The sequence below is a fragment of the Neurospora tetraspora genome, assembly GCF_033439725.1.
Source record: "Neurospora tetraspora strain CBS 560.94 chromosome Unknown B0H65scaffold_2, whole genome shotgun sequence".
Lineage (NCBI taxonomy): Eukaryota > Fungi > Ascomycota > Sordariomycetes > Sordariales > Sordariaceae > Neurospora > Neurospora tetraspora.
Window position 1 is genome coordinate 2,751,054 of NW_026944384.1, and position 115,990 is coordinate 2,867,043.

Consider the following 115,990-nt stretch of genomic DNA (forward strand, 5'->3'; position numbering starts at 1 on the left):
CGTGATTCTCCATTCATTCTAGTTGTTGATTTTGTTGTTGGGCCTTTGTCGACTGTTGTACCATCGACTGTTGAACCATCGCAGGCATACTCGTTACTGGGTGCAAAAAAAAAAACCCAAATTCAAAAAGACAAAAAAAAAAAGCAAGTATAAATAAATAAAAATAAAAACAAAAACCCCAAAAAAATCAAACAAAAAAAAAAGTCGTGTATATCGCGGGGATCATGGGCGTGCTGTTCTGGCTGGCCGGGGCTAACGTCGTGTTCCTCAGCCCCGGCAGCATTTCCCGTGTATTTTGTTGTACATGTCGGACTCGTCCTCGGATTCTTCAAATTCAAGTTCCTCAGATTCCAATACATGTTTCGTGCGGGCGAGGGGGTAGGATGAGCGTTCTTACATCGCTTCAGAAGCTGATGTGGACGGGGACCCCAAATCGTGGGTCCGGGGCACGTCAGTCAACGGCGAGGAAAGATTGGAGGTGGCGTTGACTGCTGGGTTAGTATTGACGCTCGGGGGTGTGGAAGTGGAAGCAGCCCTCGAAGCAGAGGTATCGTGTGCTTCTGCTATCGAAGCAGCCTCTGACCCTGTGGCCATCTGTCGTCGATGGTTGGGGTCGGCACCGTACCACTCATACTCAAGTGTAGAGTTCCACATCTCGGAGGGCTCCCAATTGGAGCTATGGTCCTCGGGGGAACATGAACACCATGTGTACTCCCCAATTGAAGGATCAATATCGGAGCCATGGCCATCGGCATCGGTGATGTTTTGGCCAATAAGGTCGGGATGACTCGGTGATTGTGTGGAGGATTCGGCTTCTTCCACTACTTCATCAGAGGAGTCAGTACAGATCAATTCAAAAATCCGGTGACGATGGTGACTTACCTCTCCTTGGCGAGGGATATTCAACCTCACCCCACCTCATCTGACCCTCCTCTGACGAGGGATCAATGTGACCCCACCTCGACGTCGCAGTCTCCCCTGCCATGTTCATAAGCTCCATCCTCCTCATCGTCTGAGTCTCCTGATGGCCGGAAGGGTCGAGATGCTGCTGGTGTTGCTGCTGATGTTGCTGCTGCTGGTGTTGCTGGTGGTACGGGGCCTGGCGCCGGAAATCGTGCAGAAGCCGGTCCCCGACCTGGGGGAGCTGGTCACCGAGTCGGCGCTCCTCCTCCTGGTACTCGAAAGGGTACCGGTGCTGGAGTTGGTCCTGGCCCTGTTCGTAGCGGTCGTTGTCGTCGTCGTCATCGTCATCGTCCTCGGGTGATACGTAGCCCATGTCCGATACGTTGTAGCCCCCGTCCTCGTGCTGGTGATGGTGGTGATGGCGGTGGTGGTGCTGGTGGCGGTGCCGGTCCTCGTCGGTGTCGTCATAGTCATCGTCAACCTCTTCGTTCTCCTGGTTGTCGAAGTCCTCGTCGTCGTCATCGTCATCGTCCTCGGGTGATACGTGAACCATGTGCGATGCGTACCACATGTGGCCGTCGTTCTCGTGCCGGTCTTGGCGTACTCTCTCGGGAGTTTGGGTCTTGTTGTTCCGTCTGTTTTGTTCAGAGAGCGACAACGCCCCCAAAGCTGCCCGCGTAGCTTCCACGCACTGCTCCTTATGGCCCGGCGAAAACGGTCCAGGGGGCGTCGAGTTTTGTTCAAGTTGATATCGGCGTAAGCCTTCTTCTTGGGGACGGATTCCGGGCTTACCTCCTTGTTCGAGCCGGCCGGAGGACATACTCGCTTCACCGTGCTGGTCATGGCTAAGGTAGGACGCCTCTGTTGCCGATTTGGCGGTCAGGGGAGAAGTGTGACTATGTTGGCTGACGGCATCACGGTACCCAAGGAGTCGCATATTTCGCTCGCGCAAGAGAAGTTGTGCTTTTCTCATGCCTTCAAGAGCGGCGTAGGAGGTGGCCTCCCAGGCAGTAGCAGTAGTCGAGGTCGAGGCGGTAGCGGCGGGAGGGGCAGCGGCAGTAGCAGTAGAGGAGGAGGATGGGGAGCAGGCCTCATTATTCTCTCTCGGCGGATTGTCAGGATTGCCAGGCTTGCCAGAACTATCGTCTGCAAACCCAGACGCCATCGTAGCTTTCTCCTTCCTCATCCTCGCTCTACCAGCCTTAGTGTCAGGGCCCAGATAAGGCCGGCCGGCCTCCCAAGCTGCACACAAGCGGTCCTTGTTCTCCCGAATAAACAAGACATCCCATTCCACCTCGTCACGAACCCAGTACCACAAGTCCACGACAGTCTGCCTGTCTTCGTCGGTGCAGTTAGGATGTCCGAGAACCAAGCTCAACACGTGTCTGATACGGGCCATCCACTCGCCCAGATCGGCGGTGATGAAAGGATCGAAGTCCCGGCAGGCGGCCGAGGGGACCCGAAACACGGTCCTCGGTTGGGGAGCATCTTGGGTAGGAGTGTGAGCAGAGGGGTCAGAGGCGGTAGAGGCGGTAGAGGCGGTAGATGCGGTAGAGGCGGCAGAGGCGGCAGAGGCTTCGGTCTGGTCTTGGATGCTGGAACTGAAGATTCCTGCCACCAAATCCATCCTCTGGAGGTTTGGGGGCAGGTTCTCTATTCCCCCCACCGCGCGTGCGAGGAGCTCATGAGCCCTGTAGATTGGATGCTCGTCCAAACGAAAGAGCATTCTCGTGGATAGGCGGTAAGATGGTGGAAAAGGAGGGATGTTTGACGAGACCACAGCACAATCATGGTGGCTTGGGGGGCTGGTAAAAGAAGAAGGAAAAGCAAGAAAACCCGGACGGGAACAGAAGATCAAGAAGTACCCCTCTATTTATACCTATGCAAAGCACTCAGTCGATCATACAACATAATGGATCCGGCCTCGATCGCACTCTCACAATCCCCCGAACATCACCTGCCTCAATAAAATATCCGCGGTTTTGCAAAGAGACCAAAGCTCGACTTTAATTGTCATGAACTTTTTCAAGTGATACAGCTATTGCAGCATTATCCAGGACACCTTTTCACTCACTGGACCTTCCTCCGTCAGATACCGGGAAAGAGCCATCTTATTTGTTGCCAACTGCTGTTTTCGTTCTTGGTGGCAGAGAAAAGGAAAGAATTTAAAGTCCATTTTTTGTAGCCGTCGGTGTGTGGTGGTGGCATTTATGTTTGGCCGTTGATGCAACACTTGTTGTTAAGATAGTCTGCAGGTTTTGTGAGCATGAGGGCGGCATATAGATGCGCTTCAAACCGGAGAAAATTGATATTGCAAGAGGAAACTTGATGATGCAGGATCGTTGGGGTCTCTATGCAGCTCAGCCCTGCCCTCTTCTTGAACCACAGTATAGACTCGGGAAACCCGGAATCCCGGTCGTGCGGAACATGCAGGGTTAAAGCTCTGCCAGTTGCGTTCGGCGGCATGCACATAGTTGTCGGACACTTCCGAACTTCATGACTGTCTCCCCCGAGTTTGAGGTCGCGCCACGGTGTTTTCCAGCTGAAGCTCTCCGAGTGTCCACAGTCCGATACCTTCGAGTCCCCGACTGCCTCCGACTGCCCCATTTCAAGCGGTCGTTGGCATATGCATATGTGGTGCGGCCAACTTGCAGCAACTCCTCTCCCATTTACCTATTAAAACATGCTTCACCGCAGACCTCTACATTTCGGCTGCAGCTCCCTCTCGTGAAGGGTCGTCATCGAACTACTACGCCATAAGTACATTACTTTCGTAAAACATGCTTCCTGCCACGTTCCACCTTCCAAATCACGCTACAAAAACCTGGAACTCTCCTCCTCTCTCGTCTTACTCATCCTCTCTCACCAACTACCTCTCTCCTCCTTTCTCTCCTCCTTTCTCTCCCATCCTTTCTCATCATTCACCAAGCAGTCGCCCTCTCCCACTCCTTCTTATACCTCATTCCAACCTCATCATCCTCCCACCCCTCCACCACCTTTCCCACCTTCTCCCCCTGATTCACCTTCTGTCTCAACAGCTTCGCATCAACCATCCTTCCCGTGGCGCTCGCAAACTTGGCTTGCAGCTCAAACCACTTCTCCTTCGAAGCCGAAGAACGATCGTACTGCTCGCTCAGCGCGATCAGCACCCAGCAGTCTCTCAAGGTAAAGTCGCGGTCGGGCTTGGGTTGGAGAAGGGGCTGGCGAGAGGATATGGCGCTGAAGACTACTTGTTTGTATAGGGACTGGAGGTCTTCCTCGGAGAGGGTTTTGCACTGCGCGCTGCGTTGACCGGGTTGGTACGATGACGGGCCGGGTGCGCGTGGCGCGGTGGTGGTGATGGCATTTTTGGCGTTCCAGGGCGCATCGTGGGAAGGGTATTGATCGTGAGGAGGGTGGTTGTATAACGGGAGGATAGTCGTGTGGGCTGAGGTGTTGGGCAAGTAACCAGGTGGGTGAGGAGTGGTGTTCGAGTAAGGGGTGGAAGGGTAGCGACCAGGAGGGCATGGGGTGACGGGAGGAACTGGCACACGATGGTCCACGACGGGAGGGAAGCCAGAGAGGCCGATGGGTGCTACATCTCTATTGTAGCCGGGTAAGTCTGTGACTGTGTGAATGTTGAGGGCGTTCTGGTCATCTCCCTTCGAAGCTTTGTGCTCGGCCGGTTGTTTGCCGTTCCAGGGACCGGTACAGTCCGCGCCCCACGCGGGAGGTTCCCAGGTGGGAGGGGCTCTAGGCAAGTTACCTGTAGAGAAGCTTTTCTCATTTCTGCCAGGTACCTTGTTGCTTTTCTTCGAATTTCCTCCAGCCGGGGCGGCGTTCCAGTCTCCGTTGTTGCTGGGTGGCTTTCCGTGATTCGAACCTCTCGCGGAGCCTACGTTGCTGGGAGGCTTGTTGTTGTCCTTGCCTTGGTTTGAACCTCCGCCCCAACCACTGTTGCTCGGCGGCTTAGTACAATCTGCCTTCCAGCCAGTGCCGCCGAGTCCAGGAGTCCAATCTCCGTTATTGCTGGGCGGCTTGTTGCCGGGAGGTTTGTTGCTAGGAGGCTTACCGTTCCTTGTGTTGCCTCCAGTCCAGTCATTGTTCTCAGCGGGTTCGAAGCTTGGGGTAGAGACTCGGTCCGCGCCACCGCCCCAACCAGTTCCGTTTCCAGCAGCGGCATCAGGACCGGAGTTCCAACCGTATTGCTCTCCGGATGGCTGGCTGTTGTTGAAGTTGCCAGGTGAGTTACGGCCCGCATTGCTGCCCGGCTTTCCGTTGTTGCTGGGAGGCTTCTTCCACATATCATAACCTTTGTCCGGCTCTTCATCGACGCGAGTTAATCCCTGCTTCCAATCTTTGGCAGAAGCAGACCTGGCGGCGGGGCTTCGACCTCTGGTGTTGTCGGGCATATTCTCACGTCGGCGGGAAACTGTGACCGGAGTGGCAGGCCAGCCGCCGTCGGGCGTGCCCCAACGTCCTTGTTCTTTGAGTGGACTGATCGATCCCTTCCAGGTCTCCACTCGCTCGGCCACGTCCTTCCGTTCGCTCTCTGTGGGTGAACCGTAAATCCAACCATCGGGACTGCCGGGGGGCGCATTGTTGTTGCTGGGGGGTTTGTTGCCCTGAGGCGGAACAAAATCTTTGGGAACCCAGCCCGAGTTGCTGGGCAGTTTGTAATCCGGGTTCGGAGCAACACTCCATACCTCGCCGGGGCTTGGACCGGATTTCCAACCTGTGCCGTTGTCGGGCTGTTTGTTGCTTCTGGTCGAACCCGCAGCTGAAGGGGGCCCCCAATTATTGTCGCTGCCACCTGTGTTCCAACCCATGCCATCCTCGGGTTGCTTGTTCTGGTTCAACCTGTTAGCGCTGTTTTGTAGTTTCAAAGCAAAAACTTCCGCATCTAAGCGCTGCAGCTTTTCTTCACTGACTCGTTCTTTTAGAGCTTTAATCTCCTGGTCCCTAATACTCAGCTCTTTTTCCATAGACTTAGCCTTCGGGTCGCCCTGTTGAGAGCCGCTCCCACGGTTTGAACCACTGTTGCTAGGCGGCTTGGTATTGTTGTTGTTCCCCTGATGCGAACCTGAGCCCCAACCTCCATTGTTGCTAGGTGGCTTGTCGCCCTGATCCGAACCTCCGTTATTCCAACCGCCGCTGTTGCTGGGAGGCTTGTTGCCTTGGTTAGAACCTCCGTCCCAGTCGCCGTTGTTGCTGGGTGGTTTGTTGCCACTGTTGGAACCTGAACCCCAACCTCCATTGTTGCTGGGAGGCCTACCGTGATTTGAGCCTCTAGCAGAGCCTGCGTTGGAAGGAGGCTTGGTGTAGTTGTTGCCCTGATTCGAACCCGAAGCCCAACCGCCGTTATTGTCTTGAGTTGGACCTGCGTTACCCCAATCGCCGTTGTTGCTAGGAGGCTTGTTCCAACCGCCGCTGTTGCTAGGAGGCTTGGTATTGTTGTTGTTGTTGTTACCCTGATTCGAACCCGAACCCCAACCGCCGTTGTTGTCTTGAGTTGGACCTGCTTTACCCCAGTCACCGTTGTTGCTAGGCGGTTTGTTGCCTTGATTAGATCCTCCGCCCCAACCACTGTTGCTAGGAGGCTTGTTGTTGCTGCCGCCGTGATTCGAACCACCGTTATTCCAACCGCCGTTGTTGCTAGGAGGCTTGGTATTGGTGTTGTTCCCCTGATTCGAACCTGAACCCCGATCACCGTTGTTGCTGGGCGGTTTGTTGCTGGGCGGCCTGTTGCCTTGGTTCGAGCCTCCGTTGTTCCAACCGCCGCTGTTACTGGGTGGCTTATTACCCTGATTCGAACCTGAGCCCCAACCGCCGTTATTGTCTTGAGTTGGACCTACGCCACCCCAGTCGCCGTTGTTGCTAGGCGGCTTGTTGCCTTGAGTTGGACCTACGTTACCCCAGTCGCCGTTATTGCTGGGCGGTTTGTTGCTGGGTGGTTTGTTACCTTGGTTTGAACCACCGTTATTCCCACCGCTGTTACTAGGAGGCTTATTACCCTGGTTCGAACCTCCGCCCCAACCGTTGTTGCCACTGTTGCTAGGCGGCCTGTTTCCCTGGTTGGAGCCTCCTCCCCGACCATTGTTGCTAGGAGGCTTGTTGCTAGGCGGCTTGCCTTGGTTTGAACCCTTCTTGGAGCCTGCGTTGCTGGGCGGCTTGTCGCCTCCTGTGCAGTCGGCATTCCAACAATCACCAGGTCCCGGACCGACATTACCACCTCCGTTGTTGTCCTGATCTCCGCCACCCCAACCCGCATCACCAAAGCCGTTGTTATTGTCGTTGTTGGTGTCGTTGTTGTTAGTGTCGTTGTTGTTATTGTTGGTGGCTTGATCTCCACCTCCGGTACAGTCTGCACCCCAGGCAGGAGTATCAAATCCAGGTCCAACATCTCCACCGCCCTTGTTATTGTTCTGATTACCGCTTCCCCAGGCACCATCGCCGCCACCGCCGTTGTTGTTGTCATTGTTGTTGTTGTTCTGATCACCACCTCCACCGCAGCTATCACCATTGTTGTCGTTGTTATTGCTGTCATCTTGATCAGCGCCAAAGCCAGGAAAATCACCAAAGCCACCAAAGCCGCTGGTCTCCTCCGCGGCAGCGGTCTGGCTGGAACTGGCATCGTTCTTATCGTTGTTCTTGTTCTCCTTGTTCTGTGCCTTCTGAGCCTTCTTGTTGTTGTTGTGATTGCCCTTATTGACCTGAACAACACCTTTGCCAACGAGTTCCTGGTGCCGCTTTTTGACCTCGTTCTTGTTTCGACCGGTGGCGTTGCCAATACTAGCCCAGGATTGACCCCCTTCCTTCATGCCGAGAATTATTGCATCTAGGGAAGGTGTCCAGCCGTCATTGGCTTTACCCACTGGGGTTGCTTTGGGCTTTTCGGCGACAGTAGTCTCCGCGTCCGTGGTTTCGGCTTCGGTCGTCGCGGCTTCAGTAGTTTCAGCTTCGGTCTGGGTTGCATCCTCGGTAGTAACGGCATCGGTTGTCTCTGCGGGGTCAGAGGATTCGACTTCGACCTTTTTCTTAGCCTTGGTCTTTCCCTTGTCGATCGCCTTGGTTTTGATCTTACCCTTGCCCTTATGGGCTTTTGAAGGCATGGGCTCCGCATCCGTTGTTGCGTCGTCAGTAATCTCAGCTTCGTCGGTAGTCTCGAATGTAACCTTCTTAGTCTTCGCTTTGCCGCTGGCCTTGATTTGGACTTCAGATTTCTTCCCCTTCGTGGAGGAACGTGACTTGACGTGCGTTGTGTCAGCTTCATCTGATGATTCGACTGTGACGATATTCCTTTTGCCCTTTCTCGTGGTCTCGGTGACGGTAACACGGTTCTTGTTCTTGACTTTCTTCGGGGGAGACGACTCAGCATCCGTCATCGACTCATCAGATGAGATTTCCCCTTCGCTTGAAGCCTCCACCACGACTTTGCGCTTGCCTTTTCTGTCCCGTTTCTCGACCTTGACCTTGGAACTTCCTGCTTTCTTCGATGAAGCGCTCGGCTTCTTCTTCGATTTGGGTTTGGAACGTAGCTCGATATCTGTCGATTCAATATCTGATGACTCGGAATCGGCTGTGGCGTCATCTGCTGTCTCCTCATCAGAAGAATTGGCTTGGATCTTCTTCGTCTTGCGTCTCTCTCTGGTCTTGCTCCGATGATCGATCTTCTTCGTCTTCGTTGGGCGGAGTGACTCGACATCCGATGACGACTCATCTGTTGCATCCGCAGTTGTGACTTCAACTTCCCGAGTGCCTTTCTTGGATGAACACTTGGTTTTGATTCGAATTTCAGATGCTTTCCTGGAGGAAGACGATGACTTCTTTGGCAGTGATTTTGATTTGCTGTGAGGGGGAGAGTCGTAGCCAGCTTCGTATTCTTCCGAATCGCTGTGTTCATAACTGATGGCCTTTTTCGGAACAGCCTTCGAGCTTTCGCCATTCTTCCTCTGATTCAAGATCGTTTCGAGCCAGCCAGTTGGGACGTCTTCGGGCGTGTTGAACACCACAGGCGGAGGCCGAATAGTGAACTTCTCGACTCTCTCTTCCTCGTACGTGAGAAATGGTCTTGAGGATACAACCGGTTGCGAAGAGCCTTCGGTTTGTCGTCGTTGTCTCGAGGTGTGCATCAGGGCTCCTTCGGATCCCGAAGTGCCAACCTCCAGATCGGAAGCAGCTGCACCATTATCCTTCTTCCTGGCGAGGACCAGCGATTGGTCCGACTTTTCAGACTTGCGATCGCGCTCAACTTTCAAATCGAGTACCCGACGAGGCTTCTTGCCGAGAACTGCAGGGCCGCCAGCAAGCCAGCTAGTGAGGGAGACCGTGTAGTCACCATGCTTCAAGATGCTCGCAGGTGACCGGTCAACCTCCTTGCCTTTCTTCCGTCCAGACGGAGCCATCTTGGAGAATATGAGGAAAGCTTGTGAGTGTCGCTAGACTTGATTGCAAGGTGATAGAAGATGGTTTCGAGAGTAGAGAAAACTGAGCACTTGTCAGCGATGATGAGAAGTAGGAAAAACAGATTGATGTACCAGACTTGTGATGTTTTGTGGTGTTTTGATCGAAAGTGATTTGACACGATTTTTGGTTGATGGTTTGAGTGCAGTTTCGAGAAGGAGGGGTAATGAACGGTGGAAAATCAGAAATGCCAGACAACCTAAAATGCTGCGTGGGTGAAAGTCTTCCCAGGTCGCAAGATCGGGTGCCAGTTTGTTTAGGAAGCGCGTCTTTGAACTGCCTGCAGTCCTGATGTACGCCCGCTTGGTGGCAAATGCTGGAAGGTGAAGGATGGAAATGAATGGCAGGTGAACGTTCAAAGGTCGCCAGCTTGCAAGTTCGCAGGTTGCCATGGAAACAGGAGTTAACCGGTGCCGTCCTCACCCCGTCCCCAACCCGGACCGCTTTCGTCCCATGGACAAACCACTGGTCAAGATATCCGACCCCACGCACAAGGCAAGAAAGATAAAGCCAAAGGAACGACGAGAAGACATTGTTCAACCATGGTACTTTCCATGTTCAACGAGATGTATCGAGACATAATGCGTCTGAAGAGAAAAAAGGATGTGGTTGTTATAAGGCTGCACACGCAAACCGTGGGATGACGTTGGGAAAGGTGTAAGCCGCATTCCGGATTCCGAACGAGGGTCTCCCGTGCTCTTTATCTCTGCTGACTCATCTGGTGTGGCCCCCAATGTCCCCTGGAAGATATCCACTCACATGAAAAGGGAGACCCTGAAAGGATCATCATTCAGTGCTACTCATGTTCCTTGTGTCTTTGCCTCTTGTCGGTTCTCGCTTATTTTGATTCTTTCTCCTGTCATCATCATACGTTAGTGTCAACATTATACACACAGTTTTTTTTTTGAACGCAAGACTCACTCACCATGGATGAAATCAACCCTCTTCCCGACAACTACCACCAAGCCCTCAAGCTCATCGATGAGGCGCACGCCCGGGATCCGAGATCGGCCGAGAGGGAGTCCGGTTCTGTGCCGTTTGAGCTCGATTATGCTCAGCACATGACAAGATGGTTGGCGTTGCGCGAACCTGGAGCATCGCCCGTTTTGCAGCTTGCATGCCGGGCTCAGCATTTCCGACGGTTCGTGTTCTATCAACTTTTCTTGTTTGCTGATATGTATAACTTCTTCTCACACATGCCAAAAACAGCTGGGAAATCCCGCGAAGCAGCTACCCCATGACTCGGCCCGGATATCTCACCTGGCGCGCCAAGCTCAAGTCCCAAGCGGCAAAGCAGGTGGCCGAGCTGCTCGCCGACGCTTCCATCCAGCCTCCGCTGAGCCAGGAGGAGATCGACAGGGTGGCCGCCCTGGTAAGGAAGGAGGATCTCAAGACCGATAGCGACACTCAGGTACTTGAGGACGTCGCCTGCCTGGTATTCCTGGACGAGCAGTTCGACGACTTTGAGAAGCGGCCGGATATCGACGAGGAAAAGATGGTGGGCATTTTGAGGAAGACATGGGGCAAGATGAGTCCGTCTGGTCATGCACTGGCGCTCCAGATGCACTTGAGCGAACGGGCTAAGATCCTGATCGAAAAGGCTTTGGGTGTTTAGAAATGGAAAGTCACATGACAAATGAAGAGAACAGGAATAAATTGTCAAATGGGGGGTTCAAACAATGACATTTAATATCGCGTGTTTGTGAAATGCAGAGAGGAGTGAGAGGCTGGATGCACTACCTACCAGCTGTGTAACGTTTTAGCGCTATGGTAGGGATTGGGGGTCCCTTTTTATAGGGTGATAATGGCCTGTGCACAATTGCAAATTTCGCTGCAAGACTCGGCTCCGAACTGCATTTTATCGTTGGAAAATAAAGGATTTAAAACTTGGAAACATCAGAACACTTTATCAACTAATATTCTGCTCTAATGCATCCTGTGCTCAATACAGCACGCAATTGGCTTTAGGGGCCATCCACTTCCCCAGTGCCGGCCCGAACAACCCCACTACTTCCGGGGCCCGGCGGGGACTGGTGGATCCCGGCCGGGTCTCGGCCGTTTAAAGGTGTCTAAGCTCGGGGCCAATTCCCCCGAGTTCATTGTCTCTTCTTAATTGTGTCTCATGTCACAAGTTTTGACCGAGTGTTGATCATCGACCTCAGTCTTGTTTTGCTTTTTTAAGACCCCGATACCCAATGTTTTTAAACCCAGGCTGCATGTCTTGATCTTTCTGCTTTGCATCCCAAGTCCCCTCCTTCCTTCCCCTCCCATCTGCACCGTCACCACCACAACCACCAATCATTATCGTCAACACCATCACCATTACCATCTCCGTTACTTCCACAACTACTTACTATTCAAAATGACCATCCCTCCAACAACAACAACCACCCCCTCCTCCACTCAAAACCCTCACCACCCGCCCTCCCAACCCCCCCTCCACACCCTCCTCTCAACCCACGACTTCCTCTCCGCCGCCTCCCTCTCCTTCCCCCCCAAAACCCACGCCTTCGTCACCTCCGCCGCCACCGACCTTGTTACCCACCGCTCCAACTCGCACACTTACTCCCTCATAACCCTGCGGCCCCGCATCCTCCGCGACGTTTCTCAGGTTTCCATCCGCACCACCATCCTCGGGCACCCGGTCTCCTCGCCCATCTTCGCCGCCGCGACCTCCTTGGGCATCACCGTCCACCCCGAGGGCGAAAAGGAGATTGGAAGGGCTTGCAAAAGACTGGGGGTGGGAATGACGGTTAGTACCAGTGCTAGTTTTTCGATACAAGAAATTGCGGGGGTTGTGAGGGAGACGAAGACGGACGGGGAAGATGGACAAAAAGAGATTCCGTTGTGGTTTCAGCTTTATGTGGATAAAGACCGGAGCAAATCGGAGCGGTTGCTAAGGCAGGCTTGTGAAGCGGGGGTGAAAGCTGTGTTTTTGACTGTTGACGCGCCGGTGCCGGGGAAGAGGGAGGCTGATGAGAGGATTTCCGCGAGCGAAGCGGTCGGTTTATCGGCAGGGGTGGTGCCGATGACGGGGGAGAAGGCGGAGAATGATAAGTCTGGAGGCGGACTGGGGAGGATCACGGGGAAATTTGTGGATGCGAGTGTCCAGTGGGGGGATATTGCTTGGTTGAGGAAGTGTTTGCCGGAGGAGGTCAAGGTTGTGCTAAAGGGGGTGCAGACGGCTGCGGATGCGGTCAGGGCGATGGAGGCGGGCGTGGAGGGGATCGTGGTGTCGAACCATGGGGGGAGGAGCTTGGATACGGCGCCGGCGACGATTTTGGTTTTGTTGGAGCTGCAGAGGTGTTGTCCGGAGGTTTTTGACAGGATGGAGGTGCTGATCGATGGAGGGGTGAATGCGCGGGACGGATGTGTTCAAGGCATTGTGTTTGGGGGCAAGTGGCGTGGGGATTGGGAGGGGGATCTTGTATGGGCTTGGATATGGGGAGGAAGGGGTGAGGAGGTATGTGGCGATATTGAATGATGAACTGGAGACGACGATGAAAATGTGTGGGATTACGAGTCTCGATCAGGTGCATCCGGGACTGCTTAATACGAGGGCGGCTGATCACTTGGTGCCGGAGACGGTCGAGGAGGAACATCCGTATGCGAAATGGAGGCCGTCGATGAGGAAGAAGGCGGCATAAATGATGTCGAGGAAACCCTGAGGCCGAATTCTGGATAACGTTCTCGAGGGCATGCTCTGTTCACCCAAAAGATCCAGCAATCGGCAGTGTCAAAAAGACGTCACATCATTCGTGACCGGAACTATTATGATCTCAAAGCTCCATCCGCATTTGTTTACATTGTCTCAGGGGCTAGTTAGCTCCAACCTGCCCGCCTTCATTGGATGATGGTGGCATTCCCAACTCCACTCCCCTCCCCTTTGGTCAGGGTTTCAGCGCTAATAAGCTAGTTCCATACGACAAACCAGTATCGATGGTTGCGTGGCCCAGTGGTTAAGGCATCTGCTTTACAAACGATAACGCAGAGGATCGCAGGTTCGAGCCCTGCCGCGATCATTTCTTTTTTGCATTTTTAAAATCTTTCCGTTATTGCTATTTCTCGCCCCTTTATTAACTAACTTCTATTGTTGGGTTTTTGCGGTTTACGCGATCGATACGCATCAAATTGTCCTGTGTGAATCTTGCCATTTTTTTTCATTTTTTTTTGTGCATTTGATTGCTCTCTAGATTGCAGGTGTCGACACACTTTCTTTCCCTACACCGGGCAGAAAGTCCACCGACATTGCAACAACGCAGCATTTGTGAATTCTTTCGGCAGGGTTTCTGACTCTTATACATCTTTGATTCAGCTAATGTAATGTAATACAATACATAACTTTTGAGTGTTTCCACGCTTTACGCAAGATCAAACAAACCATTCGAACACCACCAACACACGCTCTCCTTCACACAGGCGTGACATGTTGACTGACTCCTTTCATCATGACCTTCGAATCCCTGGTCGCCCAAGGTTTGCCAGCTTCTAAACTTTTCGCAACTCCCAAAAACAAAGCGCACAATGCAAATCGAAATTCTCAATTCACGAACCTGCGTCTACAAACGATTCGCATTCCACCGTTCTCAGTCCCCATCCTCCGGGACCATCTGTCTTGGACGTTGAGGATACTACCCCAAGTCCATCGTATCCCAGTTCCCGAAATCCGTTGTAAAGTCCCCCGTCCCCAATCCGCTAAAGATATCATCGCCACTCAAGTCTCCTCCCGCACCACCGCTGCCGCTGCCTCCACCGCCAGCACCGCCAGCACCTCCTGCTCCATTCCCGGCCGCACCAGCACCTCCTCCTGCACCACCGCCACTCTGAGCACCCGCTCCAACACCGCCTCCCACCCCTCCAGTGCTCGTATTAACCGTCAACCCACCCATACCACCCATACCCATATCACCCATCCCACTCAAATCCATCCCACCCGCTCCCCCGACATCCAACCCACCCATGCCAGCAGCATCCAGACTCATTGCATCCACCGAATGGTGATGATCACCACTCGACACTGCAACCGCCGCAGCATTCATGATCGAATCACCCATGGCATCCCCAGCCACCACACCCAACGCGCTCAGCTCCGGCTGCAGCATCGTCTGCTGATGATGATGATGATGCTGCGCGGGCGGCGGAGGCGGCGGAGGGAGGGCCATCTGCGCCTCGACGCGGCGATGCAACCTGACGACCGTTTCGGCCATTAAGGGGTCCGATTTCTGGATTTTCTTAAACTCTTCCGCTTCGAATTTGAGGGCTTCGCGGAGGGTGATTCTCCGCTGGCGTTTGAGGACGGGGTGGTTATTTGAATCCCCTCCACCTCTGGTAGAGGGGTCGTCGTCCATTACGGGGGTGTTGTGGACGTCGGGAGCGCAGATGATGGCGGTGACGACGTCGTAGGCGACGGGGCCGTTGCCGGCTTCTGTTTGCGCTTTCAGCTCCTCAAGCAAGGCGGAAAGGAGACGCCTTGCGCCGCAGATCTGGAGGGCGACGAGGACCTGGCGGTGGGTGTAAGTGGTGGGCACGCCGTTGCCGGGGGAGTGTTGAGCCCATTGGACCAGGTTTTGGACGGCGTGGCGGATGGCGCCGTAGAGACCCCCGACGGACCCGGACCCGTTGTGGTGCGTGCCGGTCCAGTTTTCCAGCTCGCTATGATCGGCGCCACCGGTGCGGCCGGACACGGCCAGGTTCTCTTTGAGAGCGCGCAAGAGGGGCTCGACCTCTTGTGAGGCGGGAACTTGACGCTGATAGGAGCGGAGTGAGAGTTCCAGGGGCTTGGCGACGATGTTCAGGACCGATGAGAGCATGGTAGATGCTTCATTAGAGATCGAGTTAGGACGCAGAATGAGCTGAAGAATCTTGATGACCGCTCCTTGACCGGCTTGCTTATCGGTTCGCAGATTGTTTGCAAGGAACAAGAGTGCTGGCACTAGTGAGGGCAATAATAGGGTATCCAAGAGATCTAAGAGGCAGTTAGCGACAAGGCCATGATAATTGTGATAAGAAAGTTTATACTCACATTCTAGACCACTCCTTAACAGGTAATCATTCAAGCAGCCTGTACTCAAAGCCATAACGATCTGATCAAAAAGCGTCGGCATGAGTAGATAGAAGTCCTGCGGAGGACACGACGACATAAGATCGTCTCCTAAGCCACCAGCCTCCGAGTCAAATAGCCCATGTACCCAACCATTCAGGTGCGACTTTTCCTGGTCGCTGAGCTCGTCTAAAGGCCGACTCAACGAGCCCCTTCCTAGCAGCTTTCCCACGAACGAATCCGGAGACCGGATGGCCAAGTCAGTGGGTGTCAAACTGTAGCGGTGCACAAAGGCCAGTAGTAGAAGCAATATAGACCCAAATTCCTCGTATACAGGCTGATATTCGCCCTGATCCTCGTCGTACCCACCCCAGTTGTCCAAGAGCTCGCACAGAGGATGAAGGATTTTGTATGGTTTGTCGAAGAGCAGTAGAATATCCAAAGATGACGGTTTGCTGGCCAGCTGACTGCACAATTGCTTGAGAGTCATGGTCTCCTTGTTGCGGCAGAGTGTACCAATCACCTATGATTATCATGTTAGCAGCCATCACTCGCAGGCTTCCGTTATATGACTGAATGCCGACCAACCTCAACAATAGCTTGCGCGGCAGCGCCCACGTTTCCATTCATGTTATCCAATTCCCCGATAAGCCTCTGACTTCTCTCGGAATCTTCCAAACATGCCTGAACAAGCGTTTCTTTCACGTACCGGCCCTCGTCCGGCAGTGTTTGATACGTAATCTCGCCCAACAAGGTCTCAATGGCCGACGAAGACAACAGCCCGTGCAACTGGCAGGCAAAGCAAAAGTCTTGTCGTACAGAGTCCTGAAAGGAGCTGCTCGTGTTCGACATGTCAAACATATTGGACAATGTCGGGAACACATTGGTGTCAACCTGACCCAGCGCCTGGGATATGCAGAACTCTGCGTCGAAAGGATACATATGTGTAGAGGAAGCGGCAAAGTTACCCAATATTAGGGGAACCTTGTTGACGACGTATGATTTGAGCAAGTGTCCGGTTTTTGATCCTTCGTACCTAAAGACGGCGTTCGCCAAGACATCGAAGGATGCTAGGATAAGGTGTATTGCTGTTGTTTGTAAGTCACCCTGAGCCTTTTGTCAGCACGGTCACAGATCACGTTGGACTTTGAGCGAGAGGACAAACCTGGTATCTGTTGTGTAGGTAGGTGTAAAGAGAATGGTCATCGATCAAAGGTCGTCCCACAAGCTATATAGCCGTCAGCATCTTGGGTCCCCCATCCACTCCAAATCAGCATAGCTGGCCGACGAACATACCGCAGCATTGATATAAATGTACAGACCAGCGCGAGAGTTAACTAGGGGCATGTCGGGTATTTGCCATGTGTCCAGCCCGATCATGTTATCCATGTAGCTATGCATCTCCGCTACCGCAGCGTCCTTCAGGTCAGAAGACTCTTCCCCGGCCAGTGCCTGCCCTCGGCTGAACTCTAACTTCTCCGCAATTCCAGAGGTATTTGGATTCTGAAGGATATAGGGTATAAGCTGGTCGATAGAGCTCGCTAATCGTTTGCGATGGCCTGGTGAGAAGAAAGTCATTAGCCAAGTGCTCGGTTCACAGACATAGAAGAAGCGTTACCTTTAGCCTCGGGCCGGCTGAAGGCAGAAACCACCCGTTGGTTTCCCAAAAAGTTGACCAAAAGCAAACTGAAAGCCTGAAGAGAGGTTTCCATGTCCTGCTTGGTCCGCATGTCCTGAATAGTGCCGAACGTATCTCGTGAAAAGGCGGCGATGACGTCGATGAAGAGCGTTATCCACTTGCTCAGGTTCGTGGCCATCTCGTAGGCGTCAGAGGCATGCCTGATGCCTTGACCATGTGTAATAACCTTGGAGAGCCGCAGAAAGATTATCTCCTCGTCGTTGTATGAGTTCTGCCAGAACACCCTCTTCGGTTTCTTGTCTCCTTTTTGGTCTTTATTGGCCGTCGCGGCGTCGTTTGTGGTGCCTGCATCATGTTCACTCTGAATCTTGGCCTGCGATGTCGAGTAGTGGTGTAGAACTTTCAGGACGGACTGGGGATTGACGAGCTTCTGGTTGAGGAGGATGGTGAGATATTGTAGTCGGCGGGGGTCGAGAGAATAGGAAGACTGCTTCGTCGGCTTGAGGAGGAGGTTGGCAATAATGATGGGAGGCAATGGATAGAAGTCCGCGTTAAGGATGGGCACGAATCTCGCGAAGTCGCTTGGGTCTAGTCGTTTGGCTTCGGCGCGCGCCAGGAACTTGGTCCATTGTCCCACGGCCGCCGACAAGCCTGCCGTCGCTGGACCTCCGGGCATGGTCGGGGCATTCGAGACCGGTTTTGTCGACGGTAGTGATAGTAGGTGATAGACGGGAGTAGCAAAAATCGGGCGCGTACTATATCGGGGCTGGGGTCATTTTAAATGTGGTGGTATTGGTAGCTGACGTTGTTGCGTCGCGACCAATGTCCGATGATGCGCTTGTCAGGGTCAGCTTTCGAGCATGTGGTTGACGCAGCTGTTGGTCCCGCCCCTTCCACTTCACTTGAACAGCAACAAGTTTCCAGATGACCGACAGGGGCGCTTCGTTGGGGCTTTGGTTCCAGATGCGTTCGGCCGTTGTGATCCGCCTATGGGCGCGTTGGCTCAAATCTGGAAAATGTGTTGGATCGGTTGATGATATTCGTAGTGTAGTATACTGCTGCCGTACACTGTAAAGCGTTCGAGTCCGAATCTTATATTTCGACTGCTGCGTCGCCGTATCTGGGTGGCCTAATTTTTGCTGCGCAAAAGATGAAGTTGAAGTGTGAAGCAGGGCAGTCAGATTGCACCACAGCGCGACCCGTCTGCAGCGAACTGATGTGGAAGTGCTGTAAGGTATCGTACCCGGGCAAACACCAGGCGAACCCGACCTTACCTATCGCCGTAGGTCGGCACGAGCCGAAGACCCACAAAGCAATTAAAGTGGGGATAAGACTCAAAGCTTGGGCCATTTGAAGTTCTGACGGAAGCTGTCTCCGTCTTCGGCACTCCGGTCTTGTACTGTACATCCCTCTTCACAGTATCAAAAGTCTCGTGGACGTACCGCCACTACCGGCCGATATTCGTACGGTATATACACACGGAGACACTGGAACATTGACAGTTGAGGTCTTGTTCCCTGCCCATGCTCTTTCGATATTTGCAGTTGATATTAAGGGTCCTGTGCTAGGTTGGGGAAGCATGGAGTTGATACGAGGAGTCGCTCTGATGCAGTAACTAATCACGATTTCCATGGGAGAGCCGGGAATATGTCATCATCTTTTCATTCAAATTCCGGTACTTTTTTTTTCCCGTGTACTACCCGATTGTTTGGAGGTCGACTTGAGGTTGACGCTCTGACCTGTCCAGATAGCACATTCATCCTTTTTCTGATAGCTACTTGTATGATACAGAGCCATCCATAACCGTATAGTAACATGCTCAAACATGGCCCGTAGGAAAGCTGTACAATGGAATGCCAACACTCAACAGAGAGAAGACTCATATCCAACCCATGAACTTTTCCTTGTCCGTTCCCAATTCGCCTTACAAAACCTCCTGGGATGAATCCTCTTAGTCACCTTCCCTTTTGATACCCTGCATCCGTCCTCCATTGGCGTTGCCGTTTGCTTGTTGCACATCCGGTGCGCGTGGTCCCAACATCCAGTCCTGCATCGCCAACCATTCGCTCCAGCTTCTCTCAGCCAGAACAATCTCTCTTTCGGTCGCATCGCGCAAAGGTTTCAAAAACGGTATGGACTCTTCCTCGTTCATGTCGTAAGCCGCCTTGACCTTGAGCCAGTTGGAGCTCTTGGCCGCAAAGAGGTAGTTCCGTCGCTCGTTCTCGTGTAGTGGCCCGATACCAGCCTCCCAGTCGTCGCCGAAAAAGCCGTGCAAAACTCCGGGAAAGTCATATCCCGTAGCCACCAGACGGCGGATATAGGGGATCAAGTTGACACTTGCATACGACTGAAGACCGTAGCCCCCGACGGGTGCCTTTCCCCCTGCTCCCCGGACACAAGACGCCTCTAGTTCCGGTGGTGGGCGGACTGTCTGTGAAGATAGCACCGGGTTGGGCTTCTGGAAAGGTAGTCGGATGTTGATGAATCCGGCAAGAGCCTGCACGGGGCCATGGTACTGGGCGTGGTCCAGGAAGTATCGCATGCAGGACATGAAATAGGGGTGCCACTCGAGAATGTCGAACTGGGATTGGGCATCCGCAAAGGACTGCGCGGGCGTGTTAACAACTTTCGGGCGAGCGTTGGAAGCCGGTCGCGGGAAGGAGAAAACACCATGTACCTGTGCGTGACAAAAAGCCGGCCCGCCTGGTTGAGGGAAAGCCATGGTTGGCAACGGTGATTGTCGGTGGATTAGGTGAGGGCGGGGTTGACCGAGGTATGAATGCGTCAACGAGAAGCGGTATGACAACGCAAACGGCTTGCTTGTTATGTTGGTGATGATGTTTTATCGTCTCGTCTTGGTGTAGGCGTCAAGTTGACTAATATTTAACACGAACTGGCTGGGAATGTTGTTTGATCAATATCGACCTCCGTATATAGTTCACACTGACAACAGATGGTATGATATGAAGGAGCTTGTGAAGGGGCAGGTCGTCTTGGTAGAGGATGAGGGGAATAACGGGACGGAAGTTTAAGCTTTCTGAAGCGGGAACTAAGATGTTATATAGCCCCGGATGGAGTAGATGCGGACCTGGACCATTGAATCCTTGATCAACCTCGGGAAGATTTCTCAACCGCATACCCACTCGGCCGCTGTAGGAGGTCCCCAAGCCGCATGATGTGCATGTACCATCATGGGGGTAGAATGATAGAAAACCTGTCTGGACTGCGTACCAGAAGAACAACAAAACAGGGGTTGAGGAAAGACGTCCCGTTCAGGGCACTAAAACAACGAGGAGCACCGGGTGTAGGCGACGGAGTGACGGCGGGAGTCAGTGTGTACTATGACTGTACCCATCTCCGTCTCCATCGCAAGCAAGGTTGAGGTGCGCTCGGGGAAGGAGGGAAAAAAAGAAAAGATCCACAGTACTTTCGGGGGGATACTATTTTTGCGAGAGGATGGGCAATTGCAAAGGCCGAAGTGATGTGCATGATGGGATTGAAGTCGGGCATGGGTGGGAGATCTGAAGACGGGTCTCGTCGCCGTCATCGCGGGGGAGATCAAAAACGCCAATCACGAAGCAGTGCCGGGCTCGGAAGATATGTACCTGGTAGTCTGGACAGTGTCTGGATAGCCAGTGTGAGACGGGGCATGGATGCCTCCGAGACCTGATTGATGAAGCAAGCGCGATGCCCTGTGCGAATCTAAGGCGGATGCATCATGGGATGGCATGTCGAGCGCTTCTTTTCCACTCCGAGTCCGCGTTGCCTCCCCGGGTGGTGGTGGGTGGTGGTGGGTGGTGGTCTGGACAATCTGGAATCTGGATGTCGAGCTTTTGCTGTGAAGTCAAACGCGGAGCGCCGCGAGGAACAGAAACACCTGCGGGACGTCGGGAGGAGTAGTGGAGAGCCCTAGAGAGCCGTCGACACTCTTGAGAGGCTTACAGGGGTTGTGGCGACAAGGATAGGCCATCTTTGTTTACGGTAGCCGACTGCAAGGAGGGCGAGCGAGCCGTGGTTCTCATAACCCGTCGGGCAGTGCCTGCTCCCGCAAGAGTCCCGCAAGAGTCCCGCTTCCACTTGAGAAGATGAGGTGGGAATGGGGTTATGGAGGCGACAGCATGGGTCCGGTACCTCTATGCAAGGCACCACAGCCGGACCACCTGAGCTCTGAAACCATCCTGGTTCTGTTGCCCTGTCGTGACTGATGAATGGATGGCAAAGAGGTGCGAGGCTCGCTCTACGAGTTGCTTGTTTGTTTGTCCATGTCTGTGATGGAAAGGGTCTAAGCGAGGTTGAGAAATTGGATTTGCCAGTGATGCTAGGATCGACGACGGGACGGGGACTTGCTCGGTGAGGCTGCAACATCTTGATAGACCCTACACAGTGATGCTGTGTGTGCGATGTGATATGGCTTGATGAAGCTTCGGGTGAGGCGCAAACCAGAGACCTCGCAAGAGACCTTACAGACCTCACACCGTCCTCTCCCTTCAACTTTTCCAAGGGTCCTCCAGGTCTCTGCTGCGATCCATATGCGATGCGATGCAATGTGCTGCTTACCAGGTGCGGTATCTGACGTTGGAACTTGGGTTGATGCGCCAGGGGGTTTTCTGCAGGAGTGAGAGATGGGGGATGGCGTCCACCTTGTACCTACCGATCGATGGGAAGGGAAAAGCAACAAATTCATGTCATGGACGCGATGCTTGGTATCGAGAAAACGCCATGACATCGAAGAGTGAGTGGGTTGTGTGTTGGAGTTGATGGGCGCAGTCTCAGCTTTCTTGGTACGGGCTTACAGCGATGAAAGTACCATGTCGGGCAACTGTAGAGGTAGATAACAGAGCCACATATCGGCTGGAAGACGCAGCTTGGTGACCCTGAAACTTGACTTTGTTGTAGCTCTTGTTGTTGTGTATTGTTGAAGCGAGTGAGTTTGGCTTCGTTCTTTTGCTTCAGTTGGTGCCCGTACGAGTTGCACTCCCAGAAGGGAAGTTACATGCTATGGCGGGGGGCAGGCGAGGATATGCACATCATTTCCAACTCACCCAAACAGCCTAGCGTGGTGGAGATTCCCCTCAGCACCCCACCATCACTGGCGCACATGGTCCGTGCCTTGTCTAAAGCGATAAGCTAGTTGTGTCGTCGTCTGGACTTCAACCGTCACGGTAAGGTGGAACAACGACATATTCTCTCCGCATGATTGGACATGGGGTTGGATGGTCTTGATTGTTCTCCTGGCAATGATGGGAAAGGTATCAATTTCTCAGCTGCTACGGCCGGTGATCACTAGACATTGTAGCTTGGCTTCAGCTGGCTTAGTATCATTAGTATGGGAGGGAGGGAGCTTCGATGTGACGAGCGGCGCCCTTGGATGGCCTATCGAAACTTTCAAGGGCAATGTGTTGGGGTTCCTCTGCGTTCATAAGTCAAACTATTGTGGTTGATTTAAGCGATAGGCTATAGCACTTCTTTGGTGAGTGGCCCAAGAAAAGCTGCGGCCTTGACTTCCCTGGTTGGAAGTTCATATGCTGTCATAGAGACATCCAAGACTGTAAAGGTAAGATATCCACTGGACCATATGTTAGGCCGCATCGGGGACCTACTTCGTGGAGTAATCGTGATATTAACCTAGCCGCCAGTACCTTCTTCGCTTACTTGATGGAAATGTAGCATTGGTCGGTCCGAGGAGCTCAAGCTCTCGCCGCTCACTAGTCCAGGCCGCCCGGAAGAGCCTCCGTCCGTTGACGGCATTGAATTCCGTCAACGATACTGACCAAGTCCGCTTCACATTAGCCGACCTCCTCGGGAAGCGCCAGGTACCAAGGCTCGTTAGGCCATGTTAGCTAGCTTTGTCTAGGCTTGGTTGTCAGTCAGCGGCAGCGGGTAGTTTGAAAGCGTCCCGGTCTGAGACAACTGTGATCAGGGTTCCGCCTGGATGGGTCCAAAGTGCTTGAGCTGATACCACTGACAGCCCTTGACGCGGTTTGATCCACGAAGCGCAGAAAACGGCCATTGTTTCGGGGTTTTCCCTGGCGCACTCCCTTGACTAAGCTCTACCCAGAGCGTTGGCTAGCAGATTCCTGTTCTACAGCTGCAACCGCCAACTTCTTGCCAAAGAATAAGGAACTCGGTCATTCGCGATAACGGAATGGTTTTGATAAACCTCTTACACCGGAGGGCAAGCCCGGGCACGACGTAACGCGGCAGTCTGTCAAGTCCAACTGTTACTTTTGAATTCTCAAGTGACATGGTCTGCGGGACCGAGGAAGACCTGTCCACAAGTAAAGCCAAGTACACAGTCGATCTGTGCTTGACAAAGAGATGGCTCCACATCGAGCTCATGATGTCGGACCCAGATGGAAGAGATAAGATAATTGAGAGGGCGCACTGCATGTTGAATGAAAGCCGAATAGTCCCTGGAAAAAAGACCCTGTGGCTGACAGTTCGGGTATTATTTCCAACCATATCCAATCAGGAATGTAACGTCTCCAAGCATGTAGCCATGTACCGCTCATATGTGCCGGGTTTCAGCTCCTTCGCTCATGAAAAGCATGTCGGGCAAGTTGGCTGAGCTTGGGTCCATGCCCGTCCTGGCGACAGATGGGGATTGGCGATGGCAGGGGATTGACTGATGAACTTGACCAGGCATCTGCATCGGGTAGCTGTGGTATTCCAAATCTTTTGATGGCGCTGGATTGCTGAATAAAGACGTGAGAGATAAAATATGCAAGTAAATGAGATACTGACCACTTACCAATGCTCTGGGAGAAGCAGTCACCAGCCCCAAGCCATCCGACAGCCACTGGTCAATCTTCTGGTCACAAATTCTCCGGGCATCGAGTCCCAATCTTGCGTTCGTCCAACCCTATGCAGCGTAGCAGACGGAAGCAATGCGGGTGTCGATTCCCCGGGGAAGTGGTGCGTCCCAGCATCCGTACCTTGGGGAACGGCAAAACCCCCCTCGCATCCGTCAACCCGAGTGTGCGGACTGGCGACACCCAGTGTGATCCCGACCTGCGTAGCCAAGCCATCATTGGCTGGGGTACCAGTAAGGGCGAACAAGGGGACTGTGAAAAGGTACAACGCTCAACTTGAGCTCATCACTGATTGTGATGTGCCCCTAAGGTTGAACGTGAGGTACCTCTCTCGAAACTCCAAGTCCGGCCTGGTCCGAAGCTTTTCAGTCTGTCCTACTCATGGCCGGACAGCAAGGCGTCCATCCGACGCAGAGAGAATGAATGAATAGGGTAAATCTGAAATAGAAATTGGAAGATCCATGCGCAAGTGATTCTTGGATGTCCTTGGGCGAGTGCGGCCGGGATGGCCGGGGCAGAGGGGAACTGGATCAACTGGGCAGTTGTTAGTTCAAGTCAAGGAGAGAAAGCCGCGAGGAGCCGACATACTTCGCTGCGGTGATGTTGAACATGTCCTCCCGTCTGGCCCGTGCACTATGTACGTAATTTACAGTTCACCGTAATTGTTAGTACGGAATGCGCTGCAAACGCCCTGCTCAGTGCAGGTTGGTACCTGGACCCCGCCAATCCTGAAACGGTAAAGCGTATTGCGGAGGACCAGCAGGGTCTCGGCTGCCCTGTGAGGCTCTGCGACAAGACATGGGAAATGGTAAAACAGGAGATCTGTAAGCTCTAGACTCTCCTCTTTCATCATCGACATGGTCACCACATTCGCATCTTCGAAAATGGCCTCGAGAAAATGGGCATTGAATTTTCAGCATATTGCTCTTGTGTCGTACCTTAACCGTTGAGCTCGAAGGCGGCAAGCCACTCTATTACGGCAACTGGAGGTGGCTGGCAGGTTTCAGAGATATGTTTACTCACGGCAACATTCGGCATCATGGGCAAGAGATTTGGATGTTCACCGAACTCGAAGTTGAAGCGAAGCGGAGTGTATCGAACTCCAAGTGGTCACAATGACCAAAACAAAAACGACGGGTAAAATCCAAACTTCCGAGTAACACCAAGACGAACCTGGAAGGTGCTTACCAAGTGTAAAGATGCCCCGACAATGGAATGAAGTTACCTACAACTAAAGGAAGGCAACACAGAAGGGGGCACAGAACGGGAAGGAGCCCGGGCTTGAGGCACCGGTTCGGACTACCAAATTGTCCCGACGAAGCACCAAGTGGAAGGGACTCCCATCTTCGGGACCGTTCGTGGTTGCAGTTGTTCAAGTGTTCCCTCTCACTCGACTGCACTTCAACTTAGTTCTGTTGAATTTCCAACTCACAAGTTTCACACAATCCCGTCACGTTCACCTACAACATGATAATCATCGCCCCCTTCGAACATCCCCATTCCGCCATCACCTGGTTGGATGATAACCCCTATTGATTAAGTTTATTCTCACCCAGCGTTACTCTACTTTCCCAGGTTCACATCCTGGAGGCTGACTGGTTTCAGAATAAAGCATGGAATAAACACAGCGGCACACCAAGGCCCAGGTTTCAGACACCGAAAGGGTTCTAACAGGCACGGCCCGGTTCATTTATGTCAGGTACGAGATTTCGACCCCCTACGACAAAGTTCAAGCAGGGAACTCCTTCTTCAACTCACCAGGGAACATAGCTGTTGGTTTATTGTCGAGTGTTTGAGGTATGGTGCTTGACATGTTCCACTGTGTTTCCGTGGCTGCCTTGGCTTCCCGCCTGCGGCCAAGTTCCTGTGGCTGTCTCCCTCTCCTCAACCCTTTCTGCTCATACCTCTACCTCTATCGCATATCCTCACAATCATCATGGCCAAGGACAATAAGACGAGAGAAGCCGATGCAGGCTTGACAGCTTCGATCTTTATGGATAAGCTCACTGTCTAGAATCACGAGAAACCCAAAGCTAGCTAAAGTTGTGTGCAGAGAAACGTTATACAGTCCCCTCAAAGATCACCAATGAATAACTTTATTGGACACAGTTTCCGAACCATGACGACTCATGCACCGGAAACATCCCCAAGAGAGGTGATTCACACCGAACATCAAAGAGCAGTGCTTGACCAATCATGAAAGTAACGTGACGGTACTCGATAACCTCTGGTGTTCGCTCACAGCAACACGTTGTCACTTCCGCCGTTATGTCGGAGAAAAACTCACCATGGGATGCACTGATACTGAATACCCCGGGGGGTTGACTACACGCGAACGGCGGCTGTTCCGGCTAATGACTGCCCCTATAGTTTTTGTCCAATCCAGTTGGGGTTGTTTGGTCCCCGACATACCATGTCGCCGACTCCCTACCGGACTCCCATCCACTCAATATGCTTAGATTTCCGGAACACCGACTCTGAGGATGCGAGGCGTACGCCATGCGTCGCGTCGGTCCTTTCACAAAAGCTACAAACGGCCGGGCCTTTGTTTTAGTTCACGGGCGGTGCCAACGGCCTGGGTCACCTTTAAGCACAAGGCCTGAATAAATGCAGCCACCCGTGGCGGGACGTAGGTCACCACTCCCCAGTATAATTGAGAAGCGATCAGTGATCGGTGAAACCTTTGCCTTGGATCGTGCAAGATCAACCAGATCCCCCCGCATAATGATGTATGCAGCTAATCTCACCAGCACTACGAGCTTAGCGACCGTTTATTCCCTGAGACAGCGAGGCACGCGAGCAGTCACATGTTTATGGGTCAACTGTGGCTTTCCAGTCGCGTCAACACCACGAGATATCTCTGGTTTGGGATTCCACTTTTCAATGCTATGCCGAATCGCCGTATTTTGAGGCTTACTACGGCTGCGAGCAGGGCAGAAACCGACGATCAGCAACCCTTCCCCATGAGTCTGCCACATTTCTGGACAGTCTAGATTTGTTCTGAGGCAAAGTCCTGTGAGCAAGCTTCCCTCCTTTCCCAGGGGACCTAACGCCACTCCCTCCACTCAGCCCCAGCCGTTTCCTCAGGGCTGACTTTAGAGTGATGCTCTACATACAGCCCCGCCTGCTTTGTATGCTGCTACCGCCCGATGCGAAGGAAGTTCATCATAGGGGTCCACAGCCATGTTTCGATAGTTCATGACGTCTGCACGATCCCTACCCACATGAACGACATGGGGAGTGTTCATCAATACGAACAAGGGTGGTACGGGTACCGATCAGTAAGAAGCACAGGTTTTCTTTAAATCGCCACCCCGGCCTTGCGCTTCTAGTGTTTTGATATGGCTACGGCATTCCAACCCACATACGGAAGCTAGACCTTGCCTTGGTGCCCAGATATTGTAAGATCCGTTCATTCCGTATGAGAGTTCGGTTGAGACGAGAACGAGCCTCGGGCTTTCTGCCAGTCACGAGAATGTAGACCGCGGGTCGGGTTTGGCGGCTTCGGTGTGTGCCGATCCGGAAGGAACGGAAGGCTCTTCCGATTAGAGGTTGAGGGCTGGTATGCAATTTTTTTTACATGCGTGCGCTTTTGGATCCCGATGCTCTTCCTCGGCCCTTCTTCGGAATCGTAGGATTTGAGCTCATGTCTTGTAAGCTGCTGATCAGAGGTCTGCGATCGATCGTTGTAGCCTCACCGCGTCGAGGTCAGCAAGCAGGAAAATCAGAGGGCGGATGAAGACTGGAGGATGTTGCGTCACTTGCCGAAAAGTGATGTCGGCTATAGTTGGTAAGCAAGTAAACACGCTTTACTCGAACTATCATTTTGCTATTTTCACCTCCGGATCATCTTTGTTGGATCCAGGGGCATAGCTTATATTGCCATCCTCCTGATGGGGGCATCTCAAATTTACATGTTGAGTAACATTACGAACTCACTCACGAGTCACGAACACAGGAACCGTCAGCCAACCATGGCAAGGCCATTGACTTAACTCGACGTGTCATCTTTTGGTACTTAACGAAATTAAAACAGGAGAATACATCAAGTTAGTAGAGCAGTCTGCACATAGGACGACAAGTGTATATCTCAACGGCGTCTATTGTCACTTGCTCACAGAGTGTCTACTACCTCTAAAGCTCAACAAATCTTGACAACAGCAATCAACATTGTTGATCGAACTATCAGGATCAATCCTCACCACCCCCCACCACACCAGTGTGGCCTATGAGTCCTGCGTATCCGCTACCTCCGTCCAAGTCCTCGCTGTTATCTCTCTTCATCCATTTCATCTGCCTTCTCTGACGCACAACCCGGAACGAAAGCAGCCGGATGAGGCAATCACTCCATCCCCTCACACTTCCCTAAAATGTGATGGGTCCTTGCCACTTTGTCGAGCTCACACTGATTTTGCCTTCGAACACTACTCTATATGTCCGGTACGGCTGGCCAGAGTTGACATGCACAGCGAACGGACATGTACCGGTTCAACGATCCGTGATGTCCAGAACTCTTTATCTTTTCCGCACTCCAAGTAGTTCTCAACCAACGACTCGTGGTGGCGTTTCTGACTGACTGAACCAAAACAACATCCGGCACACCCTAAACTAAAGTGCTTTCGAAGCCAAAGCGTGCCTTGACAACAACAACAACAACTGTTTTGGCGTAGTCTATTCTGCCAGTCCTTTGACCATTGCCACTCAGCAACTGTTCGCGACGAGAGGCCGATGATGCTTGCAGAGTAGTTCATGACACATGAGGATCAACCAATTGTTGATTCACCATGCACGAAGCTATTGTCAGAGTCGATGGGAAAGGTCGGATAGTCGTATCTGAAGCTAGGTACCATGAGATTGAATATCAGGATTGGTTCGCCAGCTCGTTGAAGATGGACCTGAGTAGTTGGTTTAGAGGTCTAGTTCCTGGAAATTGAACGCCAATGGTTAAAAGGTTTTAGAATCCGGTCATATACCAGGGATAGAAACGTATGAACAGAGGAAGGAAAGAAGGAGCTCAAACCTCAATGGTCCCAGGGTTTCTAGTTGCGATAGCGCGAGGTCTTTCTCAGAAAGTATATGATCGAATGTCATGGGACTTTCCAAGTCATCACATGTCAAGCAGCGCAGCGCTGCTGTACTGCATCGATACGATGCCATGCGCCTGCCATCGCTCCTGCCATCATTCCTGCCACCGCTCCTGCCGCGCTGCCCTCCCCCAGACATCGGACGACAGACCCCCTCCTTCCCGCGCACCTCCCCAGACTGGCCCAGGCAGCAGGCACCACAAGTGGCAAGCACCATATAAGGTCCGTTACCTAGCCCCTCTACCACAACGGGGAGCCCTGTGGTCTCATGGCGCAGTGGTTACCGTTGATGAATAACTTAGCGTGGCGGTTTTCGTAAAGTCTGCAGCTGGGGTATTGTCGTTCGTTCTACAAACCTACCTGGGCGACTTAGCTTTTTTGCATTTTTTATTTGATCGGGGAAGGGATGAGGATGTCGTAAATGATGGTTTGCGGTTTTTGTTTTTTGTTTTGAGGTTTAAAATGGGGGTTGTTGTTTGTAGTGTCGTTTGCAGCACCGTTCGACCGACTAAGATTTCGCCTTTTTGCACCTCCTCAGACACTCGGACACTCCGCATTTATGGTCTTAACACGAAACGACGAGACGACCTTGGTCTTTTAAGTTGTTTGAGGTTGGCGATTGCAAATGGCGTCGGCATGCTGCTCCCTCAAAGAGTTTGGGGTGTGCGAAGTTTGCTCTTCTCCTTGTTGGGAAGTTGAGAGAAATGTCTTCGAGTTTCTTGGAGAACATGGAGGCAAGATGGTCAAGCATCGTCACCCTCTCCATAACCGTGGTGTTTTTTTTTTTTTGGAGACAGTTCCGTTGTCCTTATGCGGCCGTGCTGTTCATTTAAGATGGTTTATTTTGCATTCGATGATGCTTTTGGTGATTGTATCGACGGAACTCTGAGTTCTTTGTCTTTCTCGAATCAGTCAAGCAGATCTTGAAGGTTCTTCATGAGCCGAAGGACGACAAAAAGAGGAAACAGCGACTCATGCGTTTTCGAATCCCGTTATGCAACGGAAGTGAATTCCACCGAGTTCCGTATAGCTAGTAGTACCCGGACTTCGTGCAACACAGCTGCATGTGCAGTTGATGTCTAGTACCCCGCCTTTTAATGAGACTCGATGATCGTGATGGGAATCGTGTACTCAACCATTGCCTCAACTACTGACGTGAACAGCACAGCAGAGTGCCAGGGCAAGTAAAGATATCCTTTTCCTTTTCATCCGTCATCATCCGCCTGCTCGAACCTCGCTAGATAATATTAGACCAACTCAGCACACCAAACAGCATCATACCAAACAAGCATACATACCAACACCCGAACCAGAACGAACCGCTACCAACCATGGGCGACTCTACTACTCACCCCCAACGAACGATCTACGGCCGCCCTCGCCTTCTCGACATCCAAACTACCGTCCCCGACCCACGAATCCTCTTCATGAAAAACGTCTTCATCCATCTCAAATCCTCCCCGTTCCCCATCCGCGCCAACGTCTACCTCCCCAAAGAACCCCAACCAGATATTGAAAAGAAATACCCAGTCATAGTAACCTACGGCCCCTACGGCAAGGACATCCCCTACTCTTCATTCCACCCGGGTTCCTTCGCCGAGGTCAACGCCGAGCAGCGGTCCGAGTTCTCCGCCTGGGAGACGCCCGATCCGGTGTACTGGTGCGGCCAGGGGTACGCGGTGGTGCGGGCGGACGAGCGCGGGACGGGCCAGAGCCCGGGGTTGTTGGATACGATGAGCAGGGACACGAGCGAGTGTTTCTGTGAGGTGATTGAGTGGTGTGCGGAGCAGGAGTGGTCGAATGGGAAGGTGGGGTTGTTGGGGGTTAGTTATTATGCTGGTGAGTGACTATGCGATGGTCGCTTGTTTAGTGTTGATACGGGGTTGGGTGCCGTGGTGGTTGAGAGAAGAAGGAGAAAAAGGGGGAGAATAAGAACGGTTATTGACAATCGAAACAGGTTCGCAATGGCGAGTCGCTGCTCGTCGACCGAAAGGCTTAGCGGCCATCATCCCCTGGGAAGGCATGTCGGACTACTACCGTGATCGGTGTCGACATGGCGGAATCCTTTCTAACAACTTCATCGATATCTGGTGGAACCGGCAGGTGCTGGTTAACCAGTATGGCTTGCCCGGCCGCTCCAAACTGGAGTTCCCACCTGACGGACCCGGCGCCAGGGGCCAGGAAGATACGATCGAAGGTGACCTGTCCGAGGAACAGTTGGCAGCAAACAGGAACGACCAGACCAAAGACAACGAGGCGCACCGGTTCCGCGATGAGGATTATTACGCCAGCAAGGAGTATCGACTTGAAGACATCGAAGTTCCTGTGCTTAGCGTGGCGAACTGGGGTGGCATCACGCTCCATCTGCGCGGGAACGTGCTGGGTTATATGTATGCCGGATCAAAGTTCAAGTATCTGCGTTTCATCACCGGTCGACACGATCTTCCGTTCTACTATAAGGAGCAAGTTGAGCTCCAGAAAAGTTTCCTTGATGCCTTTCTCAAGGGAGAGGACAGGGTCGGCTGGAGTGTCCCGGACAAAGTCTCTCCAATCGAGATAACGCTGCGCAAAGGTAATATCGGGTTCAATGATGCAGAGAAGGAGAAAGCGTACGAGAAAAGGTCAGAGGGCCAATGGCCGCTTAATTCAACAGAGTATACAGACTTCTATCTTGGATCTGATCACACTCTCTCCCGGAACAAGCCAAACCCGACCACGCCAAAGCAGATCGGATACAAAGCTCTCGGAAGCCTGGACAAGCCTGAGCTGGTACAGTTCATCTCGGCACCCTTCGAGAAAGAGACCGAGATAACCGGCCACATCGTGGCGCACTTGAATGTCTCGGTGACACCTGAGAACCCGCAGAACGAGGCAGACATTGACCTCTTCCTGACCATTCGCCATATCGACCCTTCGGGGAACGAAGTGTTCTACACCGGAACGGCGGGTGACCCCGTCCCTGTCTGCAAAGGCTGGCTCCGAGTGAGCAACCGAAAGGTCCACGAGGAGAATCCCAAGCACAAGCCGTGGCTTCCTTATAGAGAATACTTCTCGGCGGATGTTCTTCCCGTTAAGGCTGGGGAGGTGTACGGCGTTGACGTTGAGCTCTGGCCAACCAACGTGGTGGTGGGCGTAGGTGGTAGGATTGTGCTTGAGGTTGCCAGTGGCGACACGCAAGGAGCTGGGATCTTCCAGCACAACTCTGAGACAGACAGGTGAGTTTCCTTTTCAACGGTAGGATTCCCTGGGTTTGGTCGTCGCGTGCTAACATTGCTCCAGACCCGGTTCCAAGTTTGCTGGCCAGAACCATATCCATTTCGGAGACGGCTTTGACAACTATGTCACGCTGCCGATAATCCCAGAACTCATCTAATTTGTGCAATGTGGACGTCAGGCGATCTTTGGACAGCGATAAATGGTGTTGTATTCCAGAAGAAGGGGTATTGTATGCCTGGTGAATCGTTGTCCAGAACAGTGTTCGCTTTGCTAGTGTTGCCAAAAAATTTTGTTTGAACCCCAAGTGTTGTGTCCGTGGGATTGAGTGCCCGTAAATTTACGCTGAAAATGTGCTGTTCGTCGTTCGTCGTGACGAGATTCCCTCCCAGTCGCTGTGTCCTCCCTCCTCGTTCGCTCTTCCTGCTGTGCCTCCGCGTCCACCCCGGCATCCCCTCTTCATCCACCACCCCCGCGAGATACCCCAACGTTGCCACGCAACATCCATCAGCGTTGGCACAGAAAAACGTCTGGTGAGTTGCCGTTGTCCCCGTATCAGGCGTTCTCGAGTAAGCAGTTGTTTAGCCGAACTTTCTGGTGCCGCCCTTGAATTTCTCCTTGTTCTCCTCCTTCTTGCCCTTGCCGATCAGCTCCAGATGACCAGCTCTGGCGCCCAACATCTTCTCGGTTTTGGCCGCCATGCCGGCGGTGAACTTCTTCTGGACCTTGTCGGCCTTGGTCTTGTTCTTCTTGACCTTGGAGACGCCCGACTTCTTGGGAGTCTTGCCGCCCTTGGACCGGTTTAGTCCAGGGTTGGGCTTGGTGATTTTGCTGCCCGAGCCTTGGGCCATGTTGGCGGTGGTTCGGATTGAGTTTTTGAATGAGGCGACAACCGGATTGTGGAGGTCGCGCAGATTGAAGAAAAAGGGAAAAAAGAAGGAAATGAAAAGAGAAAATCGAAGAAGTTGCAGACAAGTCGACGCAGGCTGCTCACCGCCAAAATTATGACCGGCAGAATTCTTTCCAGACGAACGTGCGCACTGACCAATCCCCACATCCCCTCCACGGGCAAGCTGGGGCGGGCATGTTCCGCCTCCACCAGACAGCTCCACGTCGAGGTACCCGTTTGGCTGTCCACTTTCTACTTGGTGGCTTTATCCCCTATCAACCACTGAAGCTATACTGAACTGTCCATCATTCAACAATCAACAACAAACAGTCCCTATACCGACAACAACCAACAACTTTACGACATCAATACCTGGGTCATCCCATAATCTCACACCAGGCCGGTCCTCGACGCCAACTTAACCCTTGCCATTCGATCAATACCACCATCATCTAATAATCCTAAAACTCCCCCAAACCGATAATCAAGATGTCCGACCCCTTCGGAGCCGAGGCCGAGTTAATCAACATCGAGAGCCACTTCCACCAAGGCCAATACCAAGAAGTCATCGACTTCGACACCACCTCCTTCTCGTCCGAGAACGCCCTCCCCGCGCGCGTCCTCCAGCTGCGCGCGCGCATCGCGCTCGGCCAGGCCGAGGACGTGCTCGCCGAAGTTGCGGGAGAGAAGAAGCCGGAGCTCGAGGCGGTGGGCGCGCTGGCCCAGCTGAGCGCGGGCGACGCCGAGTCGGCCGTGGAGACGATCGAGCAGCTGGCGGCCACGGACGCGGGCGAAATCGGGATCGTCCAGGTCGTGGGCGGGACGGTGCTGGCGGCGGCGGGTAAAGCCGACGAGGCGCTGGCGCTGCTGCAGAGACACCAGGGCAACCTGGAGGCTGTCGCGCTGATTGTGCACATCTACCTGGCGCAGAACAGGACGGACTTGGCGGTTAAGGAGGTGGCCAGCGCGCGGAGGCTGGCGCAGGATAGTCTGCTGTTTAACCTGGCTGAGTCGTGGGTTGGGTTGAGGCTGGTTAGTTTTCTCCCCTTTCCCCCTTTTGAGCGAGACAGGAGGAAGGAGGATCCAGGAGGTCAGGTTGTGTGCGATTGGAATAAGCGGTTTTACTGACTCTTGACTTTTTGTCTACTACTACTCAACAGGGCGGCGACAAGTACCAACAAGCATTTTACGTCTTCGAAGAGCTTGCACAAGCACCCGCTACCTCTTCCGTACGGAGTCTCGTCTCGCAGGCCGTTGCCGAGCTCCATCTCGGCCGCACAGAGGAGTCTCAGGCTGCTCTGGACCAGGCGCTCAAGAAGGAGCCCGGATTCGCGGACGCCATTGCGAACCAGCTCGTCTGGAGCGTCATTACTGGGCAAGATTCGGCTGAGTACAAGGCGTACGTTACACATATACACACATGGCTCCGGTTTCCTACCTATGCCTCTCCTTTGTTACTTACACATGCTAACATATATGTCTGCTTTACAGTGCCCTCGAGCAGGCTGATCCCAACCACCCCTTCCTGACCGATTTGGCCGAGAAGAGCGACCTCTTTGACAAGGCGGCGATAAAGTACAAGGCCAAGGTTTCTGCTTAAGCGAATGCTTTGGGCGAGACGATGATGAACATGAAAGATATCTCTTAATTCACAAAAAGGGCAAGCGGGGGGAAGCAACGAGAGACGAAAGACGAGGGCGTGGAATAATGTTTGTTGAAGAGGATTCAAGGAGAACAAGAGAAGCTCTGTGACCTTGGTAGTGATGCTGACATGCGAGTATAAATACTAGACAGAGGAGTAATGGTTCTCACGGCAATGAGGTCGAGTCGATCCAATGCTTTCTGAACTTGGATCTTGGAAGATGTGTAGCAATGCACTATACAGCTGGGTGAATGAAAGCAGCATGTCGTATCTCTTTGCAGTATTCCGATACAGTAACCTTGGCGAAATGATCAAGGTTTCAACTTTCAGCCTCAATAGACCCGGGTACTGTCACGGGGGGCATTACAAAAAGAGGGTCTTGTTACGTGATGAGTTCCTTTTTGTATCTTCTCCGTACGAACCCCTTACGAAGCCCGCGAACGCGCCATTGATAGCCGTATTTCAATAAATTATATACGCGCACCGACCTAGCCAGTTATACTTAACCCTAATATATTTTATATAGCGTAGGCTAAGTATATATATATTATATGTGCTAGCAAAATTTGTACTAATTGAATTAATTGTAAAGAAAATAAAGATAAGGAGGAAAATTAGAACTTTTAAAAGCCTAGAGCGGCTAATTTTAAATATATAGGAATCCGTCCCCAATTATCCTTTCCGTTAGGCCTTACTAAGTACCTAATTTCTTCGTATACTTAACTACTTTTTATTTTAAATAACCTCTTCTTTTTTATTTTCGTAAGTTCTTTCTATATATATATTAATACCTTCCTTCTAGAAAGTTAAATATTAGGTAAGTGCTATATAGTACAGGCCCGTCGGTTAAGGGTCGGTACTAAGTCTTAATATATCCCCCCCCTTATTTCCTCTTATTATTACAATTTAATTAAGTCGAATAATTTATTTATTTATTCCGCGAAGGTTTCGTTACTATTTTAATACCCCTTATAATAATAGCTGGAATAGCAGCAGTATTATTTATACTATATTCCGCTAAAAATCCCCGGTTTAGCTCCTCTATAATTTCTTTTTCAAAGTTTATTAAGTTGCTATTTCATATTAAATTAATATAAATTTAATATATAAGTAGTATAAGAGAGTTAATTTACTTCTTCCTTATTTAGAAGGGGGCAGGCGTATGTAGAAGCGACGACGATTCGAAGAAATCGGCGGCGGGTTCTATTTATTCTAAAATATATTATGGAAGGTTTATAGGAACCTTAGAGTTATTAATAAGAGTGCTGTTTATTTATTTAGTATAAAATACTTCGAAATTACAGCCCTTTTTATTTTATTTAATTTTAAAAGTTCGATTTAAATATTCGCTAGACGGCTCGAATTCCCGAAGACTATTTAGCAAATTAAAAACCGCTTTAAGGAAATTAGGCTAGATATATAATTAATATATATAATATTATTACATTTATATTTAGTAGTATAATTATTTATATTACGTCGTTAAAGAATATTTATTAGTAATAATATTTATAAATCCTAATCGAATTTTGGGTATATAAATAAATATTCTCCTAGTATAATAAGTTTTTACTTATATTCATACTTAGGGAATTGTACGTCGGACTACTTATTGTTAATATATATGGCTTATATAGATTAAACCGGTACTATAAATAGATTAGACAATAGAAGTCGTCGCTATATATCTCTATAAATTTATTATCGGCATTTTTAGATTATTATATTAAATAAGCCTATTTTATATAAATTTATATAGATTTACGCTATTCACTTACAAATATTAATAATAACATTTAATAATATTGCCATTTACTTTAATGAATTTTGAAAGTAGGTATACCGCTACCGGCGGAATAAAATATAATTAATAAGCGTATTAAGTCTAATTATATTATTGATATATATATATATTAAATATAAGAATTAAATAAGTACTTTCTTATAGTTTTTATTTTTATTTAGGTAAGGTCGCTAATAAACGAATCGGGGTTAATTATTGAATATTTAATTATAATATATTTCTTACAAAATATTAAATTAGTAAAAATACATTTATATTATCCACTCCTTACAATTTCGACTACGCAACTAATAATCTAATCTAGTATACGTATCTAATAATTAATAAAAAGTAGAATTTATATTCTAATATTATATTTAAACGTATTAATAATACGTTTAAATAGGATTAAATTATAAAAAAAGCTTTTTATAGATTAATTCCGTTAATAGTAGGTGCTCTTAATACTTTAATTCGATATATTTTGACCCGATAATAGCGTACCGCGGTTTTCTATTGTGCCTTAAAATCCGCCTAGATTATATAGAGGATTATTTAAAAAATAGAAGAGATTGCCTAGCGTAATTAATGTAAGGGTTCTACGCGGTATACATACAGGTAGGCCTTGAAAAGAGCTTATAATTATCAACAAAGAGGAAAAGGTCCGAGCTAGTCTGGCACCTAGACTGGGCACAGCTAAATACACAACAGAGATAGGGCATAGAATGTGCCAGAAGACTGCAGGCAGCAGGCAAGCCCGCAGCAGGCAAGCCCGCGGCAGGCAAGCCCGTGGCAGGCACAGGCCTGGCTTATACAAGGATGCAAGCCAGGCATTACCTCTGGGCGCCAGCCCCATGACAATTAAATTTTAAAAATATTTATAATATACTTTTTTAATATTACATAAATCCCTTCCTATACCTATTATATATATACGTAATATTAATACTTCCTATTTATAAACGGAATCCAGAAAGGGTTTATATTATAATAAATTTGCCTCCAATTTATTAAGCCAGCCCTTCCTAAAGACTTATCCTTTATATAATTGGGTTAATCCCGAGATTATTATAAATCCTCCTAATTCGTATATATAATTAATATATATATTGATTTATAATAAAATCTCCTTAATTTACTTTAAATTAATTACCCTCCTCTACTTTAACTTAACCTCTCCTTTCTACCCCCTTAACCTAACCTCCCCCTTCCGTCTCCTTAAATTAATTAAAATTAAGAGGAGGAATAAAAGGAACGGGGAAAGGAGGGTAAAGGTTAAATGGTAGAAAAAAATTTAATTACCCCTATTAAATTTCGTATTTTAAAAGAAAAAATAATTTCCTTAATTATTAAATATAAAGAGGGTAATTAAAATAAAACGGTTATTCTTTTCCCCCCTTTCTAATAAACGTTTAATAAGGTTAAAAGCTTTATTTAGCATATTTTAAAGGTTAAAAAATATAAGGTACGTTTTTATTAATTATTAAAAATAATATAAAGAATATATATTAATAATATTTAAATTCCTACTACTTATAAATATAAGTAAACGAAAAGTAATAATAAAAGAATTATATTTAATAAGGATATTAACCTATTACTTATAAAGAAATAAGGGGAAAGGGAGGGAATTATTGGTAATTATTAATTATATATTCCGTATATAATAGTAAAAGAATAGAGAGGGACTAAATAAGGAATTAGGAAAGAGCGGAAAGAATTAGGGGAGAGCGGAGAGAATAGAGGATTTAAATTAGGAAACGGAATTACGTTATTTTATAGCTAATATTACGTACGTTATTTTATACTTTATATCGCGTTAGTTTACATCGTTTCGTTAGAATATTATAAATATTATTATATATTATATATATATAAGACGATATATAAGTATTCTTTCTATTTATATATATACGTAATATGCGTGACGGATGCGCAATTATAATTTGTATTTATAAACGTACCTATTAGGTTTGTATAGCCGGTACTTTCGGCTTAAGAAAAGTGGAGTATGCACGGACCTTTCTGGTGCCCCCTGTTACCTACCCCTAATAGACCCTCGGCTGAACAGTGATGGGTTGTGTGTGCAACTGGAAGATAAGAGAGGGCGGTTACGGATGGTTGGATGGCTCGATTGGTCGGACAGTCGGACATGAAAGTCGCACATCCATCGGAAATGGACGCCGCGCTCTTACATGTCGGTGTAGCGTGTTTTATAGTGGCGGCGCTATGTAGTCACGTAGTGGAAAAGGGGGCAGAGGGGTAAAGGGACTGATGTAATTCGACGAAGGAAGATCTCAGCCTTAAACTGGTAGGTGACAGCCGGACTTTGAGTGGCCTGATGTCACGGCGTCTGACGATGCGTTTGGTTGATGGTTGAATATTGTCTGTTGGGAGCTAATCACTTGAGAACAGTGAGAAGTCAGCCTTGGCTGAGTGATGTTGGCTGAAGTGATGATGAATGTGGCTTGTATCAGGGACCAGTCCTCTTTTAGCCTAAAGTATGAGGTTGTTGAAGGGGTCTAATGTCGTAGAACATTGCAGTGGCATCATCGAACGGCATACATCATCGTAAGTATCAGGGACGATTCGAAGGAAATGTTTGACCTTGAAAAGGCGGGGAAATGGAGATCAAATGATAGACAGAGGAAAGAAGAGTCGGGACGGCCTGTGATCCCGTCTTGCCCGTCTCCTGGGTATAAGGATAGGACCCACAACGGCGGCACGGCATCGCGGCGGACTCTAGAGGGGCGGCTCGGGCGGAAGCGGCAGCCCTGCCTGGCTTGGCTCTCCGTCCGCTGGGAAGCCGAGGAAGCTTGGCCTGCACGGTGCATCTTTAGGTGACCCCATTCCCGCTTTTTGGCTTTCACTTGTACAGTCTCAGAAGGGTCAAACATTCCAGGTTGTCAGCAAAAGTCCGAGAATAGAAACCTCATTGGGCTGGAGGAAACACACGACGGCCGACTAAACAGTCTGGATAACCTCGTGAAGACCAACCGCATCTTCATAGTTCATGCAGGTAATCAATCCACTGCTACTGACAAAGCCACTAGGTAACAGTTTTGCAGTGTTCCATCCATTCCCCGGAAAGCATCCTCGATTCGTGCAAGAGGTATTCGGAGAAATATTTCTTATCTAGCAGGTGACTATTGAAGAAGGCACTACGTACCGAGGACGCGGCTAGGTTGGGGATATGATTTGCATGCGCGGTTTTGGGGGACACGCTTTCTCTCTTCCAGCCCGTCTCATGTTTACACCATCCAGCCCCTCCCATAGGCTCATTGGAATGACGGCCCACCGCTTGTTTTTGTTGAGGGCCAACGGCGCGGTCAAGGAAGGTCTTGAGGGTGGTCAAGGTGGGAAAACATGAATAGCTTTGGCGGTTAATTTTTCGCTGTTGCCGCGTCATCTTGAGAGATACACCTGCATACATATGTACGATATGTGGATGTGGAAGTATCGTGATGTATTGGTGATGTAACACTGGGCTATGCACCTACCGCATGGGAGCCTTGGCTACCGTAGTGTACATTGGACAAATACCCAACTTCCCCTTTTTTGCGAATCGCGATTTGTTTCTTGACACGCGACCTTTGAAAGATGCGCCCCTGAAGATTTGGCCTTGTCAAGATACACTAAACAAACTAAATAAACCGCGGGCCCGAGTATCCGGCCGGAGATCCCCCGGGGTAGTCGGTAGCGTTAAGGCGGTGGACGAGACTCCTTGGCGGATTCAAAAAGTTGAAACTGTCCTCTGCATGTGTTCAAGCATCACGCGACGCAACCTTTCTTCCTTTCGAAACATCCCCAGAGGAACTTCTCCATTGTTTCCTCTTCAACCAAACCCGATATCAGCCTCACAGCCTCGATACACGAGAGAAGCATTGGATCAGTCGGAACAGTTCCAAGACTCCAAGCCCCCGCCGATCTCAGCTTCCACGACTTCCATCAATTGTCATCCACTTGGTCGCCCAGGGCCCCCCCTCCACTCGGGAATTCCATCGCATTGTCTATAAACCAGCAATCCCGGCCCGAATGACGTCTCCTCTGTCCTCCAGCTCCAGCTGACCCTGATACACCCGACCGTCACCGATTTCTCCAGCTCTCTGTCGAAACTCGAATGGCTCCCGCCCAGTTCGTCTCAAAGTCTGAGAGTCCAGATTCCTCTTTCCAATCGATCTTGGTGGTAAAGCTATAGACTTTTGCCGCGCCATCTTTGCATAACAACAACCCCTTTTACGTTTTGGTCATTAAAACGAGACACGATACCACCACCACCTCTTTTATTCTTGCCATTGAGCCCCGAAAAAGCATAAGGAACGAACCTGTTTGGGACCCTTTCTCCCCCACACTATTCCCCTTCCAAACATTGCACATCAATCGATTACACACACACAAACACACACGCCTGCACGACACCATCAGGGCACATCCATTACATAGCGGCGCTACCAAGTACCAACCAGGACAAGCAACTCAAAACAAGAAACTTGGCAGCAGCCACAAGCAGCAGCAGGCGCCCGCAGCACCATTGACGATTGACGACGCTTCCCCTACGACAAATCGACGCTTACGCAGTACTACGATTATCGGACCCCTCCTTTGCCTTCGGTTGCCCTGCCTTGCTTGGCTGATCCCGTCGTTCCCGTCAAGCCGTCAACCCGTCCGTTGGGCACTGCCGCTACTGCCAATATCCCCGTATATAGCTCCATAGGTACCCAGCCGGGCGACCCCGCTAGGTCCCCCTTCCCGCCGCCATGGTCCGCATTATTCCAAACCGTCTCAAATCATCCAGCAACTCCTTAGCAACTAGCAGAAGCGCAAGTCCAATGCGAAGCAAGGGCGATTCAGCAAGCCCCGAGGGGCGCAGAGACACGGGCTTGGTTCTGGATGTCAAGATCATACAGGTGTGTTTACAGATGTGGATGCGCGTTGGCCGCATGATCCGAATCGCATCGCATTCCAGCACTGACGGTTGTGTTTTGTTTACTACAGGCCAGAAACCTTGCGGCAAAGGATCGAGGAGGCACATCGGATCCTGTAAGTTATGCGGCAATAATACATCTTTGACAATTGGGTGGTGGTCTGACACTTGCTGCCTGCTGCGTCTAGTACCTCGTATTGAGCCTGGGCGACGCCAAATACACGACCTCAACGATACCAAAGACTCTCGACCCGATCTGGAACGAACATTACCAGTTTCCCATCAATGGCGCGCAAAGCCTTTCCCTCACCGGTATTTGCTGGGACAAGGATCGCTTCGGGAAGGATTACCTGGGCGAGTTCGAGCTCGCCCTTGATGAGGCCTTCGCCGAGGATGGAATCACAGACCTTGGGCCAAGCTGGTTCCCCTTGAAGAGCAAAAGGACCGGGAAGAAGAGCAGCGTCGTCTCAGGTGAGGTGGAGCTGCAATTGACCATCGTCGACAACTCGAATCCCGAAGCCACTCCCAGAGAGCTCTACGATCAGTTCATTTCCATCACCAAGTCCGCGCCTGTGCCCGATACCGCCTCTCAAGTGTCGTCTACGCGCTCCAAGAACGCATACGAATTTACCAATGGCGATAGCGACACCTTGGGTATTGTCTACCTCGAGATTGGAAAGATCACCGACTTGCCTCCCGAGCGCAACGTGACCAAGACCGGCTTCGATATGGATCCCTTCGTCGTCATCTCGCTCGGCAGGCAGACCTTCCGCACCAAGACGGTCCGGCACAATCTCAATCCCGTGTATAACGAAAAGATGATCTTCACGGTGTCGAATTACGAGCAAATGTACTCCTTCAACTTTACCGTCATCGACCATGATAAATATTCCGGCAACGACTTTGTCGCTTCCGTAAACCTTCCGATCCGGGAAATCATGGAAAAGGCACCAAAGCCCAACCCAGAAACCGGTCTCTATCATCTGAAGGATATCCCAGACTACGCTCCAGTGCAGAAGAGCGGTGGCCGATTCGCGAGATTGGGCCTGTCTCGGACGGCCTCTACTCAAAGCTTGAGCAAAGCCGCCAGACCTGGTCTTTCTAGGCAAAATTCCACGGCCGCAAAGGAACCATCGGTAGCTGGGACCCCTCTTCAGATTGCTGTCGACGGTGCTCATGATTTTAGCCGGACGAATACCCTTCCCCCGCCTAGCCCGGCCTTGCTGCCACCTGGGGAGTATTCCATTGCGGCGGCGGGTGCGGCTGCTACGGCTGGCGAGATTGCGCCCCAGTCCGAAGGGGACGACGACTTCACTTTCTTGACTCTTCCTCTCAAGATGAAGAACCTTGAAAAGTGGGAGTCCAAGCACAACCCTCAACTCTATCTTCGCATCAAGTACATGCCGTACCCAGCGCTGAGACAGCAGTTCTGGAGGGCACTCTTGAAGCAATACGACGCGGATGATAGCGGGCGCATCAGCAAGGTCGAGTTGACAACCATGCTGGACACCCTCGGTTCCACACTGCGCGAGTCTACCATCGATAGCTTCTTCCAGCGATTCCCCCATAGGATGGAAGGAGACGACTCGGATGATTTGATCATGGATGAGGCCGTCATTTGCTTGGAGGATCAGCTAGAGGCCAAGTCACGCTCGACCATACAGGGAATGGTCGACAAGGTTAAGGATAACGTAAAGAACCTCCTTCCTGGTCACGGCAAGGACTCTGGTACCACTAGTGACCTAGAGGACGCGGAGACTCCGGCCGGCGGTTCGCAGCTTGCCGATTCAACCATCAACGTACCAGATCTTGGCACCTCGGGTGAGGAAGGAGACCTGCTCGACCGTGATGACTTGAACCTTTCATCTAGCGGCGAGGAACACGTTGTGGAGATCAAGGAGTGCCCTATCTGCCACCAGCCTCGCCTGAACAAGCGGAAGGATACCGACATCATTACCCACATTGCAACTTGCGCCAGCCAGGATTGGCGCCAAGTCGACAATCTTGTGATGGGTGGCTTCGTTACTTCCAGCCAGGCCCAGCGCAAGTGGTATTCCAAGGTCATCACCAAGATCTCATACGGCGGTTACAAGGTTGGAGCCAACTCGGCCAACATTCTTGTGCAAGACCGTATTACCGGTCAGATCAACGAGGAGAAGATGAGCGTCTACGTCCGACTTGGCATCCGCTTGCTATACAAGGGTCTGAAGTCTAACAACATGGAGACGAAGCGCATCCGCAAGCTCCTCAAGAGCCTTAGTGTCAAGCAGGGCAAGAAGTACGACGATCCGAACTCCAAGGCTGAGATCCCCCAGTTCATAAAGTTCCACGGTCTTGATCTGTCCGAAGTCGCACAGCCTCTGGAGGAATTCAAGAACTTCAACGAGTTCTTCTACCGCGCCCTCAAGCCCGGTGCGCGCCCCTGTTCGGCTCCTCACAACCCTCGCATCGTCGTTTCTCCCGCCGACTGCCGCTGCGTTGTCTTCAACAGCATCGACACGGCCACCAACGTTTGGATTAAGGGTCGCGAATTCACCGTCAAGCGCCTGCTTGGTGACGCTTACCCCGAAGATGGTGCGCGGTACGAGGGAGGTGCGCTCGGCATTTTCCGCCTTGCGCCACAGGATTACCACCGCTTCCATATCCCCGTTGACGGTATTATGCGCCAGCCCAAGACGATCGAAGGAGAGTACTACACTGTCAACCCAATGGCCATTCGGTCGGCGCTGGATGTGTATGGCGAGAACGTGAGAGTGCTGGTGCCGATTGACAGTCCCGAGTTTGGCCGCGTCATGGTTATTTGCGTTGGCGCCATGATGGTCGGTAGTACCGTCATTACGAGGAATGAGGGCGACGAGGTGAAGAGGGGTGAGGAGCTCGGATACTTCAAGTTTGGTGGTAGCACGATTGTTGTGCTCTTTGAGCCGGGCAAGATGGTGTGGGATGAGGATCTGGTGCAGAATTCGCTTCTGCCTTTGGAGACTTTGGTAAGTCTGATCCATCAAGTAACTCGTGTAGTGGTCGTTGACTAACAGTAACGAACAGGTCCGTGTCGGCATGTCGGTCGGTCACGCGCCTAATGAGCCGCAGTGGACTCCTGATATGCCCAAGGACGAGGGCGATATCACGGCCGAGGACAAGGCCAATGCCAAGCGCCGTATCCAGGGCCAGGTCGCCGAGGAGTCGCCGGAGGACAGCGGCAATGACGAGATGATCCCCCCTCCTCCGGCGATGGGACCATGAGGAAGTGGTCTCCGCCGTTGGGTTGGGTGGTTCAGGTAATTTTGTATTAGTCTTTGGGATACCGGTGTATGTTTATGCCAACCTGGTCTTGGAGCGCTGAGTTTGAGCGTCCTGCATAAAGAGTTGTAATGTTATGATTTTACGAAGTATCGATATTAGTAGCCTACCGGAAGCCGAACAGTCGTTGCATATCATTCCTTGGGTCGAACCACTGTTAAAGGCCTTGTGCGTTTTCTCCGTAGTATTTTTAGGGTATCATGACCAACAAAAACCAGTCCCTGGTTGTTCTCAACCTGCCACATACTCCCCGTCCGTTTTCCAACCCTAAACGCCTCAAAAAATGCACCATTTTACCTCCCATCATCTTCTCCATCCAGCCCGTGACAAAGCCCTCAAAAAACAATATTAAAAGCTGTCCAGCAACTTATCAACCTTCTTCCTCTCATCACCTGCCCCCTCTCCATCCTCCCCTTCCCTCGCCCTCTTCCTCCTCCCACTCCCACTCCCCCTTTCCTTCTCCTTCCCCCTCTCCTTATCCAACTTCTCAACCCTTCCACCCACTCTAGCCAGCAGAACCCTCATCCTCTGCAACTCAGCCTCCATCTCCCCATTCTTAGTCACCAGATTCTCTTGCACCGCTTTCATTCCTCCTGCTCCTCCTCCTGCTCCTGCTCCCCCTTTCCCTACTTCTTCCCCCCCTTCCGCATTCAGATCTTGAGAAGAAGGAGAAGCCTCAACAAACCCCTCAACCAACCCCCTAATTTTTCTTAGTTTCGCCACCCGATCCAACACCTTTTGTTTCTGCTCATCCAACCCTTTCAACTGCGCTACCAACTCCGCAAACCGCTTGGCTTCCATCGGGTGGTCGTCTGCTTCTTTTTTCGAGACAGAAGGGGACCAGGAGTCTGGTAGGGAGGTGATTAAGCGGGGGAGGGTCAGGTCGGCGTTTACTCGCAACCAAGCAGCCTGTTGTCCATCCCCGTCCTCGTCCTCTTCATCTCTCTCATCATTTCTTCCCAAGGATGTTGCAGAAGTAGTAGAAAAATAAAGTTTGTCGATTTGTTCGGCTACGTGGCGGGTTGCTTGAGGAGGGTAGGCGCGTCGGTTGTGTTGGGTGAGGCGGTGGTTGAGTTTTGTTAGGGCTTCGGAGAGCGGTTTTTGAGGGATGTGCTGCCCCTGGTGGTGTTGGGATTGAGAGTGGCCCCGGGGGGAGGAGGTGTTGTCGTTTTGAGAGAGGAAGGTGCGCGTTGGGGCCAAGGGTTGGGAGAGGGTGCGCGTTTGGGTGGTGAGGAAGTCGGATTTTAGGGAGAGGATTGTTGGTGGGGGTGGTGGTTGAGGCATGTTTGGTTTTGGTTGAGTTCTAGTGTTGGTTGATTTTGGTTTGGGTTGGATATGATGAGTTTGGTGTTGATGGTCAAGTTCATGTGAAGTGTTTTGATGAATTTCAATGACACGGGAGTGATACTGTTTTGAGAATGATATTGGAGAACAAGCACTGACCCTAACCCTGGCCTCATCGGATAATGACAACATGGATGAGGGGTCGCTGTGGATATGATGCGCTGCAACGGTAACTGTACCTGGCATGGGGTAGTGGAGCTTGGGCCAACCACCCGATGTTCGCAACACTTACCTCTATGCTGGAAGCTGCCCCGGTCAACAGGAATTTGGAGATTTCGAAAAAAGAAACACCCCGAGATCGAGAAGCCCGTTCCTGCCACCAGAAGATCCCAAGGTCGCCTCAGTCGCTTGTTGCTCTTGCGACGACAAACGGGGTGTCATTCCACCACCATGCACCAGTAGTACGTACCCTCTTCGACGAGAACGACTCCATGGAGAACTGGAGAAAGATGGAGACGCTGGCGATGGAGATGGAGCACGAGAACCCCTCAACTTACTCGAGTCATGAACCCAGGACTGTGCTCTACTAGGATCCCTTTCCCAACCATGCGGTCGCATCTGGCACGCAACGCGACGACGACACCGAATGTGTACAGACGATTTCACGCCGCCGGTCATCATCATGGCTTGTTGCGCCCATGCTCTGTAACAGCCCTCTCTGCCCGTCGCTGTCTCTTCGACTGCCAACATGACGTCCTCGTATATCCACGAACCTCCAAGAGGACGTTTATCAGCCTCTTCACACCGAAGCCCGAACGAGTCGTGAAGCTACCCCATTTTGACCCGGGCTACAATGTGCTTCTCCAGTACAGGAGGAGCGAGGTTGAGCAGGAGCGCCCTCCTCCGCGGGACCAGCTGGTGACGGCGTTCAGGAGGTTGACGAAATTCAAGGCCGACACCAATAAACCACTGAATCCCAACCAGGCCTTCCTCTTGCGAACGGTGTTACACTATCTTTTGGTAACCAAGCCCGAGGCTGACGCTCCCGTTGACCTCAAAATGAGCGACCTCGAAAATGCGATGGACGCAGCATTGCTGCCTCCCAAGGGCTCTCCCGAATTCCATCTTGCGCTGGCCCGGTTGTTGCACGAGGAGATCACGCGCAGGAGGGTCATCTTGTTGAATCCCGATGAGCACAAAGCACATTTGATCAAAGACGACTTCGCGACATACATCAAGGCATTGACGCAATACGGAGGCTCCCTGGAAGCAGCAGCCCGAGTCAAAGAATTCTGGCAACAATTAAAGGACGAAGGGATGAGCGTTGTTGACTTCAGAGGCGCGGGGAGAGTCTGGATCAATGTCTTGCAGGGCATGGCGGACGAGGGTCGGGAAGATGAATTACTACAGTTTTGGGAGGAGGCACAAGAGACGGGAGGCGTCAAATACATCCCGGCCGTGCACCACGTCTTCGTTACGTTTTATGCGAAGCAGGACAAGATCGAGGAGACAAAGCAGTGGTACAACAAGCCTATACATAGTGGCTTCTCTCCCTTGGGAGAGACATTGCTGGAACTGGTTCGATCATCACGGCGATCAAGCCAGCCGGAGAAGTGGAATGAATGGCTTTTACCAGTTTTCGAGGAGGTGGTCCAGGATCAGTGGGCGAAAAAAGGGTCATTGGAGGCCTTCTTACAATGGTCCGTTTTAGCTCTGGATAAGGGGCCAGACGGCATCAAGACGTACCTCCAGACCATGGCCAGCGGCGAGTTTTACAAAAGTCACGAGGTTAAGGTTGATGTCACCACCATCAACCTGCTTATGCAAGCCGCCCAGGAAAAGGGGAATCCGTACATGGCTGAGAGGTTTTGGCAGCTGGCCCAGGACTTCAACATCAAAGCCAACGTTCACACCTACCTTAACCAACTGTCATACCGACTCGACGCCAACGACATCGAAGGGGCTCATCAAATTTTCTCGAAACTCGCATCCGGCGCCGTCGAGATCGAATTCGAAGAAGACCTGCCCGTAATGAACAAGTACCTCCGCGTTTTGTGCGCGCAGCCGGAACCCAACCTCCAGCACATCCTAACCATCACCTCGGCGCTCGAGCAGCGCCACGCCGCCTTGGAGCCGGAAACCATCGTCGCGCTCTGCCTCGTCTTCCTCAACCACGACAAGAAGTTCGACGTGATCGACACCCTTTCCTTACACTCCGTCTCCATCAGCCACATCGAGCGGCAGCAGATTTACAAGGCCTTTGTTGCCTACATCTGCGACCTTCCCAAAACCACAACCGACCGAGCCTGGGACGCCTACTCGCTGCTGCGGCAGTACTTCCCCGAGACCTCGGTCGACGACCGCGTCCGGCTCATGGAATCCTTCTTCGAGCGCAAGAAGCCCGACATGGCCTGCCTCGTGTTCGGCCACATGCGCGCCCACGACGACGACAACATGCACCCCACCGCCGACATCTACGTGCGCTGTCTCGAAGGATTGGCCAGGTGCCCGGTCCCCGAGCAGCGGCCCAGCGACCCGGCCAGCTCCCTGAAGATGGTGCACAACATGCTCAAGATGGACACGCGCGTGGAGATGAGCACGAGGCTGTACAACGCCCTGATGCTGGCGTACGCGGCTGGCGGAGACCCCTTCACGGCGCTGGATTTCTGGGAGGAGCACATCACCCGCTCGGCTGAGGGTCCGTCGTATAACAGCTTGGCCATTGTGTTTTGGTGCTGCGAGCTGATTCCGCTGGGCGATCGGTATGCTAGGCCGGTGTGGCAGAAGATGATGAGGATGGATCTGGAGGTGCCGCAGTACGTGTTTAATGCGTATTGCGCGGCTATTGCAAGGAGTAACGCGGCGTGGGGAAGGAAGATGGAGGAGGTGTTTAAGCTGATTAAGGGGACTGATTCGAACTTAGGGTATGGGGCTAGTATGATGACGTAAGTGTTTGTCTTTGGCCCTTTACAATTTTGTTTGACAAGAATGTGAAGTGCTGACAACAACTGATCAAAAACAGGCTTGGAGTAACCTATAACGCCCTTCCCGACCCTTTCTCCAAGGAGGAGTTCGCGGCCTGGGCAAAGGAGGAGTACCCGGAGGAGTGGGTGAGGTTGGAGAGTAAGGGGCAGAAAGAAACCGAGTTTCAAGGGCCTGTGTTCAACATTACGAGGCCGTTTGAGGCTTGATCTAAACCGAGATCATATGACATAAGATATCGACAGTAAGTAAGGAAAGGAAGAACAGGACTTGTACAGAAATTCATGTTTTATAGAGAGATTTTGCATTGTTGTATGATTGTCAGGTGGCTTTTAGAGCTTTTGAGCGGTCTTGGGTTGTACAGTACAATTTAGCATATTTATATAAGAGCTAGATGGTGGATATAGGAAGCGGTTTTTGTCTAGGTTTTTTTTGTTTTTTTTTGTTTTGTTCCTCCTTCGGTGTCTCGGGAGGTCATGCAGAAGAGCATAGATGAAGTATTCTAGTCATTCACTCCGTGCGCCCTCTCCATACGTTCACTGCCTTATTTCCGTCAAAATCGCCCTTTCATGGTCTCCGTCCAAGCCTAAACTTTGCAAAAATTCCATTTTAAGTGCCGTGTATACAATAATAATACACTAACTCTATAAGAGCCGTTATGGAGTCCACCGACCAAACCATGCATCCAGCCCATGCCATGCTGCTACACATGCTGCTAGCCAGACAGCAGCATCATGTCCCATAACCGCCCCAGCATGCATTCCGTTTGGTATGCTCCCCTACCCAATCATACCCCCCTCATTCATTCCTCGTCCACTCCTCCCAGACCTTCCAGACCATTCTAGTTCTCATCCTCTCCATCAAAGTTTTTGGTCTTGTTCGCCATCTGGCCCTTGGGCACAACCAGCGGCAACAAGTGCCTGCCCGTGCTGTTCTTGAGGATTTCGGGGTGCTTGTGCACAGACGGGTGGATGCCGAGGCCGATGGCGCGCCGCACCATCTTGGCGATCTTGCGCTGGTTGACGGGTTTCAGCCCGGTCTCCTTGGAGTGCTTTATCCGGCCGAAGGGGGTGATGTAGTCGGAGATGAGGGAGAAGTTCTGTTCCCAACAAAGGATATCAATCAGCATTTTTGCCCAGACAGCCAACAGCCCTCCAAGAAATGAAATTGGAAAGAGCGGTAGAAAAGGAGAAAAAGGGGAGGAAAGAGAAGAAAAAAAAAAACATACACGATAGTTATCCAACGGACTAAACCCAAGCTCATCAACCACATCCGCCGCCTCCACCCACCCCCCGTTCCTGCCCTTCATCTCGTATGGTGACAGGTCGCGCGGCGCGTACACGTCGCCGTTGTTCCACCGGCGCTTCATCATGCGCATGTAGTTGTTGGAGGTCACCTCGGACTGGAGCAGCTCCTGCACCTTCTGGCTATTGTTGCCATAGCGCTGTCCTCCGTCGACGTCGCGCGTGTTGCTGTAGTTGTCTCTTCCTCCCCGGCTGCCGGTGCCGCTGTTTAGGAGGTTGAACATGTCCGACTTGTACTGGTTGGAGCCGGCGTTGTTGTTGTTGGTGTTGCCCGACGGCGACGAGGTGTTGTTGGTGTTGGTGCGCGGGGCATTTTGGAAGGAGGTGGTGGGGATGTCGCGGACTGTCGGCGGTATTGTTAGCCATATGTTTTATGTCTGTAGAGCTGTGTAACGGCGGTGCATCGTGTTTTGCGACCGACGGAGCGACATACTGGCAGCGGCCGGCGAGGTGGTCGAGAACTGGGCGGTCCTCTGGCCGGCAGCGCGGCACTGCCTGAGCGCAGAGGAGAGGAATTGACGAGAGGACGACATGGTGGTGGTGGTGGTGGTGGTTGTGGTGGTTACAACAGCTTGTAACAGCTGGCGTTGGCGATGTGTAAGTCCTCCCGGGGAAACCACACACACACAAAAATGGAGCTCCGTTTCGCGATCGGTCGGAGTCGGGGATCGGGGGTCAGTCGCGACGGGAGATGCGGCGTCGGCGGGCACGGTAGGGCGGGCAATTGGGAATTGGAGCTCCGGGCCGGCAGCGACACTTTTTGGCGGATCAATCTCTTTTCGGCGTACTGCCGCGGGGCCTGCCGGCACTGAGCGCTGTTGCGGCTGACAGCTGGCAGGGCGGAAGCTGAATGCCTGAAGCAGTGTGTTTTGTGGGGTAAAATGGAGCCCGTTGCAGGCCAAGAGCGCGCTAAGCAAGGGGCCCGGCAGGCGAAAAACTGTGGGGCAAGATTTTTCATTACAGCAAAAGTTCAAACGCCAGAACACCACCACCACTGCAGCTGCTGCTATCAGATTACGATAGTGAACCATCCATCGCCTCCACCCTTCCTTCACTTACGATTGATACCGCATTGATACCCTTCTGCGACGACATAATTCTCCATCCCGACCAAGACCAGCACATCCATCAATAACAAAGCCAACAAACCGCCAACATGGTCCGCAAGCTCAAGCACGCGGAACAGAAGCTTCTTCGGAAGACCGACTTTATCAACTACAAGTCGGACAACAAGCACAGAGATCACGATGTCGCCAGGTGAGCTCATTCACTTGAATTGGTTTTGTGAGAGAATACTCTGCTAACAGTTAGGTATATAGACGGTACATGATTCAGAAGCCCGAGGACTATGTATGTTAATCCAATCAAGGATGAGGCCCACAGTGACTTTTCATAATGACCATTACTGACCCCCTTCTAGCACAAGTACAACAGGATGTGCGGTGTAAGTTTTCATCAGTCATCCTATTTCAAGATTCTCATGACATACTGACATGTTGCTCTATAGTCCCTCCGCCAACTCGCCCATCGCCTCAGTTTGCTTCCCCCAGACAATGAGGTGAGGCGAAAGCACGAGGAGCTTTTGCTCGACAAGCTTTACGACATGGGCATTCTTTCGGTATGATGACTCCCAGTATCAAACTTCAACCCGAGCAGTTATTAACGTCCGACAACAGTCCAAGTCCAAGCTGTCGCAGGTGGAGCACCAGGTCACAGTCTCGGCCTTTGCCAGGAGGCGACTTCCCGTCGTTATGACCAGACTTCGTATGGCCGAGACCGTACAAGCAGCAACCAAGATGATCGAGCAAGGCCACGTACGTGTCGGTGTTGAAGAGGTCCGTGATCCTGCTTTCTTGGTGACGAGGAGTATGGAGGACTTTGTCACTTGGTCTGTCGGCAGCAAGATCAAGCAGAACATTATGAAGTATCGCGACAAGCTTGACGATTTCGAGCTTCTCTAAGTGGGAGAGTGCGGCTGCGGACATGTCGGAAATGTTAATGGTTCGTTGGAGTGGTGGCTGGAAAATGGAACACTGGGAAAGAACATGTTATTGCGTTGTTTGCAAGTTGGCATTGGGTGGAGTGCTCACATGCGAGCAATCTTCTGTGGCGTTTAGGGTAAAGGCATTCAAAATTTGTGAAAGGATTTCAAGATACCACCATTCAGGTTTCCAGGTCAATAACTCGGAGTTGCGGAGGTGCAGGGCTCTTTCAGTTGAACTTGCAGTGTCGATGTCTAAAGCCTGGTGAGTCTTCCTTCCGAACTACCACCAGTTATCTGACAATATCACAAGACCTGGGTGCTCCTGCGTTCTTTCTGTTCAGTTAGGTTCCTCGAAACTGGCAGCACACGGAACAAAACATCCGGCGAGCCTCGCTCCTTCCCTAAAGTACACCATCACAATACCGCTCTTTCCGCACTTGTGGGCTCATTTACATCGCTCACGTCTTCATAGATGTCGTCCCTTTGCCTGCTCCTCTTCTTGGCTCTTCGTTCTTCATCTTCCGCTCCACTCCCTGGAGAGACCTACCAAATGTCTCCATATTCTTAACAACGCATCATCACTCACTTCACCCTCTATCCTAAGCTTCATCCCTATCCTATTTGGCCTTGGCATCCCTGGTTGTCTATTTTTCCTTACCAGGGCTTCCTAACACCACTCCTATTTCCTAATCTTGATATCAACCACGATAAATTCCCCTTCGACACCCCGAGACACCGGGCTCCAATGGAACCAGACCAACACCGTTCTGTATAAGTTCGTTCCCCGGAAAACCACCATGCCTACCTTCGAAAAGAGCCACATTCGAGATGCGAACCCATACTTTGGGCCCATCGATCCGCCACCATACCAACGTGCCCCCTCTCCGGAGATGTCTATCTCTAGTCCCAGGGGTAACAGTGCCTACCAGGAAGCACTGAGCAACTTCTCGCATTCTCGTTACTCTTCGACGGATCGAGACTCGATTCCCAAGTATGAGCATCTCGACTCGGTGCCAAGTCCCAATATAACCATCAAGTCAGGCAACATGAGGTTCCTGATTCCTCCGCGGCAACGTATGACAGAAATGATGTATCTTTCTCGAAACTTGCTGACCTTTAAATGTACAGATCCTTTCACTCCCACGGACACTACGCCTACGAGTTCTAGAGTCCCACGCAAGGCAAGCTCCCGAGTCACATTCGATCCTTCGCCCCATGATCTTGAGTCACCACCAGAGTCGTGTCGCGATTACTTCTATGGTGCGACGTACGAGGAAGAACCGCCCAGCCCTTCTTACAATGTCAACGTGCCGCCCGAGCAGAGCTAGAATCTCTACCCACTCAAAGAATGGATAGAAGTGAGCGAAACCCATGATCCCGCAGGGAGTGATTTTGTCCACCATACACTCCCCGATGGTCAAGTGTCCCGAGGTTTGTCAGCTACTTCAGATTATCATCATCAGCATGGCCACAGTTCGGAACCAAAAGTTCGAACGGTTACGGAGCTCGCGAAGTCCAACACAAACGACCCCACCGAGCGAAGGGGAGTGCCAAAGGTTGTTCCGTCGTCGGATCTGGAGGGAATGCTTGACTTGGCTACTTACATTGCCTCGAGGAATCCGAGTCCGATGGACAATGCACAAACTCAAGGGATTGTTGCGGGCCATCATCTCGCGGCTACAACACGCCATCATGGGAAAAGCAACGTTTCCAACGTCAGTCCAGCCCGTCTGGGTTCCCTCCGTCACCATAACTCAACCGACAGCCGAATGAACAGACATTCTGGCCATTCCTTGACCCCAAGTATGCAGCCATACAACGACGGCGATGGCTCAAGAGATTTCATGACTAATCAGGCAGTAACGCCTCGCGGGTTCGCAAAACATAGATCAGCATCCGAGCTTGTCGCATACTGGGAGTCAATACAAGGTGATAACGATGCCAACAATGCCACGCCCGTGAACCAAGGCTTGCCACAACGACCTAGGGCTGATAGTACGACCGTCTCTCCCAATTTCATGGGAAGCACGAATCGTACCATTCTCGGTAAAGCACCCGAAGAGAAGCTTTATCCTGTAGCCGAACACATCTCGACGCCATCAGACGATAATTCAGACCCAGCGGCAACGTCATCAGCCATGGCAAACTTGAACCGCACAAAAGCCTGGCTGCGAGATTTGATCAAGCAACCGCAGCCTTACAAGACGAAGTTCACTGAGCTTCCGCGTAAGGATTCAATGCATGAGCCTCTACTGGATGACTACGACTCTACGGATCCTCGAGCACTGCTAAGGAAATCCACAGCCGGTGCCTCCATAGACATGAAATTCCGGAGTACTGTCAATAACCTGGAGAACCTTCTCAGTGAAGCAATGGAGCTGGCAGCAGCAACAGCCCAGCGAGAAGTTGACCACCAGTGCCCAGACTATTATGAGCTTGACGAGCTCACGCACCGCGATGTGCCAACACCTCCCGGCGTACACGAGAGCTTTCCCAGCGAGATTGGGTCGATGGTGAATGAGGTTGGCGACTTTGACTACTGGACCGCTGTAGAAAGCGCCTTGGGAATCCAGCCTAGCAATGACAATAACAGGCGCGAGCCGAAGCATTACCGGTCAGGTCCAGGAATGCGCAGTAGGAACGTGGCAGTCAAAATTCCGGAGAGAAAATCCAGTTTGATGAAACCCCAGGTTAAATCAAGCTTTTCGACTCTGGGTGGCCCTCGCTATGAAGACCTAGGCGAAGAACCTCCGGCACAGGACCCGGCTCCAGGGCCAGCTGGTCTAAGGACTAAGCAGTCATCAAGATCGGTAATCCCAGCTAGTCCACCCACCAGTACTGACTCACCGCCAATGTCTGGGTGTCTGCCAAGGGTTGCCTCGAGACTCAGAAGCTACCGCAGCTTTGGCGCGATACGGCCTCTACGCCGTGTCAGTTCGCTGCGACCGCAGGCTGATGGTGCTATGGATACCCCTGGCGACGAAAGTGATTCTACAATCGTTCGTGCATCACTCAAACACGGAGTTCCGGTTTCAGGTTAGTAGATACCTGGTGTAGGAAAAATTCATGGATGATATACTGACTAGTTTCAAGGGCTCGATGGGCCAGCCACATCAACTTGGAATCGTTCACAGCAATCCCAAGCTGCCTCATGGACTTACGGTGATGATTCAAGGGGTCTGGGGGAAGGAGAATCAAGGGACACGCCAGATACTCGGATTGATCTGCGTGGAAGGTCTCATGTCAGCCTCCGTGGCTATCAGGGGTTTAGCCTGGCACGAGCGTACCGTCGACAACCAGTAGCCCGAGACTGGTCTACTGCCCGTAAAAGGTTCGTTGCCGGAGTCGCATGTCTGAGCACTGCGTTCATCGGTATGGTTATCGGCATCTATGCTGGTCTTGTCCCGTCCATCCAGTACTGGATAGCTGATCTCAATCACTATGCTATCCTGGGTAATGTCTTCTTCTACTTGGGCTTGGCCGTTCCCACCTTTTTCTTCTGGCCTTTACCGTTATTGCACGGCCGGAAACCGTACATCCTGTCAAGTTTGATACTAGCGATGCCTTTATTGTTCCCCCAGGCTATTGCCGTCAGCACATGGCGGTCACCATATGTGAGCACTTGGAGATGGGCTCTTCTAGGCTCACGCGGGTTCATGGGGCTCACTCTTGGGTTTGCGAGTATGAACTTCCACTCCATGCTGACGGATTTGTTTGGAGCCTCGCTCATGAGCGGCAATCCACATCAGGAGGTAGTCGACAAGTTCGACGTACGCAGACACGGAGGCGGCATGGGCGTTTGGCTGGGACTGTGGACGTGGTGCTTTACTGGCTCCATTGGCATCGGATTCCTGATCGGAGCAGCGATCATCAACAATCTCAACCCATCATGGGGCTTCTACGTCAGCATCATGATGATAGCTGTCGTGCTTCTTCTAAATGTTATTTGCCCGGAAGTCCGACGCTCTCCTTTCAGACGATCTGTGGCGGAGGTCAAGGACGGTAAACAGGTGTCACGGAGAGTTGCTCGTGGAGAGGTCATGATGCACCGGGTGAAAGATGGTCCGACCTGGTGGTGGCAGGAAGTCTAGCACGGTATTCTGCTATCACTGGAGATGCTTCGACAACCTGGATTTATGGTCATGGCCGTATATGTGGGATGGATCTACGCGCAGGTGATTCTCATTATCTGTCTGCTTGGCTCGCTTACGTCCAAGGATTACAGGCTCAGGTCGCCTTTGGTTGGCCTTTGTGTTGCGTTGATCTCAATTGGCGCACTGGTTTCAATACCTTTCCAGAAGGCGAACATATTCTCCCGCCACAGGAACTACCCTCAGCTGTCTAACATGGACACTCTTCTCGACAAGAAGTTCACCTGGACGTCACATCTTCTTCGCCGCGCCATATTTCTCACCCTTTTGCCTGTTCTAGGCATGGCATACACGGTGTCTTCAGCTGGAGGCCACATACCGGTACCTGTTCCTGTCCTTTTTGCTACTCTGATAGGCACCATATCCGCCCTGGCAGTAGCCGAATGTAATGGACTCATCATGGAGAATTTCGACTGTTCGGACCTACTCCCGGGTATGATTGGCCGTCCCAGAGGCTATTCGAACAAGCAACCCAAGCGCACGAACTACTCATCACACCCGCGGATAGCTGCTGGGTTTGCTGTCTGCCATACCTTTGGCTTCCTTCTTGCGGCATTAGCGACCGCTGTAGCCGGAACAGCACAGCGAAACCTAGGTCAGCGGGAGGCAACCGGTATTGTAGCTGGTGTGCTGTTTCTACTGACTGTCCTTGTGCTTGCAGTCCTTGTTCGCTTCAAGGCAGTTGAAATCATTCCAAGCTCCAAGACGGTCGAGATGGAGAAGTGGCAGAAGATTCGTCGGGAAAGCATTCGCAAATCCATCATTGAGATCAAGGCTGGGAGGCCCCTTCCAGTGACAATGACGGATGAGGAGATTTGGCGCCCTCACCTTCCAGGAAACCCATCCAGCCAATTCCGAAGAGTCAACATACTGGAGTTGGGTGCAATGACGAGATGGACCGAGATCCGGAAGAAGAACAAGCTGATTGACGAATCGGCCGCACATCTGAACCGGGCAGCGCTTGAGTCTGCGCGTATGGCTGTTGAGGATGCCACTGGAATTGGAGCAAGGACTACAAACATTATCCGAAAAGTCAGCAGTCGCAGGGGAAGGAGAAAGCAGGGTCAACCCCAACGCACGATGTACAAGCACCGAGGTGTGCCATTTCAGCCGGAAGAAGCAGGCCCAAGTCGTGGTGATACAGCGTCACCAAACAGGTTTGGTCTTTATCGGTTTGATGCTGAACCAACGAGGGCTGGTAAGCAAACACCTACTCTTACAGTGCCTCGTGAATCGGATGGTTTCTCCTTCAAAGCACATTCTGACCTAGACACCGGGAGTGTGCTTGAGCGTCCTGTTCCTGAAGAGGATGAGGACATGGATGACTTTGTCACTTCTTCGGAAGAGGATGGGAACGACAGAATTGAGTTGGAGGAATTGGGACCCTTGGAGGGCCCCCCAAGCGGGCATGCAAGGAAGAAGGTTTGAACGTTGTTGGTTCGGTCAGGCCGGGGGTTTGAGTTTGATCGGGTAGGCCGGTTGCAAACATTCCTTTATCGCTCTCGAATACGAAAATCCTAAGAGTTATCCTATAGAACACTATTTTTCTGGAAATCGCAATATTGAACGAACTTCTTTTCGGATGATCAAACACTAGAGTTCGGATGGACATCAGATGGGTGCTCCACTTTTCAGGGGATCATGGGTTGGTTTGTTTACTTGTTTCCGTATGAGGTTAGTATCCGGCTTCCGTCCCGAGAATGTGGGGAAGGAGCGGGGTTGGTGAGGACCTCAATAACATCCCGCGCTTCCCTCCCTCCGTGATCTGCGTTTGCTATCATTGGCGGTGAGAAAGTGAGACACCCATGAGGCTTCCCCTGAATGATAAGAATTAAAATCCCAGAGCCTCGTGTCTTTTCCCTCCTCAGTGTTACTCTCCGTCGTGAGAACTTACGTACCTTGCATACCTATAAATCACAGAAGATTCCCGGCGGCGCGGTGCCTACGTATAGTGTATCGACTCACCTCTCACTACTCACATCACAAACATCACCAACAACCAACTCATCAAGATGGCCCTCCCAACCCTCTCCAAAGCCGATCTCATCGCCCTCTCCGAAACAGACGTAACAAAACCCATCCCCAAAGAATCCATCTTCGCCGCCCTCGCCTCGCCGCCCTTCCTCTACATCCCCGGCACTTTCAACACCCGCGACCTCGGTCTCCTCCCCCTCACCAATTCTCCCAACCCCCAAAAAGGCCGCAAAGTCGGAATCCGCCCAGGCCTCATCTACCGCTCAGGCGGCTTCTTCCCCAACGGCGGCTTCAACGACGCCGCCAAGACGCAACTGGCCACCCAACTCGGCATCAAAAAGATCTTCGACATCCGCTCCGTAAGGGAACACAGTCATGCTCCCGACCCGGAGATTGCGGGGGTACAAAACTTTTGGATCGGCGGCGCGGAAGCCACGGCGGAGCGCGAGGCGACTGTTAATCTGGCTGATTTCCTCGAGGGCAAAGGGGAAAGGGGGTATGTGAAGATGTATATGGATGTTTTGGGGGGGTATAAGGAGGTTATTGGTGCTTTGTTGCGCAGTTTATTGGATGCTCCGAAAGAGCCGATATTATTCCACTGCACGGCGGGGAGGGATCGGACGGGTGTGGTTGCTGGACTACTACTTAGTTTGGCGGGGGTGAGTGAGGAGGATGTGGAGATGGATTGGATGTTGAGTCGGATTGGGACGGAGATGGCGAGGGCGCAACTTTTGGGGATCGCGATGAAGGGGGCTGGGGTGAAGAGTGTGGAGGAGCCGGGGTTTGGGAATCTGGTGTCTTTGCGGAGGGAGTGTTGGGGGGCTTTTGTGAGGGAGGTTAAGAGGGTTTATGGAGGGTGGGAGGGCTATGTGAGGGGGGAGTTGGGGATGAGTGAGGGGGAGGTGGAGAGGATTGGGAGGGTTTTGAGGGGGGAGTAAGGTGTGTAGGTATTCCTAGGTGAAGGTGAGGTGTAGGCGCAAGCGAGATGTAGGTACGAGTGAGGTGCAGTTACAGATGTGGGTTTGGGCGTATGGGAAAGGATTGAAGCATTGAAGCGCCGAAGTATTTAGAGGGCATGGATTTTGATGCGTTGGTCTTTGATGTAGGTACCGCGCAACTGACAGTTGGACATTGCATTGGCGCGACAGGAGAGAACAGAAAGTAATGTATAGAGGTAATTGATGGAACACCGGGGCAAGCAATACTCCCCGATTCAAGCCCAAGACCTGAGGGAAGTGTCAAACCTAAATTTAGCACTTTCCCTCCGTCATCCCATCTTGGTTCATCCGGAGCCAACTCCGCGGTGTTCATCCCATCTCTCCTTCTTTCTTCTCACATACCACTCTATCTTCACTGCCACCGTCACCTCACCACAATTTCACCTTAACTTCATCTCGTCCTTCAAAGTGACATCACCCTCGATTTGAGCCCAAACAGGTTTAACTCTCCCAGTAATCCCCCGCTATTGGCCACAGCGCTTACAACGTGCACACCCCTGTTGGACCCTGAATTCCCTGAAAGAGGGGGCTTGGCTTCGCTTGGTTATAGGGCAACCAATGGACTCAGGCGGGATGACGCCACTGACGTTAGCGTGCAACGTGGGATGCGTGTGGGAAATGGGATGGATTGTTGGAACTTGGACCCCTACCCACAACTTTCAACGTCTGTCTTTGAACTGCGCGATAATGGATGTGGGACGGGGCACCTGTCAGGACTCGGCACCGACCCCTGACCGACGGGCCCGTACCACATAGCACTTACCCCGCATATAGCCCTCTAGAAGGAAGGCATCAATATATATATAGAAGGAGCCTACGAAGACAGGAAGGAAGAGGTTATTCAGAATGGAAGGCAGCCAGGCACACAAGGAAGTCAAGTACCTAGTAAGGCCTGACAGGAAGGATAGTTGGGGACGGATTCCCATATATTTAAGACTGGCCGCCCCAAGCTTCTAGAGGTTCTAATTTTCCTCCTCATCTTCATCTTCTTCTACCAATCAATTCAATTGACACAAGCCTTTTCCCTGACAGCACCTATAGCTTCTGCATGGCATGTCAAACGGACAGGCGCAGGTGCAAGCGCAGGTCAGTTCAGTACAGGTGCAGGTGCAGGTTTAAGGGCCCTGACGAACGTCAAGGGTCCATCCACACCACGACCACGCCTTCAAGAAACATGCTTGATAGGCTCAAGATAGGATGCTAGAGATGCTAGGCACGAAAAGCCAAGTCGGCTATGGCCTCCTCTAAGTCCGTTAAATTGGAGACCACACCAACTCCTTCATTGCTTTTGATGTCATTCTCACGGCATGTCGGCCAAGCCAAGAGGGAAGCCAAGGGAAAGGCAAGTGTGGCCAAGGAATGTCAGGTGTGGCTGGTGACGTTGGCTCGTTGGGTATTGGGTATTGGATATCACTTCGTGCAGTGGTATCCGTTGGTTGAACTGCCTTTCGTCGTCATATCATGATGTGTGGCTACGTAGGAGGTGTGCAAGAAATGTGTGGCTACGTATGCCGAAGTGGGTGAGCAAAGACGAAAAATGCTGTGTAACAGCGGGACGACAATCAACGAAAAAGAAGAACCGGATGGCGCTCGACGGGCAGACGGGATCTTCGAGAACCTCATGACCACCACAGAAGGGGATGACGTCCGATTTGACAACCAAACCAAAAGTGACCAACTTCGGACCCAAATCATCAGGTATATAACTCCCCGTCTTGCTTGACTCTTTCCACATCTAGTTTCATTCCATCAGCATCAGCATCATCAAAGCAAGCTAGCTTTACACATTCAAATCAAGCTATACCCAAGACTTCAAACCGAACAACAAGAGTCAACACTCAACCACTACTCCCATCTACAAATCAAAGTAACAAGAGTCAACACTCAACCACTACTTCATCAACAACCCCAAACCAAAACCAGAACCAAAACCACAACAACACCAACCAAATAACACAATCAAAATGTTCGGCCGCCGTCGCGCCCACGCCCCAGTAACCACCACAGTCGGTCCCACCCACGGCACGCACACAACCCACACAACCCGTTCCACCCGCCCCATGTCCATGGGCTCCAGCTTATTCGGCCGTCGTCGCCATCACACTCCCATGACCACCACCACTCCCCACACAACCCACCACACAACCCCCATGACCACCACCCACACTACCGGTCGTCGCCGGGGCTACGGCGGCTACGGACGGCGCAAGAAGCACGGACACGGCATGGCCGCCCCCGCTGCCGCCGCCATGGGCACCACAGCCGCTGTGCATCACCATCAAAAGCGCAAGACGAGTATCGGTGATAAGATCAGTGGAGCGCTGATGAAGATTAAGGGGAGCATTACGGGACGGCCGGGACAGAAGGCTGCGGGGACGAGGAGGATGCGGGGGACGGATGGACGGGGGCGGAGGAGACACTACTAGGGGGAAACGGTGTTGAGTGGAGAAGGGGTGTAAGATTATTTGTACTGCTTATTCGGCCATGTTTATTTGTTTGTTTCCTTTCTGTTCTTTGTGTCGATGGATAGGTTAAGCGATGTAGAGTTGGATGTACCTCTAGGCAAGATACCCCAATGCACACATAAAGCTCACATAATGTATGGTTATGGACGATGGATTGTGAGGTTAGAGATGCGCAAGATATGAGTTATTGCCAACGAAATCAAGACACTGCACTCCTTAATCAATATCACTCTCACCAAATGTGGTTGCTACCATGGATGTTTATTATGTATTAGAGTGGATGGTTCTTATGCTAAGTTTAAGTGACCAAACTAAGTGTATAATAAAGTGAGGCTGTAGGTATGTGAATCAACCAGAGAAACCGAAAAAGACTTCACACGAACGATATAGGAAATGTAGATCGCAGTGCAGTCTATGTGCTTTTTGAAACAAAAACGCCAATGTCCCAATTCCTTGCTTCCAACCTAGGTACTCCGACAAACTAGTAACCCAGTTAATGACCATTAAACCATTCCTAAGTTGAAGAAAAAGACGACCGCAACCACCATGCCGGGGGAATAGTCATCTGAAAAAGAAAATTCTAGAACCGCGAAACCGAAAAGAAAATGACCGAGCTGAACCGTGGGTATCATACAACATCCAAACAAAAAACGTAAGATCGTGGCATCAAAGGACGTAATCCTCGTAATCATAACCATGAGGCCTCATCGTCTCAGAAGACCTCCTGTGAGCCAAGAGGTCTATAACCATGCTTCATGGCGGAAGAACCCATCTGGAGCTCATCAGTTTCCATATGACGGAGGTATGGGTTGAGGGTAAGCTGTGAGTCTGTCCGCGAACGAGTGATGCCGACAGGTTTGACGACCGCTTTGCGCACCGGCGCGGTGTAAAGCGGCCTGGGTCGACTAGGTCTAAGCAAGGGTACCATTCCCTCATCATCCTCCGTACTCTCCCCAGATCGGTTGCTGGCGGAGCGGCTGGTGCAAGATGGACGAAGGTACTTGTTTTCGCGATCGACGTCGTAGTCCGGCAAGAGGAGGGTACTACGAGCAAGCTCGTCCAACTCGTCTTGCTCAGCCGCACGGCCCAAGGGCACATCCGGATATTGCGTGCGGAACTCGATCGTCATGAGCTCCAAGTCACGCTTAGCAGGAGAAGGGTGTTTTTTTCTCTCGACGTCATCCACAACCGGGACGTATGAGAAGATGCTGGCAAGTCCCGGAGACAAAGCCAAGGGATTCTTCTTGGGTTGCGCACTCTCCAGGCCTAGGCCCATGGGAGAAATAGCATCGAAATCGATGCTGCGGCTTCGCAGACCGCCACGAGGTTTCTTGGTAGGACTCTCGCTGGGCGACGAAGTACGCTTGTAGCCTCTTCGAGGTGTTGATGAGGCGATGGGAGCAGACGGGAGTATTGAATCCAGGCTGCTCTCCATCACTCTTTCCGATTCGAATGGATTTTCGGATGAAAGAGGCGGCAGCACAGAGTCGTCCATGGAACCTCCCCGGAGACGGGTTTCGAACTCGGTGAGAGGTCGTCGGAGTGAGCTTGGAGACGAAAAAGGATCATACAGCGACCTACGAGCGCGTAAGGACTTGCCCTCCATGAAAACGGGCTTGCGACGGACTTTTCCGCCAAAGATCTTCTGAACCTTGTCTTTGTTCAAGTTCACACCCTCATTAAGGCGTAGTTCGATCGACTTAAGACCTGACCTCTTCCCTGCAACGCCACCTGGAGCCAGAAGTTCTGCTTCGTCCTCCTCTTCCACGATGCTTTGTACCTTGGCGTCCTTGGATTGATTCTTGGGGAAAAGCCGCCGTTCGGAAAGCGCATGAGAAACCTTCCTGAAAAGGCCGTTATGTTTGACGAGGCGAGACACTTTTGAAGACGTGCTGCTGGAGGGAATGGCGGTTGTAGGTTGTGCAGGTTGTGGCTCTGACTTGAGTGCCTGGGTAGCAGCTAACATCTTTTCGATCTTCTCGGCAATCTCAGAAGCGTCAAGACCTATTGGCCTGTTGGAGGTCGTTGGGGCGGCATTGGGCTGTTCGTGAAGATTTGTCAACGGCATTGTTGCCGATGCGGGCAGCTTGGTCATCCTACTGTTAGGCGGGTGCATCGCCAGGGGATTCAGAGCGCCGGTGCTCGACTTTGGGAGTCCCTTGACGTAGTCACAGCGGGGAGGAGCTGGAGGAGATGGTCGCTGGCGAGTGGATCGGCGTCTCGACGACCTTCTGGGTAGGCTGGGTGAGGGTCGCACGACAGGAGCTGGTCGCTGGCGAATCTTTCGATTGGCGGCGGGCGCCTCCTCCACTCCAGCATCATCAACAGCATCTTCAACTATGCCGGTGTTATGGATAGGATGCGGATACACGCGAGTGATGGTGCATGCCGTCTCATCGGAGGCAACATGAGGGGCCTGATCAGTCGGCGACTCCATGGCGGAGGTCATGGTTGTATCTTCAAGAAGCGCGCTGGCCATCTCGTCGATGCTATTGCGGCTGCAATTGTTGGAAGTGCCTTGACTGGTCCCTTGAGACTGTATATCCAGGAGACGGATGGTGGGATCTTCTTGGTGGGAGGGGTCAATGGATACTGCAAGCGTGGTTAGAACAAGACCTTTGAGCATCGTGACAGCGAATGCGCAAGATAGAAAGGCTGTTTGTCGGGTTTGTCTTGCTGTTTGCAGTCTTGAAGAGAAGAAAGAAATGGACGTACCGGTGCTCATGGTTCTGGCCCGCGAAGGCATTGTGGTGTCAGGACGGCGGTGCATGAAAGAAAGAAGAGATTTTTTCTTGGAGTATGTTACCGTGGTAGAACTCATTCTCGTTGTTGGCTAGGCGACGAGTTGGTGTTTGCTTCAAAGTTTTCAGGCCCGGAAATTGGATGAGCGAAAACTTGGTTCGTGGTGAAGGAGTGGCTGGGCCCAAGATGGGCACCGAAATAGATCAGGTTTGGGTCGAAGCAACAGCACACTGCTGGCTGTTGTCCGGACGATATGGATCAATGGGATGGACAATTCAACTGCAACAAGGTCAGCGTCGTCAATAGAGGATTTGGACACCAATGCTGGCGTTAAGTAGGCGATGGCTGCGGCGGGGATGGGGGGCGACTTACAAAATCAGGTCCGTTGCCGGGGCATGTTGCTCACACGCTACAATCTCCCGTGACTATGTTGCTCTCCCTGCCTAGTGTAGACCAGGTGACGAGCAATTGCGCGAAGGATAATTGTCGACGCGCGCCAGGTTGAGGTTGAAGATGCCTCAAGGGGTCAACGGGAAATGAGCAAGTGGCTGGCGCTGGTGAAGGTTCGTGGAGATGTGGTGGAGAAAGTTGGAAGGAGGGGAGCAGAAATGAACCTGAAAAGCAAGTGCTGCCTGCAAAATGGAATTAGCCACGATGTTTCGAAATTGCAGCCAAGAAAACACTCGGGGGGAAGTTCGGCGTCGTACATCAGACCAAAAAAGGCAATCGCTGGACTCTAGAGGAAGGTGGTGGGTTCCGGGCAGGTTTCATGGCCGTAGAAGTTCCAGATGAAAGAGCGTTCGGGCCCGAAATTGTCAACTGAATCTGATAAGGAAATGAAGGGTTTTGATGGCGAAGCCTGGGTTCCGTTGCCACGAGGCAAGTGGTCTGGTTCAGGTCGGTCGTCACGGCAGCGCACTTGCACTTTCACTTGCGCTCCTTCCTCCTTGATGCCCACTCGTGACGAGAGCAATCTTGGGATCCCATGAGCCATTATGCAGGGAGCTTTTTGGTACGAGGCTTCCTGACAGTTCAATTTCTTGGGACGGAACCTTGATGGCCGAGTGTGTGAGCCGGGACTGTACCTTACAAAACATCCATCTTATCTGATCAAGAGTGAAATAAGTGGAACTCATCGCCAATCCGATGACAGACACTCACTCGAGGATGAACACAAGCTGGCCGAGACAGGACGAGAAAGATCGGATGTAGAACATTGAGTTGAGGGAGATTTGATGGGCTCTGGACGATTTGATAGCGACAGCAGGAGAGGTCTTCAAACAGTATACGGGATGGTCGCGGACATAGTCCCTACAAAAGTAGGTGACGTCGCCAAGGGCGTTCAAGAAAAGTTGCACTTTGGCCAGTTAAAAAACCAGAGGAAAATGCAAACAGTCGTATATCAAATGACAGCTTCGCCTCCGAGTCCAAAGATGTGAAACTACCGAGCAATGGCTCTTGCCATGCGATAAATAGACTTGAACAAACAAGAAGGCAGGATGAGAGCAATCGCAATTCCTCGGCGTTTCATGAGATCCTCGAGAGAATCTGCCTGCTGCCCATGACATAGGTGGTTTGAAGCATCCCGCCATCTTGAAATATAAAGACTCAAGACCTTGTATTCATGACGAATCCGAACCGCCGGCCACCCGAGTTATCGAGCGTCGAAGGAAGCGAAGTCACTCGGAATCATCTGCTCGGATATCCAGAAGTCCTCGAAAAAGTGCAACAAAAAATAGTTGGAGCTCACTAATTCACCGGAATCATCAAAGCACCAGAGGGTCGATTCTTGAGAGGATGACTTGCTCTTGATCAACTGATGTTGTCTTCAAACCATCACGTAGTTCTTGGCAGAGTTGTGTCGTTTGTCGTTGAAAGACATGGAGTGCTTATGTCAGCAGAGTAGCCCCTTGCACGTGCTTCGCTTCGTTCCCAAACTTTTCGAGATTTGGACTTGATTTGCTTGTACCTCTACCAAATGAGGAGATACAGAAAAACTGACATTGAATTCAAAATCTCCGCACTTGAAACTATCAGCATGACAGTCTTTTTGATAACTTACTTGAGTTCGTTGGTTTTCTTCCTTCGTTTCGAAGGTCCAAATGACAAAAAGTTGTTGTGTGCACAGGTGAATGAGTTCGGGAACGGCTGTTCCCGAATGTCAGCAAGGTCAGCAGGATCCGAAAAATCGAATGGGCAACTTTTTGTGCACGGATGTTTGAGAGGAGTGGACGTGCGAGAGGTGGTGGGGTAGACGCACGGTCCACTCGCCGCTCTTTTTGAAATCCTTCGGAACTGATTGGCGAATGGCCGCTGGATAAAGAAAGAGGGAAGCACTCCTCCGAATGCCGAGGCGGGAAAAGGCAAGTCCAAAGTGAGGAACAAAGTGCATAATTCTGAAGAGGCTATCCGGATATCCCAAAGCACTCTACCACACCAACACTTCACATCCGGGACCTCGAGGGGAACACATCTCCACCTTGAACCTCGGGACGGCATCCAAGAAGCGAAGATTACAGCAGTCCAGACACTGAGCAAGTTCCGCCAGTCGCACTATCGTTCCCCGTCCTGCCCGCCCGCTATCACACGCTATACTCGGGATCCGCACGCCGCCACTGCACTACTTGTCCCCTTGTACGCCAACCCCGAGACATCTTGTCTGAGCGCCGAGTACCAATACACTCTTTTCATTAGCCAGGTCTACAGTCGATTTATCATAGCATCATATTTATAACCGTCACCACCACCACCACTTTTTGTCCTCTCATCAGCAAGAACAACAGTCGAGCTCAGCTTCTTCAGACGACACCATGTCTTTCTCCAGCCTTGTACAAGACCTTTCCCTCCGGGACCCCAATGCGCCCAGGCGCCGCGGTGACGCTTCTGTCTCTACCATGGACGACCGCGCTTCTCGCACTTCCCACATTTCCCGCGCCATGTCCTATGCCAGCACCGCCGCCACCAGCGTCAGCATCGCCGGCGATATCTCCAGCCAGCTTCATGGCGGTTATGCCCATCCTCTTGCCCGCTCGTGGCAGGCCGAGCGTCAACTAACAAAGGTGCGCACCCCATCGCCTCTTGTCTGTCTGATGACTCTTCCTTGCTAACTGATCGCCTCTTCAGTCCATGCTCATCTATCCCCTATTCGTTTCCGACAACGACGACGAAGAGGTTCTTATCCCTTCTCTCCCGAACCAATACCGCCGCGGCATCAACAGACTCGTTCCCTTCCTCGAGCCGCTCGTTCAAAAGGGCCTTCGCTCCGTCATGCTCTTCGGTGTCCCTCTCAAGCCCGGTACCAAGGATGCTCTGGGAACTGCTGCCGATGATCCGGAGGGTCCCGTCATCCGCAGCATCCGCCTGCTGAGGCAAAGATTCCCCCAGCTCTACATCACTGTCGACGTCTGCCTGTGCGAATACACTTCCCATGGCCACTGCGGTATTTTGCGCGATGACGGTAGTCTCAACAACCAATTGTCGGTCGATCGTATCTCGGACGTTGCTCTTTCCTATGCCAAGGCCGGTGCCCACTGCGTTGCTCCTTCCGACATGAACGACGGTCGCATTCGTGCCATCAAGCTCAAGCTCATCGAGGAGGGTATTGTCCACCGTGTGACACTCATGTCGTACGCCGCCAAGTTCTCCGGCTGCCTTTACGGCCCCTTCCGTGACGCTGCCGGCTCATGCCCTTCGTTTGGCGACCGCAAGTGCTACCAGCTGCCTCCCGGTGGCCGTGGTCTGGCTCGCCGTGCCATTGTTCGTGACATGAACGAGGGTGCCGATATCATCATGGTCAAGCCCGCCAGCCAGTACCTGGACATTATCAGTGACGCCAAGGAGCTCGGAAAGGACTTGCCCATTGCTGCCTACCAGGTCAGCGGAGAATTCGCCATGATCCACGCCGCCGCGAAGGCGGGTGTTTTCGACCTCAAGGCTATGGCCTTTGAATCCACCGAGGGTATTCTCCGGGCTGGCGCCACCATCATCATCAGCTACTTCGTCCCCGAATTCCTTGACTGGCTCTCCACATGATGTTGTCAACATAAGGGCAAGAGTCAATGCAATGGCTGGCGCAAGGTGTTTCGGCGTTTCTTATGTTTTATTATACCAGGCTATAGAGTTACATTCGGGTCTCAGGGTTAAAAAGTTCAGGACGGGATGGGTCATGATGCACGAGTACCTAAAAAGAGTACATACCAATAAACGCACCTCTTTCATACGACTTCCGCATCGTCTTTCTAAGCTTTGAACTGGACGAACAATCCCTCCACATTTTCATGAAAACCAAAACGCCTTGATTGTCTTTCGCAAAGTCGGAAATACATGTGTTCCTTGCATAATGAGCAGTGCAAGGGTCCCCTTAGGAAACCCATCTTTCGATGTCAACAAAACGTCATCCCACACCTTTTTCCACGACGGGCCATTAGTTCTCCGAGTAGCGCAGACCTACATCATCCTGCGTACCTCCTTCAACCCCAAAACTTCCCATACGAGGCTTAAGCTAAAATCTGCCAGGGGCAGTATGTATAACCGGGACTGTCAGTTGGCTAGGGTGTTAGGAATCATATCAAATCACAGCCCGACTCCTTCTGATTATCCAAAAGACAAGACAAGTTGAACCAACAAAGCAGAGGGAAGTTTATTCAATCGGAAGCTTAAAGTCAAGAAAAGGGAACATCGTCCTGGAATGATGTACAGTTACAGCATTTCCGTCAAGTTGGGTCACGTCTTCTATCGGCCGTCTAGGACAAGATCATTCCAAAAAAAAAAAAAAAAAAAAAAAAACACAGAAAGACACAAGATACCTGCAGTCAAACAACCAAACCGATCGACTACCGAAGGAAGCTAGATCGTCCTAACTGGGACCCAGGACAAACCAAACATGAGGCCTTTGTGTAGGTTCCTTGCTTGCGTATTCCATGCGTGGATCTAGCATAGATCTCATTGTGCACAGATCTCAGTTGCAAGGAGGCTATTAGTATAGGAGGAAGAAGTGGAAGACTGTGACTGTCACAGCTTTTTTTTTGTAGCAACGTAGCTACCCGCAGAATCACGGGACATCCATAATGGGGGATTGGGCTGATTTGGGAAAATCTTCCTTTTATGGCCAGGCATATGCACGACTACCAGCGAACAGGAGCTATATGCAGCCACAATTTACAAAAAAGATTCTGCCCCAATTATCAGGTTCAAATTTCACCAGATTCTTCGGTACCTACTACAGAGCTGGTTGAATCATGGACCGTGCGGCCGGGACATAACCAACACTCCTCGTGGTTTCGATGGGGATTTCCCTACTTTACTCTTTTTTTTTACACAACAACCACACTACCCCAACATTCATCTCCTTCGTTCTTGGACTGATGTCCTAATCCGCTCCTCCGTTAGCCTCTACCGGCGCAACACCGACACAGTTCTCGAGACCCTGTTGTGGCGATACCAATGGGGACCTGTCACTGACAGATATCCGGTGATCAAGTTAAGTCCTTTTCCTGGCTGCTACTGGCTTACTCCACTTCGTTTATCCTATTTTACCAGCATGGGAACTTTGACTAGCTTACTGACGATACTTGGCTGCTTCACAGTTTGTTGTTTGGTTGAAGTTGGAAGAGAATCGAAAGAGTGTCGAGATTTGGGGGTCATGGGGGTCGTTTGTTGAGCACGTGTTCACAACCCGAGGCACTGACAGGATTTTTTTTTTTTTTTTTTTTTTTTTTTTTTTTTTTTTCCCCAGAAGTGCAGTGCAATGCCCATGCCGCATACATGCCCGCATCGTTGAATGGGGGCATCATGATATACTGGACATCTCCCGGTTCCTGCTTATTCCCCGTTTCGGCAAGAGGCTCGTTCTGCTTAACGCCACCTAATCCTGCTGCCTTGTGGTGACAGATCTCTCCAAGAATGCCGAAGAATCATCGTTGACTTGGTCATTGCATGTGAAAATAGCGGCGCAGCGGCAGTACGACTATAATTTCGAAGAACTCCGAACCTCACATATGAACCTGCAGGGCTATAAGGCCACTCTGATGCACATTAAGCACTTCAAGCACGACCGGCAGATTCCTGGGGTCTTTCCGCCCTACAGACCCGATATACGAATCACTCGAAATCCTACGGTACTTCCCACAGAAGCAGGTGCCCCGGAGTTCTCAGCAGCATTGGGGAGGTACCAAAGAATATCAGGAAATTCTAAATTGCGGTTCCAAGAAAAACATTTCTATGGTCAGGCATGTGTACGACTGCCAGCATGTTCGGAGCTGTATGCAGCGACAAAAGGGCATTCTCCTCAATATTCTCTTTTCAATTCCACGAGATTCTGCATCATGTTGGGTATGAACGGTCATGTGTTCCGGGCATTACGACGTGTACGCATATCGACCACCTGGAAGGACATCTTCAAGAGGAAGAGGATGGGACCACAAAACATATATCCAGTGCGTTACTCCTACATAACACGCCCCTTGCTACAATATAGTAATCGTAGTTCAGGCTGGTTCGACTGGTAACCTCAACGTCGCCTTCTCCCAACGATATCTGGAGCATAAACACTCGTTCCCGGGTAAAAGGAGCTCAAGCATTAGGACCTGAAAATGTTGGCGGGCATCCAACATTCTGCCGGAGTAAGGAATGTTGGGGTGCATGCAAATATGCCAGAGGCGGCGAGGCAGGTGATGTGAAGCGTCATGAGTACCTCCAGTTCGCACGCCATCCAGGTAGTTCCGCCACTGCGAGAATTTCTGCGTGTTGGTCCTACCGCAAAATGTGCTACTCAAAAGAGTATAAAGCCCCCTCGTCCACTGGGTTCCGTTCTTCCTCTTCTCTTCTTTATCATCGCACTTCCCAATACACACTCGTTCAACATCACTCAGACATCTATCTACTCAAGTCACCACCCACATCGCACTCGACCCATCGACAGGCTTGGTGATTTGGGTGCTCCCCTCTCGGAGCTCCCAGTTTCACCAAGTTCCCTTCATGTCTCGCCTTGATCATTGCCGATTATTGTGAGTCGATGACCCATTTGTGAGCCTTTCATTGCAAGTCTTGTCTTCCCATCATCTCTTCTCTTACTGACATTTCAGGGATGGGGATGGGTCGACAACAAGGGTCAGACGGGGCACAAAGGGCTTGAAGCTTTCTTAACTGGGTCATAAGTGGTTTGGCTCCTTGAACGTCTCCAATGATGAGCAGTCATGCATAATCCATCTGCCGAGGAGACATTAAACGTGGGTCTGGATATCGACACAGACAAAGCTCTCTTTCCCGATATCGAGTCTAACCCCGGCCATGGGGAACAAGAACTCGAGAGGGCGCCTCGACGTCAACGGCGCCGCCACTCCATCATATTTGGCTGGTTACCCAGACTTAACATCGACTTCTTTTCCCGGAATCCGAGGCATCGTGTCTCTTATTTATCCCCTTCAATACGTCCTCTTTTGCTCCGCTCAGCATTCTTCCTTCTCCCGAGCTTTCTTCAGTCTCGTATACGGGGACGGACCCCCTTTCGTTTCACATCACCAGGAAACCAGAAGAAAGGGGCCCAGAGAGGACAAGAAGGCGAGAAACCTCGGGCTCTAAGCCCAACGGCGTATCTGGACGGCATGCGTGGCATCGCCGCATTCTCCGTCTTCCTCTGCCACTACTTCTACACATGCTTTGTCATCGCCGAAGGCTGGGGCTCAGGTGGAAGCAACTACCGTTTCCTCAAGCTTCCCATCATCCGGCTCTTTTACTCAGGCCCTCCGATGGTTTGTATCTTCTTCGTCATCTCCGGCTACGCATTATGTTTGAAACCGCTCAAACTTATCCACTCGGCTTCTTTGCCATCATCAAATTCATCATCTTCTTCCACTTCAGTTCGTACCAACGAGCACAATCACAATTACTCCAAACTCCTCGAAACCCTCTCCTCACTCGTCTTCCGCCGCGGCCTCCGGCTCTTCCTGCCGCCGGCCATCTCGACCTTCCTCATCGTTCTCCTTCTCCGACTCGGAGCCTACGAATGGAACCGTGACTTCGCGTCCGACGAGAATTTCCTGAGAAACGTCCAGGAGATTCACTACGAGCGATTCGATTCTGCCACCGAGCAGTTTGTCGACTGGGGATATGCCGTGCTCAACTTTGTGCACCTGTGGGATTGGGATGAGTTTGCGGGGTCGACGGGGATTGACGTCCATTTGTGGACGATTCCCGTAGAGTTTCGGGCTTCGATGGTGTTATTTTTGACGATTCTGGGGACGGCGAGGTTGACGAGGCGGGTCAGGAGGGGAGTGGTGCTGGGGTGGTGTGGGTTTGCGTTTTTGTGGGAGAGATGGGAGATGTGTTTGTTTTGGATGGGGTTGCTTTTGGCGGATGGTGACGTGGTTAGGGAGATGGAGACGAGAGGGGAGAAAGAGGGAAGGGTTCCGGGAGGTTTCCCCGCGGAGAGGAGCGGAGGAGGAGGCGTGTTGCCGGTTGTTAAGCCGGTGTTGGCGAGGACGGGAGACGTGATGCTGCAACAGCAGCGGCATCGGCAGCGACGTCATCCCCAGCCACACCAGCAAGAGACAACGGCAGAAGGCCGGGATATGTCCTCGGATATGAGCATCGTTGGGTCCGAGGACAAGGCTTCTCATTGTCTCTCCCATTCCCACTCTTCAAAGCACCTCCCGACATTCACCCGCCACCGCTCCGGCTCCGAACCCCTGCTTTCCACCGCTCTCTCCATCTCACACCCATTATACGAGTCTACTCGGTCACCATCACCACAACCGCCCTCAGAAACAACAGCTTCACTACCTTCCCCGGCGCTCCTCCTCCTAATCTCCCTCTACCTCCTCTCCCAACCCGACATAAACTCCCACCTCACCCCAGGCTGGATAACCCTCACCTCCCTAATCCCCCACTGGTGGACAGAACACTACCGTTTCTATCAATCCATGGGGGCAGTCCTGTTCGTCTCCTCCGTTTCCCGGTATCCCTCGTCCGCCAACTCTTCCTCCTACGGCTCCGGCCCCGGATCCGCCACCATCAGTCCAGTCTCCGCCGCCATATTCTCCTCAATTCTTAACCCCAAAACCCTCTTCGAATCCTCCATCGCGCAATACCTAGGCAAAATATCCTACGCCATTTACCTCGTCCACGGCCCCGTGCTTCACACCCTGGGTTATACAGTGATGAAATTCACCTGGACGCAAGTGACAGGCACAGAGACGGACGGGCAGTATGTCACAGGGTTCGTGTTGGCCAGCTTGGTGGTTGTCCCCCTTGTGGTGTGGGTGGCGGATGTTTTTTGGAGAGGGGTGGATGAGCCGGTGGTGAGGTTAGCGAGGAGGGTCGAGGAGAGGGTTGTTGTTGTTGGGGGGTTGTGATGACGGTGTGCAGTGGTTTGTGGCTTTTTGGGGACCACCAACATGGCTGCTCGAGCAAAAAGCTTGGGATAACCTGTTGATATGGGATGATCCATCCAGCTGTGTCCCACCTGCCCTCACCTTCCTCTCCATCTCCTTTCCTACCTGCCCTCTTGCCTCTTTCCTTTCTCTCTTGTCTTCAATCACAATTCCTTCCCATGTTCACTCATGGATTACCTCATATTTTCCTACTCAATAGAACGACAGCCGCAAGAAGAGCATCGAGTGAGTATTCTTCTGTCCCACTGCATCAGGATGGAGCGAGGGCTAACTATGGAAAAGATGCCTTCAACCATGGACAGGGTATGCCTTCATACCGTCACCACGACCACATGAACTTTTCATCTAATTCACCTGCCTTCAGGCCATCTTGCTGAAGGCAGGCTGTCAAATTCCGACCATTTACCACAATTGGCTGGGCTACCTTGTTTAGCACGGCGATGTTGTTTTTGGTCGTTGACCAGAAGCCCATCTTGACTTCACCCCCAGGATGACGGCCTCCTTTACCAGTACGAAGTCAATCTCGTAGCCGCCCTTGCCGGTGGCACCATCTTCATTGAGTATTTCGATCAAGGCTTTTTGAGCGTTAAGATCGGGCCTGGCGAGGCCATTTCCCTACCAAACGTCAACGAACCCATCCTTCGCAAGATTGACGAGTGGTGCGAGCATCAATCTTCGTGGCATAGCGGATCGGCATGCGACCTCTCCTCGATTTACTCGATCTTCGATATCATGAAAGCCATCGAGCACGAGCGAAAGGGCCGATACCGTCTCTACCGATGTTGGGATCCACATCTTCGCCCATCCCCGCAACCTCTACCCCTTGGCCATTGCGCCTTGAGTTTTTCGAAATTCAAATGAGTCGCCCGCATCTTGCGTACGACTTTCTCGAGCTCAGTTGTTTTGCCAAACAACATGGCTCATTCATCCGGACAGTCTCTCAATGTCGTTGTTTCGTCCTGCACAACATCCACGGGTGCTTGTTATCGACCTCATCAAAATCCACGCCAGCCTCACGATGGTATACATTCTCACCTTCCTCCTGTTCCTAAGAAGATGCACAAGCATAATGGTGCCGGCACTGGTAACAGTCTTTGGATTGCGAAGACAAGGACTCTGACGATGACAACCGCCGCGCCACAGGCCGAGCGCGTCAGGGCTACCTACTTCGCCGTCCGGCCGGCACGGCCCCTCCAGTGTTCAGCGAGAAAGGGCTCTCGCTTGTCTCGTCGTTATGAAGCGTAAGGCCAAAGAACGGGCGAGAGACACTGGAAGGGAGAGAAGGGCCAGACTCCTGGCCAATCTCAAGTTACGATACAAGGCTGGGCGCCTTTATCACCAAAAAAAAAAAAACCTTAAACCTTAAACCTTTTTTTTTTTTTTTTTTTTTTTTTTTTTTTTTTTTTTTTTATTACCTTTTTACCTTTTTACCTTTGTACCTTTTTCCTTTCTGTCATTAGAAGCTACACTACCGGATGGACTGAGACGGTATGTGATTTTTCCCCCCATCTCGACTGATTTGGTCGTAGACGGGCAGTGCTAGTCCTTCAATGGACGCAAGGCGTGTGTGTTCGGGTGGTTTGGATGTTTTTTTTTCTTTTTCGATTGTTGCTCGGATGAAGAGCAGTGCTTGCAGGACTGGACGGGATGTCTGTCACTTGGGTACAGCGAAAGTGGCTATTGGAGGTCCGGCAGGCCGCTGCGGCCGAATCATCAAGGAGGTAATCTCATATTCTTGAGCAGTTCATTCATTTACCTAGTGTAGGCTTTTTCTCTCTCTCTCTCTTTTTTTTCTTTTTTTTTTTTTCGGTTTGGGGAGATTCCCTGTATCTTTCAGTTTTGTCAAAATTTTGCTGAGTGTATCTTCCCTCGGCTGATTTGGTCGTAGACGGGCAGTGCTAGGATCCCCAGCGCCAGAAACTTCACTGAACGCGAGATGTTGTTTGGGTGGAACACTCTACTATTTCTTCGATTATTGTTCGGACGAAGAGCAATTCTCGTGAGGACGGTATGTATCCACCACGACAACAAAGCGGTCATTGGGGTTTCTCGCGCTCCTAGGCTGTCCCTGCGCCCAAATCATCCAGAGTGATAGGTACAGTATCATCTTCAAAAGCAATTTGTTTGTTTATTTATCTAGCGTATGCTTTATTCGGTGTTGGGATTATATCTTTCGGCCTTTGTAGGCACTTTTTGATTTTACTTTTACACTGTGTCCATATCTTCCTCACGGCTGATTTGGTCGTAGACGGGCAGTGCTAGTCCTTCAATGGGCACGAGGTAGTTGTTTGGGTGGAACTTGCTTTTTCGATTGTTGCTCGGATGGAGAGCAGTGCTTGGGAGGACGGGATGTCACTTGGACAGCGAAGTGGCTATTGGAGGAATCCGGCGGGCCCCTGCGGCCGAATCATCTGGGGGTGATAGGTATCATGTTGTTGTAGAGCAGGTTGTCATTCCCTAGTGTATGTAGGCTTTTTCTTTCTTCTTTTTTTTCGGGTTGGGGAGATTATATATGTAGAGGTACCTCCCTCTCGGCTGATTTGGTCGTAGACGGGCAGTGCTAGTCCTTCAATGGACGGCAAATACTGTTCGAGTGGGATGGATGCTTCTTCGCTCGTTGTTCCGGTGAAGAGCAATGCTCGGAGGACGGGATAACACCCGAACAGCGAAAGTGGCTATTGGAGTTCTGGCAGGCCCCTGTGGCCGAATCGTCAAGGAGGCAATATCATAGTCTAGAGCACTTCAAGCATTCATGTATCTAGGCTTTAGTGCTAGACTCACAAGACACTCTTAAGAATCTTGCATCACGAAGTTACCGTCAGTTTGGTTGGCATATGTACGCTGCTCTGTGTGTACCAAACCCTACAGAGTACAGCTAATAACCCTACCTGAAAGCGATTCCGAGCTTCCCGACATGAGATTGTGTTTTCTGCGTCATCTGGAAGCCGAGTACTGCGGAATTTCAGGGTAGTTGGGCAAGTTTTGAGGAGAGCGAAACCGATATGTACATACTGTTATTCGTGTCATGTGTTTCCAAAATATGTTGTACAACTCCGACCTCCGACTCCCACATCTGCAAGTCGTACATGCTGCCGACACCTAGTTGTACATATACATGCCCGTAACCGAGTCATGCATCACATGTTACTTATGCACTCGCAACATTTCTTGCCCTGTACGCTTCCAACCCTTCAATCTCCCCCGCCGTCTCCTCCCAGTCCTCCTCGGCCGCCTTGACCACCTTCCGCTCCTCTCCCCCTTCAGCCAGCGACTCTTCAACCACGACACTCTGGCTAATATCCCTCAACTGCTCCTCCATCATCCTATACTCATCCTGCGCGGCAATCCAGTCAGGCACCTCCGGTATCTCCTCAGAGTTCTCGTCCCTGGCCGCCGCCTCCGCCAACTTGGCCACAAACGCCGCCTGCCTCCTCTTCTTCTTATCGTCCAACCTCTGCATCATCTGCAATGCAGCCTCGCGATTGAGCAAGTATCCGAATGCCCTCAACGTGAACCGATCAGGCTTATATGCCGCAGCCTCCATGCGCTGCAGCGCCGACGCCGTCTTGCCCACGGCCTGCAGCCGGGCGTGGCCGGCAATCAGGGTGTTCCAAGTCACGCGGTTGGCCTGGACGCCGTGGTCGCGCATCATCTTGAAGATGCGATCGCCCTGCTCGCGGTGCTCGCGCCGGTGCATGAAGCCGTGCAGTAGGACGGACCAGGTGTAGACGCTCGGGGCCGGGTGGCGGGGTTCCAGGTCGGGTTTGTGCGGGTCGGCGTCGAAGAGCGCGCGGGAAGCGGCGGCGTCCTTGAGCATGTCGCTGACGATGTCGAGGGCGACGAGGGCCATGTTGGTGCCTTGCCATTCGAGGATGGCCTTGATGACGGTGTCGTGGATCTGGGTGCCCTTGGAGGCGACGAAGGCGAGGATGGTCGGGTCGCCCTGCTTGAGCCGGTTGCGGAAGTTGGAGTAGAACTCGATCAGACTGTAGGGCTGGGAGAAGTTGCGGATGAAGGAGGTCACCATGATGTTGAGCGTGTCGTTGCCTGGTTGGATACGGGCTTCGGCCTCGAGTTCGGGTATGAGGGTCAGGGTGTTCCTGAGCGATCGCATACTCTGCCAGCCGGCCCATGAAGGGGCCATTCCATCGAGTTCTCGCTGGTGGATTTCTGCGGTGTAGTTTTGTAGGTCGATATTCAACAGGGCTTGCAAAGGACCAAGGTCGAATAGCTTGGAGTACGTCTTGAACATGTACTCGAAGCTTGGAATGGGAACTGGTGGCTTCATCTTCCGCTTTCGGAGCTCCCAGACCGTTGTAGTATGAATAAAGGTGAGGATACCGTTGATGATGACGGGATCTTGTGACGCTTCACCTGGCAAAAGCTCGAGTATGCGGCGGAAACTCGGGTGGTCATTTGCTAGCGTAGCTCCGTGCAACAGCTGGGAATAGAAAATGAGATCTGGCTGGACTCCCTGACTGGTCATCAGGTCGTAGACCTGCCACACAGTTCCCAGTTCGTTGTTATCGCAAAGGTTCCTGACAATAGTTGTGTAGTGGATGATGTTGGGCTGAAGTCCGAAGTCCAGAAGCTCTTGGTTTAGTTGCGAGCGGAGCGTTGGGAGGCTCTCGTCGTTCTCTTTACTTCCCGCTGTGATCTTTGGAAAGGTCAGGATGGCGGTAGCCAGAGCGGCGCAATGCAGCCCGTTGACATCCAGCTGTCCATCCCGAATCATCTCACGCAGTAGATCAGCAGCCGCCGGCTTGTATTTTGGCTCCTTTGCCAAGTACCATACAAAATGTTGCTTCGTGTTGACATGTAATGGCTGCCGGTATTCTTTGATGGCCATGAGTAGCTCGTAGACCTGCTCCGTCGTTGCGTGCCTAAGAATATGGTAGATGGTATTTTGTCGTAGGCAGATGTAGCGCTTCGAAGTGTTGTGGTAGCAATGAAGCAAGGCCCCAGCAACGGCCCTCCCGTATTCCGACTGTAAAGGCTCTTGTAGCCTCTGTAGATAGTCGGTCATGTAGAGAAAACTGTCGACGACAGTGTAGAAGTTCGATCCGTCTTGTGCAAAGATGGCCCGGAAGATGTCGGGGGCTTGGTCGGGGAACCAACGGAGAGTGTTGAGCATAACCGGGCGCCAGAGCTTTGCTCGACTCTCCTCGGGTATGAGCTGCCAGGCTTGCCGCATGTGGTTGACATCCCTCTGGCAGAGTAGATCCTGTATTATGTAAAGCTCAGGGCGCCCTGACTGCAGGGCGATGTCTCGGTATCTGTCCCTCCGTTTCTTATCCAAGTCTCTCCTGTTCCATATATGGCTGAACTTGTGCTTCCAACGGGAATACTCTAATATGCTGCTTTGATAGGCGCTCTTGCTGACGTTTTTCCAAATGACGCTTCGGTCCTTTTTCCACTTGTTGGCCCATCCTTTCAATGGTCTGGGTTGTTTCGAGGATGTGCGCTTCTTTCCGCCCGACTTGGTACCTGGGTTCGTCTGGCTCGAGGGCACCGGGAACTGATCGGGTCCGGTCGCATGGCTATCAGATGAGTGTTGGGCGTGCGGCGAGGGCGCGAGAGAGCTGGCTGGACGCATGAGCGGCCGGGGACGGAGGGGAAGCCGGAGCTGAAGCGGGTCGCCTTGTCGTCGGATGTTGGAGAGACATGACCGGCAAATGAATGGCGTCTGTTGCATGGTTCCCAGTGCCGTAGGTAGAAACGATGTCTTATGACGGAGCGTAGGATGGCATTATGTGTCGTGCGTGGTTTTGGGGTTCGACTACCAGAGTCAGGTTGCGATGTCGTCGAGTGTCGCTTATGACGTTTGGGATAAATCCATGTTGCACTTCCAAATTTTTGACGGGATAGCAATTCGGTGATAAAATGCGCGGGTGACTGGACGATCTATCTCGCGCTATGCGCTTGTTATGTACCGCGCTATAACGTCAGGGGTATAACGGGACGGCAGGCGCTAAGCTTTAGCGAGGTCCGTGCTTAACAGCGTCCCCGGGAACCCCACGCGGAGCGCGTCCCACTGCCTGAGATCCACAGCTTCAGAACCTCACTCCATCCACTGACGGCATCCCAGCAAGTCACAACAGTCCAGTCCAGCGTATTCTCTTCAAGATCCGAGTTGCAAAAACGCAACACAACACCTCGACAATAATACATATAAAAATAACCCAGCCCAATAATGTCATCCCACGCGACCCTCTCAGCCGCCGCCGACGACCGCAAGGCCCGTCTAGCCAAGCTCAAGACCTTGAAGCGCAAAGAACCCGAGCCGGCCTCCTTCGACGACGAAGAGTCCCATCATGATTCCCAAACCAACAACAACAACAACAACAACAACAACAATAACGACAACCAGCAAGAACCCACAGCCGACTCCAACGACGGCGCCCCAACAACCGACGTAGCCCGCCTCCACCTCTCCGGGCGCAACTTCGACTTCGAAACGCGCGGCCCCAAACTCGGCTTCGAAGCGCCTCCCACGCTGACGCTCGAGAAGCCGACACTAGAAGAGCAAGCAGCCGACATCGAGGAGGAAGCGCAGCGGCAGGCGGCTTTGGACGCGCAAGCAGCCCAAGAAAATAAGGGCATCGACCTGTTCAAGCTGCAGCCCAAGAAGCCCAACTGGGACCTGAAGCGGGAGCTGAACCAGAAGATGGAGGTGCTGAACGTGCGGACGGACAATGCGATTGCGCGCATGGTGAGGGAGCGGCTGGCGGCGAAGAAGAAGGCGGCCGTGGAGGATAAGACGGTGGGCGGTAAAGAGGAGGAGGAGGAGGCCGGTATGCTGGAGGGCACGGCGCTGGTGGAGGGGATGAAGTTGAGGGAGAGGGAGGAAGCGGAGGAGGAGAGGAGGGAGAGGGAGTTGGAGGAGGCCGAGTTGGCGGCGTGAGGAGTTTGGAACTTGACGCAGGTTGAGATTCAAAGTCAAAATAAGATGGGAAACCGAGAGGGCCGACAGGACGAAAAAGAACGAGGACGAAGACGAGGGCCAGGACGAGATGTGCTCCCAGAGCTCAAGAGGGAGGAAACTGTCATGATTTTGTTTTACAGAGAAAGTATGCTATCTTTACTTTGATACCCAACACCGCAAATCCTATCTACCCATATTCATAGACTGTGTCAACGCTAATCTCTTGCTGAAAGGGCTGAGACTCCGCTCGCGCGGCGGTGGCGGGGGAGACGGTTCACGCTTTGGAGGTCGTTGCGGCGACGCCCTGTCCCGGTAGTATCCTCCTGCCCTGTGGTTCTCTCCCTTGCTATCCCGCCTAACCGGTGAGCGGACTGGTGACCTGGACCTGGACTCGGAAACGGAATAGTCGCGCCTGGATGGCCTTGCCCTCCCGGAGCCACGCCCGCGTTCACGTCCGCGCTCACGGCGGGGCGACGGGGAACGACGGCGAGGAGGCGGTGATCCTTTCCGCGATGAGTGTTTGACGGGGCTCTCTGACCTGCGGCTAGAATACCGATCCCGAGAGTCGACTGAGCGTTGGCGAGCCGAAGGCGCCTTGGGCGGCGGCTCAAAAAAGTCTTGGGCATGCGCTCTCCGTGGGGGTGACCTAGAATGGCGAGAAGGCCTTGGGGATGGGGATCGTGTGGAGATGGTCGATACCGAATCGACCGAAGCTGATCTGCTTCTGCTTCTCCTTGGGCTCACATATCTGGATGGCGACTCGTCATCCCTTTCGAGCTCCTTCTTCTTGGCTCGCTCAGCCTCCCTCTGGGCTAGAATCTCGTCGGCCACGCCTTTCTTGTCCTGAGGCGGCACGGCACTAGTAAGCTTGGGCAACAGCTTGGGGTTAAAGAGCTGCTGGGTGCGCGACGGCCTCGGGATATAGGGCCGTTCCGCAGCTGAGGCTTTACACTCGTACGAATAGTGGCGTTCTAGGAATGTCAGCTGCGTGTTATACATGTGTTATTGAAGTAGAGGGAACACTTATCTCTCTTTAGGCATTTCTGGCATTGGACGGCTGACGGAGTTGACTTGGACGGTATATTGCGTCCTCGATACATGGCGATAACTCGAAGGGTTGTTGGAATGTGGCTAGCCCCTGGAAATTGAAGCTTTATGCAAAATTAAGGTGAACTATCCTCGTCCACCTCCCGTTTCTTGAAATTACAACGGTTCTGAAGTGAATGCAGCGCCAACCAGGTCGGGGTGCCGTTCGATTTAGAGGTCGTTGCTTGTTAAATGATTTCGGTCAAACTTGAGTGAAGTGGTCGATTCAAGACGTGAAGCCGCTTCTTGATGGTTTTGATGATTGAGGATGGCGTTAGTTGATAGTGTCTGGCTAAGTTGAACTTGGTGATAAGTTCCAGTGGTGAATGAGATTCGAAGGTTGATTGGTGGGTTGGATACAAGGTGTCGGCGGTGAAATTGACAGTTGAGAGGTCCAAGCACCAAGTTCGTTGTGTTGTCGAGCGACAAGTAGGAGCACGTGACGTTGCCAAGATGAAGCATTCCGTTGCGGCACAGTGCACCGAGGCGGGCAGTGATGATGGGAGCATCTGGCACTGGTTTGCTTTTTTGGGGGCCGCTCCGTGTCCTCCAATCCCTTCAACGCAGACCTAAAATGAAGGGGATAAAAGACAGCTCTCTGTGTGAGACAATCTATCTTCGAGTTCTCGTGTTGTCATGTTTTTGAAGTATGGTTGAAATTCGGAGTGTCCGTCTCTGCCGGCTTCGTAACGTAAACTTCAAATCATGAAATCATGGCCACAAGTCATGTCTATGTTTGCAGCCAAGATACCATTGAGCCCCTCCCAAACAGTTCCCTCCCGTTCATTCCCCTCATCTTGTCATACTGCCCGTCAACCCTCTTTAAACTGCTATGCTTTGTTTTTGTGAATATCTAGCGGTAGAGCTCCTATGCTCAGGAACGCCGTCGAATTTATGCCAGATGGGTGGAGTATTCAAGGTAAGGTACCGTATCGTAAGGGTCCTGAGGTCGAAGGTACACACACAGCACGTTTGCTCCCGCGGAATGGAGGATTGGATTTTGACACCGCTAGAAACCAGGCCAACAGGCCCACGGTGTGGCCCACGGCAGGCGGTCCCCTACCCGTACCTGCAACATGCAGACCGACCCACGGCTACCAGAGGAGGAGGCTCCCGGCGATGGATTACTTCGGGCAACCACCACTTTTAATCGACTTTACCACTTTATCTCACAAACCAAACCCACACAAACGGGAAACAACACCACACCCCTCCTCTTCCCCATCAACCACCAAAGGTCCATCCGCCCAACCGTGGCGGCACCCTTTCCAGACAACTTTGCTGTTTTCTGGGAGTTAGGGCGTCGTCGACTTTAGTCCGCTTCCACTTCCCGGCCCGCGATTTTGGATTTCAGCCTTTTCATTGTACCTGCAACTGGAACCCCAACCCGACAGGCCCCAGGCGGAAAGAAAGCAAAGACAAAAAAAGAGGCACGACACAAGCAACAAGGCAGAGGAGGTCCAGGATTCGACTTTGGCACTGGCTTCAGCATTTGCGCATTCACAGCGGACAATAGACAACACTCCCGAATACAATGATCACCGGCACTCTTCTTTCGCTTTGCGCCGCTTTGATCCGTTTCGTTTCTTGATTCACCTGGATTTCGTCCCATCAAAAAGCTACATCATCGAATTCCTCTACCGGATCTGACCTGCCGAGCGCGTTCTCTCTTTCGACCCGCTCTGCTCTTCACCGGACAAACATACATACATAGAGGCACTCTCGGCTGCTTGCGCGACTCTTTGTAACATCCGCACTGCCATCCCTTACACCGCAAAAGCCATGGCGACGTTCCAATCCATGGGCAACGACGTCAAACTCTCTTTCGCAAAGGTACGTGGGCTTTCTTCACCTTGGTCCCAGCGTTGCGCCTCAAAGACTGTGTCTGACTTGTGCTATCCAGGTTGCAGCTGCGTCGGCATCCAAAGACTCAGCTACCATGGCAACTGCTACGAAAGCAAACGCACCGGTGACCGCCCGAGATAAGGTTGCGGTCCCGATCATGGTGGCCCCCGCCGCTACTGCGCCAGCGACCACAACATCTGGCTCTGCCTCTGTCTCGATCCAGAGTGATGTACACCCATCCCAGTCTGCGGAAAGGACTGGCGACGAGGGAAAAGCTTCCCAGGACAATATCGTCGACGGACTCAGAGATTTGAAGCTCGGGACCAAGACATCAGATGTCTCTATCGACGTTCCGTTGGCCAGCTCTATATCGACGCCCAACAAGGTCGTGATCAGCCAGACACCTTCGGACGATAATTCGAGGGCTGACTCTAGCTCCGAGCTCGGCACAAAGCCACCAAGCTTGGATGGCAAGAGCATCACTTCTGGGACTACCTTTAACGCATTGGATGAGAAGGAGTCGTTGCGTCCAGACGACAGTGCCAGCATGAAGGCTGCCACTGAGGACGACGACGCCTTCTCCATCCGTGGATCCTACTTCAACGGCTCACGAATGGGCTCCGAGGTTGCGGCTCGTATCCACCGCATCCAAATTGGAGATATGCCCCCACGGGCCATCACTACACATGCTATGGCCGGCAATCAGGGTCAACTAGGCCTTGCTACGCCTCAGAGTGGCATATCCGACAAACAGCCAGCGGCGGAGACTGAACTGCCACTGGCAACCGGCCCAGGCGCCCCTGATGGCTTGACGGCAAATGGTGGATTCCTAAGTCAGCATCCGGATGAAAAGCTCTTAGAGGCCATGCGATCAGAGAAAGATCGGTTCAGCCTCTTGAAGATGGAACAACAAGTCATTGAGTTTGTGGAAAATTCAAAGTATGTTGATTATTCCTCACATCCGTCAAGTCTTTGCGTCGCTAACGCCGTGTCTTTGTAGGGAACCATTCATGGATTTTCCACCAAACAACACGTTTTGGAGAATGTTGACACATAAGCTTGCGGACTACTATCATATGACCCATTCATATGAGGCGGTCTCGGGCGCAGTTCGCATATACAGAACTCCTTTTTGCAGAATTCCTCCGCCACTATCCACCATTGCGCCGTCGACCTCTAACACCAGCTCTCCGGCTCCTGCTGTGATACCAAGGAAGATTATGCGACGTGGTGAGGACGGTGAATTTGCTCCTTCTAGCGCAAATCCATCAAAGCCGACCTCAGAAGCTGGCAGTGACCCCAAAGATAAGGCTGCGACTAGCAAGGAAAGAATGACTAGGGAAGAGCGGGAAGAGGCGTATAACCGGGCGAGGCAGCGAATCTTCGGAAACATGAAGGAATCTGATGCTTCGGGCCAAGGTATGTCTTGTGGAATCCCCCTAGATACGGGGAATAAGACTAACGAAGTGTAGACGGTGAAACCTCTAATGGTGTTTCTCGGGCGAGCTCGGTATCCGCCAAGGACAAGCCCAATGGCAAGAAGAAGGCCAATAAGCAACGTCGTGATGATTCAGAAAGTTTTGACTCTCGGTCTCAATACGTTGTCTATTATGGAGGCCCCCAGCAGTCAACATGGGGACCGGCACCTCAGGCCTACCCCATCAACAACGTCCCATATAACGTCCAGTATCAAGCACCATACCCAACTGCGGTCCCGACGTATGCGCCCAACCAGGCGTATCCGCAAAATCAAGCGTATACGCAGAATCAAGCGTATCCGCAAAATCAAGCGTATGCGCAGAATCAAACGTATCCGCAAATGGTTCCAAGCAACGGATTTGCTCCTCAATATGGCGCAATGGCAAACGTAAGTTCATCTTCAAAGTCGGCGTCAAGATCCACCCCTTCTAACTCACCATCAGTATCCCGCCCCCTCTGTCCCCCAGCCTGCAGTACCAGTGCAACAGCAACAACGTTACCAACCTTCCCAACCCCAAGTTGCTCCGCCATATACTCCTCCCATGCCCAGTGTATCGCAGCCGGCATGGGGGCCGCCACAGCAAGGCTTCAACCAGCCCGGGCCCGGCTATTCGTCTCGATCGAGTCCCTCCCCAGGAGGAATTCCGTATGCCTACGGACAACTCCCAGCGAATGCCAACCCCCACGACCCTAAAAGCCAACACCCAATTCCCGGCAGCTACAACCGGCAGGCGCTCAACCCCAAGACGCAATCCTTTTTGCCCGGAAACGCCATGCTCCCGATGCAACCGCCGCCGGGTCCGTATGCAAGCTCGAACCATAGCAGCCCTCAGTTTTTGCCGGCTCACATGAACTACGGTGGTTATCAACAACCCATGCCGCCACCGCCACAGGCAGGCTACGGTCCCGGTCCGATGGGCTACGCCATGTCGAGGCAAGGATCGAACAACTCGATGGGACCGTATCACCACGTACCACCCCAGCATCATGCTATGCCCCCCAACGCATCTCCCCACATCGTCCACAGCAAGGTTGCAGGCGGTCCACTACCGCCGACCGGACCATCGGGGCCGCAAGGCTACAGCCATCTCCCAACATATGGCAACCCTGCCTCGTTGCCACAGAAACCTCCTATGTAGGGCCAGCGGAAGAGAATATGGCCAAGGGCAAGGTGGCAGCTAACATATGGGGCATGATGGCCTCAGCCATGGCAAATGAAGAAGAAGAGAATGGAACAGTGGCAAAAGAAGGAGGAGCGAGGGAGCATTGTGAATGCATGTAACTGTTACTAACTGTTGTTGACATGGATCTCTCCTAATGTTACTGTGCATAAGACAGGAAGGAGAAAAAGAGACGGAAGGTTGTTTAGGAGTCGAAGGAAGGAAAAGTAAGGGACACTCAGGAACGGCAGGCAGCATAGCGCAAGACTCAAATCCACTCACAGTCGGTTCTCAACCTAGGTTCTACAAAAAGGTGAAAGGTCGGAACTAATGAAAAACTCATCCGCATTTATGTTTTCGAAATCGCATGGCACGGGCGACTCGGGAGATCAAGGCATCGAATAGATTGTTGTTTTTAAACAGAAAATTCCCAAATCAATTCATCATGCTGCTGACCTGACCGAGTTAGAAGGCTCTAGTAGTAGTATTCCTATGAACGCCATAATTGTTTGAGACCCAACCAAAGACGTCCCGCACCCCCCCTCTCTCTCTCTCCCTCCTTTTTACCCTTCTCTCCCTCTCCCTCTCTCTCCAAAGTAACCGACGACCGAGACCGCGCGCGCGCTTCATAATGCTGTAGCGAAACAGCAGGGTATAGACAGCAGACAGACGAGACGACAACTCCAGTCCGCACAGGTCGAGTAGTAAATAGAATGATGGGGGAGCCCGCTTTCTCTTCTAGAAACGGCTGATGACTTGAATCAAACGCGCGCAAAAGGGACGACTCATGTAAGAGAAATTGGATCCTTTTGTTGTGTGTGAACCTTTCTTTTCCCCTGCCTGGTTGTGTGTAGTGGCCTTTCATTAAAAAGATAAAAAAATTGGAACGAGTTTCATTCTCCTCTTTCCATTTTTTCTTCTCTCTCCCTTTCTTTCCACAACTCGTTCTCTTTACTCCACAGGTTCCCTGGGCTCCCTGGGCTCCCTGGGCTCGCGGCCACCGCGGCCACCAGCACCACCGCCGCGACCGCCACGCTTGCCGCCCTGGCCCCTTTGGCCACGCTGGCCGTCGCTCTTCTTGTCGCCCTCGGCGCCCTCACCATCCTTCTTCTCGCCGCCCTCCTTGCCCTCGTCGAGCTTGGCAGTGGCCAGGCGCTGGGACAGCTCGATCTGGGTGCGGATCGTGTTGGCGAGGTACGAGACCATGAGGACGTCCTGGATGTGGTTGTTGAAGTCGTTCTCGATGGCCAGGTTGGACACCTTGGGAGCCAGGGAAAGGGCGTTCATGAGGTACTGGCCGAGCGCGTGGTTGCCGTCGCGCTCCTCGTCGAGCACCTCGCCGACGAAGCCGGAAACGCGCTCGAGCAGGTCCGAGACGGTCTCGAGGGCCTGGGCGAGGTTCTCAATGTCGGAGACGACGGGGGCGGAGCGCGACTCGGCGTCGGCGGCGGCGGCGACGGAGCCAAGAGCGCCGCGCTCGGCGTCGGTGAAGAGGAGCTTGTGGGGCACCTCGATGAAGAGGCACGACTCGGCGGCGCGCTCGGGGCTGACGGCCACGGGAGCGGAGATGTACGTCTTGGTCTCGATGGGCGCGCCGGCCTCGGTGCCGATGGTCAGGTGGACGGCCGGGTGGGGGAAGGTGCCGGTCTCGGGGGAGGCGAAGAAGTTCTGGATCAGGGCGCTGAAGCTGTTGAGCTCGTGCGAGGTGGTGTACCAACCCAGCAGGGTCTCGCGCGGGCTGGCCTTGAGGGTCAGGGCCAGCATGTTCTTCTGGTACTCGACGTCCACCTCGACCTGGTCCTCGTTCTCGGTGTGGGGGATGGCGAAGGTGGAGCGCACTTCGACCTCGCTGCCGTCCTCGCTGCGGACACCCACGAGGGCACCAATCACCCGTGTCGACTGGGTGTCGCGGTCGTCCCGTCTGACGGCATGGTCGATGATGGAGAAGACAGCCTAGTTGGTGAGGAAAGCGAAGGGCTACATGTCAGCTAGGTGTTGTATGGTCTTGGGCCATGGTAGTGGTGGTAGTGGTGGTGGTGATGGCGGGGTAGTAGAGGGGATATAGGTAGGTAGGCTTGACATGCGCAAAGGGACATCAAGGTAGGGGACTAGGTAAATTAGGAGTGGAGGGGCAGATATAGACTGTAGTATAGAAATTGGTGCTGTTGACGTACCTGAGGCTGGATGTTGACGGTAAGCGGGGCATTGCTAACACCGAAGCCGAGCACGTTGGGCGCAAGGGGGCGCGAGAGATGGACGAAAGACTCCTGATCGACAGCCATTTTGACGACGGGCTGGGGCTGTAGTTGAGTGTGAGGTGGTGGAGGGGTGTGGTGGTGGTTGATAGAGGAAGCAGGAGTTCGAGGAGGAGGGGAGCAGCCGTCGAGGTTGAGATTATGGGGCTCTTTGAAAATGTAGACAGCAGACGCTGCTTTCGGGTTCGGGGTGAGAGAGAAGAGGCTAGCGGTTGGCCGGGGGGGTGGGCTTGGTGGGCACGACAGAAGTGGAAGTCACTTTGCACTTTTTTACTGGGGGTCAATGGCACTCGAGAGTCTCGGTGGCAGGCAGGCAGTCGGGTCACTGTTCGCAGTCACGATCCATTCTTTGATGCCGCCTCTCGCCTTGCTCCATCCAGCTTTCGCAAAATATGGGGACCAGCAGGCGGGCCTCTGCTCGAATTTTTGGTTTTGCAGCTCAATGCGGGACCTTTGGGTTGTGCGCGCTAAGATAAGATAAGCCGGTCCCACTCTTGGCGTTCAGCTTGACTTCAGATTGTTCTTCTTCGCAAGGGTCAAGGGGGGTGGCGTTACAAGGCTGCTCGCTGCCAAGCCTTTCCTTCAAGATTCCATTGGACTTTTGGACTTTTTCTTCTTGGCCCGCTGACAAGGCTGAATACAATTTCCGTATCGTTTTTTCGACCCCCGTTGAATTTGATTTCACATTCATTACCGATTTTCATCTCACCAACCTCAAATCTCAAAATTTGAGAAATTTTTCACTCCACCAATATGGCATTCAGAGGTCGCGGCGGTGACCGTGGAGGAGGAGGTGGAGGTCGTGGAAGAGGTGGCGGAGGAGGTTTCAGAGGCAGAGGAGGTTCCAGAGGAGGAGGTTCTAGAGGAGGAGGTTCCAGGGGAGGAGGCTCTAGGGGAGGAGGCTCCAGGGGAGGCGCTAGAGGTGCTTCGAGAGGCCGGGGTAGGGGAAGTTCAAGGGGTGGTGCCAGAGGAGGTGTCGGCCCTCGCCCATTCAAGTTCAACGACGCACGACTTGCCGACAAGGACGAAGAGTAAGGAAATTTCATGACTGAAGAAAAAGGTGAAAATTTTACTAACTGAAACAGGGGAGATGAGGAGGAGGACATTTCTGAAGATGAGTCCAACGTTTCCGAGGAGGAGATTGAGGAGTCAGAAGAGGAGGAAGAGGAGGAGGAGGACGCTCAATCTGGTCAGCCATATATGAGTCTCCTGAAGAGCTTCCAGAGTGCAACCAAGTCAAAGAAGAGAAAGTTGGATCACCCAGAGGAGGAAGGGCCAAACAAGGCCACCAAGACGGAAGACGACGATGACAGCGCCGGCGAAGACGACGAAAAAGTGAAGGAAGACGTGGATGCGGTTGATGAGCCAGAGGAAGATCCCCAGGATGCACCACTAGAGGACTTGTTCGACGAAGATGACGACCTCGACAACTCAGACCCATTCGAAACGCACTTTGCGGCCCCAGACGAGGCGACATTCCAGGCGAGGATAAAGGCTATTCAGGCGAACAAGTGGAGGACCAACAGGATAGCACAGAACTCCAACAGGATATACTACAACACCCCCGAGACAGGCGACTCAACTGAGCGGAAACTTCCCCATTCCATTTCTGGAGTTGCCGACCTCAAGCTCAAGCAACGACTTGCCGAATCGATGGCTAAGCACACCGAGTTCGACGAGGCCGAGAAGGCAGTAGCCCCTCTCCTCTTCAACTACCAAGACATGCTTTACTGCAACCGGACAGTGGCATCGTCTGACAGCATAAGGCGGATGGCGTGTCTTCACGCGCTCAACCATGTCTTCAAGTAAGTCTGACAGGAGCATGAAAAACGGGAACAGGGAGCTGACTTGATCCCCAGGACTCGTGACCGTGTGATCAAGAACAACACCAAGCTGCAAAGAGACGACAGCCTTGAGCTCAGAGACCAGGGCTTCGTCCGCCCCAAGGTCTTGATGATCCTGCCTACCCGACAGTCGTGCGTCAAGATGGTCGAAATGATCTGCAAGGTCGCCGCTCCTGAGCAACAAGAACACCGCAAGCGTTTCGACGATGGCTACGTCGACAAGTCCACCAAGTTCTCCGACGACAAGCCCGAAGACTTCCGTGACCTCTTCTCCGGCAGCGACGACGACATGTTCCGTCTCGGTATGAAGTTCACTCGCAAGACCATCAAATACTTCTCGCAGTTCTACAACTCGGACATCATCTTCGCCTCCCCTCTCGGTCTGCGCATGGCCATCGGCTCCGAGGAAGAGAAGAAGAAGCTCGACTACGACTTCCTCTCGTCCATCGAGCTCGTCATCGTCGACCAGGCCGACGCCCTGCTCATGCAGAACTGGGAGCACGTCGAGTTCATCTTCGAGCACCTCAACCTCCAACCCCGCGACGCCCACGGCTGCGACTTCTCCCGCGTGCGGCCCTGGTACCTCGACGACCAAGCCAAGTACTTCCGTCAAACCGTCATCTTCAGCGCCTTCAACACGCCCGAGCTCGCCGAGCTGCAGCGTCTCCACTGCCACAACTGGGCCGGCAAGGCCCGGCTGCAAGCCGAGTACCCCGGCGTGATCCAGTACCTGGGCGTCAAGACGCGCCAGACCTTCAGCCGGTTCGACGCGGCCTCCATCGCCGCCGACCCGGACGCCCGCTTCGCCTACTTCACCAAGGCCATCGTGCCGACGCTGGTCAAGCGGGCCGCCAAGGACGCGGCGGGCACGCTCATCTTCATCCCGTCGTACCTCGACTTTGTGCGCGTGCGCAACTACTTTGCCAACAACCCGGCCGTCGAGAGCGTCACGTTCGGCAACATCTCCGAGTACGCCGACACGCCCGAGGCGTCGCGCGCGCGCTCGCATTTCCTGACGGGCCGCCACCGCGTGCTGCTGTACACGGAGCGCGCCCACCACTTTAGGCGGTACGCGATCAAGGGCGTCAAGCGCGTCATCTTTTATGGCTTGCCGGATAACCCGATTTTTTACAGGGAGATTGCGGGCGGGTATCTGCAGAAGAGCGAGCAGGCGCTGATGCTGGAGCACGGGCAGGGACATGTCAAGGTCATGTTTAGCAAGTATGATATCATGAAGCTGGAGAGGATCGTGGGCACGAAGAGGGCGGGTAAGATGATTACGGAGCAGGGTGATACTTTTGACTTTGTGTAAGAGTCGCGGTTGAATGGTATGTATAAAAGGCGTCGGATAATAAAAATGTCAAGGGAACTAACTACTGGGTTTGCATGGGATGAAAAGTTTGCTGCATAGTTGTCGAGATAGAATACCTACTACTGTACATAGTGAGCAATAAAAACAACATTCTGAAAGTCACCAGTCCATGAAAGGGGCGTATGATTTGCCTGTTTCCCAAGTTCCATTTTGTGTAAGCCAAGTGTATCCCATACCTTGTAAAATTACACTCTTTTTTGCTTCCTGTCTTGTGATATTTGTACACTTTGGTTTCCCCTTTCCCTTGCTGACTCAACAGCGAGGGTGGTCTGGTTAGTGTGCAGGCTGGCTAGTAAAAGCTCCTTCACACATATAACGTCTACCCCGGACCACAACGAGAGCGGAGATCAAGCCCCTTTCCCTTCCCATGACCTCAAAGAAGGCGGCAGGTGATGAAGCCTTTTCCAGCTATTCACGCACACCTGCCTCTCTCTTGAGGGGAAACCAAGCCCTCCATCCCCTTCCTTCTTCCAACCCGTTTCCACTATGCAACCTGGCGACCGCTTAACGATCAAGCTTCTTCCACTCCTTAGGATTTATCGCGCCCGCGGTGAACTTCATATCCCTGAGCTTAGCGACCATATCCTCGAACGAGCGCATGCCGTCCTTGCGGAAGCGCGTGACCTTCTCCATGTTCTTCCTGGTGAGGTCGGTGTGCTCGGTCTTTTGCTCGCGGTCGCGCGCCACGGTCGCCGCCGTCATGGCGAAGCGCATGTCCTTGGGCCCATCGACGAGCTCGAGGATGGCCGAGGGCGCTTGCGAGTACTGGTCCTTGGGCTCGGTGCGCAGCACGCGCGTGTAGCCTCCTGGCCGGTTGGCGTAGCGCTCGCGGATCTCGCCGAAGAGTTTGGGGAGGAGCTGGTCGGGGGTCTAAGCACCAGCAGCATGGGACACAGGTTAGCTGTTGTGCTTTTTTATATGACGAGAGAAACTAGAATGCGAAACATACGTAGAGAATACCCTGGGCACTACGCCGGGCTGTCTCGGTGTCGCGCTTGGAGAGGGTGATGAGCTTCTCGGCCAGGCGCTGGGCCTCCTTGGCCTTGGGATAGGTGGTGTGGATGGTCTCGTTCTTGATGAGCGAGGTGACGAGGTTGCGCAGCAAAGCCTGGCGATGCGCAGAGCTACGGCTCAAGTGCCTGTACTTGACGTGGGCGCCGGCCATTGTGTCTGTGTTGTTTTGGTACGACCTCGAGTTGTCTAAGTCCCGGTGGGTTGGCCCTCGGTCCGGGAAAAGCGTAGCCGCAGGACGGGGAGGTCGTGTGGAGTTCCTGGTGGGCGGACGGGTCGGTCGTCGTGCAGTCGGTCGGTAGGTCGGTCGGTGCGGCTGCCGGAAGACGGAGAAAGAGGATCTCGAATTGTCAAAGTTCAAGATTCGGGCTCGGCGCGGGCAACGGCACCCACTCGATTGGCAGGGTTCCTGACAGTGGACTGGGTCGCTGTAGCGCGGATGCCGGACAACCCGACGTCGGGCGGAGCTTTTGCGGTGCGGGACCCGAAATTTTCTCGGCCCTGGGCCTGTGCTTTTGGGGTCCTTGTCCGCCCGCTACCGCGAATCTACCGCGGGTCTACAGCCGTAAGGTCCGCTAGTGGCCCGCCTAAAAGTGCTGGATCAACAGCGCCAAGGAGATCCACAGCACCTCCGGATCCCGCAACCGGACAGTGGCACCACGTCCCGCAGCGGGATTCGCTAACAGCCCAGGGCCGCCTAAATGTTCACGCCATTCTTTCGTCCCAATTCCCAACTACGTCACCCTTTCTTCCCAATTGTCTGATCTCCCACGTTCTTTCAACCCTCAATCAACCACCCTTCGTTCGGTTGAGTCAAGACCTTTAGGTCTGTCTCTATTGCGACACTACCTAGACTCTAGAGTAGATCTCACCAAGTCCCGTCCCTACAAGAGCCCAAGCCCACCGTCGTCACCCCACGTCAGTCGCAACAATGGGTTTCGTAGCCGGCGTCGTATGTTCTCTCTCTCCCCAATTAAACAACTATACCTAACTAACCGACTTCCCAAAACCAGACCGGCGGCGCAACCCTCACCCTCGGCCTCACCTACCTCGCCATCGCCGCCCACCAGCAAAACCGCACCCACCAATCCGACCTCCTGCGCGCGCAGACCCGCTTCGTCAACACGCTCGCCCGCGACACCCTCCCAACCAACCTGCGCACGCGCTACCCCGTCAACGATGAGGACCTAGCCTACTTCCCTCCCCCTCGCTCCGAGCTCGTCGAGCGCGAGCGCCACCGCTTCGTCGAGTCCGTCAAGGACAAGTGGAACCACGAAATCGAGAACGCGGTGCGGTGGGCGCAGACCACGGACTGGTCGTCAGTCCGCGAAAAAGCCGAGGACGCTGTTGCCAGTCTGTTTGGCTTCACGATCGATCGCAGCGAGTATGCTGCGGAGAAGGCGAGGGAGGCGGCTAGGATTGCGGCGGAAAGGATGAGGTATGCTGCCGAGGAGGGCAAGGAGACGGGCAAGATTATGGCTAGGGAGGCGCGCGTCACGTCGGAGGAGATGAGGAGGCGGGCGGCCGAGACGGCGAGGTTGTGGAGCCGGGAAGCGAAGGAGGAGATGCAGGTGGTTAAGGGAGTGGGGCATAGGGTCGCCGAGGAGATCAGGCATGATGCTGAGGTGGTCAGAGGCGTGGTGAACAGCGCTGTGGATAAGGCGGTGGAGAAGGGCCGCCACGGCATCGAGAAGGTGGAGGAGGCGGTGGGCATGGGCAAGGCGGCGGTTCGTCTCGCCGAGGAGAAATTCGAGGCCGCGGCGGACCGGAAACTGTTACATGTGTCGGAGATTGACAAGGCGTTGCAGGAGAGGTATACCAAGAGGGAGGATGTCATGAAGAAGAGCGTGCAGGAGGTGCTGGCGGAGAGATATATCCCGATGGACAAGAGGGACAATACCCGGTTACGCAGTCTTATTTAGGGGTTGGGCATTGGGATACGATGCGAGATTAGTACATAGAAAAAAGAGGCAGCAGTTATGGAAGGGTTTGAAGAGCAACAACGAAAGAGTTGTTATCACCACTACTACCAACATGGCGACATATGATATGACATACGCACTCTGTTCAAGAAACACTATATGCCACGAGGACCCAAAAAGAGGCTTCAAGGTGATATGTGGTGATAAAAAGTTCCATGCTCCATAAAACCTCAGTGCTTATCAAAATATTCCTAAGCCATCAACTGGTACTGACCCTTACGTTGCCTCTTGTGAAAATTCATATGTGCACAAAATCCACTTAAACATCTTTTCATGTCCGAGACAACACCTACATGCAGATCAAATGTCAAAAGACACAAAAAAAAAAAAAAAAACATACAACACCAGGTTCTTCACCCGTCGTCACCGAACCGACTACTAGCCTGGCGGTCACTGGCTTATCTAGAGGAGAGCGGACGGGATCCCGAGTTTTGGCCCAGCGCCTATGGTCGTATGTCATTAGCATGGTGTCCTCGTGTCTGTCACTATGGGAATGTGTACGGATTAGTTTGTTTTTAAATGCCTGATGTTGTTTATCGGGGGGCTTTTTGTTGCATGGATCATGTTACAAGGGAGGGGAATGAATGGGTGTTTACAATAGCCTTGACGAGTACCTACTCGAACGGATAGAGAGGTTTAAGCAGTAAAATGATGGAATGGGTTCGTTGTGGTTTGCCATATGGTGAATGTGTTCTAGTAGGAAAACATTGTAACGGCAGATTCTCTTGTAGGTTGAACCACAGAATTAAAGAAAAAGAATATCAACATCATTTCTGTGTTGGCGTGTGGTTCTTCAAATTGCTAATCTACATCATGTTGCGTGTCTGGGTATTTTTCTAATCCAGTACAACGTTGCAAAGTACAGAATTCAACACCCAAGGGAAGGCGAACACAAATCGAACCAAACACTTCTAGAACCGATCAAGGAAAATGCTGGGAACAACGAGAGCCTAATGAACTTATATTACACTATACACCTGCATATGAACTAGCAAGTAAGATCCGAGGTGGTGGTCCGGCAATTGATTGAGTGGCCCATTTATCCTTATTAACCCAGCCGCGTCTTATCCTGCAAAGTCGGTATCGAGAAACACTAAGGCCAGAGGCTTGATATTGGCTCCCTAGAATAAATTAATACGGTCCTCTCATGTACTCTGTCGGTGTTGAACTGGTGTTCCATATGTTATGGTCACTCCCGACCCATCAAAAAGACATCTGAAACCCATCGTGTATTCCCGTCACACACGCTTCGCACCGCTCCACATCATTAACATGTACCTAGCTGGGTATCTGAGTTGATTCACAATCCAGCCACCGGATGTCCGTTCACCGCCCGGTCTTCTTACTAGCGTCACTGGGGATTCATGTCCAGCACTACCTATATGTCGACGAATCGGTCCAACCCCAAGCTCCCCTAACCCATCAACGCATGCATAAGAACTCCTGTTTTTCTCTCCTTGTCCCGAGATCTTGGATTCAATTGGAAGGGTGGACACAGAGGACGTCGTACAGGCGGGACGGCGCCGTCTCCTCCCACCAAGATGACGCTCGTATGCCAGCTCCTGGGCCTGACCTCTCTAGCCTTCCTCCTCTTCGCCACCATTGTAGCAGCCGAGTTCACCAACTCCTTCACGAATCTCAGCTACGGCTCAACCGTCCGATTAACCTGGGACGCCACCACCGCCCCCATACCGCCCGAGTCCTACCCACTGTTCATCACCGCACAGCTCATCGACAAAGGCGAGAATGACGGTGGCGATGGGAACGGCGGAACTGTGACAGCATACAGGATGAATATTACGGCGGCAGTCGATTTCTCCTCAAACAACACATTCGAATGGGCTGGGATCCCATCACCCCTTCGCTGGTTACGCGAGGGACTTTACCAGGTTGAACTCCACGAGTCTGCGGATGGGACGCCCTTGGCGAACTCTCCGTTCTTCACAGTTGGTCAACCACCGTATGCTAGTGGGACGGAGGGGGGCAAGCCTTCGACTTCTTCTGAGGATGAGGTACGTTTTCTTTTTCTTCGACTAGCGCCATATCGAAGAGGGAATGGTGCTGACTGGGATTTTCCGTGGAGCAGCCAACCCCTCCTGATGACCAAGATAATAAAAATCGCTCGGGGGTTAACAAACGGCTTGCTTTTGGACTCGGTTTTGCGATTGGTATCCCATCGGTCGTTGGGTTATCATTGGTGAGCTGGTGTTTGTTGAAGCGACGGAAGAGGGTATTGGACGAGAAAGGGGAAGAGGAGAGGAGATTGAGGAGGCGTGACTTTGTCATCCACTGAGCGCAAGGACAGGTCCAAGATTCAAGTCATTATCATTATAGCCCTTGCCACTAGGCTGCTAATTATGTTAGCATGCGCCTGGTCGGACTTGAGATCAGGGCTCATTGAAACATACCGTAAAGCTTGTGGTAGTTAAAACCACCATCGTCATCCAATTCTGAGCTCGACCGAAGGTTGTATCTGGATGGGCGTGTTCCCAGTGCCGGAATTAAACCCTTCAGCACTGCAGCATCTTCTTCTTCCGCTGATTTTCCCTTGACCCACAAAGTAGGCCGCCTTCTCCCTCATCTTCCCTTCCCCATCCCCATCTTTTGTTCTGCCCTGGTTGTTTCGTTGCCGCGACCTATCCAGACAGCATGTTCTGAATACGCTTCTTATTCTCTTGCTTCATCTTCCTCTTCATAATATGGCTATACGCGCTGCCCATATCACCTGTTGTCCCAAGTTGATACTGTAATGAATCCCCTTTGTCCACCCTCTCCCTCCAAAACGCCCTCCACGTCCTCACCATGGTCGCCGAGTCCGCCGAAATTCCCTCCTCAATAGCCGTGGCCTCCTCGACGTCCATGGCATCTTGGCCCGCCGACTCCCAGTCGTGCAGACCGGTGTAGGCCATGTCTTGAGGGACCGAGGCGCGCAGGGCGGCGGATGTGAGGGTCAGCCTTTTTGATGACGTGGGGGTGTCGTGGGAAGGCGGATCGGGATCGTCGCGTGGCCAGGGTCCGTACAGAGCGGACATGCGGATGTGTTCCTTGTGCGGGTATTCGGGGGCGTTGAAGGCTTCGAGGATAAAGGTCTTGGTTACGAAGGCGGTCGGGTCTCGCTCGGGCAGAGTTGGAAGTTTGGATGAGGACGGGGATAGCGGCAGCTGTTGTGGATTGAGATCTGTTTGCCCGGACTTGGAGTTTGAATTCGTGATAGTGCCAGTAGTAACGGCGCTGGGCAATGAGACGGCTGACGATGTATCTATGGGTGGTGGCAGTCGGATGGAGTCGGGGACGCGAGGGTCGAATAAGTTTCGAGCGAGGACATCGAACTGAAGAGGACTCCTTCGAACGATGCTGGCAGCCGCGTTCTGGGATGATGCTATGGAGATGAAGGAGGAAGAGTCGTAGAGCTGCTTGAACATCTCAATGTTGCCATGTTGGCTCAGGGCGCGGAGGACAGCGCGCCGCTCCGACAGACTGGTTGGTGCTGGCTTGACTCGGATGTAGAGGGTTCGGATCCTTGCTGGGCCGGCTGGGAAACGGAATGCTTGGGACATGATCGTGTTGTTGTTGTTGCCGCCGTCGTCGATATGATATAAGAGGTACGTACCCGCCGTTGACTGAGTCAGTGTTCCTGGACAATCCCAGTCCGTGATGTGGTCAATTGCGGGTTCGGTGGAATTCGTGGTGGGGAGAAGTGGGCAACTTTTGGAGAGAGAGTGCGGAGGAGCCCCACCTTCAGTTTGGGCGTTGTCCCTCACCGTGCTTACCGAGGTGAGGGTATACCCACTCTCAACGTCCTTGAATCATCCCATTGGTTGTTTTCTTGTCTTCCTCTACAGTTCACCCCTGGTTTGATTGTTAGCGCGGGACTTCACTACGCATTCTTTGCAACTCAACCACCATTCCACCAAATTTCATGCAAGAAGTTGGTATCAACCAGATTCGTTTTGACCGCTTTATACACTCTGTCCAATTTTCCGTTTCGAATGTGGTTGTCCCGTTGTTTTTCTGTGTCCTTTTGCAGACCCCTGTCTCAAGAACCGCGCTAACAATCAAACCAGCATTGAACTGTACTTACACACTCGTCTGTTCCTTAGTTCGGAGTGCTTTAACAATACCCCGACTTGGATGCTCACCGTTCCGCCAGATGAGCAAGATGCATATACTCAACACCAAATGAACCAGCATAACACTCGCTAACCCAGCCTGTAACTTGCACACCCCATCCCCGACATCAACTTCCCTATCACGAGCCCGGCGGAAACATGGAGAAACCTCCGCAACCCCGGAAATACTCCCCAAGACCAGTTGAGCAAACGTCGATGCCAGGAAAACTTCCCTGCATCCCTTCGCCATGTACCACGCTTCCACGATGCACAAAAGAGCGCAGACCAGTGCGTGTGCCTTCAGTTCAACCAGATCGTTGTGATCCTTAGCCCAGATCACCGGTTCCATCACGATCATTGAGATTGAGGCCATATGCTGAAATGGTCAGTCACAACAAGTCTTCCTTATCAGTGTGAGCAGCCCGGGGCATAAAAACTTACCCATAGAGTCACACACGACCACCAGAGCAGGTCCTTCTGTTTCCAGATAGCCTGAAGGCCCCTTCTCACGAAGCTCTCGCGTCCCGGGCGTGCTGCCCGGCATCCCCAGCTGGCTTTCTCCGGGTTTGCTACTGACGGATGCACATCGTGCTTTGTGGTCAGCAATACCCAAAAAAGAGATCCGACGAACAGCAACTCAAAAACCCCAAGGCCGACCTCTTCTCTGCACGGTCTGGTCTTGACATCAACCTCCCCGTGGGCGGCCTTGTCAAAACAGTGCTTAGCCCACAGGAACGACCCACACGCTTTTGGTATTCCAAGCAGCATCGTTAACCCCATCAACCACTCCCATCCCAGGTACCTGTACCACGCCGCTAAAGGCGCCTGGACGGCGAAAACTATTCCGAGAATTTTGCCATAGAGCTCAATCAGGTGATGCGTATCCTGGGCAAAACTGTCCGCGGCAAAGAAAAGTATGAGGACTGGGGCCAACCACTAGAGGAACAGATATTCGTCACATTAGTCTTTCTTCTCTATGGCGCGGCCAGTCAGAAGATAGATGCAAGCAAGGACTCACCCAGAGGACATATGCCCAAAACAAGACAACGGCTTTCGACAGACGAAAGAAAATATCCCACCTCTCTTCGGCGGTTAGAGACCTGGTCGAGGACTGGCCTGTCATCGTGTTCGTGGCCGGATTCGGTGCTATTGACCCAGTAACCTCCCCAGACGAGCCGTGCCACTTCAGAGATTGTATGTGGACGCAGTCTACATGACCCGGCATTTCCTTACTGCAATCTTGTTCCCAATGAAACAAGGGATATCGACGCGGGTCCGCCGACCCCGCCCGGCTCCCGACCCTGTCAAACATCTTCCAGAACGCGGCCGTCTCTAAATCGCCTTCCTCGTAATCGATAACAGAAGGATCGAATCGGTCGTCGTCAAGGGGTAGGCGCTTCTTGAATCTCAGCCAAGCAACCCACGCGCTCAAGAACCGATGAGCTTCGCTCCCCACGGGAAACACCTCGTACAGCAGGTTCCTGAGCTCGTCCTTGTACCCGTCCGTAAGCACGTCAACGTGCTGGATGAAGTGGGCGAGGGCAAACAGCCTGTACTCTCGCGACAGGATGCGGTATCCGAACATATAAGCGGCTGCTGCTTCTAGGGGCGCGTTGGGGTCGCTGATGACGGCGTTGGCACTGTTTTCGCTGGTGGTGACACCCTTGGAACCTTGTCCAGTGCCGCTGCTGCTGCTGCTGCTGTTCCTGGCGCAGAACCATCCCGTGACCGTCGACGACAAACTTCTCCCGTCTCCGTAGCAGTTGCCGCGGAGTAGGTCTTCATCCTCGGGGCCGCCGCCATGGCGGGCATCGTCTCCTTCTTCTTCTTCTTCAGCGATGACGTCAAATCGCCTATGCCAGTGGTGGCAGCCGACTTCGATATGATCGGAGAGGGACATGCAAAGAGGGGGCTTGGGCAGTCCGTAGGGTCCGTAGGTCTCGTATGAGAGGTATTCCCCTTCCCCTTCCCCAGCAGCAGCCGACTCTGATGACGACTCCGAGGCAGACTCACTGGACTCCTCCAGCCTTGAAGGCCTACACCGGTGATCGTGCTGGAACTCGTAAACAGGAGAGAGCTTGCACCCGCTGCAAACGTACAGCCAGACGGCCCAGCGGTAAAAGTCATCTGGGTCGTCGACGTCGTCGTCAAAGACAAAGTGGCCTGTTTCGGCCTCGATGAAGACATCGCGGTTACGTGGGCTGAGGGCGGTGCTGAAGTATTCTGAGTATTCGCAGAGGAGCCGTTTGTGGAGGAAGAAAACTTTTGTTGGCCTTGAGGTTGTTGTTGTTGTTGTTGCCGGGCCTGAATATTGTCCCTGTTGTTGCTGCTGCTGTCCATGTCCGCCTCCACCGCTCCCGCCGCCGCCAACGGTAATTTTGATCCTCTCGCAGAGGGTTCTGCGGACCATGGGATCCGATTCGCACGGGATAACCCCAGAATAAACACGACAAGGACGGTTAAAGGTCGGCCACACAATTTCCACAGGCCCCTGGGGCTCGGAGGCGTCCTCCGCTGACTCTGAGATAGGGTCCTCTTCTGCTGAGATATCGTTCTCCGCTGAAGGAGTGTCCTCAGATGAGGGAGTGTCCGTTGTCCCCCCATCATTGAGTCTGCCTCTTTTCCTCCTCGAGAGTTTTTTTAGGATCTCCTTCGTCCTCATCGTGTTAGTCAAAGGTGAGCGAGAAGTTTTGGAACAATAATTATTTGGATGGCGGCTTGGTTGGGCCAAAGATCGATAAACAATTTCTTGGGGAATAACGGCTTTGGAAGATACCGACAACTTACCTTTTGAAGCCCTGCTCTTCTATCGTCTCCAATAGTTCACGAACTCTTTCCATTCGCATGGCATACCAAATCTGGCATTCGGTCTGTACATACCCCTGTGCCAGTACGATCGATGTGGTAGCGATCTAGTCTACTGTGTATGCCATGGTGCACTGCAGCACACACACACACAGTATATTTCCGATGGTGTTTCTTAAATTTGAAGATGCACTCATGCAGATGGGTAGGGGTTTATTCCATAGACCGGTCGGTCGTCGATGATGATCACGACGATGGAAGCGCCTTGGAATTTGATTTTGGGCTTCTTTTCGCCGTGTGTCTGCCTTGCCCCTCCAGCTTACTGCCCTGCCTCAACCTGCATCAGCACCAATCAGGCAGACCACTCGGATCGTTATTGCCGTGAGGGCGTGAGGGACTGTTTCAGCTCTCCTCGAGCGCAGTCTTCTTATTCCTCCATTGGTTAGGTTCCATGCATTTTGACAGCCTTGAATCTTGATATCTTCAACAAATGGTTCATTATTTTCAATACAGCCTCCAAGAGATCTGTAATAGCGTAGCAGTTCGCAATGTTTACTGATCTGGACAAAGATGGTAACTGCCAAGACCAAACAGATGGCTACAAGCAGCTTTGGGCGACTTCCAAGACAATTCCTCTCACATGGTTTCTCAGAGGTATTCTGACAAGGTAATGTAGTATTCACGCTTTAAGAATTGGACTGGATCCGGATACTTGCGAGCGGTTTTCCCAACAGCGTCAAGAAAAGGAAAAGGGCATCAGAAGGATCGTCGTGCTCAGCATTACCTGAACAAAATCATCAACGTCAAAAAGCCCACGGAAAATGCCGCCTCTCTCCCCATGCATACCTACACCAACCACGATGTAGATATACCAACGATCCACGCGGGGTAAAATAAGCCCTCTGGTGCGAAGCTCTTTGTCATCGAGAGCTGAGCCCTGAAGTTGACAAAAAGGGGGGAAGCTACGTATCCATTTGTGCGTAACAAAATCCAAACAAGGCCGCGGAAAGCCCGAACGAGGAACAAAGAAGCTCTCTTCAGGAAGTTGAGGACTCCCAGAAAGGTTCATCGCCAGACGGAAATCAACGGCTCCCCCCCCCGTCTCGCCTACATCGCCCGTCTGGCCCGTCTCGGCCGGGGAATCTCGATGTTGCCGAAAGACGGATAGACGGATGGACGGACGGGAATAACTTGCTCATTATCCATTATCTCGAGCCACCCGATCGACACTTGGGACACTTGTCGTTCGTCTTTCTTTGTTGTTGTTGTTGAGCTCCTCCTGCGTTCCTCTGTCTCTTTGTTCGTTCGCCCCCAAGTTCCCTCAGAGTATGGGAGTGTGACACTTCCCCTCCTCCTTTTATCCATCGTTCAAGCCCAAAAGGAAGACCACTATGCTTCTGTGCGATAGTTCGATATTAGAACTGATAGCTGAACGGCGCGTCTAAATTGTCGGATGAATTGATAGAATGTAACGTGTTGGGGGTGAAGTGACATGATTGTCGAGCGCCAAACCAGTGCGGCCAGGGCCCCAGGGTTGATAGGGACTGTAGAGGTCGGTAGTGACGGTCCAGATGGTAGGGACTAGGGACTTGTGACGGTAGGGCTAATCAATATGGCGAGAATGACCAACTACCGACGCTACCCAAACTTTGGGAGTTTGAGGGATATGGTAACCTTTTAGAAGGAGAAAGTCTTTTCGCACCGCCATGATTGTCTTCAGACACCGCTATCCAAAATTGAACTAAGTATAACTTCGCCAAACTTAGGTCTACGAATACAATAGTAGGGTCAGAAAATCTGTTAATTTTTGTTTCATATTCCTAAGGCAACACCCCTCTCATACCCCTTTATACTCCCGCGGTAGGAGCAAAAGTTTAATATTAAAAGTTAATTAAACATATCTTTAATGTTCTTTACATTACTAACGCTACAGAGGGTGTATAATTACAATACGAGTAGCGTTTGGTAGAGTAAAAAGAGACAAAAATTCCGAGCCCCTTTATGAATTATAAGGTCTTAGTTTGGTAGAGTTACTTTGGAACGCATTTTGAATAGCGGTGTCTGAAGACAATCATGGCGGTGCGAAAAGACTTTCTCTTTAGAAGAACTATGGTTATTTGAGTCCTCGATATTACCACTTCGATGGATGTTGCTGTGGCAGGTCGCTCCAATCAAGCCAAGGGGGTCGGTCGGTTACTTTTGTGACGTCTCCAATGGTGATCTTGGACAGGGACAGGGAGTGAGAGTCTTTTAGATAAAGTACGCAGGCGAGCTGTGATGCTGTTACGGGGATGAAGAGCCAGGTGCCATCATGATCTCATGAGTGAAGAAGATCACCGGCCGGGATACCGTCCAAGGCAGTAACAGAATCCTTACCTCTCGATCATGATAACGTGGGACAGTAAGAACCTAAATCGCACCTGCCTCCTGTCTACCAGGTATCAACCTCCAAAGACAGCATTTCTCAACTTGCTCTTTCCTTCCTGACTTCGATTGGTAGGTAGCAAATTGCACCTTCAAAAGGGCAACATGTTCTTGGCTCCTTCCATTTTCCACCAATTCTCTCAGAGTCCGATGTGCTGCACATGGACGCCGACGCCGGAGTTATGCTTGGCATAGGTAAGTACTCACAGCTCATCATGCTCAGCGTGATAGAAAAACGTGTAAACACAGAAACCTCCCATTGGTTTACGGTATGAATTGACGAGTCGGCGACTTCTTCCGTGACATGACAGCGAGACAGACAGATAGCGCTTGCGTGAGAAGAGTGAGACAAAGAAACCCTGGATGTTGAAGATCCCGGTGATGTTATGCTGGCTTGATGCTGGAAGCTGAGGGTGTTGGTCTGTTGATGATCGGCCAGCTGAAGATAGAGGTCACAACTGTGGTGATTAATATGGGAATACCACGGAGGATTGGACTCTTACGGGGACGGAGATTGGGGGCCCCTGTTGTTGATAAAGTGATGTGTTTGGTAGTGGTGATGGTTCGGTATAGTTTAGTAACGCTCAACCGAGTGGATGAGGTCATCCCACAGCGCAATTGACCTGACTCTCCAGATCCGTACTCCTGCTTTGAGCAAGCAACACAAACACAAACATTCGAAATCAAGGTTCATGATACTGTACCCTCTCGCCTGGCAGTCCCGCACCGCACCACTCTATCGGCGTCGTCGGGGTCTTACACTCCCTAGTAAAAAAGCTGACGCCCAGCCAAAGATTTGCCCTGAAGCGAGGCCAGTGATAGGCGACCAAGTGGAAGGGGCCCAAGCGACCAACCGAAACACAGTTACTGAAGGTGGTGAAACAGCGGAAAACCGTTGGCTGAGCGTTGGCCCGGCGGTTTGGTCACCAGTTCATGGCCCTGTGGATTTCGTGGAGTGTGGGTAGGTGGTATTTGGGATTTTGTGGGATTGCGGAGTTCAGTGCAGTGTTCCAGGGCGGTGGTTCATCAATTCAATGACGATCGATATGACTCTGCGTGATCCCCAGATTTGATTTTGACACAAGATTTGGATGTTCAGACATGGAAGATAAGATGTTTCGCTCGCCCGTCTTATCTCGGAGGAAGACAGCCGTGATTGACAACTTCCTTGGTCCCTTTTCTGACCACTCCAATCAATCTCTTCGGCTTTATCGGGCGTTTATGCCATGTTTTATGTATGAAGGACAACAGGACAAGGAGGTGCAATGCACAAAGCCGACCGTTGGGACGAAGCTAGAAAACTGATTGCACCCGTCAACATGGCCCAGAGACACGGCCAGATGCATATGCAGCGACGGGAAGGTCGTAGAGACGCATGGCCAAAACACCCGGACACCCAAGAATTTGGGCGTGGACGACATATCAAACGCCACTAGCGCACACATGGCCTGATGTCGTCCATGTTGACTTGCCCTGGGGGTTTCCATCCCGCAAGCCTCACGAGCCGTCACCTACATGATTGATGGGGGAGAGGTTCATATAAATAGACGACGAGTCTTGATTGCTTCGAACATGGGGGGTTTGGCTAACGGTCCAGCCTTCCTTTGTGTTGTTGTCTGCCTGTTTGGCCAAAGAATGGCCGGGCGAGGTTGAAGTGCTGGCTGAATGAAGGGTAGGCGCCCATTTTTACACATTTCGAAAAGATGGCGGGAAGAAGGGTGAAGAGGAGAAATGTAAAAGTAGATTAAGGAAAAGAATCGGTGAACATGCTTTGCATTGAACCATCTCTTGATGGGACAAGAATAGGGAATGAAGTTGAAACACGGCACACCGTTACAAACACATTCTGGGCACCAGGGCAGCAGTGTTGAACGAGAAGGGTTCCTCGATCCGATCATCTGTGCGGGTGCCGGTCACCCTTGTTGCGGTCGGCGCAGAGCGATGCAACGTAGCAAGGTCAGCTGGGCGAATGACAGGAGTGCATGGGCAGCCATGTGGGTCAAGAGCGAGAAGACGTGTGAAATTACAAAGATTATCTCAGGGTTATCTAAGAGAGTGGCTTAGGGTTATAGCAGTCGGACGACTTTATCCCCAGAGTTGGCAGGTGCTCTTGTCAAGCCCCGTGTGCCCCTTCGGCTTTGCTACCCAACCGCCCGGAGCAAGTGCTCAGCTCAAAATTTTTCTAGCCCATGGCTTGAGACTCGGGTAGACTGCCCAGAGTGTGACCAACTCTCGTTTCCATCAACAAGGCAGATGAAGATAGCATCTTGACCACCCCAAGCCAAAACACCATCTTTTTAGAAAAAATGGTCCTCGATGACGGTCATGGTCGGTGACGGTAGCCGTTTGGTGGATGGACAGGATTTGTCTCGGACGCCCCACGCTCCCGTTTTAAGAACAGGATGCTGACAGTGCAAAGTAACGCGAGGGCCAGCCAGTCATTGGGCGTGCTGGTCCCCGACGGCTTGGTTCAGCCGGAAAGGAGCTCCAGCACAGAGTCGTGGGCATTTGACTGGCATTGTTCCCCACCAAGACCCTTCCCACAGCCAACCACAAGTCTGGGCACAGCCAAGGAGTTGCAAGACACCCGACGGTCCCAGTCCAAGGGAACGGGGGGAGACCAAGGAGAGTCGAACGGGACTCGACTGAGCTAGCGAGGATCACTGGGAATTCATCATCATTTCAATATTAAAATGTCCATTTCCATCACACTTCCTTCGCTTGTCTTACATAGTCCGTGAACACGGCAGTTTGTGAAGACAGGGTCGAGGAAATCAGGCGGTGGTTATCCACCACTAAATCCAGAGAGGATATATCCGGCCCAAGTCCGGTGAGCCAGTGTGGTGGATGGTGGATGATAGCCAGCTGCATGCTGAACCCGACAGGCCGTGACACTTTTACAGATCCAGCTAGACGCCTTTTACAACCTGGCTTGACGTTGGGACTGGATTGATGCCCTTTTTGTCTTTCCCCGTTCCCCAGGACTAGGCAAGCCCCCTCTCGTCCCCGTCACCCACCGCGTCGGTTCAGGTTGTTCCTCCTTTTTTTCCATTTCCTCTCATCCCAAGCAAAACCTGACATGCTCAACACCACATACGACTCAATTACTCGGTGCCACCCACAATACACATAACACACTTCGATTGGCGCTTGTGGCCAGCTATTCCCTGCTTTGCCGCTAGGTACCTGTCTTCTACTGGCTCAGTGAGTGGCCACCTGCTAGCGACCGACATCGTCCCATCGCTACCGACAACTCGGACTTGTCCCGGCGCTTTGGCTCACTCAACAAAGCTCCACGCACAACAAGGACAACTCCCGGTCTACCTTACCTACACACATGTCTCGATAGCAAGGCAATATAACCGCCCTTTTTCTCTTTCGCACCCATTTGCCCTTCCGTCTACTGTTTCACTGCCCATCGACAGTACCGGCCGGGCGACTCAACCCATCCAGCTGGGTCGGAGACGGACGCCGACACCAGCTTCCCAACAAGCAACACAACAACCAACAAACCATGTTTGATCCAAACTACTCCATGGAGGATCAAGGGCAGCCAGTTGCCGCTGCACCGCCGGCCAACACCCGTGATGATGATCACACAGCCCCCGACGCCGATGGCTTCCTGATAGACGGCTTCCCAGAGGGCCATCATTTGAGGATCCACGATGTACTCCGCAGCCAGCAGCAGCAGCAGCAACGCAACTATGTACGGCGCCATCAGGTTGCACGACGACGACAGCGACATCCGTCGCACCACAAGATTCAGAAACGCCCTTCATTAACCACGACCCCATCGGCATCGTTGTCCACGACAACCGCGGCAAGGACAACATCAGCGACATCAACAGCTTCAGCACCCGCATCCACATCCGCATCGGCATCGGCGACAGCATCGGCATCAGCATCGGCATCAGCATCGGCATCAGCTTCAGTACCTTTATTCATTCCTTGGTGGCTAACGACAGAACCGGCTCCAAAGGTCGCATCTCCATCTGCTCGTCATGTCGTCGACAAGTTGGCGCACGAGCTCAGCGTCCAAAACTTGCAACGGGAGGCTCTTCAATTGGAGGCTCAATCCCTTGTGCAACAGCAACAGCAGCAACAACAGCGGAAGGAGCAGGAGCAGCAGCAGGTGCCCTTGTCACCGCCAACTGCCATGTCGCTGGTACCCGATACCGCTGCTACTACCACTGCCGATCATCAATCCTGGGCGGGAATTGGCAGCCTCGAGGTGGATGACGGGATTCAGATGGATGATGCATTTGAGCTTGACGACGCGAACCTTCAATCTCTTCTTCCCCCTTCATTCCGCCAAAATGATTACTCTTCCAGTGCCGCGTCCTCGATACCAAATGCTCCTTCATCATCGTCAGGAAACACTTCGGAGAAAAAGAGGCAAGTAAAACACAGTGCCCAGACACAATCGCGGAGCATTCAGGCCCTGGTGGAGGAAATGATCGAAACCGGTACCCAGTGTAACGTTCGAAGCGCCCCTCTTCCAGCGCCATCAGCACCCGTTCTATCGACATTAGACGACTTGAAAGTCGACCACGGTTACGATTTTGCATCAATGGAGTTGGAGGTCGACGAGCGCTACCTTGACGGAACCGTTGATGTATTAGAGGAAGAACGGGCACTGCTCGAGTCGATACAAGTACGGCGCGCTGGTAGTGGGCCGGCGGGTATCCGGAAACACACGGTCGAGGGAACTCTCCCTCTCCGTTACCAGTTGTCGGCCGAGGCAGCCATGCGATGCGCGACCGTGGTACGGAGTCGGCCCCGAATGCGCAGGCGAAAAGAGCACGGAACAGGTAGTGTGACCTCGTCGGTTGCCTATTCGACCAATTCGTCTCCCATGGCCCAGCCTGTGCAACCCTCGGAACAACTGCCATCACAATACCTACCAGCGATACCATCATCGTCATATCACACGCCGCCATGATGGACCTCGAAGATCTTGTGTACAGATTGATTATTGTATGGGCGTGGGAGTGAGCCCATTGTCGTTATTTATACCCAATTCTACGACCGCATATGTGGAGCATTTCAAGGAGTTCAGCTGGGATCCAATTCTTATATGTCAGGCATGCTGAAGGGCGAACATGAAAGCGGGAACCATTTTTATGCTTTCCAACCTCGATCTGCGGGATTCAGGTATTAATGATTCTGGCCTAGGGTATGCGACATTCATTAGAGTTGAATGGGGGGAATCGGGACGGTCATTTTGGTCGGGGTTCAGCACCACCGTCATTTTGTATAACGGCTCGGGCCTGGTGGTCGAGTCTATTTTGGAAAGATGTCGAGGAAAAAGGGGCATCCATGTACATGAAATGCTCTAGATTGGGGACATAACGGGATTGTTTCATACAATTGTCAGACGGGCGCTCACAGCCTCTATTCCTTTGTCGATAGACGGGTACAAATAGCTCATCCCTTGGGGTCCATCGATATCGAATGACAAGTGATGACACACCGTCCCGTAGTTCGGGGGCCCATGTGACAAAACAAACTTGGTGTGCGCCTTCTTCCTCCCTTTATTGGAACCAGGACCCTGCTGACGACTAGGCATGATGGTGTGGCAGTACCTGCGCAAGAGGCTCTCGTCCGTTGCCGATGACAACCTCAATCGGCACAGTATAAACAGGGAGAATCGGAGCAGGAAAACAACCATGTTGCTATTCGTATAAGGAACGACAATGCTTTGCCCTGTCTCAGTTTACACCCAACGGCACATTCCAGACCTCGGTGTGGGGCGGAGCTCTTTGTATCAAGGCGAGCTAGAAGGACGACGCCCTCTGGACTCCCTCGACTCCGCTGAATGGTCGACAAAGAAAGGGATTCTTTTTCTTTATGATCCTGGCGTGTTTGCCCCGAGCTCCCTCCGAGCTAGACCATGTCATCGAAGAATCGTGCCCGCCATTGCCCGCCATTGCCCACCATGTCCTCTTCGCTAAGATCTCGAGAGAATTGGAATGCATCGCACCAGCATTCCTCGCCCCTGCGAGCTCGCATACAAATGTCTAGCACATGCCTCTCACTCTCCAATCTTACATAGAATTTTGGCTTCATATATTCTCGTTGCCGGGGCAAGCTGGGTTTGTTGACTTTTCGGTCAGTGCAGACATCCCCTTATTCCTCCTGCCTCCCTGTCAACAACTTTCTTCGCCATGGTTTGCATCGGCAGCATAACAACAACATCCCGTCACCAACAAGCTATTATCAAACACACCGCCCTTATTCGGTTGGAACACAATATAGCACCATACAAGCTCCATACGAGCCAACCTTATAGCAGCAGCAGCAGCAGCAGCAAACAGCACCCACCAACAATGGTTACCGTCCAAGGGATGTCCTTCGCGGTTAGCGATTTACCCCTCGGCGAGAACAAAGGAGGCGACAACGCCTTCTGTTGGCAGGACGCAGCGACGGACGACGCGGGGTCGGCAGATTTCTTTGACCAGTTTGTGGTGCTGGACGACCATGGCGCGGACCACTCACCCTCTCCGCCTTTTACTGGTGAAGAAGGAGGAGCAGAAGGAGGAGGCAACGAAAGCTTTGAGAGCATGTGCCGAGAAGCTCACGAATCTTCCTTGTCGCCACCTCTCACCTCACTGAGCTGCCCTCCTCTTGATCATCATCCTTCTGCTGAGCAATTATCAGGCGTAGGGGACCACGACCGTGCGAGTGTCGCTGCTAATAATTCGGCTTCTGGACGTCTCGGTCGTTTTTCTTCCGCCAAATTCCCTCCGCAGCACCGTCAAGTGCGAGCAGGATCGCACGTTGACCTTAGCAACATGGATTGCCAGTACAGTCAACAACACCACCAACTCCTTGTAGCGGGACAAAGAGAAATTTCTTCCATCCTCGGCACCGGCTACCAGGAAGGACCGGGCTCCGGTGGTTCCATCTCCGACTCGGAGCTGCTGAGACTCGAGGGCCTGACGGTGAACGGCAGTGGCTCACCACGCATACATCTTCCACCATCGTCTGCATCGGTCCCTCCTTCGCCTCATCTTCAGCCTGGGTCAGACTCGACTAGTCCGCGCAAGTCCCGGCTTGAGGCTTTCTACACAAAGATCAGGAACAAGGCGGCTAATCTCCATGGCAACAAGCAGAAACAACATCCTGCCACGACAGCAGCACCAGCAGTAACTTCATCGATACCCTCAGCCATGGGCACGTCGCCCAACAAAATGACGGCTCGTCCAAGGCCACACAATCTCAGTCTTGTGAGACCGGAGATGCCGCTGTCGCCCCCATTGACAGGACAGATGGCCGCTGAGCCAAACAGCCACAATGATGGCAACAATGCACACCTGTTCAACACAAACTTTATGGATGATCCGTTCATGGACATTTCATCCAACATGTCCCTACCAATGCACACTCCGATTCAGACACCTCATCAGCAACATCAGAGCATCCCGGTCCCCGTCACCACCGCCGCCGATAACTCGTGGCAATTCAGCGTCAGTGGACCACCACCGACTACGCCTGCTAACCCATCAACCTTACACGCCGTCGGTGGTGTATTGTCTTCAGCCTCCGAATTGCACTCCCTCTATGCCGGCACCCTCAATGACAGCAACTGGTGGGACCAAGCCGTGGGAGATGCCATGGACACCGATCCCGACCCGTCGTCGTCCTTTCACATGGGAACCAATGCCTCCAACACTCGCGAGGCCACCCTGAATCTGCAAATGGCTCTCCAGCAGCTCCACGACCAAGGAAGTTTTGATGACCACCATTTCGGACTAGACACCTCGGGGCTGGTGATGCACATGCCCCAGCCTACGTCTCGGGTTTCGTTGCATCACAACCAGCAGCAGCAGCAGCAGCAGCAGCATCTAAACCAATCCCAAGCGCAATCCCAAGCGCAAGCTCAAGCGCAAGCTCACGCTGCCGCCCAGCTCTTGCTAGCACAGCAGCAATATGTTTCCAACAGCGACGGCCTGCCGCCGCACTCCTCCTCATCCACAGCCAATTCAACCAGTACAACCACCACCAGATCCCGAAGACCCAAGCCCCGCGCCCCCAGCTCCGGTGCCTCGCGCCTACCCTCCTACCAAACCTCCCCGCGCAAAGTGCGCGCCGTCAGCCGCTCGTCGCGGGAATCGAGTCCAACCAGGGGGTCTCAACAACCCAACTCGGGCAGCCTAGCGGTCCCGGGAACGGACTCCATGTCCGCCAGCGGCAGTGGCCGTCAACGTCTCCATCGCTGCAGCGCTTCCATGCAAAACATCAATCACCAATCTTCGAATACCACTCCCGGATTGGGGGGTCTGGGACTGATGTCCCCTGCCGCAGTTCGCAAGCGCAAGTCCTTCACCGGTCGAGGGCACGCTTCATCCGTTTCCGTGTCGGCGGGATCTCGACTCTCGCATGCCGCGTCGCATGGAGATTTGGGGGCTTCGGCTTCGGCGTTTGCGGCGGCTATTGGAGCTAGTGGGCATCGGGTTGTTCCTGAGGGTTCTGGTACCGGAAGCAGTAGGGGGTTGACGAGCTCGGCATCTACCTCTTCGCTACCTACTAACAGCTCCGCCGGGCGGTTTACACCACTGAATATGAACAACATGAACGGTGGCGGCTTCCACCATCCTCATCATGTGAATCCTGGGGTTATGGCCGGCTACCCGCCCATGCCACCACTGCCTCCCCACCACCTCCAACAGGGCCCAGGGCCAGGGGCATCATCGTCCCTTCCTCCTCCTCAACATCAACATCAGCATCAACACCACGGCCTCGGCCTCCCCACTCACCATCACCCCTCCTTCCAGCATAAATCAATTCCCATGCACCCCTCTTCCTCCCGGTACTCCCCATCCAAATCCAAGCCTCCTCGATCTTCTTCATCAGTCTCCAAACCTCAACACTTGGCCCAATCTTCTTCTAGCGGTGGCGGTGGCAGTGGAGGAGGAGGAGGAGGAGGAGGAATAGATTTCGTAAACTTCACCCCGCTCGACCACCACACTTTGATGTCCGGGGTAGCTCCCTCGGGGTCTTCCAAAACCAAAGCGAGAAGGGAAAGAGAGGCGGCGGAGCAGAGGAGGAAGTTATCCGAGGCGATGGTTAAAGTGGTGGAGGCGGCGGGAGGAGATGTTAGGAAGTTGGGGGAGTTTGGGGAGTTACCTTTGTAAGGGTTTGGGGAGGGGATCCAGGAGGGGTATGGAGGGGGGATTGGGAATGGAAATGGGGGTGGGATGAATGGGTTTGGCGGTGGGAATGGGAATTGAAGGGAGGGGGCTGGGGGGTGAGGGAAAGGAAGGGCCTGGGGGAGGCAGATGTAGAGATTTTGGTTGTGTGAGAAGTTGTATTGCCATGACGATGTTGACGAGTTTGATGCCCGCCCGTGATGCTCCGAGTGAGCAGCAAGAAAAGGGGACAGACATGATTGAGATGATACGATGCGAAATGATGTTGTGATGGTGGTATTGAATATCGTCTTTCCCTCATTCATTCCTTCGAGCTTTTTGCTATTACCTACCTACAAATTGTTGTTTTTATCTGTTCTAACACTCTGTCTTCTTCGTTCGTTTCAAAAAGTTCCGAGAACAGTTCAGTTTTCTATCTGCTTGTATGTCTGAAACACTGTTTTAATCCAAGTCTGTTTTCTCTTCACTTGTTTTCTCTTTTACTCTCCCGCTTCACGCAGTCAGTCTTACCCGGTTGTTTTCTCTTAGTTTCGCGGATAAGCTTTAAGGGTGTGAAAGTCGGATTGTGTACGGTAAAACGGACGGCAGAAGAGACGTCCACACGGACCAGACAGATAAAGAGGCGGTAGGTAATTCAACTTGATTTCTGGGAAACCACACAAGGTCAAAGGCAATGGACGGACGGATCATGGTCTGGAGGTAGTTTTTGGGGGGCCGGAGTGGAAAATAATCGTACAATGTGCGGGAGTAAATACTTTCGCAATAGAAAACTTCTTCTTACATTTATCACGATCATGTTCTGTATAACAATTTTAGTCGGTTATCATCAAAGAATCTGCGATCGTGTAGGTGCTTGCTGCCAAACACCCGACCGGTTGTGCAAAATAATTGATGTGGTGTTTCTAATTCGGGCGTGCCCGTTTTCCTACCATCTCGGTCTGCGGAACTGAAGTCTAAAATTCAAGAAACATATCCATATTCCCCTCACTCCGGCTTGTCCGGAAAATCATGGATCCATACCTCTACTCACCTCCGATGTCTTCAAATTCCCTGTTTCAGCATCACAACCTCAACCCGACCTAGATAAGCGTGCTGCATCAACCGCCATGCATGTTCTCTCTTGTTGCCCATGTTACCGATATATTGCTGGTTACCGATATATCCTGCTGAAAACCGAGCACTGCCCCAAATGCCTCAAAGTCCTCACGAGCAAGCCGGGTTCAAACAAAAAATGGCGATGGTGGGGGGTGGAGGTCATGCAGTTGATTGACAGTAGATCAAGCGCGGGAATATCGTGTACTACTTATGTAAAAGTTGAGAAAAGTGGTAGGTAGTGGATCTGGTGGGCAGTGTTAACCACATGCTCGTCGTTCCGTTTCCATCTGAATTTGGTCCACTTCTGGGTTGAGTGAGGTTGAAGGGAAAGAGCCTCATACCCGCTGGACATGGATTTATACTCGGGTTTGTCATTGTTGACCGTCGAGGATAGTATATTGTTTTCTGAAGTCCGAGATGTATAACAAACGGGTATTAACAACCAGGGTAGACAAGCGCATAACAGCGCCAAGCACAAAGATTGCGATCTAGAACATTGCTGTAACTGCTGTTTGAGGTTTCTTTCTTTCCTTTCCTTTCCTTCCTTCCTTTCTCAATCCCAGGGCGGTGAGGCTTTGCTTGAAAGGGCACAGAGGCACAATGACGAAACGTCTTGCAAACCTACAACGGGCTGAGCCACCAGCACCCAGCGACCAGCACGCAACGCCTGTTAGCCAGCAGCAGCAACCAGTGTTTGATCAGCATGAAGATCCGTGGTTGGACTAGACTTTTTAGGGTGCAAAGTCGATTGGATGGAGGGGCATGATGGGGAGATCGTCGGATGTGAAATGACTTTTGTGATTGATGCATCTTCTGTCTTCAAACCGCAAGATATATCAACCTTGGGATTGAAGAAGGAACTTGAAAACATGTTGGAAAACGTTATTGAGATGGAATGTTTACAGAAAGTCTAGAACGCCTGGGAATGTGGTATTACCCCTGGCTAACCAGCCAGTCAGCGACTCCATGGCGCCTATTTTTGCTGCACGTCAGATGGATCTAGTGGTGGGGTTACAGCTTTGCCGTGCCTGAACAGTGGCGGGTTCCTTCCTTTTGCCCAGAGTTTGCGGGTCTCCATCTGTTTGTGAAGACTGAAGAATGCCGTGGTTATTGATGGAGTGTTTCCGAATTGTAAAATGGAAGGAGTGAGTTGCTGTGATTGTAGATGAGAAGCAGGCAGTGCAAGATGTAATCACAATTGGGGCCCCTTGCCGAAGAGAAGGAAGATCCCCGACGGCACTTTGAAGCAAAGAGGGAAAGAAGGGTCCTCATCCTTCCCGTCCAGTCCTCGTGTTTTATACACGTAAAAGACAGACAAGTATGGAAGACGTAAGATCTCAACCCTCCAATTTGGACTTCGCCCGGTTCGGCGCCGTGGCCGTCGTCCTGTTGCAGCGGAGAACCTTGTTCGTTTCGAAACACCAGTGTCCGTAGATTCCGTCGACTCGCCTTTTGCGATCCGTGTCTTGGGTTGTGTCAGGAGGTTTGGGGGAGGGATGGCT

General features: G+C 52.2%; 38 protein-coding genes and 1 non-coding gene across 39 annotated transcripts; 24 read left to right on the forward strand and 15 right to left on the reverse strand.

The window, feature by feature from the left end:
* Positions 1 to 393: 393 nt before the first annotated feature.
* On the reverse strand, positions 394 to 2,629 carry B0H65DRAFT_422148 (uncharacterized protein; the record flags this gene model as incomplete). Its single annotated transcript, XM_062824383.1, has 3 exons — positions 394 to 584; positions 883 to 1,764; positions 2,044 to 2,629. 3 exons carry the CDS (start codon positions 2,627 to 2,629, stop codon positions 394 to 396), a joined length of 1,659 nt encoding a protein of 552 aa, XP_062684309.1.
* A 1,195-nt stretch (positions 2,630 to 3,824) lies between these two features.
* On the reverse strand, positions 3,825 to 9,287 carry B0H65DRAFT_418817 (uncharacterized protein; the record flags this gene model as incomplete). Its single annotated transcript, XM_062824166.1, has 2 exons — positions 3,825 to 6,181; positions 6,527 to 9,287. The coding sequence occupies 2 exons, from the start codon at positions 9,285 to 9,287 to the stop codon at positions 3,825 to 3,827; spliced, it is 5,118 nt and encodes a 1,705-aa protein (XP_062684310.1).
* Positions 9,288 to 10,062: 775 nt separating this feature from the next.
* Positions 10,063 to 11,270, forward strand: B0H65DRAFT_456691 (uncharacterized protein). Its single transcript, XM_062826310.1, has 2 exons — positions 10,063 to 10,486; positions 10,555 to 11,270. Exons 1-2 carry the CDS (start codon positions 10,272 to 10,274, stop codon positions 10,958 to 10,960), a joined length of 621 nt encoding a protein of 206 aa, XP_062684311.1. The 5' UTR covers positions 10,063 to 10,271; the 3' UTR covers positions 10,961 to 11,270.
* Positions 11,271 to 11,446: 176 nt separating this feature from the next.
* B0H65DRAFT_518873 (FMN-dependent dehydrogenase) lies at positions 11,447 to 12,992 on the forward strand (the record flags this gene model as incomplete). The annotated part of the gene is made up of 2 exons (XM_062828705.1): positions 11,447 to 12,718; positions 12,930 to 12,992. The coding sequence occupies exons 1-2, from the start codon at positions 11,708 to 11,710 to the stop codon at positions 12,990 to 12,992; spliced, it is 1,074 nt and encodes a 357-aa protein (XP_062684312.1). The 5' UTR covers positions 11,447 to 11,707.
* Positions 12,993 to 13,286: 294 nt separating this feature from the next.
* Positions 13,287 to 13,367, forward strand: B0H65DRAFT_t87. The gene has a single exon. It is a non-coding gene; the product is annotated as a tRNA-Val (tRNA).
* A 539-nt stretch (positions 13,368 to 13,906) lies between these two features.
* Positions 13,907 to 17,700, reverse strand: B0H65DRAFT_567881 (mediator complex, subunit Med5; the record flags this gene model as incomplete). Its single annotated transcript, XM_062830378.1, has 6 exons — positions 13,907 to 15,310; positions 15,368 to 15,908; positions 15,974 to 16,492; positions 16,551 to 16,613; positions 16,682 to 16,944; positions 17,004 to 17,700. The coding sequence occupies 6 exons, from the start codon at positions 17,698 to 17,700 to the stop codon at positions 13,977 to 13,979; spliced, it is 3,417 nt and encodes a 1,138-aa protein (XP_062684313.1). The 3' UTR covers positions 13,907 to 13,976.
* A 1,115-nt stretch (positions 17,701 to 18,815) lies between these two features.
* On the reverse strand, positions 18,816 to 20,120 carry B0H65DRAFT_106605 (uncharacterized protein). Its single transcript, XM_062820496.1, has 2 exons — positions 20,113 to 20,120; positions 18,816 to 19,921 (listed from the first exon to the last, which is right to left on the reverse strand). Exon 2 carries the CDS (start codon positions 19,744 to 19,746, stop codon positions 18,976 to 18,978), a length of 771 nt encoding a protein of 256 aa, XP_062684314.1. The 5' UTR covers positions 19,747 to 19,921; positions 20,113 to 20,120; the 3' UTR covers positions 18,816 to 18,975.
* Positions 20,121 to 22,193: 2,073 nt separating this feature from the next.
* B0H65DRAFT_456702 (uncharacterized protein) lies at positions 22,194 to 22,477 on the forward strand. The gene has a single exon (XM_062826311.1). It carries the CDS (start codon positions 22,238 to 22,240, stop codon positions 22,463 to 22,465), a length of 228 nt encoding a protein of 75 aa, XP_062684315.1. The 5' UTR covers positions 22,194 to 22,237; the 3' UTR covers positions 22,466 to 22,477.
* Positions 22,478 to 29,859: 7,382 nt separating this feature from the next.
* B0H65DRAFT_518881 (Alpha/Beta hydrolase protein) lies at positions 29,860 to 32,293 on the forward strand (the record flags this gene model as incomplete). The annotated part of the gene is made up of 3 exons (XM_062828706.1): positions 29,860 to 30,759; positions 30,878 to 32,135; positions 32,200 to 32,293. Exons 1-3 carry the CDS (start codon positions 30,252 to 30,254, stop codon positions 32,291 to 32,293), a joined length of 1,860 nt encoding a protein of 619 aa, XP_062684316.1. The 5' UTR covers positions 29,860 to 30,251.
* Positions 32,294 to 32,473: 180 nt separating this feature from the next.
* B0H65DRAFT_546090 (uncharacterized protein) lies at positions 32,474 to 32,984 on the reverse strand (the record flags this gene model as incomplete). The annotated part of the gene is made up of 2 exons (XM_062829426.1): positions 32,474 to 32,489; positions 32,725 to 32,984. 2 exons carry the CDS (start codon positions 32,982 to 32,984, stop codon positions 32,474 to 32,476), a joined length of 276 nt encoding a protein of 91 aa, XP_062684317.1.
* A 255-nt stretch (positions 32,985 to 33,239) lies between these two features.
* Positions 33,240 to 35,122, forward strand: B0H65DRAFT_456737 (coatomer epsilon subunit-domain-containing protein). The gene is made up of 3 exons (XM_062826312.1): positions 33,240 to 34,054; positions 34,183 to 34,421; positions 34,514 to 35,122. Exons 1-3 carry the CDS (start codon positions 33,512 to 33,514, stop codon positions 34,620 to 34,622), a joined length of 891 nt encoding a protein of 296 aa, XP_062684318.1. The 5' UTR covers positions 33,240 to 33,511; the 3' UTR covers positions 34,623 to 35,122.
* A 5,915-nt stretch (positions 35,123 to 41,037) lies between these two features.
* On the forward strand, positions 41,038 to 44,807 carry B0H65DRAFT_106743 (phosphatidylserine decarboxylase-domain-containing protein). Its single transcript, XM_062820497.1, has 4 exons — positions 41,038 to 41,354; positions 41,443 to 41,487; positions 41,560 to 44,358; positions 44,417 to 44,807. The coding sequence occupies exons 1-4, from the start codon at positions 41,205 to 41,207 to the stop codon at positions 44,612 to 44,614; spliced, it is 3,192 nt and encodes a 1,063-aa protein (XP_062684319.1). The 5' UTR covers positions 41,038 to 41,204; the 3' UTR covers positions 44,615 to 44,807.
* A 212-nt stretch (positions 44,808 to 45,019) lies between these two features.
* B0H65DRAFT_518888 (kinetochore Sim4 complex subunit Fta4) lies at positions 45,020 to 46,099 on the reverse strand (the record flags this gene model as incomplete). The annotated part of the gene is made up of 1 exon (XM_062828707.1): positions 45,020 to 46,099. The coding sequence occupies exon 1, from the start codon at positions 45,953 to 45,955 to the stop codon at positions 45,020 to 45,022; it is 936 nt and encodes a 311-aa protein (XP_062684320.1). The 5' UTR covers positions 45,956 to 46,099.
* Positions 46,100 to 46,229: 130 nt separating this feature from the next.
* On the forward strand, positions 46,230 to 49,448 carry B0H65DRAFT_456745 (complex I intermediate-associated protein 84, mitochondrial). Its single transcript, XM_062826313.1, has 3 exons — positions 46,230 to 46,416; positions 46,530 to 48,900; positions 48,978 to 49,448. Exons 2-3 carry the CDS (start codon positions 46,562 to 46,564, stop codon positions 49,144 to 49,146), a joined length of 2,508 nt encoding a protein of 835 aa, XP_062684321.1. The 5' UTR covers positions 46,230 to 46,416; positions 46,530 to 46,561; the 3' UTR covers positions 49,147 to 49,448.
* Positions 49,449 to 49,512: 64 nt separating this feature from the next.
* On the reverse strand, positions 49,513 to 50,851 carry B0H65DRAFT_456747 (ribosomal protein S18). The gene is made up of 3 exons (XM_062826314.1): positions 50,675 to 50,851; positions 50,166 to 50,584; positions 49,513 to 50,036 (listed from the first exon to the last, which is right to left on the reverse strand). The coding sequence occupies exons 1-3, from the start codon at positions 50,772 to 50,774 to the stop codon at positions 49,779 to 49,781; spliced, it is 777 nt and encodes a 258-aa protein (XP_062684322.1). The 5' UTR covers positions 50,775 to 50,851; the 3' UTR covers positions 49,513 to 49,778.
* Positions 50,852 to 51,221: 370 nt separating this feature from the next.
* B0H65DRAFT_456749 (U3 small nucleolar ribonucleoprotein IMP3) lies at positions 51,222 to 52,636 on the forward strand. Its single transcript, XM_062826315.1, has 5 exons — positions 51,222 to 51,498; positions 51,561 to 51,591; positions 51,662 to 51,685; positions 51,749 to 51,859; positions 51,918 to 52,636. The coding sequence occupies exons 1-5, from the start codon at positions 51,398 to 51,400 to the stop codon at positions 52,200 to 52,202; spliced, it is 552 nt and encodes a 183-aa protein (XP_062684323.1). The 5' UTR covers positions 51,222 to 51,397; the 3' UTR covers positions 52,203 to 52,636.
* B0H65DRAFT_518902 (uncharacterized protein) lies at positions 52,627 to 57,898 on the forward strand. Its single transcript, XM_062828708.1, has 5 exons — positions 52,627 to 53,299; positions 53,354 to 53,526; positions 53,554 to 55,224; positions 55,312 to 56,235; positions 56,596 to 57,898. The coding sequence occupies exons 1-5, from the start codon at positions 53,023 to 53,025 to the stop codon at positions 57,802 to 57,804; spliced, it is 4,254 nt and encodes a 1,417-aa protein (XP_062684324.1). The 5' UTR covers positions 52,627 to 53,022; the 3' UTR covers positions 57,805 to 57,898.
* A 229-nt stretch (positions 57,899 to 58,127) lies between these two features.
* B0H65DRAFT_567927 (protein-tyrosine phosphatase-like protein) lies at positions 58,128 to 59,571 on the forward strand. The gene has a single exon (XM_062830379.1). It carries the CDS (start codon positions 58,389 to 58,391, stop codon positions 59,286 to 59,288), a length of 900 nt encoding a protein of 299 aa, XP_062684325.1. The 5' UTR covers positions 58,128 to 58,388; the 3' UTR covers positions 59,289 to 59,571.
* Positions 59,572 to 60,398: 827 nt separating this feature from the next.
* Positions 60,399 to 61,195, reverse strand: B0H65DRAFT_456758 (uncharacterized protein). The gene is made up of 2 exons (XM_062826316.1): positions 61,147 to 61,195; positions 60,399 to 61,046 (listed from the first exon to the last, which is right to left on the reverse strand). Exon 2 carries the CDS (start codon positions 61,041 to 61,043, stop codon positions 60,759 to 60,761), a length of 285 nt encoding a protein of 94 aa, XP_062684326.1. The 5' UTR covers positions 61,044 to 61,046; positions 61,147 to 61,195; the 3' UTR covers positions 60,399 to 60,758.
* A 25-nt stretch (positions 61,196 to 61,220) lies between these two features.
* Positions 61,221 to 62,021, forward strand: B0H65DRAFT_456759 (uncharacterized protein). Its single transcript, XM_062826317.1, has one exon. It carries the CDS (start codon positions 61,313 to 61,315, stop codon positions 61,772 to 61,774), a length of 462 nt encoding a protein of 153 aa, XP_062684327.1. The 5' UTR covers positions 61,221 to 61,312; the 3' UTR covers positions 61,775 to 62,021.
* Positions 62,022 to 62,525: 504 nt separating this feature from the next.
* On the reverse strand, positions 62,526 to 64,559 carry B0H65DRAFT_419037 (uncharacterized protein; the record flags this gene model as incomplete). The annotated part of the gene is made up of 2 exons (XM_062824175.1): positions 62,526 to 64,405; positions 64,529 to 64,559. The coding sequence occupies 2 exons, from the start codon at positions 64,557 to 64,559 to the stop codon at positions 62,526 to 62,528; spliced, it is 1,911 nt and encodes a 636-aa protein (XP_062684328.1).
* Positions 64,560 to 67,210: 2,651 nt separating this feature from the next.
* On the forward strand, positions 67,211 to 68,741 carry B0H65DRAFT_106836 (delta-aminolevulinic acid dehydratase). The gene is made up of 2 exons (XM_062820498.1): positions 67,211 to 67,614; positions 67,679 to 68,741. Exons 1-2 carry the CDS (start codon positions 67,366 to 67,368, stop codon positions 68,585 to 68,587), a joined length of 1,158 nt encoding a protein of 385 aa, XP_062684329.1. The 5' UTR covers positions 67,211 to 67,365; the 3' UTR covers positions 68,588 to 68,741.
* A 2,659-nt stretch (positions 68,742 to 71,400) lies between these two features.
* Positions 71,401 to 72,037, forward strand: B0H65DRAFT_555962 (uncharacterized protein; the record flags this gene model as incomplete). The annotated part of the gene is made up of 2 exons (XM_062830042.1): positions 71,401 to 71,559; positions 71,638 to 72,037. A coding segment is annotated over exon 2 (288 nt), but the record flags the coding sequence as incomplete, so codon positions are not given.
* A 119-nt stretch (positions 72,038 to 72,156) lies between these two features.
* On the forward strand, positions 72,157 to 73,905 carry B0H65DRAFT_518912 (acyltransferase family-domain-containing protein; the record flags this gene model as incomplete). Its single annotated transcript, XM_062828709.1, has 1 exon — positions 72,157 to 73,905. One exon carries the CDS (start codon positions 72,157 to 72,159, stop codon positions 73,903 to 73,905), a length of 1,749 nt encoding a protein of 582 aa, XP_062684331.1.
* A 333-nt stretch (positions 73,906 to 74,238) lies between these two features.
* On the forward strand, positions 74,239 to 74,805 carry B0H65DRAFT_546105 (uncharacterized protein; the record flags this gene model as incomplete). The annotated part of the gene is made up of 2 exons (XM_062829427.1): positions 74,239 to 74,247; positions 74,434 to 74,805. The coding sequence occupies 2 exons, from the start codon at positions 74,239 to 74,241 to the stop codon at positions 74,803 to 74,805; spliced, it is 381 nt and encodes a 126-aa protein (XP_062684332.1).
* A 1,951-nt stretch (positions 74,806 to 76,756) lies between these two features.
* B0H65DRAFT_456769 (uncharacterized protein) lies at positions 76,757 to 79,821 on the reverse strand. Its single transcript, XM_062826318.1, has one exon. The coding sequence runs from the start codon at positions 79,637 to 79,639 to the stop codon at positions 77,093 to 77,095; it is 2,547 nt and encodes an 848-aa protein (XP_062684333.1). The 5' UTR covers positions 79,640 to 79,821; the 3' UTR covers positions 76,757 to 77,092.
* A 178-nt stretch (positions 79,822 to 79,999) lies between these two features.
* On the forward strand, positions 80,000 to 80,966 carry B0H65DRAFT_106937 (cwf18 pre-mRNA splicing factor-domain-containing protein). Its single transcript, XM_062820502.1, has one exon. The coding sequence runs from the start codon at positions 80,138 to 80,140 to the stop codon at positions 80,846 to 80,848; it is 711 nt and encodes a 236-aa protein (XP_062684334.1). The 5' UTR covers positions 80,000 to 80,137; the 3' UTR covers positions 80,849 to 80,966.
* B0H65DRAFT_106913 (zinc knuckle-domain-containing protein) lies at positions 80,951 to 82,056 on the reverse strand. Its single transcript, XM_062820500.1, has 2 exons — positions 81,897 to 82,056; positions 80,951 to 81,837 (listed from the first exon to the last, which is right to left on the reverse strand). Exons 1-2 carry the CDS (start codon positions 81,967 to 81,969, stop codon positions 81,053 to 81,055), a joined length of 858 nt encoding a protein of 285 aa, XP_062684335.1. The 5' UTR covers positions 81,970 to 82,056; the 3' UTR covers positions 80,951 to 81,052.
* Positions 82,057 to 83,496: 1,440 nt separating this feature from the next.
* On the forward strand, positions 83,497 to 86,507 carry B0H65DRAFT_106920 (uncharacterized protein). The gene is made up of 5 exons (XM_062820501.1): positions 83,497 to 83,788; positions 83,859 to 84,739; positions 84,801 to 85,219; positions 85,273 to 85,667; positions 85,723 to 86,507. The coding sequence occupies exons 1-5, from the start codon at positions 83,738 to 83,740 to the stop codon at positions 86,416 to 86,418; spliced, it is 2,442 nt and encodes an 813-aa protein (XP_062684336.1). The 5' UTR covers positions 83,497 to 83,737; the 3' UTR covers positions 86,419 to 86,507.
* A 722-nt stretch (positions 86,508 to 87,229) lies between these two features.
* Positions 87,230 to 88,849, reverse strand: B0H65DRAFT_106905 (uncharacterized protein). Its single transcript, XM_062820499.1, has 2 exons — positions 88,614 to 88,849; positions 87,230 to 88,392 (listed from the first exon to the last, which is right to left on the reverse strand). Exons 1-2 carry the CDS (start codon positions 88,719 to 88,721, stop codon positions 87,391 to 87,393), a joined length of 1,110 nt encoding a protein of 369 aa, XP_062684337.1. The 5' UTR covers positions 88,722 to 88,849; the 3' UTR covers positions 87,230 to 87,390.
* Positions 88,850 to 89,235: 386 nt separating this feature from the next.
* B0H65DRAFT_456775 (uncharacterized protein) lies at positions 89,236 to 92,009 on the forward strand. Its single transcript, XM_062826319.1, has 3 exons — positions 89,236 to 89,725; positions 89,780 to 90,499; positions 90,554 to 92,009. The coding sequence occupies exons 1-3, from the start codon at positions 89,448 to 89,450 to the stop codon at positions 91,848 to 91,850; spliced, it is 2,295 nt and encodes a 764-aa protein (XP_062684338.1). The 5' UTR covers positions 89,236 to 89,447; the 3' UTR covers positions 91,851 to 92,009.
* B0H65DRAFT_518925 (ribosomal protein L17) lies at positions 92,010 to 93,452 on the reverse strand. Its single transcript, XM_062828710.1, has 2 exons — positions 92,860 to 93,452; positions 92,010 to 92,780 (listed from the first exon to the last, which is right to left on the reverse strand). Exons 1-2 carry the CDS (start codon positions 93,073 to 93,075, stop codon positions 92,415 to 92,417), a joined length of 582 nt encoding a protein of 193 aa, XP_062684339.1. The 5' UTR covers positions 93,076 to 93,452; the 3' UTR covers positions 92,010 to 92,414.
* On the forward strand, positions 93,453 to 95,007 carry B0H65DRAFT_487964 (uncharacterized protein). The gene is made up of 2 exons (XM_062827708.1): positions 93,453 to 93,873; positions 93,935 to 95,007. Exons 1-2 carry the CDS (start codon positions 93,853 to 93,855, stop codon positions 94,841 to 94,843), a joined length of 930 nt encoding a protein of 309 aa, XP_062684340.1. The 5' UTR covers positions 93,453 to 93,852; the 3' UTR covers positions 94,844 to 95,007.
* Positions 95,008 to 96,444: 1,437 nt separating this feature from the next.
* Positions 96,445 to 97,332, forward strand: B0H65DRAFT_506535 (uncharacterized protein; the record flags this gene model as incomplete). Its single annotated transcript, XM_062828065.1, has 2 exons — positions 96,445 to 96,961; positions 97,268 to 97,332. 2 exons carry the CDS (start codon positions 96,445 to 96,447, stop codon positions 97,330 to 97,332), a joined length of 582 nt encoding a protein of 193 aa, XP_062684341.1.
* B0H65DRAFT_107013 (uncharacterized protein) lies at positions 97,263 to 98,589 on the reverse strand. Its single transcript, XM_062820503.1, has one exon. It carries the CDS (start codon positions 98,458 to 98,460, stop codon positions 97,540 to 97,542), a length of 921 nt encoding a protein of 306 aa, XP_062684342.1. The 5' UTR covers positions 98,461 to 98,589; the 3' UTR covers positions 97,263 to 97,539.
* Positions 98,590 to 99,611: 1,022 nt separating this feature from the next.
* On the reverse strand, positions 99,612 to 101,674 carry B0H65DRAFT_506537 (uncharacterized protein; the record flags this gene model as incomplete). Its single annotated transcript, XM_062828066.1, has 3 exons — positions 99,612 to 99,685; positions 99,729 to 99,948; positions 100,031 to 101,674. The coding sequence occupies 3 exons, from the start codon at positions 101,672 to 101,674 to the stop codon at positions 99,612 to 99,614; spliced, it is 1,938 nt and encodes a 645-aa protein (XP_062684343.1).
* A 3,210-nt stretch (positions 101,675 to 104,884) lies between these two features.
* On the forward strand, positions 104,885 to 105,384 carry B0H65DRAFT_107096 (uncharacterized protein). Its single transcript, XM_062820504.1, has one exon. It carries the CDS (start codon positions 104,934 to 104,936, stop codon positions 105,204 to 105,206), a length of 273 nt encoding a protein of 90 aa, XP_062684344.1. The 5' UTR covers positions 104,885 to 104,933; the 3' UTR covers positions 105,207 to 105,384.
* Positions 105,385 to 107,434: 2,050 nt separating this feature from the next.
* On the forward strand, positions 107,435 to 109,322 carry B0H65DRAFT_107107 (uncharacterized protein). The gene has a single exon (XM_062820505.1). The coding sequence runs from the start codon at positions 107,756 to 107,758 to the stop codon at positions 109,181 to 109,183; it is 1,428 nt and encodes a 475-aa protein (XP_062684345.1). The 5' UTR covers positions 107,435 to 107,755; the 3' UTR covers positions 109,184 to 109,322.
* A 1,248-nt stretch (positions 109,323 to 110,570) lies between these two features.
* B0H65DRAFT_439997 (uncharacterized protein) lies at positions 110,571 to 113,314 on the forward strand (the record flags this gene model as incomplete). Its single annotated transcript, XM_062825455.1, has 2 exons — positions 110,571 to 113,225; positions 113,264 to 113,314. The coding sequence occupies 2 exons, from the start codon at positions 110,571 to 110,573 to the stop codon at positions 113,312 to 113,314; spliced, it is 2,706 nt and encodes a 901-aa protein (XP_062684346.1).
* Positions 113,315 to 115,990: the final 2,676 nt, after the last annotated feature.

What these genes read in the sequence shown, in the direction of transcription:
- B0H65DRAFT_456691 (XM_062826310.1), top strand. Translation starts at nt 10,272, where the DNA reads ATGGATGAAATCAACCCTCTTCCCGACAACTACCACCAAGCCCTCAAG. An exon ending in CGGGCTCAGCATTTCCGACG is followed by an intron (nt 10,487 to 10,554) that starts GTTCGTGTTCTA and finishes TGCCAAAAACAG; the next exon opens with CTGGGAAATCCCGCGAAGCA.
- B0H65DRAFT_106605 (XM_062820496.1), bottom strand. Translation starts at nt 19,746, where the DNA reads ATGGCTTTCCCTCAACCAGGCGGGCCGGCTTTTTGTCACGCACAGGTA.
- B0H65DRAFT_456702 (XM_062826311.1), top strand. Translation starts at nt 22,238, where the DNA reads ATGGTCTTGATTGTTCTCCTGGCAATGATGGGAAAGGTATCAATTTCT.
- B0H65DRAFT_456737 (XM_062826312.1), top strand. Translation starts at nt 33,512, where the DNA reads ATGTCCGACCCCTTCGGAGCCGAGGCCGAGTTAATCAACATCGAGAGC. An exon ending in CGTGGGTTGGGTTGAGGCTG is followed by an intron (nt 34,055 to 34,182) that starts GTTAGTTTTCTC and finishes ACTACTCAACAG; the next exon opens with GGCGGCGACAAGTACCAACA. An exon ending in GATTCGGCTGAGTACAAGGC is followed by an intron (nt 34,422 to 34,513) that starts GTACGTTACACA and finishes TCTGCTTTACAG; the next exon opens with TGCCCTCGAGCAGGCTGATC.
- B0H65DRAFT_106743 (XM_062820497.1), top strand. Translation starts at nt 41,205, where the DNA reads ATGGTCCGCATTATTCCAAACCGTCTCAAATCATCCAGCAACTCCTTA. An exon ending in GAGGAGGCACATCGGATCCT is followed by an intron (nt 41,488 to 41,559) that starts GTAAGTTATGCG and finishes TGCTGCGTCTAG; the next exon opens with TACCTCGTATTGAGCCTGGG. An exon ending in TTCTGCCTTTGGAGACTTTG is followed by an intron (nt 44,359 to 44,416) that starts GTAAGTCTGATC and finishes AGTAACGAACAG; the next exon opens with GTCCGTGTCGGCATGTCGGT.
- B0H65DRAFT_456745 (XM_062826313.1), top strand. Translation starts at nt 46,562, where the DNA reads ATGCGGTCGCATCTGGCACGCAACGCGACGACGACACCGAATGTGTAC. An exon ending in TATGGGGCTAGTATGATGAC is followed by an intron (nt 48,901 to 48,977) that starts GTAAGTGTTTGT and finishes GATCAAAAACAG; the next exon opens with GCTTGGAGTAACCTATAACG.
- B0H65DRAFT_456747 (XM_062826314.1), bottom strand. Translation starts at nt 50,774, where the DNA reads ATGTCGTCCTCTCGTCAATTCCTCTCCTCTGCGCTCAGGCAGTGCCGC. An exon ending in CACCTCGCCGGCCGCTGCCA is followed by an intron (nt 50,585 to 50,674) that starts GTATGTCGCTCC and finishes TACCGCCGACAG; the next exon opens with TCCGCGACATCCCCACCACC. An exon ending in GTCCGTTGGATAACTATCGT is followed by an intron (nt 50,037 to 50,165) that starts GTATGTTTTTTT and finishes TGTTGGGAACAG; the next exon opens with AACTTCTCCCTCATCTCCGA.
- B0H65DRAFT_456749 (XM_062826315.1), top strand. Translation starts at nt 51,398, where the DNA reads ATGGTCCGCAAGCTCAAGCACGCGGAACAGAAGCTTCTTCGGAAGACC. An exon ending in TTCAGAAGCCCGAGGACTAT is followed by an intron (nt 51,592 to 51,661) that starts GTATGTTAATCC and finishes ACCCCCTTCTAG; the next exon opens with CACAAGTACAACAGGATGTG. An exon ending in AGTACAACAGGATGTGCGGT is followed by an intron (nt 51,686 to 51,748) that starts GTAAGTTTTCAT and finishes GTTGCTCTATAG; the next exon opens with TCCCTCCGCCAACTCGCCCA.
- B0H65DRAFT_518902 (XM_062828708.1), top strand. Translation starts at nt 53,023, where the DNA reads ATGCCTACCTTCGAAAAGAGCCACATTCGAGATGCGAACCCATACTTT. An exon ending in CCTGATTCCTCCGCGGCAAC is followed by an intron (nt 53,300 to 53,353) that starts GTATGACAGAAA and finishes TTAAATGTACAG; the next exon opens with ATCCTTTCACTCCCACGGAC. An exon ending in CGCCCAGCCCTTCTTACAAT is followed by an intron (nt 53,527 to 53,553) that starts GTCAACGTGCCG and finishes GAGCAGAGCTAG; the next exon opens with AATCTCTACCCACTCAAAGA.
- B0H65DRAFT_567927 (XM_062830379.1), top strand. Translation starts at nt 58,389, where the DNA reads ATGGCCCTCCCAACCCTCTCCAAAGCCGATCTCATCGCCCTCTCCGAA.
- B0H65DRAFT_456758 (XM_062826316.1), bottom strand. Translation starts at nt 61,043, where the DNA reads ATGATTTGGGTCCGAAGTTGGTCACTTTTGGTTTGGTTGTCAAATCGG.
- B0H65DRAFT_456759 (XM_062826317.1), top strand. Translation starts at nt 61,313, where the DNA reads ATGTTCGGCCGCCGTCGCGCCCACGCCCCAGTAACCACCACAGTCGGT.
- B0H65DRAFT_106836 (XM_062820498.1), top strand. Translation starts at nt 67,366, where the DNA reads ATGTCTTTCTCCAGCCTTGTACAAGACCTTTCCCTCCGGGACCCCAAT. An exon ending in CCGAGCGTCAACTAACAAAG is followed by an intron (nt 67,615 to 67,678) that starts GTGCGCACCCCA and finishes TCGCCTCTTCAG; the next exon opens with TCCATGCTCATCTATCCCCT.
- B0H65DRAFT_456769 (XM_062826318.1), bottom strand. Translation starts at nt 79,639, where the DNA reads ATGCAACAGACGCCATTCATTTGCCGGTCATGTCTCTCCAACATCCGA.
- B0H65DRAFT_106937 (XM_062820502.1), top strand. Translation starts at nt 80,138, where the DNA reads ATGTCATCCCACGCGACCCTCTCAGCCGCCGCCGACGACCGCAAGGCC.
- B0H65DRAFT_106913 (XM_062820500.1), bottom strand. Translation starts at nt 81,969, where the DNA reads ATGTATCGAGGACGCAATATACCGTCCAAGTCAACTCCGTCAGCCGTC. An exon ending in CCAGAAATGCCTAAAGAGAG is followed by an intron (nt 81,838 to 81,896) that starts ATAAGTGTTCCC and finishes CATTCCTAGAAC; the next exon opens with GCCACTATTCGTACGAGTGT.
- B0H65DRAFT_106920 (XM_062820501.1), top strand. Translation starts at nt 83,738, where the DNA reads ATGGCGACGTTCCAATCCATGGGCAACGACGTCAAACTCTCTTTCGCA. An exon ending in GAGTTTGTGGAAAATTCAAA is followed by an intron (nt 84,740 to 84,800) that starts GTATGTTGATTA and finishes GTGTCTTTGTAG; the next exon opens with GGAACCATTCATGGATTTTC. An exon ending in ATCTGATGCTTCGGGCCAAG is followed by an intron (nt 85,220 to 85,272) that starts GTATGTCTTGTG and finishes AACGAAGTGTAG; the next exon opens with ACGGTGAAACCTCTAATGGT.
- B0H65DRAFT_106905 (XM_062820499.1), bottom strand. Translation starts at nt 88,721, where the DNA reads ATGGCTGTCGATCAGGAGTCTTTCGTCCATCTCTCGCGCCCCCTTGCG. An exon ending in CCGTCAACATCCAGCCTCAG is followed by an intron (nt 88,393 to 88,613) that starts GTACGTCAACAG and finishes CTCACCAACTAG; the next exon opens with GCTGTCTTCTCCATCATCGA.
- B0H65DRAFT_456775 (XM_062826319.1), top strand. Translation starts at nt 89,448, where the DNA reads ATGGCATTCAGAGGTCGCGGCGGTGACCGTGGAGGAGGAGGTGGAGGT. An exon ending in CTTGCCGACAAGGACGAAGA is followed by an intron (nt 89,726 to 89,779) that starts GTAAGGAAATTT and finishes TAACTGAAACAG; the next exon opens with GGGAGATGAGGAGGAGGACA. An exon ending in GCGCTCAACCATGTCTTCAA is followed by an intron (nt 90,500 to 90,553) that starts GTAAGTCTGACA and finishes CTTGATCCCCAG; the next exon opens with GACTCGTGACCGTGTGATCA.
- B0H65DRAFT_518925 (XM_062828710.1), bottom strand. Translation starts at nt 93,075, where the DNA reads ATGGCCGGCGCCCACGTCAAGTACAGGCACTTGAGCCGTAGCTCTGCG. An exon ending in GTGCCCAGGGTATTCTCTAC is followed by an intron (nt 92,781 to 92,859) that starts GTATGTTTCGCA and finishes GCTGGTGCTTAG; the next exon opens with ACCCCCGACCAGCTCCTCCC.
- B0H65DRAFT_487964 (XM_062827708.1), top strand. Translation starts at nt 93,853, where the DNA reads ATGGGTTTCGTAGCCGGCGTC. An exon ending in TGGGTTTCGTAGCCGGCGTC is followed by an intron (nt 93,874 to 93,934) that starts GTATGTTCTCTC and finishes TCCCAAAACCAG; the next exon opens with ACCGGCGGCGCAACCCTCAC.
- B0H65DRAFT_107013 (XM_062820503.1), bottom strand. Translation starts at nt 98,460, where the DNA reads ATGTCCCAAGCATTCCGTTTCCCAGCCGGCCCAGCAAGGATCCGAACC.
- B0H65DRAFT_107096 (XM_062820504.1), top strand. Translation starts at nt 104,934, where the DNA reads ATGATACTGTACCCTCTCGCCTGGCAGTCCCGCACCGCACCACTCTAT.
- B0H65DRAFT_107107 (XM_062820505.1), top strand. Translation starts at nt 107,756, where the DNA reads ATGTTTGATCCAAACTACTCCATGGAGGATCAAGGGCAGCCAGTTGCC.